The sequence below is a fragment of the Salvelinus alpinus genome, unplaced genomic scaffold (genome assembly GCF_045679555.1).
Source record: "Salvelinus alpinus unplaced genomic scaffold, SLU_Salpinus.1 scaffold_40, whole genome shotgun sequence".
Classification (NCBI taxonomy): Eukaryota; Metazoa; Chordata; class Actinopteri; order Salmoniformes; family Salmonidae; genus Salvelinus; species Salvelinus alpinus.
The window spans coordinates 2,104,300-2,248,478 of NW_027255981.1; the positions used below are offsets into that span (position 1 = coordinate 2,104,300).

The 144,179-nt window shown below is 44.3% G+C and overlaps 4 protein-coding genes across 6 annotated transcripts in view; 2 read left to right on the forward strand and 2 right to left on the reverse strand.

Annotated features, from left to right (window-relative positions):
- The first annotated feature begins 3,609 nt into the window (after positions 1-3,609).
- Positions 3,610-49,963, forward strand: LOC139566959 (egl nine homolog 1-like). Of its 2 annotated transcripts, none has more exons than XM_071388347.1 (5): positions 3,610-4,698; positions 25,282-25,401; positions 40,059-40,195; positions 40,620-40,725; positions 47,649-49,963. In XM_071388347.1, the coding sequence occupies exons 1-5, from the start codon at positions 3,913-3,915 to the stop codon at positions 47,667-47,669; spliced, it is 1,170 nt and encodes a 389-aa protein (XP_071244448.1). In that variant the 5' UTR covers positions 3,610-3,912; the 3' UTR covers positions 47,670-49,963. The 2 variants fall into 2 exon arrangements, with proteins under 2 accessions (XP_071244448.1, XP_071244449.1); XM_071388348.1 differs by having other exon boundaries at positions 40,620-40,687.
- A 756-nt stretch (positions 49,964-50,719) lies between these two features.
- On the reverse strand, positions 50,720-52,414 carry LOC139566968 (C-reactive protein-like). Its single transcript, XM_071388354.1, has 2 exons — positions 52,357-52,414; positions 50,720-52,137 (listed from the first exon to the last, which is right to left on the reverse strand). Exons 1-2 carry the CDS (start codon positions 52,412-52,414, stop codon positions 51,515-51,517), a joined length of 681 nt encoding a protein of 226 aa, XP_071244455.1. The 3' UTR covers positions 50,720-51,514.
- A 19,393-nt stretch (positions 52,415-71,807) lies between these two features.
- Positions 71,808-82,075, forward strand: LOC139566996 (zinc finger protein ZFP2-like). The gene is made up of 2 exons (XM_071388408.1): positions 71,808-72,412; positions 79,334-82,075. The coding sequence occupies exons 1-2, from the start codon at positions 72,103-72,105 to the stop codon at positions 80,629-80,631; spliced, it is 1,608 nt and encodes a 535-aa protein (XP_071244509.1). The 5' UTR covers positions 71,808-72,102; the 3' UTR covers positions 80,632-82,075.
- A 4,970-nt stretch (positions 82,076-87,045) lies between these two features.
- LOC139567000 (zinc finger protein 436-like) overlaps positions 87,046-144,179 on the reverse strand; it is a 190,284-nt gene continuing 133,150 nt past the window's right edge. The window contains exons 1-2 of one of the 2 annotated variants that reach the window (XM_071388412.1): positions 95,828-96,401; positions 87,046-89,970 (exon numbers count right to left, since the gene is read on the reverse strand). In XM_071388412.1, coding sequence (XP_071244513.1) covers positions 88,844-89,970; positions 95,828-96,161 — 1,461 coding nt within the window. In that variant the 5' untranslated portion in view covers positions 96,162-96,401 and the 3' untranslated portion in view covers positions 87,046-88,843. Of the gene's footprint in view, positions 89,971-95,827; positions 96,402-144,179 lie in introns of those variants that run through there. The other variant, XM_071388411.1, reaches the window with a different exon arrangement.

The following is a 144,179-nucleotide window of genomic DNA, read 5'->3' on the forward strand; positions in this document are numbered from 1 at the left end:
GCACCCTGATAGATATCATCCTAACCAACTTGCCCTCTAAATACACCTCTGCTGTTTTCAACCAAGATCTCAGCGATCACTGCCTCATTGCCTGCATCCGTAATGGGTCAGCGGTCACTCATCACTGTCAAACGCTCCCTGAAACACTTCAGCGAGCAGGTCTTTCTAATCGACCTGGCCGCGGTATCCTGGAAGGATATTGATCTCATCCCGTCAGTAGAGGATGCCTGGTTCTTTTTTTTAAATGCCTTCCTCACCATCTTAAATAAGCATGCCCCATTCAAGAAATGTTGAACCAGGAACAGATATAGCCCTTGGTTCTCTCCAGACCCGACTGCCCTTAACCAACACAAAAACAACCTATGGCGTTCTGCATTAGCATCGAACAGCCCCCGTGATATGCAACTTTTCAGGGAAGCTAGAAACCAATATACACAGGCAGTTAGAAAAGCCAAGGCTAGCTTTTTCAAGCAGATATTTGCTTCCTGCAACACAAACACAAAAAGGTTCTGGGACACTGTAAAGCCCATGGAGAATAAGAACACCTCCTCCCAGCTGCCTACTGCACTGAGGACAGGAAACACCGTCACCACCGATAAATCCACTATAATCGAGAATTTCAATAAGGAATTTTCTATGGCTGGCATGCTTTCCACCTGGCTACCCCTACCCCGGTCAACAGCACTGCACCCCCCACAGCAACTCGCCCAAGCCTTACCAATTTCTCCTTCTCCCAAATCCAGTCAGCTGATGTTCTGAAAGAGCTGCAAAATCTGGACCCTACAAATCAGCCGGGCTAGACAATCTGGACCCTTTCTTTTCTAAAATGATCTGCCGAAATTGTTGCAACCCCTATTACTAGCCTGTTCAACTTCTCTTTCGTGTCGTCTGAGATTCCCAAACATTGGAAAGCAGCTGCGGTCATCCCCCTCTTCAAAGGGGGGACACTCTTGATCCAAACTGCTACAGACCTATATCTATCCTACCCTGCTTTTCTAAGGTCTTCGAAAGCCAAGTCAACAAACAGATTCCCGACCATTTCAAATCCCACCATACCTTCTCCGCTATGCAATCTGGTTTCAGAGCTGGTCATGGGTGCACCTCAGCCACGCTCAAGGTCCTAAACGATGTCCTAACCGCCATCGATAAGAAACAATACTGTGCAGCCGTATTCGTTGACCTGGCCAAGGCTTTCGACTCTGTCAATCACCACATCCTCATCGGCAGACTCGATAGCCTTGGTTTCTCAAATGATTGCCTCGCCTGGTTCACCAACTACTTCTCAGACAGAGTTCAGTGTGTCAAATCGGAGGGCCTGTTGTCCGGGCCTCTGGCAGTCTCTATGGGGGTGCCACAGGGTTCAATTCTTGGACCGACTCTCTTCTCTGTATACATCAATGATGTCGCTCTTGCTGCTGGTGAGTCTCTGATCCACCTCTACGCAGACGACACCATTCGGTATACTTCTGGCCCTTCTTTGGACACTGTTAACAACCCTCCAGATGAGCTTCAATGCCATACAACTCTCCTTCCATGGCCTCCAATTGCTCTTAAATACAAGTAAAACTAAATGCATGCTCTTCAACCGATCACTGCCTGCACCTGCCCGCCCGTTCAGCATCACTACTCTGGACGGTTCTGACTTAGAATATGTGGACAACTACAAATACCTAGGTGTCTGGTTAGACTGTAAACTCTCCTTCCAGACTCACATTAAACATCTCCAATCCAAAGTTAAATCTAGAATTGGCTTCCTATTTCGCAACAAAGCATCCTTCACTCATGCTGCCAAACATACCCTTGTAAAACTGACCATCTTACCGATCCTCGACTTCAGCGATGTCATTTACAAAATAGCCTCCAATACCCTACTCAATAAATTGGATGCAGTCTATCACAGTGCCATCCGTTTTGTCACCAAAGCCCCATATACTACCCACCACTGTGACTTGTACGCTCTTGTTGGCTGGCCCTTGCTTCATACTCGTCACCAAACCCACTGGCTCCAGGTCATCTACAAGACCCTGCTAGGTAAAGTCCCCCCTTATCTCAGCTCGCTGGTCACCATAGTAGCACCCACCTGTAGCACTCGCTCCAGCAGGTATATCTCTCTGGTCACCCCCAAAACCAATTTTTCCTTTGGCCGCCTCTCCTTCCAGTTCTCTGCTGCCAATTACTGGAAAGAACTACAAAAATCTCTGAAACTGGTAACACTTATCTCCCTCACTAGCTTTAAGCACCAGCTGTCAGAGCAGCTCACAGATTACTGCACCTGTACATAGCCCATCTATAATTTAGGCCAAACAACTACCTCTCCCCCTACTGTATTTATTTATTTTGCTCCTTTGCACCCCATTATTTCTATCTCTACTTTGCACATTCTTCCACTGCAAATCTACCATTCCAGTGTTTTACTTGCTATATTGTTTTTACGTCGCCACCATGGCCTTTTTTTTGCCTTTACCTCCCTTATCTCACCTCATTTGCTCACATTGTATATAGACTTATTTTTCTACTGTATTATTGACTGTATGTTTGTTTTACTCCATGTGTAACTCTGTGTTGTTGTTGTATGTGTCGAACTGCTTTGCTTTATCTTGGCCAGGTCGCAATTGTAAATGAGAACTTGTTCTCAACTTGCCTACCTGGTTAAATAATGGTGAAATAAAAAAATAAAAAAATGAATGGTTTATTATAACCCTGCACAGAGACAGTAAGGTCGCAGGTTGGTCTTCCTTGTTTTTACAATGAAACACATTCATGCCTTCTTCTTCGGGAGAGGTAAAGGTCGAGTGTTATGAGATCCTCCTCTCTAAAAAGACTGAAGCCAACTGTGTACGTGCAGCTGGACTCAGTTCCAACAGTTCCTGTAAGAGTGCCAGTATTTACCAAGCAGGTGTTCAACTCGGTTTAATATTAAACCTCATTTATTATATGCTGCTGGTGCAGATGAATTTCTAGGTAAAGGAACATGACCTTTTGCCAGTATCTATTTTCAGTGAATGAGTCAAACATCAATGGGTAGTGAATTGTTGTCAACAGTTTTGATAAGGTGTTGCTGTTTCTTATTATTACAGTCCAGGTATTTCTGGTTTATGATGTAGGAGATATATTTCTTGTTTATGATTATTATGATATTATATTTATAATGGAGCATCATATTTTTTTTAATCAACTCTGAATATAGTTTTTTTTAATGTTAGGCTAAGTTCACTCTTTATCCTAGTATAAAAAGTACATTTGATGAAAGACATATTGCAAATGTTCATTTTTCGCTCAGCTTCATTGCTGAGCGAAACACGTTCTATTTAATGATGAGAAGAATATTGGGAACATCAAGTCATGAAATGTACCTAAGGACTTCATAACACATTCATAACTTAGAAACGCATTCATAAGCGGTAAACATAACATGCATATGTAAACAACCACTTTAACTTTCACAGAAAATATAAAATAATGAGTGGTTATAGTTAATAATGATTTGAATGACAAAAACAACAACGAATTCGAAAAGAAAACCTGCACGCTTTGTTTCAACCTTATGAATGGGCCTTGGTCCTTAACGGTTGGCCATGCCCTCGTTATGCTGACGTCGGAGGTTGGGTTACTTTGGGCTACGTGTGGAGTGAAGTTGGGGGGGGGGGGGTTGTACAGTGCGTCGTCGCCATGCGACTCGACCAGAATGACACACTGCAAACAAGAGTCAAACAAGTTGTTGTGTCGCGTTCAAACAGTATTTTATCTACTACGAAACCCAAAAGGAGCGCAAGTCACCACGTGATTCAATGATATACCTGGGATGCCCCCGCTCTCTAGTTTCGTTTGTATTGTTTCAGGAGTCTTCTAACTTGCACGGTAGAAGCGCGTGAAAAGACCTGGGTTTAAAGTGTCATTCGCTCTTGTATAAGCATGGAGAGAGAGAGCGTAAAGGAAAGGACCGCCGGGACCGATTTGGACAGGGACCAGCAGTTTTGTGAGCTTTGTGGAAAGATGGAAAACCTGCTTAAATGTGGACGGTGTCGGAACTCTTTCTACTGTAGTAAAGAACACCAGAAAGCGGACTGGAAGAAGCACAAGCAGTTTTGTAAAGAGGCCGAGAAACCTCAGTGTCAGCCACAGCCCGAATCAACACAACAGCCCGCACGGACTGCGAAAGGAGGGCAAGACTCGCAGCTAAAAAAGAAAAGCACAGAACAACAGAATAAAACAGCTTCTCAGAGCACCACACACACTGGGCTTTCAAATCCGCCTGCAGGTGGCGAAAGAATTAAAGATTTTATCACTTCAGTAACTCGCCCGGGTAGTGTGTCTGACAGCAAGCAGACTGGGGAAGGAATTAAACTCAGCTCCAACGGACAAACGATGTCCCCCCCGCTAAAACTGGCTATGGACTATATTGTTCCATGTATGAATAAGCATGGCATTTGTGTTGTTGACAATTTTCTTGGAGAAGAGACTGGACTGAGTATTTTGGAGGATGTGAGAGCCCTCCACAAGACTGGTAAATTTACTGATGGGCAGTTGGTGAGTCAAAGAAGTGACTCCACTAAAGATATACGAGGAGACAAAATAACCTGGACTGAAGGAAGAGAACCTGGTTGTGAGAAGATAGCCTTTCTCATGAGCCGCATGGATGACATGGTCCGACACTGTAATGGTAAACTGGGAAACTACAGAATAAATGGAAGGACGAAAGTAAGTAAACACTGAAAGTGAGTAGCACCTTGTTATTTATCTTCTCCAGGTAGGTATATTTAAAAGTTACGAAAGTCTTAAACATTTATTTTTGCAGCAACATAATCATAATATTGAAAACAATAATAAAATATTTTTAAATGCGTAATAATTATAATATGAATATGGTATCATATTAATTATACTATAAGAATATATAATACATATAATATTATAATAACAGATAGGCCTATTCTTAAAATAATAATGAATAAGCATTAGCATATACAGTGCATTCGGAAAGTATTCAGACCACTTGACTTTTTCCACATTTTGTTACTTTACAGACATTCTAAAATTGATTAAATTGTTTTTTCCCTCATCTATCTACAATATGCAAATGTATAAAAAAAAACGGAAGTATCACATTTACATGAGTATTAAGACCATTTACTCAGTACTTTGTTGAAACACCTTTGGCAGCGATTACAGCCTCGAGTCTTCTTGGGTATGATGCTACAAGTTTTTGGCACACCTGTATTTGGGGAGTTTCTCCCATTCTTCTCTGCAGATCCTCTCAGGCTCTGTCAGTTTGGATGGAGAGCGTTGCTGCACAGCTACTTTCAGGTCTCTCCAGAGATGTTCGATCGGGTTCAAGTCCGGGCTCTGGCTGGGTCACTCAAGGACATTCAGAGACTTGGCTGTGTACTTAGGGTTGTTGTCCTGTTGGAAGGTGAACCTTCACCCCAGCCTGATGTCCTGAGTGCTCTGGAACAGGTTTTCATCAAGGACCTCTCTGTACTTTGCTCTGTTCATCATTCCCTCGATCCTGCATTTTGGCAAACTCCAACAAGGCCTGATTGGTGGAGTGCTGCAGAGATGGTTGTCCTTCCGGAAGATTCTCCCATCTCCACAGAGGAAATCTTGAGTTCTGTCAGAGTGACCATCAGGTTCTTGGTCACCTCCCTGATCAAGGCCCTTCTCCCCCGATTGCTCAGTTTGGCTGGGCGGCCAGCTCTAGGAAGATTGTTGGTGGTTCCAAACTTCCATTTAAAAATGATGTTCTTGGGGACCTTCAATGCTGCAGACATTTTTGCTCTGACATGAACTGGTTAACTGTGGGACCTTATATAGACAGGTGTGTGCCTTTCCAAATCATGTCCAATCAATTGAATTTACCACAGGTGGACTCCAATCAAGTTGTTGAAACATCTCAAGGATGATCAATGTTAACAGGATGAGTTCAATTTCAAGTCTCATAGCAAAGGGTCTGAATACGTATGTAATTAAAGTATTTCTGTTTTTTATTTTTAATACATTTGCATAAATTTCTAAAAACCTGTTTTCGCTTTGTCAGTATGGGGTATTGTGGTGTAGATTGATGAAGAAAAACATTAATTTAATACATTTTAGAATAAGGCTGTAACGTAATAAAATGTGGAAAAAGGCAAGGGGTCTGAATACTTTCCGAATGCAATGTATGAACGAAAATTTGGAAAGTAGCCCTGATATGGACAGGAACCCGGGTCCCTGCGTCTGTCAGTCCAACACCTCACACCTTACACCGAGAGTTCTGAACGTACTAAGGAGCCTACACACACTACCCCCATCCTGCAGAGAGCTCACAAGCACCCCCCCCCCCCCTTCTCCAGCTGGTACCCAGTCAGGTCTCTGCGACTGTCAGTCAAGTAACAGTAATTTAATGGGGGGAAATAATAATTGAATAGTGCACATTGCATTCCAGTGGTGGAAAAAGTACTCAATTGTCATACTTGACAAAAAGTAAAGATACCTTAATAGAAAATGACACAAGTAAAAGTGAAAGTCACCCAGTAAATGACAAAGTTTTGAATATACTTAAGTATCAAAAGTAAATATAATTGCTAAAATATACTTAATTATCAAAAGTAAAAGTGTAAATCATTTCAAATTCCTTATATTGAGCAATCCAGACAGCACAATTGTCCATGTTTTATTTATTTTATTGACGGATAGCCAGGGGCACACTCCAACACTCAGACATTCTTTCCAAACGAAGCATCTGTGTTTAGTAAGTCCGCCAGATCAGAGGCAGTAGGGATGACCAGGGATGTTCTCTTGATAAGTGCGTACATTGGACCATTTTCCTGTCAAAATGTAACGAGTACTTTTGGGTGTCAGGGAAAATGTATGGAGTAAAAAGTACATTATTTTCTTTAGGAATGTACTGAAGTAAAAGTTGTCAAAAATATATACTGACCAAAAAATATAAAAGCAACATGCAACAATTTCAAAGATTTTGCTGAGTTACAGTTCATATAAGGAAATCAGTCAATTTAAATAAATTCATTAGGCCCTAATCTATGGATTTCACATGACTGGGCAGGGGTACAGCCATGGGTGGGCCTGGGAGCGCATAGGATTATCTTGGCAAAGGAGAAATGCTCGCTAACAGGGATGTGAACAAATTTGTGCACAACATTTGAGAGAAATACGCTTTTTGCACGTATGGAACATCTCTGGAATGTTTTATTTCAGCTCATGAAACATGGGATCAACACTTGACTATTTACACTAGAAAAAATATATGAAGTACTTTAAAGTATTTTTACTTAAGTACTTTACACTACTGCTTGAAACAAAACAAAATCAGTGTTACTCACAATAAAATAACTTGGTGATTATTAAATTGTTTAATTCATTTAATATTACATACATTTATTAAGACTTAAACTATTACTAAGATATGCTACTTTCCATATGCTAGGATATTTGAGTCATATGACAAAAAACAGAGAGAATGGGGTATTCCCTATTACTAAAGAGTCCAGATTCTCTTTCCCTCCATCACCACCTCCTTTTTCTTTGTAAGGACACAATGGAGCTCTGTCATCCTAACATATGTTTTTCAGTTTATTCATGAGGAAAGTGGTGGCGGGATTTGATCTCATGCAGTTATTGGCCATATGTGCTTGGGGGACTACAGCACTACCAAATAATTATTTGGTTGTGTTTATGAAGGCCTTGGGCAACATTAGAATGCGATTGTTATTTTATTTCAAATAACACTACAGCATTTTCATTAGTTTATGTTACTGCATGCTATACAGTGGGTCAAAAAAAGTATTTAGTCAGCCACCAATTGTGCAAGTTCTCCCACTTAAAAAGATGAGAGAGGCCTGTAATTTTCATCATATGTACACTTCAACTATGACAGACAAAATGAGGGGAAAAAATCCAGAAAATCATATTGTAGGATTTTTAATTTATTTATTAGCAAATTATGGTGGAAAATAAGTATTTGGTCACCTACAAACAAGCAAGATTTCTGGCTCTCACAGACCTGTAACTTCTTCTTTAAGAGGCTTCTCTGTCCTCCACTCGTTACCTGTATTAATGGCACCTGTTTGAACTTGTTATCAGTATAAAAGACACCTGTCCACAACCTCAAACAGACACTCCAAACTCCACTATGGCCAAGACCAAAGAGCTGTCAAAGGACACCAGAAACAAAATTGTAGACTTGCACCAGGCTGGGAAGCCTGAATCTGCAATAGGTAAGCAGCTTGGTTTGAAGAAATCAACTGTCGGAGCAATTATTAGGAAATGGAAGACATACAAGAACACTGATAATCTCCCTCGATCTGGGGCTCCACGCAAGATCTCACCTCAAAAATCCCAGTACCACACGGGGGGACCTAGTGAATGACCTGCAGAGAGCTGGGACCAAAGTAACAAAGCCTACCATCAGTAACACACTACGCCGCCAGGGACTCAAATCCTGCCATTCCAGACGTGTCCCCCTGCTTAAGCCAGTACATGTCCAGGCCCGTCTGAAGTTTGCTAGAGAGCATTTGGATGATCCAGAAGAAGATTGGGAGAATGTCATATGGTCAGATGAAACCAAAATAGAACTTTTTGGTAAAAACTCAACTCGTCGTGTTTGGAGGACAAATAATGCTGAGTTGCATCCAAAGAACACCATACCTACTGTGAAGCATGGGGGTGGAAACATCATGCTTTGGGGCTGTTTTTCTGCAAAGGGACCAGGACGACTGATCCGTGTAAAGGAAAGAATGAATGGGGCCATGTATCGTGGGATTTTGAGTGAAAAGCTCCCTCCATCAGCAAGGGCATTGAAGATGAAACGTGGCTGGGTCTTTCAGCATGACAATGATCCCAAACACACCGCCCGGGCAACGAAGGAGTGGCTTCGTAAGAAGCATTTCAAGGTCCTGGAGTGGCCTAGCCAGTCTCCAGATCTCAACCCCATAGAAAATCTTTGGAGGGAGTTGAAAGTCTGTGTTGCCCAGCAACAGCCCCAAAACATCACTGCTCTAGGGGAGATCTGCATGGAGGAATGGGCCAAAATACCAGCAACAGTGTGTGAAAACCTTGTGAAGACTTACAGAAAACGTTTGACCTCTGTCATTGCCAACAAAGGGTATATAACAAAGTATTGAGATAAACTTTTGTTATTGACCAAATACTTATTTTCCACCATAATTTGCAAATAAATTCATTAAAAATCCTACAATGTGATTTTCTGGAATTTTTTTTCTCATTTTGTCTGTCATAGTTGAAGTGTACCTATGATGAAAATTACAGGCCTCTCTCATCTTTTTAAGTGGGAGAACATGCACAATTGGTGGCTGACTAAACACTTTTTTGCCCCACTGTATGTAAAAACAGAAAACACCCAAATTCAAGTGGTGAATCAATTTTATTTGTGGAGTGCCATTGTTACAACAATGAAACAGAAAGCATATGTGTTCGAACTCGGTAACAGCTTCTGTTTATAATGACAAAATAAATGCCCCAACCACCAAGACACACACGGTCAGCAAGATGCGTGGTCAAATGATTCAAACATCAGTAGCCTAAACATCATTATAAGTGACAGGTAGCCTTGATAAATTGTGAAAATCATCAGAAAAGCAATAATGGCATTATAATGAATATAAGTGTCTATGACAGCAGTCAAAAATTGTTAATTATTGTCAACTCGTGCTTACATTGTGTGCGTCGTCACGCAATGGCATAATATGGATTTTATTTAGCTGTTATCCCTTGTCCAACAGTTGACAAAAATCTTCATACTTTTCACTTGCTTGACACACAGTGCATTCGAAAAGTATTCAGACCCCTTGACCTTTTCCACATTTGTTACGTTATAGCCTTATTGTAAAATTTATTAAATATACACTGCTCAAAAAAATAAAGGGAACACTTAAACAACACAATGTAACTCCAAGTCAATCACACTTCTGTGAAATCAAATTGTCCACTTAGGAAGCAACACTGATTGACAATAAATGTCACATGCTGTTGTGCAAATGGAATAGACAAAAGGTGGAAATTATAGGCAATTAGCAAGACACCCCCAATAAAGGAGTGGTTCTGCAGGTGGTGACCACAGACCACTTATCAGTTCCTATGCTTCCTGGCTGATGTTTTGGTCACTTTTGAATGCTGGCGGTGCTTTCACTCTAGTGGTAGCGGTGCTGGCGGTGCTTTCACTCTACCTCTGAGGAAGTACAGCTCCCGCTCAGCCCAGTCAAAACTGTTCGCTGCTCTGGCACCCCAATGGTGGAACAAACTCCCCCACGACGCCAGGTCAGCGGAGTCAATCACCACCTTCCGGAAACACCTGAAACACCACCTCTTTAAGGAATACCTAGGATAGGATAAAGTAATCCTTCTAACCCCCCCCCCCCCTTAAAAGAGTTAGATGCACTATTGTAAAGTGGTTGTTCCACTGGATATCATAAGGTGAATGCACCAACTTGTAAGTCGCTCTGGATAAGAGCGTCTGCTAAATGACTTAAATGTAAATGTAAATGTAAATGGTAGCATGAGACGGAGTCTACAACCCACACAAGTGGCTCAGGTAGTGCAGCTCATCCAGGATGGCACATCAATGCGAGCTGTGGCAAGAAGGTTTGCTGTGTCTGTCAGCGTAGTGTCCAGAGCATGGAGGCGCTACCAGGAGACAAGCCAGTACATCAGGAGACGTGGAGGAGGCCGTAGGAAGGCAACAACCCAGCAGCAGGACCGCTACCTCCGCCTTTGTGCAAGGAGGAGCACTGCCAGAGCCCTGCAAAATGACTTCCAGCAGGCCACAAATGTGCATGTGTCTGCTCAAACGGTCAGAAACAGACTCCATGAGGGTGGTATGAGGGCCCGACGTCCACAGGTGGGGGTTGTGCTTACAGCCCAACACCGTGCAGGACGTTTGGCATTTGCCAGAGAACACCAAGATTGGCAAATTCGCCACTGGCGCCCTGTGCTCTTCACAGATGAAAGTAGGTTCACACTGAGCACATGAGCACATGTGACAGAGTCTGGAGACGCCGTGGAGAACGTTCTGCTGCCTGCAACATCCTCCAGCATGACCGGTTTGGCGGTGGATCAGTCATGGTGTGGGGTGGCATTTCTTTGTGGGGCCGCACAGCCCTCCATGTGCTCGCCAGAGGTAGCCTGACTGCCATTAGGTACCGAGATGAGATCCTCAGACCCCTTGTGAGACCATATGCTGACACATGCACATTTGTGGCCTGCTGGAGGTCATTTTGCAGGGCTCTGGCAGTGCTCCTCCTTGCACAAAGGCGGAGGTAGCGGTCCTGCTGCTGGGTTGTTGCCCTCCTCCGGCCTCCTCCACGTCTCCTGATGTACTGGCCTGTCTCCTGGTTGCGCCTCCATGCTCTGGACACTACGCTGACAGACACAGCAAACCTTCTTGCCACAGCTCGCATTGATGTGCCATCCTGGATGAGCTGCACTACCTGAGCCACTTGTGTGGGTTGTAGAGTCTGTCTCATGCTACCACTAGAGTGAAAGCACCGCCAGCATTCAAAAGTGACCAAAACATCAGCCAGGAAGCATAGGAACTGCTAAGTGGTCTGTGGTCACCACCTGCAGAACCACTCCTTTATTGGGGGTGTCTTGCTAATTGCCTATAATTTCCGCCTTTTGTCTATTCCATTTGCACAACAGCATGTGACATTTATTGTCAATCAGTGTTGCTTCCTAAGTGGACAATTTGATTTCACAGAAGTGTGATTGACTTGGAGTTACATTGTGTTGTTTAAGTGTTCCCTTTATTTTTTTGAGCAGTGTATATTCTTTACCAATCTACACATAATACCCCATAATGAAAAGCAAAAACATGTTTTTAGAAATGTTTGCAAATGTATTAAAAATTAAAAAACTGATACCTTATTTACGTAAGTATTCAGACCCTTTGCTATGAGACTCGAAATTGAACTCAGGTGCATCCTGTTTCCATTGATCATCCTTGAGATGTTTCTACAACTTGATTGCAGTCCACCTGTGGTAAATTCAATTGATTGGACATGATTTGGAAAGGCACACACCTGTCTATATAAGGTGCCACAATTGACATGTCAGAACAAAAACCCTAAAATGAGGTCGAAGGAATCGTCCGTAGATTGTGTGCAGATCTGGGGATGGGTACCAAAAAATGTCTGCATCATTAAAGGTCCCCAAGAACACAGTGCCCTCCATCATTCTTAAAAATGGAAGAAGTTTTGGAACCACCAAGATTCTTCCTAGAGCTGGCCGCCCAGCCAAACTGAGAAATCGGAGGAGAACGTCCTTGGTTAGGGAGGTGGCCAAGAATCCGATGTTCACTCTGACAGAGCTCCAGAGTTCCTCTGTGGAGATGAGAGAACCTTCCAGAAGGACAACCATCTCTGCAGCACTCCACCAATCAGGCCTTTATGGCAGAGTGGCTAGACGGAAGCCACTTCTCAGTAAAAGGAATTTGCCAAAAGGCACCTAAAGGACTCTCAGATTATGAGAAACAAGATTTTCTGGTCAGATGAAACCAAGATTGAACTCTTTGGCCTGAATGCCAAGCGTCAACATCTGGAGGAAAACTGGCACCAATCCTACAGTGAAGCATGGTGGTGACAACATCATGCTGTGGGGATGTTTTTCAGCGGACTAGTCAGGATCGAGGTAAAGATGAACGGAGCAAAGTACAGAGAGATCCTTGATGAAAACCTGCTCCAGAGCGCTCAGAACCTCAGACTGAGGTTCACCTTCCAACAGGACAATGACCCTAGGCACACAGCCAAGACTCTGAATGTCTTTGAGTGCTCCAGCCAGAACCTAAAAATAGCTGTGCAGCGACGCTCCCCATCCAACCTGACAGAGCTGCAGAGAAGAATGTGAGAAACTCCCCAAATACAGGTGTGCCAAGCTTGTAGCGTCATACCCAAGAAGACTTGAGGCTGTAATCACTGCCAAAGGTTCTTCAACCAAGTACTGAGTAAAGGGTCTGAATACTTATGTAAATGTGATATTTCATTTTTATTTATTTTTTACATTTGCAAAAGTTTATAAAAACATGTTTTTGCTTTGTCATTATGGGGTATTGTGTGTAATCCATTTAATCTATTTTAGAATGTCTGTAACGTAACAAAATGTGGGAAAAGGAGTCAGAATACTTTCTGAATGCACTGTACCTTTGTTTAGTAATGCGTAATAGTCTCTAGCTCATTCTTTATTGTGTCCCCGTCGCCTTGTCATTCTTCAGCACCATTGTGGAGTACAACGGCTATGCAGGTGCCTTATTTTGCGCAGAGGGAGGGAGCGAGCTCCCACCTCAATTTGTTCACGGTGTCTGCCATTGACAGTGGAGTGAAGAAATTGTCCATGGTGACATTTCTCCCCTTGCCAACCCTGATATAGGGTACATACCATTTTGTAGATTATAATTAGAACAGATCAATACAATAGAATGGCCCGTCCTGTCCTTTATTCACAGTTGGTGATTACATAATTATGCATTGTTCGCTTTCCCTCGCTCATCAACCCATTTACCCCCTTTTTCCCCATTATACTTTACTTCATTTATTTAATCTGTTATTTGTGTGAAATCAGTTTCGGTATAGTTCAGGTTTAGTTTCGAGTCAATTATTGGGGTGATTAGATGATGGGCATGGCATGTAGCCTAGTGGTTAGAGCGTTGTGCCAGTAACTGAAAGGTGTGACAAGGTAAAAATCTGTCGTTCTGCCCCTGAGCGAGGCTGTTCCCCGGGCGCCGAAGATGTGGATGTTGATTAAGGTAATCCCCTGGACCACTCTGATTCAGAGGAGTTGGGTTAAATGCGGAAGACACATTTCAGTTGAAGGCATTCAGTTGTACAACTGACTAGGTATCCCCCCCCTTTCAATTGTCAGGAGAAGGAGGGGCAACGGGGATAACCATTCTAACACTTATTTAGGAAAAGTCAAGAACGGAGGGGGCAGTCAAAAGTGTTAAGCCTAAAACAGAAAAGATTCAGCGATGGCTGGCCACTGACTATTCTTTACCCTTTGTCCGCCCGGAACAAGATTATACATGAATCTGGGAATGACGGCCAATCGCTCACGTCCAACTAACGGCGAGGGTGCGGCACACACCTGTGAGCAATGGTCGACCACAGACGGTGTTGGACTGATCGTTGGTTCCGATGCGTACCCTACTTTATGATTGAGTTCCTGCCCGACTTTATTGCTTCATTGCATGCCAGACCTTACTACGCTTGGATATGTATTTAACATATAAGCTAACCACATCATATGCTATAGCCATCTGATGCCCGACTGCACAGTTAATGATGTGGCACGCAACCGTTGGTACACATCTAGTCGGGCAGGAACTCAACCTATACTTGTGTGTGAGATCAGTCTTCACCCCTCCACCAGACAGAACTGTACTAGGGTTATAATAATACAGTACTGTGTTATTCATCCAGTCTATCCACACACACCAGTTGAACCACGCTGCTAGTATGCACTCATTAAGCCTAATCTCTTGACAAACTTTGAAGTCTTAACCATTCTATGAACAGAGTTGGTGTGTACTGTTAACCGGTTGACAGGTGATGCAATCTTTACAAAACGATGGAAAATAATTCAATGCAAAGCAATTCGAATACCTTCGATTGAGTTGTATTGGGAGCTGCCCCTTGCCCCTCTCTCACCAGCTGTTGATGGTACTCTACTGCCAAACTCTCATGGTTTATCTTTACTTCATTCCACAATCTGTCCCCCTCGAGACGACTAATTCACCAAGGTATGCTGCGTCTGTTGTGGCCCCTATAGGTTCTCGCCAGGGGTTCATTGCAGTCCCCTCCACAGCCAAACTGCTGTGTATCTTCTCTCTCTATTGTCCTGAACTCTCTGATATAAAAACTAGAGTCCATTTCTTTAAACAGGGACTTCCTGGCAGGCTGCACCCAATGCTACTGATAGGCTGTATTTGAGTCATCCATCGCCAGGACGACCTTCACATTTCCTGCATGCGAGGAACGCCCCTTTACCGCCAGCTTTGGGCCCATACTCAAAAAGGTTGTGTTGTGTTTTAGAGGACAATTGCCTTAAAGATACACTATGGAAGTTTAGTTTTGTCATTGTTTTAAGTCAAATTTTGGCTTGGATGTTGTCTGCATGTTTCATATGCATATTATACGTTAATAAATTAATTTCCCTGTTTTATGAAATCACACATCCATTTAATAGTATTAGGGAAACAATGTATGCTTTTTCTCATGGTTGTGAGAAAATGTGCCTCTCTGTCCAATGAGATCATTTCTGGACAATGGGTTATTTCTGTCCATTTAGGGTACCTCCTTTGGCTCAAGAGCACCCCCGGGCAGATGCTACATATAGCCTCTTTAAGTTGTTAGACCAATAGAGAAAAAAATACACTGATGTGTCAGTTACTGATGTAACTGCCATTTTGTTTGGGTGTGTGTCTCTGAACCCTGTTGACTAGCAAGGTGACTGAGTTTGTTTCGTCACAGCTGTGAGGAAGGACGACCCCTGATAGATCAGTGACCGTTTGGACTGTAGATTGGAGGGCTTCCCTTATCAGTCCCTACACACAGACAGACGCACTCGTGAAGCTCAACTTTGTCTGCCAAGGAAAACAGTGCAGCTCTGCTTTCCTAGTCACGCAAGCCACAGATTCAAGGTCTACGAAGTTTACGTCTTGAGTGTCTAACCAAACCAAAAACGTGTAAACTACTCTGAGAATGTTGCTTTTGGAACCGTTAACATGCTCTGTGTCTTGATGTAATGTATCTTCGATCTATAATGATTGGTTCTGTTGTTGACGTGGTGAATGCAAACACAACATTTCATTACAAGCAAAGCCTGGCTTTTGTGGTTACTAGAATTGGTATCTGGTGTCAAGATCTCAAAGTAATATGAAATTACAGCAATACGACACTGGAAATAACACTATGGTATGATCTTAAAGGAAAACAATCCTCTACCTAGAGTACAGATAGGGCTTTCAAGAGAAATTTGATAGGAAGTAATCCGCCCTGCAAGCTTAAATAGTGGCTTGTTTATTTTCTATAATAATTTGACGTTTGCCTCAGTCATTAGTTTATGAGAAGCAGAGTAGTGTCCAGGCCTGAAGGTTTCATTTGAACATTTTCCGGGTGATAGGCCTAAACAGTAGGAAAGTAAACAGACTGATCATGATATTGTGCGGCGGGTTTTCAGACTCCCCTGCCGTATCCGCTAACAAATCAAAAAAAAAAATGGATTATTGTTTCCTAATTGATTGTTTTCCAGCGGTCCTGGGTCCTCCTGTATCAGCAAACAAATCCAAAATAATTATATTATTGTTTCCTAATTAATTGTTTTCCAGCGGTCCTGGGACCTGCCGTATCCGCTAACAAATCAAAAAATAATTATATTATTGTTTCCTAATTAATTGTTTTCCAGCGGTCCTGGGACCTGCCGTATCCGCTAACAAATCAAAAAATAATTATATTATTGTTTCCTAATTGATTGTTTTCCAACGGTCCTGGGACCTGTATCAGCTAACAAATCAAAAATAATAATATAATTGTTTCCTAATTTATTGTTTTCCAGCAGTCCTGGGATCTGCCGTATCCGCTAACAAATCAAAAATAATTATATTATTGTTTCCTAATTGATTGTTTTCCAGTGGTCCTGGGACCTGCCGTATCAGCTAACAAAGCAAAAAATCATTATATTATTGTTTCCTAATTTATTGTTTTTCAGCGGTCCTGGGACCTGCTGTATCAGCTAACAAATCCCCAAAATATATATTATTGTTTCCTAATTGATTGTTTTCCAGCGTTCCTGGGACCTGCCGTATCAGCTAACAAATCACATTTTTTAAAATTGTTTCCTAATTGATTGTTTTCCAGCGGTCCTGGGACCTGCTGTATCAGCTAACAAATCCCCAAAATATATATTATTGTTTCCTAATTGATTGTTTTCCAGCGTTCCTGGGACCTGCCGTATCAGCTAACAAATCACATTTTTAAAAATTGTTTCCTAATTGATTGTTTTCCAGCGGTCCTGGGACCTGCCGTATCAGCTAACAAATCAAAAAAATAATAATATTATTGTTTCCTAATTGATTGTTTTTCAGGGGTCCTGGGACCTGCCGTATCAGCTAACAAATCCCAAAAATATATATTATTGTTTCCTAATTGATTGTTTTCCAGTGGTCCTGGGACCTGCCGTATCAGCTAACAAATCAAAAAACTTTTTTTTTTTATTGTTTCCTAATTGATTGTTTTCCAGCGGTCCTGGGACCTGCCGTGTCAGCTAACAAATAAAAAATATATATATATATTGTTGTTTCCTAATTGATTGTTTTCCAGCAGTCCTGGGACTTTGCACAAATGCACTCTGTCAAGGTCTTAAAGGATAAGAAAATGTCCCCTTTCTGTGATTGCAAGGCTTTGACTTATTTGACGACCAAATATTGCACATCTATGTGTTGTCTCTTGTTACTATTTTGAAATATACATTATCACCCAAAGTGTCTGGAGCCTAACACGCTAAAGTTCTTGATTGATGGACTGTGACTTTTAAAATGTGTTCATTTATCAACACTTTTCAAAGTTTTAATTTAACGCTTTTCCGGATAATTATATGTACATGTTGAAAGTGTTTATTTGAACACTGTGGGTGTTAAAATTGCTCAGGAGATTTTCCCGTGTACTTTTCAAAGGACGTGTCAACTGTAATTGATAGACTTATTCCGTTGGCAACAAATGGAAGATACTAGGCGATATTTGGAAAATGCACAACACCAGATACACTTTTGTACACATTCAAGGATATTGGCAACAGTTCAATGCAGCTGGTCCCTGTGTCATCTAAGGCCGTGCACTACAACAGGATGTTTCCAGAAGCGCCGAAGCAGTACTTCCTGCAGACACTGATACAGGCAGCAGGGCCATACTGGTTTCTCTACTGGTTTCTCTAACATGCACAATAGCATGTTAGCACCTACTAGACAATACGGAAATACAATAGCAAATAATTGTACACTATCCCTTTCCCCTTAACATGGCCCATTGTATACATTTGGGATCCACCTGTGCTTCCTAAAGAATCTTACTTATGGGGACCTACAAAATGCAGTGGTCCACACATGGTAATGGGAAACTTATGGAATAATTCCTCCTGGTTGTGTATACTGGTTGACTCAGACCTCATAACAATTCCAAAAGCCTTTGGTGAGTTACAGGCTGCGTTAGGGTCGTTTGAACCAGTCCTGGCAGTTTTCTCGCCATTTTTCTCCTGTCTAGGAAGCGCTATTGATTAATTTAGGGGCTTGTTTGAACAGGCAGCGATGCAACGGGTTGACCCTCACAGGCTAAGGAGATAAAGGCTAATGGGCGCTAAAACAGCAATTTAGGTAATGTAAACAGAACAGGGTCAGCGTCCAATAAGAAACACACATTTAAATTTTTCGTGGCAAAAATTGTTTCCCGTTGCGTGCCCTAATGAGTACGACCCTGGTGTCTCTGGGTCTGGCAGCCTATACTTCCTCCCTGGTGGTGGGTCGGTGCTGGAGCTCTATGAACTGCCCAATGCCTCTATTTACATTCTACGGTGGAGATGCACAGGCTAAGGAGAGCCGGTTTTGCCCCGATGTTTTAATTCAGAAGACCGAGGCTGCTCCAGTCGCCCAGAACTCACAGTGGCACTGTGGACTCCCTGTGGAAAGTCCCCCTCAGTACAGTCTGTGAAACTGACAGGAAATAAGAGTTTTATGTTCCTCCGTTTGAGAGGTTATTTAAGAAATGTTCATATCATAGCAACGTCCTTTTTTTGGATCCATGAGTGCTTGAACTCCTTAACTGTGCTGCAGCTCGTATGTGAAAAAAAAAATGAATCCTGGTCCAAATGGGTTCTCATGTGCTTCTGAAATACTGTTGCTTTACCAATGGTTGGAGCGGGGCTACCGACTTTCGTCTCCAGCTCCACAGAAAGCTTTGATATGATGGCACAACTTGTTGTAACAAATTCTTACAGTAGTGCAATGCTCTTCGGTCGTGATCTTGGGGACGCACAGCTTTTGCACATTCACGCCCCCGATAAGTTTAATGTGGTGTGTTTTGCTCTGGGATAGAACTTAAATGTCCACACCCTTGGTGGTCCCCAGGACCTACATTGTAGAACACTGCCGTAAAGAAGAGCATATTTATCGACTATGATTGAATTGGATATTGCATGCAATTTCAAACGTGGATGAGTTGCTTCCTGTTATAAGTGAAGTTGCATTGAAAGAGTGAAAACAGTTGCTTTTTAAAACAACTGCTTTATGTAAATCCAGCTTAAGGCATAAAACAGTGCACAACCGACTTGAAAGTCAGTCTCACTTTAAAAGGTCACTTTGAAGGCAGTTCAGGTCCTCCATCTCAAACAACCCCAAGTGTCTGTGTCAGACAGTAACTCATTAAACGTAAACTGCGGGGGTTGTGCATGACCCGTCTCAATCCTAAATTGGCTCGCTAACCTCCCTCCCTTTGACCATAACAAATGTGTTTACTCCAACACCGGTTGAGCCTGGCCTGGATGCTCTTCTCCCCGCTAGAGGAGCAGCAGCCAGCTAGGAGACAGACAGGCAGCCTCACGCACCGCACGTAGCGCGATCATTAAAATAAATCCTGTCTGGATGGGCTCCAGCTGCCGACACAGCCACCGCTGAGTTTAGATCAGTTCAGCCACTCTTCACCCTGGAGTAGGCTTGGGCAGTATACCGTTTATACCGTATACTGCAGTGGAGGCTGCTGAAAGGAGGACGGCTCATAATAATGGCTGGAACGCAACAAATGGAATGGCATCAAGCACATGGAAAGAATGTGTTTGATGTATTTGATACCATTCCTGTCACGTCTGCTCCCGCGCCCCCTCTCCGGTGCTCGAGGTCACCAGTTCACTCATCATTACGTACACCTGCCACCATCGTTACGTGCACCTGTGCTTAATTATGGGACTCACCTGGACTCTTATCACCTCATTTACCAAGTCAGCATTGATGTTGTTATGTTTCTCCTGTCCAAATCCACACCCTGTACTTTCTTTTCGCGCCCAGCGTCTGTTGTTACAGAATCCTGACTCCCCAATTGGAAGCAGAGTTTTTTTGTTATTTATTTATTTTTTGTTGGTGACGTTGGGTCCGGGTGCCGCTGCCAACACAATCGGGGATGCCTCAGCTGGCTCGAGAGTTTCCAAGCCTCGGCCGGCTCGTCGGGCTCCCACGCCTGGCCCGCCAGGCTCGCCCAGGTAGGACGCCAGGTGGCACCCCTAGAGGACGGGGTACTGCCACGTCTGCTCCCGCTCCCCCTCTCCAGTGTTCGAGGTCACCAGTTCACTCATTACGCACACCTGCCACCATCGTTACGCTCACCTGCGCTTAATGATGGGACTCACCTGGACTCCATCACGTCATTTACCTTCCCTATATTTGTCACTTCCTCAGTTTCATTCCCGAGTCAGCATTGATGTTAATGTTTCTCCTGTCCAGATGCTGTTCTTGTTTTGTTTCATGCCAATTTATTATTAAATCCACACCCTGTACTTACATCTCGTCACCCAGCGTCTGGTCGTTACAGAACCGTTACATTTCCACTAATTCCGCTCCAGCCATTACCACAAGCCAGTCCTCCCCAATGAATGTGCCACCAACCTCCTGTGGTATACCGGGGTATTGGAAAAAGCCACAGGATGGTTTTTCAATACCGTCAACCATTTCTATTAAGTTTTTCAATACATGTGAATATTTGTACCTACCTTAAGTTAATACCTGCAGTCAACTTGTGTTATATGTTAGGAGATAAAACAGATTTGAGTTCTTCATTTCACCTGTCACATTATGAAGCTTACCGTATTTCCTCAGAACAGATGAGCCGGTCGTGTGTTTATTTTTAAATAGCACAGCAGGAGCCGGTGAGTCCATAGCATTCTATGTATATCAGCGAGTCTCAGTTGTGCGGCGCACATGAGGTGATGAAGTTACGCTTGTATGTAATTCACTACTAAATGTTTGCCATCAGATATCTTATAATGCCTTTCTGCCAGAAGTCAAACTCTGGATGAGTTATCCGCACAGCTACATTTTTCCCCCTGCGCTTCCTATTAGCATTTTTTTCCCTCCGTTTTTCTCCCATCTGCTCAGTGTTCACATGCTGCTCTTCCTTCAGAAAAGCATGCATCACAACTTTGTTCATTTGCACAATTTCTCAGTTTCCCTTGACTTCCGGTAACTTTATGAGCTCGATTTCCCTTTGCAATTAGTTTGTTTGTTTTTCACTCATTAGCAGTGTCTATGATTTTTTTTTTTTTTGTGCTAATTTGTTAGCATTCCGGTAATAGAAGGCCAATTAGCTTTTCTTGCATTTTTAGCTCCCCTTTGTGTGCTATGCCGGTAATATCCCGGAATGAGAGGAGGATGGTATCACGATATGAAAATCTGGATACTACCCAAACCTACTCTGGAGGTGGCGCGTGTGGGAGATCGAGCAGGATGAGAGCGCAGCAGACCATTCTCACACACACACTGACACACTCTCACTGAGGTGCATTCACACAGACACACACTCACGTTGAACCATGCAATTACACAGAAAGACTGAAATATGCACAGACACCCTCACCTTCAGACACACAAACACAGGAATACTCAGACATTTACACTCAGATACAGACACACTCACTCCAAGTGTGCAAGACTGGAGTGTTGAAGTGTATTGGGCGCAATGCCTACAAGTGCAATATAGCCTATTCCATTTGTGTGTCCTCATACAGTTCAGAGCTGTGACCCATTTATGCATTGTGCCTACAGTAAGCGAGTACCTCGCTCCAATACATTTCTATTCCATAACGCATACATTGGCTTTCTCACATCTGCTTGCAGGAGTTCGGAAGAAAATGTAACTGATCACCAACTTTATTAAACATCTGGAAAATAAAGTAACAAGAGCAGAAATTTCAGGTCACAGTTACCAAATGACCCTCAACTCCCATAAGTCTTGTTATGCATATTAAGTGCTTACTGTATAAGATGTTTCCTGTGTTTTGTAGACTACTGTTGTATCATAATAAGGTATGTGTAGGGTTGCAACGTTCTTGGAACTTTTAATCAATTCTCTGGTTTTCCGGATTCAGGAGCGAGTAAGCAGAAAATCCGTAATCCTCCAACCAGGATTTCTAGAAAACCAGGGAATTTATTGAAAGTTTCCGGAATTTTGCAACCCTAGGTTTAGTATGGGCACTGTCTGTATGAAGGCGGTATGGCTGCCAACCCCCTCACCCCCCCTTCTCTCCATTCACCTGTCCTCTCTCAATGGGGGCTCTTGCACAGCACTAATGGTTGGAATTATGGAATACGCATCTGTCATGCGTAGCCTGTCACTGACTGCCGGCTGCAGCGTGGAGATCTCTCTACGGAATCCGAGGGCGAACGCAGCGAGATCGAAGCATTTATCCCCCAAAAATGTAACGTCATTTAGCCGAAGCTCTTATCCAGAGTGACTTACAGGAGCATTTAGGGTTAAGTGCCTTGCTCAAGGGCACATCAACAGATTTTTCACCTAATCGGCTCGGGATTGGAACCAGCGACTTTTCAGTTACTGGCCCAATGCTCTTAACCGCTAGGCTACCTGCCGCCCTATCCTGATGAGCTAAGCAGAATTTTTTTTTCAAGTATCTGCTGCCCTCGTTCCCAACGTTCCGACCTCGACATTACAAAACTTTTGAGGATGGATTGTTCTGTTGTGCAAAACCTTGGATAACCTTGGTTATCACCAACTCTGGCCTTCACTTCACGGCATGGTTTCCACACAGACAACCACACACACACAAACTCACAATTATGATCACCACTGCCTATCCCAGTTAGACTCAAGGTCTGACCCAGAGCGCCGGTGACCTATTTCGTGATCTCCGACACCCTTTCCTCCCTTTGATTTCCTTTCTTTTGCGTGCCGGCCTCTCTTAAATAAAAAGGCGAGGGGGTTTCCACCATCTGGAAATGACCCTGGCGGAGTGGCGTGAACGGGAGACGTGCAGAACATCCTGGTGGTTAACAGCCTCCCGTCCCCCTCATCTCACCCCTCCGTCCTCCTCCCTCCTCCACAGATGGAAAAGAGATCAGAAGGCCTTCCAGGTCACAAATAAACACATACAGAGAGAGCCCAGCGATCTGGGGGGAAACGGCAGTGTAAGCAGTCTCATGTCATAGTATCATACAGTCCTGTCGGGTGGTGGGGAGGTGGATTACACTCTGGCCCTTGTTGACAGTCTAAGGACCTATCGGAATTCTGTTATTAGTTTAGCATAGTTATGATTATTGTAGAACATAATTGAAGAGGACTTGCTATAGGAACTTGACAGGGATATTGTTTGGAAAGCAGGTCGAATTCAGAGTGTTGTCAGTTTGCCTACTTTGGAATTGAATGGTAACAGATTTGTAGCATCAATGTCTTCTGTTTCTGTGATTAGATATGAAATATACGGTAACACTTTATTTGGATAGTCCAAAATAAATGGTTTGTGTATGATTTGTCGATGTTCAGTAGTTGTTCAGTAGTTGACAGTTCAATAACTGTCAACAACATTTCCACTAACCCTAGCCCTAATCTTAACCTTAGCAAGCAATTGCTTATCAACAGATAGTTGTCCCCCATGACTAAATGAGTCCCCGTCCGTCAGTACGTTTGTTCGTCACACACGATTTCTTAGGCACCACTGGACTGATTTTGATGAAAACTTGCGTGAATGATGTGTCTTGCCATAGAGATACGGCATTTACAAAATTACACTGATTGTCCAGATGGTGGCGCTTAAACAAGCTAGTTAAAATTTGCCTCGGGGATCCAGGGATTTTCCACCCTTTAGAATTTTGTGAAAAACACTTAAAATGCAACATCTATAGACAAAAGTCTCTCAACACAATATTTTCCAGACTAGTACCTAAAACAACATGAAATTTGGCACACACGCTCAGGGATATGAGTCGAGCTAACCCATGCGATCTCAGACACCACTGGCGCGATTTTGATTAAACTTGGGTGAATGATGCATCTTGCCACAGAGATCTGTCATTTATAAAATTACAGTAATTGAACCAATCGGGCCAGTGGTGTCTGAGATATCGCATGGGTGAGCGAGACTCATATCCCTGAGCGTGCGGCATCATTCATGTTTACTGTTGCCTTGTTTGACCATCTGTACTTTCAAGGTTCAAGTTGTATTGTCACATGCACAAGTACAGTGAAATGCCTTTTGTGCAAGCTCTTTCCTAACAATGAATTAATCAATATCAGAGCACAGTGCCATCTCTTTTGATATGTAGATCATCTAAATGGGACTATCCAAATAAAGTCTGACAAAATATACTACTTTGCAACTACTCAATTGTAGCCTATGTCCTTGGAAGTACTATACATCTCCAATGACTGAGCAAAATACGTGTGTTTGTCCCTCCACTTTGGCCCAGTTCCGTGGCAATACCCGAGAACCAAAAGGATGTATCCATTTATAATAAATTAAATCAAGAGGATGTATCTGTGTATAAAAATATTCCAGCTGGCTTCTTTTTTTCCCGCCCACGGTTTGTTACGTAACAACTTGTGCGTGTGACCCAGAGACCGACATAATAAATAATTGTTTTCTAACACTTGAAGTAAAAGGCCAGACCGATGACACAGCAAAAACAACTTGGCTCCTCCAATGAGCCTCTTTCCTTTCAAATCAGCCCAGCAAGCGTGTCAGTCTCCTCTCTGCCTCGTCTTTCACATATCAGCAATTATGAATAACAAGCTCCCCTTTTTTGTTTGTGATTCTCTTTTTTGTTAGCATGCATTGAACGGGAATAATTTAGTATATACTTTTTTTACACATATGAATTTCAATAGCAGTATTATCAATTATGAATCAACGAGACTTCTTGAATGACATGACAATTTCATAATAGGAAATATGCTTTACCAGAGTGTAGCCTAATCATGGAGGCAAGTATTCTGAAGTGACATAGAATAGCGTGTTATAAGGGGTCACTTTAAACAATTGGATATACGTTAATCATTTGTTGTGAAATGCATTGTAATGATTGTCACAAAATGTATTTAAAAACGAATTGCATCTGCAATGATATCCTCAACCGGTGTAATTTATTGCTGCCTTGCATGGACATCTCAGAAATAGGTGTTGAAAGTATGTCTACTGTTGGGAAGCATTTTTATCTTGTGACAACTTTTACAACACTGTCAAAATGGCTACCCAAAATATTTCCTCCTAACATGTCCTTCTAATGTTCTTTTTCAGGCCATGGTGGCCTGTTACCCAGGCAACGGGACTGGGTATGTACGTCACGTGGATAACCCGAACGGCGATGGGAGATGTGTAACGTGTATTTACTATCTCAATAAAGACTGGGAGGCTAAGGTATGTCAATACAATGAACTGAAAGCAAACTTTATGTCCAATATTTAGTTTATTTTTTACATGTTTTCTGCTACTAACCCCAAATTTGCCTTTTTCTGGTTGTAAACCAGAAGTTTGTGGAGACTTCACCGGGTAAAGAAGTATTTTTCATTACAAGATGAAGATGGCGTGGGAAAGACTACATATTTTGGTCAAATTCTAACCAGTAAAAAAAAGAGTTCCTTATTTTTCTGGTTCCTTAAAAAAAACAGTAGACCTATACAAGGCCTATTCATCAAAGATGCCATGATGTCATTGCAACCAGTTTTCTCTGCTGGGAACAACACTGTGGCTTTGTATATTGACTCTGTTAATTCCATGCCATCATTGTAAATAAGAATTTGTTCTTAACGGACTTGCCTAGTTAAATAAATTCCATGCCAGTCACTCTTCAGTCACCCTTTAGAGTTCAGTTTCTGGGTGTAATTCCAAAGTTCACCAACCAGCCCACTAAATGAGTTCATGCGGAGGGGAGAAGTGTTGATCGATAAAGTAAGGGGAAAGGGGGGTGTCTAAACAGGTACTGACACGCTATGGATTAATCCCTTGCTCCAGAACACACGTGGGTAAAGCGTCGTTTTGAAAATGTATCATTGGCTTTGATACTCTGATTGGTTAGAGATGATCCAATCACTGATGACTTTGTTTTGTAAAGCACCCCTCATTGTGACGTCGCCACAGACGACTTTAACGATGGCAGTCTGACTGAAGTATGTAGCAAACGATAGCGCAGTGGAAGAATTCAGTTTGAGTCGTCAGGTAACTGACTCCACACCATATGTATGGTGTCCATATGAGGACAGCCTCTGATGGACACCAACACCTTGTGAATCTGAAGCTGTTCTAATATGACAACCATACATGCTACGGTGTGACAAGTGATGACAAAAGCACTTTCTGATATGGCTGACTACGGAGTCCTGTTGGGACGGAAAACATGTAATGGACACAGTCTGCATAATTTACAGCTAATGTGGGCACTCACTGCTATTACATTTGCATGTAATTGCACAAATAATGCACACAATCCCACGCACACATAGGCATTCATGCACCAAAGGGAGTGGCAGTAACTGCTAGAACAAACCCCAGGGCTACCACTAGAACATTGGGATTGCAGGTGGAAACTATGCTGGAATGGGGATGACAGGCAGGCAGGTCCCCTCACACTCCCACTCTGATGTTGTGGGCCTTAATTCTAATCCGATAGCGCCCTCCCTTCTCTATCCCCCTGATATTTGCCTTTGCTGACCCCTCTCAGATCTGAAAGAATTAACGTGAATAAGGGGATAGGGAGTTATCAGTTTGGAATCCGCTAGTGGCGTCGTATAGTAAGGCTGCAGCCTAGGTCCTAGTAAGACTCAACAGAAGAGAAGCTGTCAGTCTCACTGCCCTGCAGGCCTGGTGTAAGATTAGCAGCTAATTATGAAATTAGGATCACTTAGAGAATTTACCTGAGTCATGTTCAGTAAGGAGAAAACAGAGTGAAACAAGGAACTACCTTAACTTTTCCAATAAGGACACAGATTTTAATTTGCTGTTGTTTAATTTTCCTATGGTGTGCCCTACTGAGCACGACCGTATACTTGCAAATGCCTCACCATCGGACACCCAGAACATTTTGTTGTAGCCCTAAACCAGCACACCTGATTCATCTAATCAAGGTCTTGATGATTAGTTGACGAGTTAAATCAGGTGTGCTAGCTCTGGAATATCACATACATGGAATGGCTGGAGGTCTCCATGGAATGGTTTGAGGAATGCTGGAGAAGTTGATAGCAGCGGTTCTATCAATAGATGCATCATTAGTGTTTCCAACATCCAGTACCCCCGGACAAGCACACCTGATTCAACTTGTCAACTAATCATCAAGCCCTCAATTAGTTGAATCAGGTGAGTTTGTCCAGGGCTACAACAAAAATGTGTGCTGTTGGGGGTACTCGGGGACCAGGGGTTGGGAATTATTTAAAAAATAATACCTGAGAACCCGGGAATTATTGTCAGACAGCTCCCGTCAAGGGCTGTTCTGAGACCCTAGGCGAAGCCAATGGCCGGGATACAGCCCTTGGAGGGAGTTGTCACACGATAATTCCCGGATATGAGGGCATTATTGCTTTTAGAAAATGTTTGCCAACATATTTATAAAAATATTCATTACAAGTAAATTTGGTTTTGCATTCTGAAATTGCTACCCAATTTTCTCATTCATGTTTTTACCCAGTCGTTAATTCAAATAATTATATTCATTCAACATTGCTATGCTAAACAAATCATTGGCATGTAGCTAGTTAGCAGAGATTCAATGATGAGAGACAAGAGACTCAATAAATAATGATTTAATAAATATCCAATAGGCCTACAGAGGCAACAAATATTATGGGTTGTCGAGTCCAAGCTAACCAAGCTAGTTGGTGATGTTAACTTCTAGTTCCTCCCAAACCCGGATCCGGGAGCACCCCCCACAGTAAAAAAGCTGACTAGCATAGCCTAGCATAGCGTCACAAGTAAATACTAGCATCTAAATATCATTAAATCACAAGTCCAAGACACCAGATGAAAGATACACCTCTTGTGAATCCAGCCATCATTTCTGATTTTTAAAATGTTTTACAGGGAAGACACAATATGTAAATCTATTAGCTAACCACGTTAGCAAAAGACACCACTTTTTTTACTCCACCAGTTTTTTACTCCATCAGTAGCTATCACCAATTTGACTAAATAAAGATATATATAGCCACTAACCAAGAAACAACTTCATAAGATGACAGTCTGATAACATATTTATTGTATAGCATATGTTTTTTTAGAAAAATTTGCATTTTTCAGGTATAAATCATAGTTTACCATTGCAGCCACTATCACAAAACTCACCAAAGCGACTAGGATAACTACAGAGAGCAACGTGTATTACCTAATTACTCATCATAAAACATTTCTTAAAAATACACAGCGTACAGCAATTGAAAGACACAAATCTTGTGAATCCAGACAATATTTCAGATTTTCTAAGTGTTTTACAGCGAAAACACAATATATCGTTATATTAGCATACCACATGAGCTAACATCACCCCAGCATTGATTCAAGGCAAAAAGAGCGATAACGTTATCACCACCAAAATATATTAATTTTTTCACTAACCTTCTCAGAATTCTTCAGATGACAGTCCTGTAACATCATATTACACAATGCATATAGAGTTTGTTCGAAAATGTGCATATTTAGCATCACAAATCGTGGTTATGCAATGTAATCTGTCAAAACATGGCATGCATTCTGGCCGGCGCCATCTTGGAAAGGCACCTAAGTTTACGATTATTTATCGATTAGATTGACTAAAAAAATACAGGTTGGACAGCTAATGAAAGATGCATTAGTTATTAATGCAACCGCTGAGTTAGATTTTTAAAATTAACGTTACTAGACATACAGTGTGCGTTACAGCCAGACTAGTGCCGCAACAATGGCCGACCAATGCGTTTACATTTTTCCACATAAATACGGAACAAAATCATAAATAGCTCTTACATTTGGACGAGCTTCCATCAGTATCTTGGGCAAGGTGTCCTTTGTCCAAAAGAATCGTTGCTTTGTTGTAAAACGTCCTCTTCAACTTCGGAACTAGCAGCTAACAATAGCTACGTGGCACACACATGTCCAAATCCTCAAAGCGCAATACTACGAAAATTCCGAAAATAGCAATATACTCGCATAAACTGATATAAATCGGTTTAAAATAACTTCGTTATGATGTTTCTAACACCTATATCGAATTAAATCACAGACGGATATATCTTAGCCCGATAACGAGAGCTTTTGAGCATGCCATTCTGATGTCCTCTCTTGCGCCTTGACGAGCGTCCAAAAGAACGTACATGTCACTCCATGGCGTTTTATAAACTCTGAGAAATACGTAGAGACTCCATTCCACTTCTCATTGGTTACTAACATCCAGGGGAAGGCGGGTGCAGTTCATTTCGACCCATAGGGCACATACAGAGTTTTAAACTGATCTCAGAACAGAGCCTAGTTTTCAGACCTTCGCATGTCCTGTCATGATTTTCGCTGTAGAAAGAGTTCTGGTTCACCCACAGACATAATTCAAACGGTTTTAGAAACTAGAGATTGTTTTCTATCCAATAGTAATAATAATATGCATATTGTACGAGCAAGAATTGAGTATGAGGCAGTTTAATTTGGAGACGATATTTTCCAAAGTGGAAACAGCACCCCCTGTATTGAGAAAAGGTTAATTAATAGTGACGTTTTCCGTTGATGGCACACAAATTGAAGAACTGGTCGTGAGTTATGTTTTGGCCCAGTCGTTAATTCTATTCATTCGATGTTGCTATGCTAAACATATCGTTGACGTGTAGATAGCATTCAATGATGATGAGAGACAAGAACGTCAATAAATAAGGATTTAATAAATATCCCACACTGCGCTGGATCAAAGTTTTTTGAAGGATTGATGGAATCGAATTCTGAGTGTTAACGGTTTTCCATGGTAAATTATTAGGTTCACGTTCGTTCTTGGGCTAGATAGCCTACACAGGAGAGATAGCATTTGTCAAATGATACATTGTTGCACATGACATAGAAGCAGACAACTGTTGCAAACCAAATAGTATCTTTTCCCAAGGGAGAATAAGTTTGTGAATTTCCTGCCTGGGCTGCGGGACAGTGGAATTAACACGTCATGGTATATTGCTGGAGTTGTTGTCCCACATATCAACCAATCAGCATCCAGGATCCAAACAACCTGTTTTATAATGATCTACATTAGGAACTCTACCAAGAGGTAGATACTTCCAGTGGGTCTTAATAGCTGCAAATACACTGAAGAAAAATATAAACGCAACATGCAACAATTTCAAAGATTTGACTGAGTTACAGTTCATATAAGGAAATCTGTCAATTTAAATAAATAAATGAGGCCCTAACTATGGATTTCACATGATAGGAAGGGAGTGGATCAGAATACCAGACAGGATCTGGTTTGACCAACATTTGCCTCATGCAGCATGTCACATCTCCTTCGCATAGAGTTAATCAGGCTGTTGATTGTGGCCTGTGGAATGTTGCCCCACTCCTCTTCAATGGCTGTGCGAAATTGCTGGATATTGGCGGGAACTGGAACACACTGTCGTACACGTCGATCTAGAGCATCCCAAACATGCTCAATGGGTGACATGGCTGGTGAGTATGCAGGCCATGTAAAACTGGGACATTTTCAGCTTCCAGGAATTGTGTGCAGGTCCTTGTGACATGGGGCCGTGCTCTATTGTGCTGAAACATGAGGTGATATGGCGGTGGATGAATGGCACGACATTGGGACTCAGGATCTTGTCACGGTATCTCTGTGCATTCAAATTGCAATCAATAAAATGCAATTGTGTTCGTTGTCCCTATCTTATGCCTGCAAACCGCTCGCCCACACGACACCATACACCGGGTATTCATCCATGAAGTCGGTTACGACGTCGAACTGCAGTCAGGTCAAGACCTTGGTGAGGACGACAAGCACAAAGATAAGCTTCATTGAGATGGTTTCTGACAGAAATTCTTCGGTTGTGTAAACCCACAGTTTCATCAGCTGTCCGGGTGGCTGGTCTCAGACGATCCTGGATGTGGGGTCCTGGGCTGGCGTGGTTACACGTGGTCTGCGGTTCTGAGGTCGGTTGGATGTGCTGCCAAATTCTCTAAAACGACAAAACAACACATTTTAGAGTGCACTTTTATTGTCCCCAGCACAAGGTGCACCTGATCATGCTGTTTAATCAGCTTCTTGATATGCCACACCTGTCAGGTTGGTGGATTATTTTGGCAAATTAGAAATGCTCACTAATAACAGGGACGTAAGCAAATGTGTGCCAAAATGTGAGAGAAATAAGCTTTTTTGTGCGTATGGAAAATGTCGGGGATATTTTGTGGGCTCATGAAACCAACACTTTACATGTTGCAATTATATTTTTGTTCAGTTTATTTCAGAGCACATAGTAGGACGTTAGATTACACCATGACTTGGTTTGTGCCATCTGCAGCAGTGTTAATCCTGGTCCTTGGGACCCAAAGGGGTGCATATTTTAGTTTTTGCCCTAGCACTACATAAATCCACTAATCAAAGGTTTGAGCTAACCAAAATATCTGTGGTTGTTTTAGTTAAGATTATTTGTTTGCAATATGTGATCTATAGGCTAAGAGAGCTTCATAAGCTGTTTATTCAACATCATATTTGGTGAGAATCACAACATAGGGTACAAAATCAATTATTGCTCTTAAGGGAGCAGTAGCCTACATTGGGTGTACAATTTTGAATGAAAGCATTATTTAATCTGCAGTTATTCTTTTGCTATTTATTTTGTTACTTATAATATTTACAGTGGCTTCAGAGAGTATTCACACCCCTTGACTTTTTCCACATTTTGTTGTTACAGCCTGAATTAAAAATGTTTAAAATGTAGATTTTTTGTCACTGGCCGACACATGTTTTGTCAACATTTTTGCAAATGTATAAAAAGTTGAAATGTGAGTCAATAAGTATTCAACCCCAGTGTTTAACATTTTGAATGAATACCTAATCTCTATACCCCACACATACAATTATCTGTAATGTCCCTTCAGTCGATTAGTGAATTTCAAACACAGATTCAACCACAAAGGCCAGGAAGGTTTTCCAATGCCTTGCAACGAAGGGCACCTATAGGTAGATGGGTAAAAATATCCCTTTGAGCATGGTGAAGTTTTATCAATACACTATAAAGATACAGGCTTCCTAACTCAGTTCCAGGAGAGGAAGGAAACCACTCAGGGATTTCACCAAATCTCTGTGATAGGAGAAAACTGAGGATGGATCAACAACATGGTAGTTACTCCACAATACTTACCTAATTGACAGAGTGAAAGAAGACAAGCTGTACAGAATACAATTTTTTTTTTTTTAAGCCTCCTGTTTGCAACAAACTTTTTGTCCTTCATCAAAAATCCAATACAACACGTTACTGAGTACCACTCTCCATATTTTTGAGCATAGCGGTGGCTGCATCATGTTATGGGTATACTTGTAATCGTTAAAGACTGAGGAGTTTTTCAGAATAAATAAACAAACGGAATGGAGCTAAGCACAGGTAAGATCCTGATTCAGTCTGCTTTCCACCAGACACTGGAAGATGTATTCACCTTTCAGCAGGGCAATAACCTAAAACAAAGGCCAAATCTACACTGGAGTTGCTTACGAAGACAGTGAATGTTCCTGAGTGGCCGAGTTACAGTTTTGACTTAAATCTGCTTGAAAATCTATGGTTTTCCAGCAAGGATCAACAACCAATTTGACAGAGCTTTGAGCATTTTGAAAAGAATAATGGGCAAATGTTGCACAATCCAGGTGTGGAAAGCTCTTAGAGACTTACCCAGAAAGACTCACAGCTGTAATATTGTGTAGGTCGTTGACACATAATGACAATTAAATCCGTTTTAATCCCACTTTGTAACACAACAAAATGTGGAAAATGTCAAGGGGTGTGAATACTTTCTGAAGGCACATGTTAATAGTATCTTCTGATAAAATTGATTGTCTAATCTTAACTAAATGCAATCTATTAGCTTCCAATATGTATGTAGGTTGTCCGATAACAGATGGAATGGCTTGTCTTGCACTTTGTAAAAACCCTGAGTGAATGTTAGAAAAAGTTATTGGTTCCTTTCGAAACATATCAATTTCAATGCAAAGGGGACTCGGATCACAGAATAGGTGAAGTGAACTGGCAAAATTTGAGTCCTCATTTTAAAGGCAGGGGCAGTGTGAATACAAAGATAACTGAGTTATTTAGCTTTTTTTAATCCAAGAGTTCAATGTGAAAACACCCTCAAAGAGGAGAAACCATGTTGTAGACCGATTGTTACCTCGTACATATAAAAAATAAGTTACGGTACTTCCACATTTTCAGTTAACTTTATAAGCTGGTAGTGGGTAACAAAATTGGAGGCATAGCTGGGATTACTATGAAGGAAAACAGCCAAGAGGACACAAATTGAGGTACCAAGAGAGTACAGACCACTGATTTACAAATACCTAAACAATGAATAGAGAGAGTATTTGTTTAGCCAATCTATTATCACATAAGTAAACAAAGTGATTAAGGTATTGATTTTCAATCATGTAAGCACGGGGTATCATTTGCCCTTTATTGTTTTTAACCTTTATTTAACCAGGTAGGCCAGTTGAGAACAAGTTCTCATTTACAACTGCGACCTGGCCAAGATAAAGCATAGTAGTGTGACAAAAACAACAACAGTCAATAACACAAAATAAAAATAGAAAATCTATGTACAGTCGTGGCCAAAAGTTTTGAGAAGGACACAAATATTAATTTCCACAAAGTTTGCTGCTTCAGTGTCTTTAGATATTTTTGTCAGATGTTACTATGGAATACTGAAGTATAATTACAAGCATTTCATACGTGTCAAAGGCTTTAATTGACAATTACATGAAGTTGATGCAAAGTCAATATTTGCAGTGTTGACCCTTCTTTTTCAAGACCTCTGCAATCCACCCTGATGGCAGCCCATTCTTGCATAATCAATGCTTGGAGTTTGTCAGAATTTGTGGGTTTTTGTATGTCATCTTGAGGACAAGTTCTCAATAGGATTAAGGTCTTGGGAGTTTCCTGGCCATGGACCCAAAATATCGATGTTTTGTTCCCCGAGCCACTTAGTTATCACTTTTGCCTTATGGCAAGGTGCTCCATCATGCTGGAAAAGGCATTGTTCGTCACCAAACTGTTCCTGGATGGTTGGGAGAAGTTGCTCTCGGAGGATGTGTTGGTACCATTCTTTATTCATGGCTGTGTTCTTAGGCAAAATTGTGAGTGAGCCCACTCCCTTGGCTGAGAAGCAACCCCACACATGAATGGTCTCAGGATGCTTTACTGTTGGCATGACACAGGACTGATGGTAGCACTCACCTTGTCTTCTCCGGGACAAGCTTTTTTACGGATGCCCCAAACAATCGTAAAGGGAATTCAACAGAGAAAATGACTTTACCCCAGTCCTCAGCCTGTACCTTTTGCAGAATATCAGTCTGTCCCTGATGTTTTTCCTGGAGAGTTGGCTTCTTTGCTGCCCTTCTTGACACCAGGCCATCCTCCAAAAGTCGTTGCCTCACTGTGCGTGCAGATGCACTCACACCTGCCTGCTGCCATTCCTGAGCAAGCTCTGTACTGGTGGTGCCCCGATCCCACAGCTGAATCAACTTTAGGATGGTCCGGGCACCCTGAAGCCTTCTTCACAACATTTGAACCGCTCTCCTTGAAGTTGTTGATGATCCGATAAATGGTTGATTTAGGTGCAATCTTACTGGCAGCAATATCCTTGCCTGTGAAGCCCTTTTTGTGCAAACCAATTAGGATGGCACGTGTTTCCTTGCAGGTAACCATGTTTGACAGAGGAAGAACAATGGTTCTAAGCACCACCCTCCTTTTGAAGTTTCCAGTCTGTTATTCGAACTCAATCAGCATGACAGAGTGATCTCCAGCCTTGTCCTCGTCAACACTCACACCTGTGTTAACGAGAGAATCACTGACATGATGTCAGCTGGTCCTTTTGTGGCAGGGATGAAATGCAGTGGAAATGTTTTTGGGGGATTCAGTTCATTTGCATGGAAAAGAGGGACTTTGCAATTAATTGCAATTCATCTGATCACTCTTCATAACATTCTGGAGTATATGCAAATTGCCATCATACAAACTGAGGCAGCAGACTTTGTGAAAATTAATATTTGTGTCATTCTCAAAACATTTGGCCATGACTGTACAGTGTGTGCAAATGTAGAAGAGTAGGGAGGTAGGCCATAGAGGCGAAAATAATTACAACTTAGCATTTAATACTGGAGTGTTATGTGCAGATGATGATGTGCAAGTAGAGATACTGGGGTGCAAAACAGCAAGAGGGTAAGTAATAATATGGGGATGAGGTAGTCAGGTGTGCTGTGTACAGGTACAGTGATCGGTAAGCTGCTCATGCTTAAAGTTAGAGAGGGAGATAAAAGACTCCAGCTTCAGAAATTTGTGCAATTCGTTCCAGTCATTGGCAACAGAGAACTGTAAGAAAAGGCGGCCAAAGGAGGTGTTGGCTTTGGGGATGACCAGTGCAAAATACCTGCTGGAGCGCGTGCTACGGGTGGGTGTTGCTATGGTGACCAGTGAGCTGAGATAAGGCGGGGCTTTACTTAGCAAAGACGGATGGATATAGGTTTATAACAGTTTGGGTCTAAGATGAAGAGGGGGATGACCGCGGCAGCTTTCCAATCTTTGGGGATCTCAGACGATAACGAAAGGGAGGTTGAAAAGGCTAGTAATAGGGGTTGCGGATAATTTTAGAAACAGAGGGTCCAGATTGTCTAGCCCAGCTGATTTGTAGGGATCCAGATTTTGCAGCTCTTTCAGAACATCAGCTGTTTGGATGTGGGTGAAGGAGAAGCGGGGGAGGGGGGTTGGGCAAGTTTGCTGCAGGGGGTGCTGAGGTGTTGGCCGGGGTAGGGTTAGCCAGGTGGAAAGCATGGCCAGCCGTGGTAAAATGCTTATTGAAATGATCAATTATCGTAGATTTATCGGTCGTGACAGTGTTTCCTATGCTCAGTGCAGTGGGCAGCTGGTGCTCTTATTCTCCATGGACTTTACAGTGTTCCAAAACTTTTTGAAATTAGTGCTACCGGAAGCAAATTTCTGTTTGAAAAAGCTAGCCTTAGCTTTCCTAACTGACTGAGTATATTGGTTCCTGACTTCCCTGAAGAGTTGCATATCGTGGGAGCTATTCGAGGCTAATGCAGAACGCCACAGGATGTTTTTGTGCTGGTCAAGCCCAGTCAAGTTTGGGGTGAACCAAGGGCTATATCTGTTCTTAGTTCTACATTTTTTGAATGGGGCATGCTTATTTAAGATAGAGGAAAGCACTTTTGAAGAGCAACCAGGCATCCTCTACTAACGGGATGAGGTCAATATCCTTCCAGGATACCCGGGCCAGGTCGGTTAGAAAGGCCTGCTTGCTGAAGTGTTTTAGGGAGCGTTTAATTATTTAATTATTTTCACCTTTATTTAACCAGGTAGGCAAGTTGAGAGAAGTTCTCATTTACAATTGCGACCTGGCCAAGATAAAGCAAAGCAGTTCAACACATACAACAACAGAGTTACACATGGAGTAAAACAAACATACAGTAATTAATACAGTAGAAAAATAAGGTTATATACAATGTGAGCAAAGGAGGTGAGATAAGGGAGGTAAAGGCAAAAAAAAGGCCATGGTGGCTTAGTAAAACACTGGAATGGTAGATTTGCAGTGGAAGAATGTGCAAAGTAGAAATAATGGGGTGCAAAGGAGCTAAATAAATAAATACAGTAGAGAAGAGGTAGTTGTTTGACAGTGATGAGGGGTGGTCGTTTGACCGCGGACCCATTATGCATGCAGGCAATGAGGCAGTGATCACTGAGATCCTGGTTGAAGACAGCAGCGGTGTATTTAGAGGGCAAGGTGGTCAGGATGATATCTAAGAGGGTGCCTATGGTTACGGATTTTAGGTTGTACCTGGTGTGTTCCTTGATAATTTGTGTGAGATTGAGGGAATCTAGCTTAGATTGTAGGACGGCCGGGGTGTTAAGCATATCCCAGTTTAGGTCGCCTAACAGTACAAACTCTGAAGATAGATGGGGGGCAATCAATTCACAGATGGTGTCCAGGGCACAGCTGGGGGCTGAAGAGGGTCTATAACAAGCGTCAACGGTGAGAGACATGTTTCTGGAAAGGTGGATTTTTAAAAGCAGAAGCTCAAATTGTTTGGGCACAGACCTGGATAGTATGACAGAACTCTGCAGTAGATTGCAACCCCGCCCTCTTTGGCAGTTCTATCTTGTCGGAAAATGTTATAGTTAGGGATGTAAATTTCAGGATTTTTGGTGGCCTTCCTAAACCAGGATTCAGACACGGCTAGGACATCCGGGTTGGCAGAGTGTGCTAAAGAAGTGAATGAAACAAACTTAGGGAGGAGGCTTCTAATGTTAACATGCATGTAACCAATGCTTTTACGGTTACAGAAGTCAACAAATGAGAGCGCCTGGGGAATGGGAGTGATGCTGGGGGCTGCAGGGCCTGGGTTAACCTCTACATCACCAGAGGAGGAGTAGGATAAGAGTACGGCTAAAGGCTAAAAGAACTGGTCGTCTAGTGCGTTCGGAACAGAGAGTAAAGGGGACAGGTTTCTGGGCACGGAATGATGGATTCAAGGCCTAATGTACAGACAAAGGTATGGTACGATGTGAGTACAGTGGAGGTAAGCCTAGGCATTGAGAGCGGTTATGTCTCTAGAAGCACTATTTAAGCCAGGTGCTGTCACCGCATGTGTGGGGGGGTGGAACAACAGGGCTAGCTAAGGCAGATTGAGCCGGGCTGGAGGCTCTACAGTGAAATAAGACAATTACTAACCAAAACAGCAATGGACAAGGCATATTGACATTAGGGAGAGGCATGTGTAGCCAAGTAATCATAGGGTCCAGTGAGTAGCTAGGCGAGCTGTAGGCACGGAGATTCAGACAGCTAGCAGACCGGGGCTAGCAGCAGGCTAGCAGATGGGCCTCAGGGAGACGTCGCAACGGGGAAGCCTGTTGAAACCCCCTCGGACGGTTACGTCGGTAGACCAGTCATGATGGATCGGCGGGGCTCCGTGTCGGCAGCAAAGGGTCCAGGCCAATTGGCAAAAGAGGTAATTGAAGCCCAGGAATTCTTGATAGATCTGTTCGGCTAGCCGGAAGACGGGCCTAGATTCGAGACTAGCTCCAGTCTAACTGGTGCTTGCTTCGTGGCAGAGACGTTAGCCAGGAGTAGCCACTCGGCTAACTGCGATGATCCAGAGTAAAGGTTCAGAGCTTGCGGTAGGAATCCGGAGATATGGTAGAGAAAAGCAGTCCGATATGCTCTGGGTTGATATCGCGTTGTGCAGGCTGGCAGGAGTTGAAAGGGCTGAAGCTGGCAGATGTCCCAGTTAACGGTGATGGCTAACTTACTACTAGCTGGCTAGCTTGAAGGGGGTTACGGTTCTAAAGTATAAAAAATAGCAGATCCATACCGCATTGGGTGAGGCGGGTTGCAGGAGAGTATGTTCAGTCCGTAGATGGAAAAATGAGATAAAAAATACATACTAAAACTGTTTGAATGATGTCTGAGTATAACAGAACTCATATGGCAGGCAAAAACCTGAGAAAAAATCCAACCAGGAAGTGGGAAATCTGAGGTTTGTAGTTTTTCAAGTCATTGCCTATCAAATATACAGTGTCTATGGGGTCATATTGCACTTCCTAAGGCTTCCACTAGATGTCAACAGTCTTTAGAACCTTGTTTCAGGCTTCTACTGTGAATAAGAGCTGTTTGAGTCAGATGTCTGGCAGAATGCCATGAGCTCAGTCAGGCGTGCACCCGTGAGAGTTAGCTGCGTTCCTTTCTAAAGACAAAGGAATTGTCCGGTTGAAACATTATTTAAGATTTATGATAAAAACATCCTAAAGATTGATTCTATACATCGTTTGACATGTTTCTACGAACTGTAATATAACTTTTTTGACTTTTCGTCTGAACTAAGCGATCGCGCATTGAGCATTTGGATTACTGGGCTAAACGCTTGAACAAAAAGGAGGTATTTGGACATAAATGATGGACTATATCGAACAAAACAAACATTTATTGTGGAACTGGGATTCCTGGGAGTGCATTCCGATGAAGATCATCAAAGGTAAGTGAATATTTATAACGCTATTTCTGATTTGTGACACTTCTCCTTCTTTGGAAAATGGCTGTATGTTTTTCTATGGCTAGGTGCTGACCTAACATAATCGCAAGGTGTGCTTTCGCCGTAAAGCCTTTTTGAAATCTGACACAGCGGTTGCATTAAGGAGAAGTTTATCTGTAATTCCATGCATAACACTTGTATCTTTTATCAATGTTTATTATGAGTATTTCTGTAATTTGATGTGGCTCTCTGCACTTTCACAGGATGTTTGTTTTGAGACAATTAATTTCTGAACATAACACACCAATTTCAAATGAGGTTTTTGGACATAAAGATTAACTTTATCGAACAAAATAATCCTGTGTAACATGAAGTCCTGTGAGTGCCATCTGATGAAGATCATCAAAGGTTAGTGATTCATTTAATCGCTATTTCTGACTTTTGTGAGCCCTCTCCTTGGCTGGAAAATGGCTGTATGGTTTTCTGTGACTAGGTGCTGACCTAACAATCGTTTGGTGTGTTTTCTCCGTAAAGCCTATTTGAAATCGGACACTGGCTGGATTTACAATAAGTTTATCTTTAAAATGGTGTATAATACTTGTATGTAGCGTCCCACATATCCCAGAGAGGTTAAAGGTGTTTTTAAAGCTTCTTATTCGATGTGATTTTTCTTTCTATTCACACCTTTTGCTGTTTTATGAGGGGATTGGTTCTATGTTCTTTGACAAATCGAAATGGGAGAATACATTTTTATTACATTTGGACTTAATTTCGGAATGAATGAATTCATTATTTTTCTCCAGAGCGGAAATTGGATACATTTGGATAATTTATTGTTGTCTCATAGAAACACGGAGGAATCCTGAGGATTTTCCCAGAGGCCAAGGCGCAATTCGTCGACATCGAACCCAAGTTCGACCGCCTGCTCTTCTTCTGGTCGGACCGGCGGAACCCCCATGAGGTGCAGCCGGCATACCACACCAGGTAGGGTGATCTGACCTTTTGACCCCAGAGAAAATGTCATACTCCTGACCTTGGACCCAGGGTTGTCTGCTTGTCTTCCATCACAATCCCAAACCTCCTGTTTTGTGTTGCTTATTGTAATGGCATTTAAGTAAAGCATCCGTCACAGGCCATTTTGAGAACTTGGCTGGAGCGTGAATTGTGACAGTTTACATTAGGTTAATGCATGCCATGGTCTATGAACAGACATTATTGTAAAGTGTTACCACATTAAGCAACACCACCAACAACAATATCCAGCTTTAATATATTGGAAAATGCTCAATAGTGTTAGAATAGTTGGACCATGACAAATGGTAGTGTTGGTGTTAGTATGTATACCTATTATGTGAATAATTGTATGTTAGTTGACCTCTCTGTTTCCGTTGTCTCACTCGCTGTCCAGGTATGCCATAACAGTGTGGTATTTTGATGCCGATGAACGAGCTCGGGCCAAGGAGAAATATCTAACAAGTAAGATGGAGTCCTGGGCACGTATTCATAATCTCAAAGTAAGAGTGTTGATCTAGGATTGGTTTTGCCTTTTGGATCATAATAAATAAGATGATTCTAGATCAGCACTTGATCCTAGATCAGCAATGTGATCCTAGATCAGCAATGTGAGACTAGATCAGCACTTGATCCTAGATCAGCAATGTGAGACTAAGACACTTTATGAATACAGGGTCAATGTGATCATCATAAGAACATATTTTTTGTTCGTTTTTTTGTGTTGTTTGTAACTTATTTGTTTACTTATTCTGTACATAATGTTGCTGCTACCGTCTCTTATGACCGACAATAACTTCTGGACATTAGATCAGCGATTACTGACCACTAACTGTCAGAAGCTTTTTCCTTTAACGAGTCCGACGAGCCCACGTGAAGGACATACTGCTTTCCCGGGAACAGGCCCAAATCCCTGTCATTTGCGTGAAGAGAAGATGGAGAAAAAGAGGAAGGAGGTCGGGCTGCCTTCTGAAAATTCATAGGCGATCGAATAAACCCCCACTGCTTTCCATTCTACTAGCTAACATGCAGTCATTCAAAAATAAAATTGACGACCTACGAGGAAGAATAAACTACCAACGGGACATTAAAAACTGTAATATCTTATGCTTCACGGAGTCGTGGCTGAACGACGACATTATCAACATACAGCTGGCTGGTAATACGCTGTATCGGGAGGATATAACAGCAGCGTCTGGTAAGACAAGGGATGGCGGCTTATGCATATTTGTAAACAACAGCTGGTGCACGATATCTAAGGAAGTCTCAAGGTTCTGCTCGCCTGAGGTAGAGTATGTCATGATAAGCTGTAGACCATACTAACTACCTAGAGAGTTTATCTGTATTTTTCGTAGCTGTCTACATACCAACACAGTCCGGTGCTGGCACTAAGACCGCACTCAATGAGCATAAGCAAACAGGAAACCGCTCATCCAGAGGCGGCGATCTTAGTGGCCGGGGACTTTAACCTCTAACGAGTCTCCCTCCCGGATCCGGGATCCTCATCAAAAAAGCTGACTAGCATAGCCTAGCCTAACGCGACAGGGATATCTTATAATTTCATGAAATCACAAGTCCAATACAGCAAATGAAAGATAAACATCTTGTGAATCCAGCCAACATTTCGGATTTTTAAAATGTTTTACAGCGAAAACACAATATATATTTATATTAGCTCACCACAATAGCCAAACACACAACGCCATGTTTCCACCGCATAGGTAGCTTTCACAAAACCCACAAATAGAGATAAAATTAATCACTAACCTTGAACAACTTCATCAGATGACAGTCTTATAACATCATGTTATACAATACATTTATGTTTTGTTCGAAAATTTGCATATTTGAGGTATAAATCGTAGTTTTACATTGCAGCCACCATCACAAATAGCACCAAAACAGCCAGAATAATTACAGAGAGCAACGTGAAATACATAAATACTCATCATAAAACATTTATGAAAAATACATGGTGTACAGCAAATGAAAGATAAACATCTTGTGAATCCAGCCAATATTTCCGATTTTTTAAGTGTTTTACAGCGAAAACACAATATATATTTATATTAGCTCACCACAATAGCCAAACACACAACGCCATTTATTCACCGTAAAGATAGCTTTCACAAAACCCACAAATAGAGATAAAATTAATCACTAACCTTTGGACAACTTCATCAGATGACAGTCTTATAACATGTTATACAATACATTTATGTTTTGTTCGAAAATGTGCATATTTAGAGCTACAAATCCTGGTTTTACATTGTGAATACGTAGCCATAATGCACCAAATTGTCCGGAGATATTTTGGACAGTCACGTTATCTAACCAAAAAACGCATCATAAACTTTACTAAAAAATACATGTTATGCAGCAAATGAAAGATACACTGGTTCTTAATGCAACCGCTGTGTTAGATTTTTAAAAATAACTTTAGTACAACATACAGCATGCAATATTGTGAGACAGCGCTCACATATTCTCCGCCTTGTTGGAGCCAACATATACCACAAAAATACGAAATAACATCATAAATATTCTCTTACTTTTGATGATCTTCCATCAGAATGTTGTGCAAGTAGTCCTAGTTCCAGAATAAATCGTTGTTTAGTTTTAGAATGTCCATTTCTTCTGTCGAATTAGCAACTTTGGCTAGCCATGTGGAGGGCACATGTCCAAGAAATCGTTGCGCCTGGAACGAAAAATTCCAAAATTCCCAATAAACGTTGAATAAACTGGTCAAACTCGGTTGAAAATCCTACTTAATGATGTTTTTCTCATATGTATCCAATAAAATCAGAGCTTGGGCATTTCGTCGTGTATACGTAACGCATTTCAGAAGACAATGTTAGGTTCCCTTGTGCGCAGCTGAATACTGACAAAAGACCTGTCGGACCTGTCACTCCAAAAGCTCTCATTCGGCCTCACATCAAGCTAGACACCCCATTCAACCTTCTACTGCCTGTTGACATCTAGTGGAAGGCGTATGAAGTGCATACAGATCCATAAATATAAGCCAGTTGAATAGGCAGGCCCTGACACAGAGCCCCATTTTCAGAATTTTCACTTCCTGTTTGGAAGTTTGCTGCCAAATTGAGTTCTGTTTTACTCACAGATATAATTCAAACAGTTTTAGAATCTTCAGAGTGTTTTCTATCCAATAGTAAGAATAATATGCATATTGTATGATCTAGAACAGAGTACGAGGCCGTTTAATTTGGGCACGATTTTTTCCCAAAGTGAAAACAGCGCCCCCTATTAATTAATGCAGGGAAACTTAAATCCGTTATACCAAATTTCTATCAGCATGTTAAATGTGCAAGCAGAGGGGAAAAAACTCTAGACCACCTTTACTCCACACACAGAGACGTGTACATAGCTCTCCCTCGCCCTCCATTTGGCAAATTTGACCATAATTCTATCCTCCTGATTCCTGCTTACAAGCAAAAATTAAAGCAGGAAGCACCAGTGACTCGGTCAATAAAAAAATGGTTAGAGGAAGCAGATGCTAAGCTACAGGACTGTTTTGCTAGCACAGACTGGAATATGTTCCGGGATTCTTCCGATGGACTACACCACATCAGTCATTGGCTTCATTAATAAGTGCATCGATGACATCGTCCCCACAGTGTCTGTACATTCCCCAACCACCCCAACATACCCCAACCCGAAGCCATGGAGTACAGGCAACATCCGCACTGAGCTAAAGGCTAGAGCTGCCGCTTTCAAGGAGCGGGACTCTAATCCGGAAGCTTATAAGAAATTCCGCTATGCCCTCCGACGAACCATCAAACAGGCAAAGCATCAATACAGAACTAAGATCGAATCGTACTACACCAGCTCTGATGCTCGTCGAATGTGGCAGGGCTTGCAAACCATTACAGGCTACAAAAGGAAGCACAGCCGAGAGCTGCCCAGTGACACGAGCCTACCAGACGAGCTAAACTATTTCTATGCTCGCATCGAGGCAAATAACACTGAAACATGCATGAGAGAATCAGCTGTTCCGGACGACTGTGTGATCTCGCTCTCCGCAGCCGATGTGAGTAAGACCTTTAAACAGGTCAACATTCACAAGGCCCGATGGATTACCAGGACGTGTACTGCGAGCATGCGCTCACCAACTAGCAAGTGTCTTCACTGACATTTTCAACCTCTCCCTGTCCGAGTCTGTAATACCAACCTGTTTTAAGCAGACCACCATAGTTACTGTTCCCAAGAACACTAAGGTAACCTGCCTAAATGACTACCGACCCGTAACACTCACATCTGTAGCCATGAAGTGCTTTGAAATGCTGGTCATGGCTCACATCAACACCATTATCCCAGAAACCCTAGACCCACTCCAATTTGCATACCACCCTAACAGATCCACAGATGATGCAATCTTTATTGTACTCCACATTGCCCTTTCCCACCCGAACAAAAGGAACACCTATGTGAGAATGCTATTCATCGACTACAGCTCAGCGTTCAACACCATAGTGCCCTCAAAGCTCATCAATAATCTAAGGACCCTGGACTAAACACCTCCATCTGCAACTGGATCCTGGACTTCCTGACGGGCTGCCCCCAACTTGAAGCTCTCAACCTGCTACACTACAGCTCCGTCGATGAGAACGGGGGCATGCTCAGTCCTCCATCATCTCCTTTGTCTTGATCACGTTGAGGGAGAGGTTGTTGTCCTGGCACCACACGGACAGGTCTCTGACTTCCTCCCTATAGGGTGTCTCGTCGTTGTCGGTGATCAGGCCTACCACTATTGTGTTATCAGCAAACTTAATGATGGTGTTGGAGTCGTGCTTGGCTGTGCAGTCATGTGTGAACAGGGAGTACAGGAGGAGACTGAGCACGCACCCCTGAGGGGCCCCTGTGTTGAGTATCAGCGTGGACAGGTCTCTGACTTCCTCCCTATAGGGTGATCACCACGCTGATCCTCAACACAGGGGCCCCTCAGGGGTGCATGCTCAGTCCCATGCATATTCTAGCTTTTAGGACTGAGTAGCAGGCAGTTTACTCTGGGCACCTTTTTATCCACTGCCCCCTGTCCCAAAGAAGTTTTAATGCCCTCCTTGCCTGGTCCGTGAGTTTTGGTGGGCAGCCCTCTCTTGGCAGGTTTGTTGTGGTGCCATATTCTTTCCATTTTTTTATAATGGATTTAATGGTGCTCCATGGGATGTTCAATTTTTTTTAACCCAACCCTGATCTGTACTTCTCCACAACTTTGTCCCTGACCTGTTTGGAGAGCTCCTTGGTCTTCATGGTGCCGTTTGCTTGGTGGTGCCCCTTGCTTAATGGTGTTGCAAACCTCTGGGGCCTTTCAGAACAGGTGTACAGTCGTGGCCAAAAGTTTTGAAAATGACACAAATATAAATTTTCACAAAGTCTGCTGCCTCAGTGTCTTTAGATATTTTTGTCAGATGTTACTATGGAATACTGAAGTATAATTACAAGCATTTCATAAGTGTCAAAGGCTTTTATTGACAATTACATGAAGTTGATGCAAAGAGTCAATATTTGCACTGTTGACCCTTCTTTTTCAAGACCTCTGCAATCTGTCCTGTCATGCTCTCAATTAACTTCTGGGCCGCATCCTGATGGCAGCCCATTCTTGCATAATCAATGCTTGGAGTTTGTCAGATTTGTGGGTTTTTGTTTGTCCACACACCTCTTGAGGCTTGACAACAAGTTCTCACTGGGATTTAAGTTCTGGGGAGTTTCCTGGCCATGGACCCAAAATATCGATGTTTTGTTCCCCGAGCCACTTAGTTATCACTTTTGCCTTATGGCAAGGTGCTCCATCATGCTGGAAAATGCATTGTTCGTCACCAAACTGTTTCTGGATGGTTGGGAGAAGTTGCTCTCGGAGGATGTGTTGGTACCATTCTTTATTCATGGCTGTGTTCTTAGGGAAAATTGTGAGTGAGCCCACTCCCTTGGCTGAGAAGCAACCCCACACATGAATGGTCTCAGGATGCTTTACTGTTGGCATGACACAGGACTGATGGTAGCGCTCACCTTGTCTTCTCTAGACAAGCTTTTTTCCGGATGCCCCAAACAATCGGAAAGGAAATTCATCAGAGAAAATGACTTTACCCCAGTCCTCAGCAGTCCAATCCCTGTACCTTTTGCAGAATATCAGTCTGTCCCTGATGTTTTTCCTGGAGAGAAGTGGCTTCTTTGCTGCCCTTCTTGACACCAGGCCATCCTCCAAAATTATTTGCCTCACTGTGCGTGCAGATGCACTCACACCTGCCTGCTGCCATTCCTGAGCAAGCTCTGTACTGGTGGTGCCCCGATCCCGCAGCTGGATCAACTTTAGGAGACGGTCTTGGCGCTTGCTGGACTTTCTTGAGCGCACTGAAGCCTTCTTCACAACATTTGAACCGCTCTCCTTGAAGTTCTTGATGATCCGATAAATGGTTGATTTAGATGCAATCTTACTGGCAGCAATATCTGTGAAGCCCTTTTTGTGCAAAGCAATGATGACGGCACGTGTTTCCTTGCAGGTAACCATGGTTGACAGAGGAAGAACAATGATTCCAAGCACCATCCTCCTTTTGAAGCTTCCAGTCTGTTATTCGAAAATTAATATTTGTGTCATTCAACATTTTTGGCCACGACTGTATATATACTGAGATCATGTTACACTTAGATTGTACACAGGTGGACTTTATTTAACTAATTATGTGACGTCTGAAGGCTGTCTATCGTTGTCTCTGATTGAGGACCATACTTAGGTAGCCTTTTACCACCTGTGTTTTGTGGGTAGTTGTTTTCTGTTTTGTGTCTGCACCAGACAGAACTGTTTCGCTTTCGTTCTCCTGTTTGTTGTTTTTGTTCGATTTGGTTTTTTGGATTAAATCATGAACACTTTAAACGCTGCACCTTGGTCCACTCTTCCTTCAGCCCACGAGAACCGTTACAACCAGATCTTATTTAGGGGCTTCATAGCAAAGGAGGTGAATCAATATGCATGCACCACTTTCCTGTTTTCTTTTCATTTCACTTCACCAATTTGGACTATTTTGTGTATGTCCAATACATGAAATGCAAATGTATTTAAATTACAGGTTGTAATGCAACAAAATAGGAAAAACACCAAGGGGGATGAATACTTTTGCAAGGCACTGAACCTGTACATATTACCCTGCACATTGACTCTGTACCCCCTGTATATAGTCTCGCTATTGTTATTTTACTGCTGCTCTTTATTTACTTGTTCTTTCTTATTCATATTTTTTAAACTGCATTGTTGGTTTGGGGCTTGTAAGTCAGCATTTCACTGTATGTGACTAATACAATTTGATTTGAAGAAAGAATCATTTATATGAAGTCATTAGAAATAAGAATTTGTTCTTAACTGGTTGAATAAAATATAACTCTCCCGCTGACCCTCCTTCTCTATTCCGTCCTAAAGGTGCAGGAGAAAAGGGAGTAAACGTAGAATTGAACAAGCCGTCGGATCTGAGCTAATATGAGAGAAGCGTCCTGCCATCACCTGCTGCTGCTGTGGACAGATGGGGAAAGAGGGATGGATGGCGGGATAGAGGGAAGGAAAAAGGATGGTGGGATGAAGAGGAGAGACGAAAGAAACCATCTTGGATTAGTCCGCTTTCTTTAAACTTTAATATTCAAAGTTGACACACACAGACCCTGAATGTGATGTCATTGCACTGCAAGGAATCATCATTATTTCCCAAGTTTCTGTTTTTGCTTGTTGCTTTGATTTTTGGGCTTTATTATGTGAAGAATGCCGGTGTAAAAATGAGCTATGGAGAAAAATAATATGTATTAAGTGAACCGAATGCCAAACAAATATTGTTGTGAATTTTGGGGTGATGAAAGAAGTGTACCCATATGTCAGACGGGTTGTCATGGTCTCCATCGGATGGATCTCTCACTGTTCTAAAAAAAAAAAAAGGTACAAAAGACTGTGCGTGATGTTCCTAGACAGGAGGTTGCGGCGCACTATAGGGCTGACTCAAACCATACTGCGCTAATTTGGATACGTTCTTTTCACATGATCCTTTGCATCACGATTCTAGTAAATGAGGATGATGAGTAACCACGCCAGACCAGTACAACTAGTATTGGGCCGGTTTGGCTTAGTTGAGTGAAAAGGCTATTAATAGCTTGAGCTGCACTGACTCGAATAAGATAGAAGTTTTCACATTTTTTGCAAACTGCGGTAGTGATTTTCACATTGCAGGTATATTATATTGACTGCGGTGCTGTTTTGTGTCCTGGCACTCATTGCTTGGTAACTGGGTCTTGTTCATTAGGCACCAAACAGAAGAAAATGGACTGAAACTGACATGCTCGTTTTCCGTTGCAAAACTGTTGTTGCTGACGTTCATATCACCTTTGTCTTAAAAACCAAAAACTGTTGAATTTTTTGTAAAAAGTTGGGGTTTGTTAGTGCAGTTTGAGTCTACTGCTGTATGGTCTCATCATTACAGCGTGTGTGTGTATCTGCACGTATGCAATGTGTGCGATTCCTTCTCTAACCACTGAGCCGAGGTTGAAAGTGAGTGAGAGAGACTGTAATAATACCGTCATGACTATTCTCTCTGACTATACACCATCGCCATCATGTGGTCACATCTGACCAATGAGTTTATCAATAGGAGAATTGACAGACCTAACTGAATGCGGCAGGTATCCTAGCGGTTAAGAGTGTTGGGCTAGTATCTGAACGCTCGCTGGTTTGAATCCCAGAGCTGGGGTGGAAAAATTTGTCTTTCTGCCCTTGAGCAAGGCAATAACACCCAACAACAACTGCGCCGTTGACGTCGATTAAGGCAGCCCCCCGCACATCTCTGATTCAGTGGGGTTGGGTAACTGATTAGGTTTTCCATTTCTCCATCCACCCTAAAACATACCAAAGAATCCTTGCATGTGATTTTGTTCAAACTGTATTTATTTGACATTGATCTATTCATTTATCAATAAATCAGTTGACAAGTAAATAAGACAACATTTAGAGAACAATGTATGTATGTGTTGTTTGCATCAACTTTAAAATATAAATTCCAGTATGTAATTACAGACGTTTCAATTGGTTCCATTGTAAAGGGCAAGCTCAATCAAGCACAGCTGAAATATACTTTTTTTCACCCATGTCTGAATATATCCCTTCATTGCAGAGTCTCGTCAGGAGCTTCTCTTCCCAGGCCATGTCTCACATTACATCCACAGGAAAGCCAAGGACCTTTTTCTAGTCCCTACTCTTTTGGTGTTTACAAATGTATGAAGGAATAAAATGGGTGCAAGGAATATGGAGGAAACTCCCCAAATAAATGTTGATGACGGCTCTGCCAACACTGTTTACGTAACGACAAATGACAGTCGCTGCACAGAGCTGTTAGAGAGAGGTTGAGTGAATAGCAGAGTCTGGCTTGTTCTGCTCTAACCAGGAGTATGGTCTCTACTATCAGGAGCAGGGCAGCTATTGCATTCAGAAAAAAACACCAAGATGATTCATGAAATGGTAGTTGTTGGCTTTCGAGTTCACATCAAGAGCAACCAAGAAGACAAAGATCAGATGAACGGTACCGGCCAGGATGAGAAATGTTCCGCCAATGACCGTCACCTTGTCTTTGAACAAATTCCACTTGAGGTATTCAGTGCACTTGGCCCAAGGATGCTGGTGATGATTGGTCACGAGCTCGTGTATATCCCAGTTTGTCATGCTCGCCTCAATAAAATACTTGAAGGAATAAGTTGCAACTAGTATTGTTTTTTGAAGTAGTAGCTCACAAGCGCAGCTCCTAATACCTGTCCACAATAACATTTTGAAGGAATAAGTTGCAACTAGTATTGTTTTTTGAAGTGGTAGCTCACAAGCGCAACTCCTAATACCTGTCCACAATAACATTTTTTTGAAGGAAGAAGTTGCAACTAGTATTGTTTTTTGAAGTGGTAGCTAACAAGCACAGCTCCTAATACCTGTCCACAATAACATTTTTTCAACAGTTTAATTTAACTTACATTCAAACAATGAATCCTGATCTAGGATAACTTTTCAAAACATGAAATTATTTGGCTTGCTCTGAAAGGATTTGGCTATAAGCAGAACTGTAATGGGGAAACATAATAATTGCCAGTATGGACATCATCCACCCTGCCACTCCCAGGGTGTTGACCACAAACTCCATCCAACTCTGCTTCAGTGGGGCTTTAGGAGGTATTGGAGGGGTAGACCGTTCTATACAGCATGGTCCCCCTGGTCAGGTGTGTGCAGACCACAGTGGTCATGATAAATCCTATGACTCTCTGTCCATGCCCATCAACATGCTCTCTTCTACACCTGCCCTTTCTGGAGGAAAGGTGATACAGTAAAAAGCCTTCTGTCTGCTTTACTGCGGTGTCAAACATTAGGCTGTCGTGGAAACACAAACAATTAATAAAGACGTGGTTGTACATTTTCATTGTATTTATTTTTGAGATTTTATTAAAATGAGAAAGTAAATTTGGCATTGTGATATCAACAATTATAAGTGGACAGGCACGGCTATATCCTTTTTGTTTCTTTATTCCGAACACTGCTTGACATGGCCTCCACGCAGCGAGCCATAACGTCCATCTGCTCTAGCACACATACAAACCAATGGTGCATCTTAACACTAGATGACTGACAGGTGGCGCTATTTTGAAGTCACTGTCACCATTTTTGTACCCCTCCAACACTTTGTCAAGCATATTATATAACAGACACCTTAATGCATACTTTTAAATTGTATTATATGAACAAACAAAACACAAATAGTTTTTCCTTAAAGTAGAATTTTTTGAGAATACGAATGTTACTGTTCACTCTACAACAAATAAATACTTAAAGATATGTAATTTTGCCCTTGAAACATTAAATTGAAATAATGTAGCATTCCATTCATTCCTATGGAGGACTGCTCCTTCTGAGAAGTACCAATATGGCGGACAGTGGCTTCAAAGTCTCTCAATGGCCAATACATATCAAATTTTATAATCAACAATCTAGTGTTTTAATACATAATTGATACAAACCCCTACAGCAGGGTTCCCCAGCTGGCGGCACGTAGGCCAAATTTGGCCCGTGGGTGGTTTTATTCCGCCCCAAAACTTTTTTTCTTGTTTTAATTTTGGGACATAAAAGACTGTAAAAACACCAGGAAATCAGCTCCAAGTGATTTTAATTTTGGAAATCTGTTCCAAACTATTCCCACGCATAATATAGACACATGATCGTATACAAATGTAAGCATAGTTTGAAATGATCTGTTTGTGATTTTTGCGGTCAAATTTTTAACAGATCAGGTTCTGCATCGTCTCAACAACCACATAGTCATGCCTTGTGTATTTTAGTGCGTTCCAGTTTACCACATTCCCTGGAGATAACACCTCCCCCTTCATGTAGCTTTGGATCTCACATGGAGAGAGCACTCTGTCCCACATGTGGACATCGGTCTCATGTCCGTAAAAGGAATCATACACATCAAACCCACCAACGTATGCATCTTGGTCCTGACCTAAAATAATACTCGGTGTACCAGAGATGGAGCCGCCGGCTTGGAGAGCTTTCCTCGCACTTGGCTTCCCATTCACCCACAGTTGAGTCAATCCTGTACTGGCATCCCACGTCCCACAAACAGAGTTCCACTCGTTCATTTTGTCTGGCAATCCCCAGAAATAGATACCTTGGTCCTGAATGTACACCCTGTAATTTCCCCCATCTCCCCTGAAGATGACAAAACCATCAGCATGAGAAGGCGTGGCCAATGAGAAAATGGTCAGCTCCTTCGTCTGGTAGTCAGTGAAAAATCGAACGCAGACAGTCACAGCAAAAAAGATTTTGTTCATGTCAGGGGTTATCTTGACATAGGCGGTGTTTGACTCTCCTGGGAAAATGATTTCCTTCCCTGACATGTCTGTTACAATTAGAATAATATTCATTATTAGAGTTGCAAAGGGAGGAAATATTCCCTGTAACTTTCAAAATGTAGTGTTTGAAAATTTCCAGAACTTAGGAAAATGACAGGGAATTTTGCAATCCTATTAGTATAGTAAGTAAGTACTACTGAAACACATGTAATTATTCAACAATTCATAAAAGTTATTTTGGGCCATCTCCAAGATTTCCGTCTTACCTTGTGGCACAGCATAGCAGCACGTAAAGACCATCAGAAGCCATGTCTGCAGCTCCATTTTGTAGTTTCACTTGGAGTAAGCACTAATGTTATGGACACATCCTCAAAGGATATTCCTATTTATAGTATAGAAAACGGACTGAAAATGGGAGGAACTACCTGTATGCACTTATGAATGCAAGCCAGACATAACACATTCCCCACTTCCTTGTTTTTGATATTGGTCTAGATTAGAAAATAGAGTCATCTGAGAATCTAAATTCATATGATTGATCAACATTGCCAGTTTATCATGATGTTTTATGTTCTGCCATCAGACTTTCTAGGTCAAACCAATTTCTAGATCAACAGGTGTATTAGTCGGCACAGTTATTAGGTAATGGTATTATTGAGAAAACATCATAGTAAGGTACTTAATTGTTACCCAGATAAAAACAGCTGTATTGGACCTTGCTCAAACTCTATTGAATTTCTGATGTTGACAACTGTGCCATACAGTTCGGAAAATATTTTTGTACCGATTCCATGGTACAGGGTGTATGAGTTCATATATAAAACGACACAAGATTCAAGACTTTGTGTTTGTCAGCTAAAATTATTATATAGAATTTATGCCACCAACAAAATTTTGAATATTTGGGGCATAAAATCAAAGCTCTGCAGATTTTGTTGTGAGGATACAGAATCAATAGACCATTTATTTTGATATTGCCCTCAGGTAGCCTGTTTCTGGTCTCAGGTTCAGGAATGGCTGAAATTGCATAACATTGATGTAAAATTGACCCTAGAAATAGTACTGTTAGGAGATCTGGAGAGACAGGGTCAGTCAATTACTAATATACTAATACTCTTAGTAAAAGTATTTATTTTCAACTTGCAATCTGTGGATTCTATCCGATTAGATAGATTGAAATTGTACGTTAAACATCACAGCATAGATGAAAGCATAGAAATCCGAAGAGGGTGGCCAGCAGAGATAGGTGGGATGGGCTGAGGGAAGCTGAGGGTTGGGATGTGGAATTGGAGACAAGTGGGAGTGGAGTTGCTGGGCGAGAGATAGAATGATGGTCAAAGATAAAAGTATAAAAAATAAAGTTGAATGACACTGAGGACGTAAATAGTGCCAGACGTGCACTCAAACATATACAATTGGCCTTGCTGTTATGATTGTAGTTGTCCTTGATGTCCTTTTAGTCAATTGTCTTGGTTGTTGGTGGGGGGTTCTTAGGGCTTTTTGTAAAATATATACACTGCTCAAAAAAATAAAGGGAACACTAAAATAACACATCCTAGATCTGAATGAATGAAATATTCTTATTAAATACTTTTTTCTTTACATAGTTGAATGTGCTGACAACAAAATCACACAAAAATTATCAATGGAAATCAAATTTATCAACCCATGGAGGTCTGGATTTGGAGTCACACTCAAAATTAAAGTGGAAAACCACACTACAGGCTGATCCAACTTTGATGTAATGTCCTTAAAACAAGTCAAAATGAGGCTCAGTAATGTGTGTGGCCTCCACGTGCCTGTATGACCTCCCTACAACGCCAGGGCATGCTCCTGATGAGGTGGTGGATGGTCTCCTGAGGGATCTCCTCCCAGACCTGGACTAAAGCATCCGCCAACTCCTGGACAGTCTGTGGTGCAACGTGGCGTTGGTGGATGGAGCGAGACATGATGTCCCAGATGTGCTCAATTGGATTCAGTTCTGGGGAACGGGCGGGCCAGTCCATAGCATCAATGCCTTCCTCTTGCAGGAACTGCTGACACACTCCAGCCACATGAGGTCTGGCATTGTCTTGCATTAGGAGGAACCCAGGGCCAACCGCACCAGCATATGGTCTCACAAGGGGTCTGAGGATCTCATCTCGGTACCTAATGGCAGTCAGGCTACCTCTGGCGAGCATATGGAGGGCTGTGCGGCCCCCCAAAGAAATGCCACCCCACACCATGACTGACCCACCGCCAAACCGTCATGCTGGAGGATGTTGCAGGCAGCAGAACGTTCTCCACGGCGTCTCCAGACTCTGTCACGTCTGTCACATGTGCGTGTGAACCTGCTTTCATCTGTGAAGAGCACAGGGCGCCAGTGGCGAATTTGCCAATCTTGGTGTTCTCTGGCAAATGCCAAACGTCCTGCACGGTGTTGGGCTGTAAGCACAACTCCCACCTGTGGACGTCGGGCCCTCATACCACCCTCATGGAGTCTGTTTCTGACTGTTTGAGCAGACACATGCACATTTGTGGCCTGCTGGAGGTCATTTTGCAGGGCTCTGGCAGTGCTCCTCCTTGCACAAAGGCGGAGGTAGCGGTCCTGCTGCTGGGTTGTTGCCCTCCTACGGCCTCCTCCACGTCTCCTGATGTACTGGCCTGTCTCCTGGTAGCGCCTCCATGCTCTGGACACTACGCTGACAGACACAGCAAACCTTCTTGCCACAGCTCGCATTGATGTGCCATCCTGGATGAGCTGCACTACCTGAGCTACTTGTGTGGGTTGTAGACTCCATCTCATGCTACCACTAGAGTGAAAGCACCGCCAGCATTCAAAAGTGACCAAAACATCAGCCAGGAAGCATAGGAACTGAGAATTGGTCTGTGGTCACCACCTGCAGAACCACTCCTTTATTGGGGGTGTCTTGCTAATTGCCTATAATTTCCACCTGTTGTCTATTCCATTTGCACAACAGCATGTGAAATTTATTGTCAATCAGTGTTGCTTCCTAAGTGGACAGTTTGACTGACTTGGAGTTACATTGTGTTGTTTAAGTGTTCCCTTTATTTTTTTGAGCAGTGTATATTCTTTTTTTCTTGGGGGCAGGGACTGTGGAAGGGGTCTCGGATGGTTGAGGGGCAGCTATTGGGGAACTGTGGGGGGATCTTGGAGGGTTCGGGTCCCCGTGTTTGGCCTCGTGGGAGATCTGTCGACATGCCCTTGAGCAGGGCATTGACCCTGGATACTTCTGTGTGTCGCTCTGGATGGGAGTCTGTTGGATGACTGGTGTGGTGTAGTTGCTGAGCACTGCAAGTATATTGTATGTTTTGGATTCAATAAAAAAGTACCTTACTGTGATTGCTTTCAATAAAAATGATCAAAAATAGCTTCTTAGCAAAGAGCAATTTCTCAAGCAAGAATTTTGCTAGGACTTTCTGGGAGTGGTCTGAGGGGGGAGGGGAAAACTGAAAACGAACTGTTATTGGCAGAGAAATGTGTTTCTCTTTCACTACCTGGTGATGTCACCAGGCAGGCCAAAACTCCACCCCGCCAAAACAGGCAGAAATATCAGGCTGTCTTTTTAAACAGCTCTTACACTAAAAGGGCATTATCATAATTTTCACAATTTCACAGTATTATTCCAACCTCAGTGTTTAAAACACAGGGAAATCAGGTTTTTGACTGCACTGGGCCTTTAAAAAATTGTTCCCAGGCCAGACGGTGGACAGCTTCTGACACAGATTTTAACTTTATGCCCACTCTATGGTGCCACTTTAACAGACTTAAAGCAAAGTTTAAGTTTAATTGGACACTGTAAAATGTCATATTTAGAAGCTCATATTCTGTTCACACATATCCAAATACTGTTGTTGACTTGTACCTGTGACCAAAGCATAAATTAAAGAGAGAAAAAAAAAGGTAAAAACCGTATCTGAAACAGACGGCTTCAAAAATGCTTGCTATTTCTTGATATTGTGTGAGCTTTACAATTGCATGAAGCACTGCAAAAACTTCCCTCCAACCAATTGCAAATTTTGTAGAATTGCAGGTAATAAGCTTTAAAACCGCTAAATTGTCTCTCTGTCCCATGGCAAAATGAGGAGAATTGTATGAAATGTGTTTTAAAACTGCAAAAATTATAGAATTTTTTAAATAAAATTTAAAATCTGGCTTAGGGCCCCCAAAAGGCTATGGCCGGCAATGGGGCCCTGGTTCGAGTTGTTGTACACCTTGGGTTGTATGCAGAGAGGGCGGAAGCTAAGCTGCTAAGCAAGCACACAGGTTCATCACACCAATGTAACATTTTTTTTTTTTTTTTTACACTGTGTGCTCTTATGAATGCCAGACGTAATACATTCCCCATTTCCTTGTTTTTGATATTGGTCTAGATAAGAAAATAAAGTCATCTGAGAATCTAAGTTCATATGATTTTTCAACATTGCCAGTTTATCAGGATGTTCTTTCTGTCAGACTTTTTAGTAATAATAGCCTACTTTTTACTAAAATGTCTAACCTTTGCATTTGAGTTAGCTTACTTGTACACTTTGAAATTATATGAAAGTGTTGATTCTTTGAAATTAAGTGTTTAAACTTGTTTAAATTGTTAACTTAACAATTTTTCAAGATTAACTAGTGTTGAGGTTGATTAATCACAGATCACAATCCTGCAATAAAGAGGGGAAGGGAACCTGTCTCTAATTTGTCTGTGTTTCTGTGTTATATTCTCAAATGAACATGACCTTTTTGTTCAGTCATAAGGTCTCCAATTAGTTTAATTTGATTGTCACTATTTTTTCAGGATATCAGTCATGTGAACCCTTTTTGCAGCTGATAATAGCATGCAACGCCAATGCAGCCATAGGCCTACAGCGGTGGTTCCCAACTCCAGTCCTCCAGTACCCCCAACAGCACACTTTTGTTGTAGCCCCAGACAAGCATACTTGATTCAACTAATTGAGGGCCTGAAGATTAGTTGAGAAGTTGAATCAGGTGTGTTTGTCTGTGGCTAAGATGAAACTGTATTTTTGGGGTACTCGACGACCGGAGTTGCGAACCACCGGCCTACAGTATGATGGCATTAGAGACAATTTATGCTTGAGGCGCGGTGTAGATGATGTGACGCAATTTCGGAGCCTCCGGAGGCACCCAGAGGCCAAATTGAGCTACGTACCGCTTCGCCTTGTGCCTCTCAAATTTTGTAACAATGCGGAGGGTTCCGCACTGACATGATTCATTGATGGTACGTGGGGGCGGGAGGTCCTGTATAAACAAAAACTCACTTCCTTCACAACAGTGCTGCGCTGCTCTGCGAAAAGCAAGAACTATGAATGTCCTGACTTCTGCAGAGGACGTATCAACCGTAAATGCTGCACGGCCAATGCAGACCATGGAGCGCCTTTAAGCATTATGGGCATTTGCAATGCACCCCTTTACATTGTGAATCTGAAGCAGAGAATAGCTTAACTCCCACACTGCTTACATATTGTTATTTAAAAACGATTCCAGTAGACAATGTATATGAGGCGAATCATTATACTAGATTTTGTACATGCCTTGTGCTGACATTACATGTTTTGGTAAAAATCCAACCCTTGTAATCTAGGTCTGAAAGCAGGAGATAGGATCCTTATCTTAAAACATGCACACAACTACTACCAAGTTCAATGCCAGATACTTTTCTCCAAGAAGGTCTGAGTGGCACACACTGAAGCTGGAGACTCATATCTCCCTCACAGATCACTGCACCTGTACATAGCCCATCCAACTACCTCATCCCCATACTGTTATTTATTGATTTATTTTGCTCCTTTGCACCCCAGTATCTCTAGTTGCACATTCATCTTCTGCACATCTATCACTCCAGTGTTTAATTGCTATATTGTAATTACTTCGCCACTATGACCTATTTATTGCCTACCTCCCTTATCTTACCTCATTTGCGCACACTGTATATAGACTTTCTCTGTTGTATTATTGACTGTATGTTTGTTTATTCCATGTGTAACTCTGTGTTGTTGTTTGTTTCGCACAGCTTTGCTTTATCTTGGCCAAGTCGCAGTTGTAAATGAGAACTTGTTCTCAACTAGCCTACCTGGTTAAATAAAGGTGACATTATTTATTTATTTTATTAAAAAGAGGTGCGACTAAGATAATAAAGATGGTTTGCCTAAGATTACATGTGTTTAAATTGTAAAGAAAGAACATAGTTAGGTTTTAAGATATACATTTTATTCAATGGGGATAGGCAAAGCAGAGACTACAAAATACTTTTCATTTCACCCTATTATCAAAGTACAGTATGTTTACAATATCATAAACAATAGTCTGTTACACGTTTTAAATGACATTGTATATGTTCATACTGTTTAAAGGGGCACTTTGTCATGATGGCAAGGTGCTTTACTCAAATGGCACAACAGAATCGTTCAGATTGACCAAAGAACAGCCTATAACTGTCACGATCGTCTTCTGGTGAATGAGTGGACCACGAAGAAGATGAACACGAAACAAAACACTTTACAAACTAACAAAACAACAAACGACCGTGAAGCTATCAAACGAAAGTGCACACACAAGCTACTAACCTTTAGACATAGACAATTACCCACAACAGCCTAATGCCTATGGCTGCCTTAAATATGGCTCCCAATCAGAGACAATGAAAGACAGCTGTCTCTGATTGAGAACCACTCAGGCAACCATAGACATACCTAGACACCTACACTGAACACAACCCCATAAACTCTACAAAACCCCCTATACAATACAACCACCCAAGACGAGACAAATACACACAAACATCCCCCCTGTCACACCCTGACCTAACTAAAATAATACAGAAAACAAAGATAACTAAGGCCAGGGCGTGACAATAACAACCATCTCGTATAATTGAGAGATGTTTCCTTTCATATCTGGAAAAGGACAACGTAGTAGAAGTGTTAACTGGTGTTGCGGCAGCATTGCTCATCTTCACAGTGGGAATCCAGTCGAGGTGCCTCGATAGGAGGCCAGCTGGTGAACCTACAGCAGTACATAAACAAATGAAAAGGACTCCTGATGTTAGAATAGCACTTCTTCTGGCAGTGTTGAAGCACTCGAGACCACATATTGAGTGTCTCGGTCTTGTCTCGGATACATTTGTACTCAGTCTTGGACAGTGAGGACTCGTAATTTCTTCCAGAGACCAGCAGAGTCAAGCGGATTAAAAAACTCATAATGATCAACTTCCATTCAGTCAGTGCATAAAACCGCTTCGCCAGGCCAAATATATACACTCCTTTCTTGAAACAATATCTTCACAGCCTTTATCTAGTATAGACATGTTTGCACAATGGCAAACCTGTTGACCGTCAGTGTGTGACAGGTTTGTGATTCTGAAAGGACAGCCACCGTAATACCAGCGCACTCATGTAGGAGAGTGGACTTTATGTTAAACACAAGGCCAGTGGTATAGTGGAGGGTATACCCCGGTATAAACCGTATACTCACTTCTTAATCCCTACTGATGTGTATCAAAGTAGTGTAGTGAAGGTATACAACATCAATTATGTAGTATAGAGAAATCATGCACAAAATACCTTACACAACCGCAAAGCACGTGAAATATATTAATATGCGCACCATACACACACCGAGTTTCAGCGGAATATCATCTGCAGGCAGCAAGATTGTGCAACTCTCAACTGGTTTTGGCATGGAGCAGCTCACAGAAGAACGACATCGGTAGCTGGTAGGGTAGGAAAGACTTTTCAACTTATGATATCTACCAGTAAATGCTAACTAAGGCAACAATGAGTGTGCAAACCAGGTATTGAAAAAGTTTAGTCTGAAGTGTAGATTTGTAGGCTATTTGTGATGCGCAATTGTCATCATTCACTGTTTGCATCAGAAGCGTAGATATGGATGGGCCTGGGTGGACACAGGGGAGCCAGCCTCATTTTCTATTAAGGTATCTTTACTTTTACTCAAGCATGACTTTTGAGTACTTTTTCCACCACTGATTGTTTGGTTGTGTTTCATTTATTCAGATGTTTTCGTGTCATATAATCTAAGATCAAATCTATTTTTGGGATTGAACAACAAATAGTCAACACAGCAGGTTGTCCTATGCCATTGAGGCCTTTGTCCTATGCTGTAATGTCCATACATTTCCCCCCAACTTATGAATACAGTTCTCAACAAATGATTGATAACCCAATATGAATATGAATAAATGAAAACCACTGGAGTATCCGGACGTCGTATTGTACAATTTGCGTCTCCCCTTTTCATGGTCATGGCTAAAAGGATCCAGCTTTTGTAAAATTAACGTCATATTTGATATTTCGTAGCAGATTAAGATAATTAAATACCTTTAACAATTTGATAAAAGCTGGATTCCTTTTAGCCAGGAACCCTTTTTCATAGGCCTAGATTACATGGCTGTATTCAAGATAAGGCCATTTTTATTTTATCTGTTGTCAGTGTCAGAAGAGTAGGCCTAGGCTACCATCTTATTAAAAAGATTGTGCTAATTTTCCAGTCATTTAAAGTGTAGCAGAATTGCATTAAATGTTTTTCAAAGGCCATATTTTTCCTGTGCAAAGGAAACGTCTTTGATATAGCCTATAAACCTGTCATTACGCTCTTATTAATAGCCTAAATTATCACTATCCAATCGACTCATAACATTAGGAATATTAGGCTTACATTTGTCTGCAAACGCGATGATGTTTTAAAGGTGATTTTTTTTTATGGTGAAAAATAGCTTCCCCAAAACTTTAAACACACGACTTACCAGTGTCACGCCCTGGCCTTAGTTATCTTTGTTTTCTTTATTATTTTAGTTGGGTCAGGGTGTGACATGGGGGATATTTGTGTGTTTTTTGTCTAGTCTAGGGTGTGTGTATTGTCTAGGGGGTTTTGTAGAGTTCATGGGGTTGTGTTCAGTGTAGGTGTTTATGTAAGTCTATGGTTGCCTAGATTGGTTCTCAATTAGAGACAAATGTCTATCGTTGTCTCTGATTGAGAGCCATATTTAGGCAGCCATAGGCATTAGGTAGGTTGTGGGTAATTGTCTATGTCTTGACGTTAGTTGCTTGTGTCTGCACTTTCGTTTGATAGCTTCACGGTCGTTTGTTGTTTTGTCTAGTTTGTATTAGTGTACGTTTCTTCTTCTATTAAAAAGAAGATGTATTTATATCACGCTGCGCCTTGGTCCTCTCTTTCACCTAACGACGATCGTGACAGAATTACCCACCATACCAGGACCAAGCAGCGTGATACAAGGCAGCAGCAGCGAACACAGGACTATAGGAATTGGGAGGAAATTCTGGACAGCGGAGGACCCTGGGCACAACCGGGAGAATATCGCCGCCCTCGTGAAGAGCTGGAGGCAGCTAAAGCCGAGAGGCGGCGGTATGAGGAGGCAGCACGGAAGCGAGGCTGGAAGCCTGAGAGTCAGCCCCTAAAATTTCTTGGGGGGGGCTACAAGGGAGTGTGGCGAAGTCAGGTAGGAGACCTGCGCCAACTCCCCGAGCTTACCGTGGAGAGCGAGAGTACGGGCAGACACCGTGTTATGCGGTAAAGCGCACGGTGTCTCCTGTATGTGTGCTTAGCCCGGTGCGGTACATTCCAGCTCCACGTATCGGCCGGGCTAGATTGAGCATTGAGCCAGGTGCCATGAAGCCGGCTCAACGCGTCTGGTCTCCAGTGCGTCTCATCGGGCCGGCATACATGGCACCAGCCTTACGCATGGTGTCCCCGGTTCGCCAACACAGCCCAGTGCGGGTTAGCCCGGTACCTCCAGTTCCGGCACCACGCACCAGGCCTACTGTGCGCCTCAGCCGGCCAGAGTCTGCCGTCTGCCCAGCGCCATCTGAGCTGCCTGCCTGCCCAGAGCCATCTGAGCTGCCTGCCTGCCCAGAGCCATCTGAGCTGCCTGCCTGCCCAGAGCCATCTAAGCTGCCTGCCTGCCCAGAGTCATCTGAGCTGCCTGCCTGCCCAGAGCCATCTGAGCTGCCTGCCTGCCCAGAGCCATCTGAGCTGCCTGCCTGCCCAGCGCCATCTGAGCCGCCCGTCTGTCCCGAGCCGTCAGAGCCGCCCGTCTGTCCCGAACCGTCAGAGCCGTCCGTCTGTCCCGAGCCGTCAGAGCCGTCCGTCTGTCCCGAGCCGTCAGAGCCGTCCGTCAGTCAGGAGCCGCTAGAGCCGTCCGTCAGTCAGGAGCCGCCAGAGCCGCCAGCCAGTCAGGAGCCGCCAGCCAGTCAGGAGCCACCAGCCAGTCAGGAGCCGCCAGAGCCGCCAGCCAGTCAGGAGCCGCCTGAGCCGCCAGCCAGTCAGGAGCTGCCGGAGCCGCCCGCCAGTCAAGAGCTGCCGGAGCCGCCCGCCAGTCAGGAGCTGCCGGAGCCGCCCGCCAGTCAGGAGCTGCCGGAGCCGCCCGCCAGTCAGGAGCTGCCCGCCAGTTATGAGCTGCCTTCCAGTCATGAGCTGCCCGCCAGTCATGAGCTGCCCGCCAGTCATGAGCTGCCCTCCAGTCATGAGCTGCCCTCCAGTCATGAGCTGCCCTCCAGTCATGAGCTGCCTTCCAGTCATGAGCTGCCTTCCAGTCATGAGCTACCTTCCAGTCATGAGCTGCCTTCCAGTCATGAGCTGCCCTCCAGTCATGAGCTGCCACTCAGTCCGGAGCTGCCACTCAGTCCGGAGCTGCCACTCAGTCCGGAGCTGCCACTCAGTCCGGAGCTGCCATTCAGTCCGGAGCTGCCATTCGTCCGGTGCTACCTCTCTGTCCTGAGCTACCTCTCTGTCCTGAGCTACCTCTATGTCCTAAGCTACCTCTCGGTTCGGAGCTGTCTCCTCAGTCTGATGGGGCCCTTTGTGAGGGTTCCTAGGCCAAGGTCGGTGGCGAGGGTCGCCACTCAAAGGACGCTAAGGAGGGGGACAAAGACAATGGTGGAGTGGTGTCCTCGTCCAGCGCCGGAGCCGCCACTGCGGACAGATGCCCACCCAGACCCTCCCCTAGAGTTTTAGGGGGTGCGTTCGGAGTCCGCACCTCAGGAGGGGGGTACTGTCACGTTCTGACCATAGTTCTTGTGTGTTTTGCTTGTTTTAGTGTTGGTCAGGACGTGAGCTGGGTCTGCATTCTATGTTGTGTGTCTAGTTTGTCTGTTTCTATGTTTGGCCTAATATGGTTCTCAATCAGAGGCAGATGTTTTGTGTTGTCTCTGATTGGGAATCATATATAGGTGGCTTGTTTTGTGTTGGGGTTTGTGGGTGGTTGTTTCCTGTCTTTGTGTTTTCTCTGCACCAGATAGGGCTGTATCGGTTTTGCCACATTTTGTTATTTTGTATCGTGTTAAGTGTTCACTGTTTATCGTTTTATTAAACATGTTGAGCACTGGCTACGCTGCGTGTTGGTCCGATCCCTGTTACACCCTCTCTTCTCGTGAAGAGAGGGAAGGCTGCCGTTACATGTATAAACACCATGGCACCATGCAGCCGTCATACCGCTCAGGAAGGAGAAGCCTTCTGTCTCCTAGACATGAACGTACTTTGGTGCGAAAAGTGCAAATCAATCCCAGAACAACAGCAAAGGACCCTGTGAAGATGCTGGAGGAAACAGGTACAAAAGTATCTATATCCACAGTAAAACGAGTCCTATATAGACATAACCTGAAAGGCTGCTCAGCAAGGAAGAAGCCACTGGTCCAAAACCGTCATAAAAAATCTAGAATACAGTTTGCAACTGCACATATGGACAAAGATTGTACTTTTTGGAGAATTGTACTCTGGTCTGATGAAACAAAAATAAAACTGTTTGGCCATAATGACCATCGTTATGTTTGGAGGAAAAAGGGGGAGGCTTGCAAGGTGAAGGACACCATCCAACCGTGAAGCACGTGTGTGGCAGCATCATGTTGTGGGGGTGCTTTGCTGCTGGAGGGACTGGTGCACTTCACAAAATAGATGGCACCATGAGGTAGTGGATATGAAAATTATGTGGATATGTTGAAGCAAAATCTGAAGACATCAGTCAGGAAGTTAAAGCTTGGTCACAAATGCGTCTCCCAAATGGACAATGACCCCAAGTAATACTTCCAAAGTTGTATCAAAATGGCTTAATGAACAACTGTCCACAACTAGGTAAGTTAGTCTTAAAATCGCACACAGTCCACAACTCAGGTAATGTGGAGACATTCTGTACAGGAGGCAGGGGTCCTTGGCGATAGGGGCCCAACACAATATATTAATGACAGTAGCAAAGGCACTCCAACGCAGAATAGAGTGAATAATGGCACATGTTACATCAGCGTGTTTCGATACACTCAGGTATTATGATACGAGAAAGGGGAATGACAGTAGCGATGACTCAGACGTTGAGTTTGGTAGTGGCAACACATGTAGAGAGCTGCAGCTCAACCCTGTTAAAGCTGCAGTTGCGCAACTTCTTTGCAAGAGGCTGAAGGTGCAGTGCAAGCAGCAGTCTGTAATTCTTACAGCTGCTGGTGAGTTAGGGGCTCTTTGTAAGAATGTAAAAATAAAATGAGACGGAAATTGTTTCTTCAGAGCGGTCAGTGAAGCGGTGTGTGCAGATGAAGCAGCTAGAAAGCAACGATGGTACATATAGGAGCATTTTGAGAATGGGTTACCGTTCAGTGTCAGAATATATTATCAAATCCAAAATGAGATCTCTAGGTAGTTGGGCGACCGAAGTGGAGTTTCAAGCAGCAACAGATTGTTTGGGTGTAAGCATATATACATACTACACCGACCGTTGGCTTGAATACAGTTGTAACGGTTTACAGGTGTCTAACAAGGGGATTTATTTGGAGAATCGTGGGAACCATTATGAGACAGTTGTTTGCGTCAAGAGGCCTCAGATGCAGTCTTGTTATGGATACTGCAAAGTAGATGCAAGTGGGAACAATGTTACACCACAAATATTCAAGTCTTCAGCATCCAACTCGCCCGATTCTGAGAGAGCTTGGCGAGCAACAAGGTCCAGTGAATACAATGATTGAATGTGTGAGGATGATCCCGGATACTGGCAAGAGGACGATGAGCATGAACACGAAACTCCGGGTGATGACTTGGAGGATACCAGGGACCACGAAGCCGAAACTCGTCACCAATACAATTCCAACAACAACCGTCTGGACGACGACAAGGTTTACGACAATGACGAGGTTTACGACAACGACGAGGTTGACGACACGGTTAGTGCTGAGGAAGATGCGAGACAAAGATAGCAGATGCAACGTAAGCTTAATTGGTCACTATTGAACAGATCATGGCTTTCATTTTTAGAATGGCTGGGTGAGCGCTGGTGGGGCTTGGTCTCTGAAGAGCAGATTAGCTCTTTCATGGATACACCTAAGATTCGCGCTGGAGATATTGTCATCGCAGCACACTTTGGTGACACGCCCGGAGGAGGGTGTTCGGTTACGGTGAAGACCAATGACGCAGTCAAATCAAATCAATTTTTATTTGTCACATACACATGGTTAGCAGATGTTAATGCGAGTGTAGCGAAATGCTTGTGCTTCTAGTTCCGACAATGCAGTAATAACCAACGAGTAATCTAACCTAACAATTCCACAACTACTACCTTATACACACAAAGGGATAAAGAATATGTACATAAAGATATATGAATGAGTGATGGTACAGAACGGCATAGGCGAGATGCAGTAGATGGTATCGAGTACAGTATATACATATGAGATGAGTAATGTAGGGTATGTAAACATAAAAGTGCATAGTTTAAAGTGGCTAGTGATGCATGTATTACATAAAGATGGCAAGATGCAGTAGATGATATAGAGTACAGTATATACATATACATTATATTAAGTGGCATTGTTTAAAGTGGCTAGTGATACATTTTTGATCAATTTCCATCAATTCCATTATTAAAGTGAGCTGGAGTTGAGTCAGTATGTTGGCAGCAGCCACTCGATATTAGTGGTGGCTGTTTAACAGTCTGATGGCCTTGTGATAGAAGCTGTTTTTCAGTCTCTCGGCCCCTGCTTTTATGCACCTGTACTGACCTCGCCTTCTGGATGATAGCGGGGTGAACAGGCAGTGGCTCGGGTGGTTGTTGTCCTTGATGATCTTTATGGCCTTCCTGTGACATCGGGTGGTGTAGGTGTCCTGGAGGGCAGGTAGTTTGCCCCCAGTGATGCGTTGTGCAGACCTCACTACCCTCTGGAGAGCCTTACGGCTGTGGGCGGAGCAGTTGCCGTACCAGGCGGTGATACAGCCCAACAAGATGCTCTCGATTGTGCATCTGTAGAAGTTTGTGAGTGCTTTTGGTGACAAGCCGAATTTCTTCAGCCTCCTGCTGCGCCTTCTTCACAACGCTGTCTGTGTGGGTGGACCAATTCAGTTTGTCCGTGATGTGTACGCCGAGGAACTTAAAACTTACTACCCTCTCCACTACTGTCCCGTCGATGCGGATAGGGGGATGCTCCCTCTGCTGTTTCCTGAAGTCCACAATCATCTCCTTTGTTTTGTTGATGTTGAGTGTGAGGTTATTTTCCTGACACCACACTCCGAGGGCCCTCACCTCTTCCCTGTAGGCCGTCTCGTCGTTGTTGGTAATCAAGCCTACCACTGTAGTGTCGTCCGCAAACTTGATGATTGAGTTGGTGGCCACGCAGTCGTGGGTGAACAGGGAGTACAGGAGAGGGCTCAGAACGCACCCTTGTGGGGCCCCAGTGTTGAGGATCAGCGGGGTGGAGATGTTGTTACCTACCCTCACCACCTGGGGGCGGCCCGTCAGGAAGTCCAGTACCCAGTTGCACAGGGCGGGGTCGAGACCCAGGGTCTCGAGCTTGATGACGAGTTTGGAGGGCACTATGGTGTTAAATGCTGAGCTGTAGTCGATGAACAGCATTCTCACATAGGTATTCCTCTTGTCCAGATGGGTTAGGGCAGTGTGGTTGCGATTGCGTCATCTGTGGACCTATTGGGTCGGTAAGCAAATTGGAGTGGGTCTAGGGTGTCAGGTAGGGTGGAGGTGATATGGTCCTTGACTAGTCTCTCAAAGCACTTCATGATGACGGAAGTGAGTGCTACGGGGCGGTAGTCGTTTAGCTCAGTTACCTTAGCTTTCTTGGGAACAGGAACAATGGTGGCCCTCTTGAAGCATGTGGGAACAGCAGACTGGGATAAGGATTGATTGAATATGTCCGTAAACACAACAGCCAGCTGGTCTGCACATGCTCTGAGGACGCGGCTGGGAATGCCGTCTGGGCCTGCAGCCTTGCGAGGGTTAACACGTTTAAATGTTTTACTCACCTCGGCTGCAGTGAAGGAGAGCCCGCAGGTTTTGGTAGCGGGCCGTGACAGTGGCACTGTATTGTCCTCAAAGCGAGCAAAACATTTATTGAGTCTGGGAGCAAGACATCCTGGTCCGCGACGGGGCTGGTTTTCTTTTTGTAATCTGTGATTGACTGTCACGGATCAATACCTTTAGGGGTAGAGGTGGCTGTCGAATGTATGATTCTGATATGTACAGGTAAGTTCATTGTGTGTGTGGGGCGGTTGGCGTCCATGTTTGTGTTCGTACTCTGAGGTGCATTTGAATATGAATGAGCAGCAGTGTTGTGATGTGTCCTATCCCGTCCTTGCAGAGTGATCTTCCTTGGCCTCATCACATGTCTCAGTGGCTCCTCCTTAGGAGGGAGGGGGACAGCACCATGGGACAGACCCCACACTCATCGCTAGAGATTGAACTTCAGACTCCCTCCAAAACCACTGAACCCCTCAACACACCGAAAGAGGTTACGGTGCACACCCTTAGAGGGAGCCGGAACAGGATAACTCCCTCCAAACTCACAAAGACACAGAGGAGGAGGGACTATCCAACACCCAGGGAGAGAGAATGAGTGACCTCAGCCGAACACAGTCAGAAAGAGGAGGTGGAAGAGGCGTTAGATAGAGGAGGAGGTTACCCCAGAGGCCATTCCTCCTGTTCATGTGAGCAAGAAAGAGCAGAAGGCTTCTGATCAGCCAAATGGCAGGCAGAGGAAGAGGTCATAGTGATTCACACCCACAGAGAGAAAGACAACCCACACAACCTCTTGGTTGAGATGAACCACACAGAGGTAGAGGCAGAGAGCCTTCAGGGCTAGCCAGTCAGCCTGCCTACTCTGATCCTCAAGTCAATTGTATTTAAATTCATGTTCATTAAAGATTTTTATTCAAGAATTGAAAAGTCCCATTTACTTAATGATCATTTCTCACTGTCTTCAACCCCCAAGAACCAGGGTGAGTCTGGGTCACCCTTTTACTGGGCAAACATAACTTGCATATCGTCATAGACTAGGCCGAAACGTTAATCTTTTAACCTTGCCTGAATAAAACAATGCTTTTTTAAATAGTGAGCAAGAGTTGCGCTTTCTCCTTTTCTATGATGATAAAAATTTGTTGCACCTCAACTTAACGATGGATGACCTCCGTTTTTTTCTTTTTAAATGTACTAAATAAATTATTAAAAGCATTAAAATTGGGTATTTACACAACCTACTCCACACTTGCAAAGTGAAAGTTTATAGAAAAGTTCTGAAATTAAGTAGTAAACAGAAGAAAAGCAGAATTTAATCCAATCATAATGCAAATAATTTAATGGTCTATGGTTCAATCCCATTTCTGAAGGTCTGATGAATAATTATTGTTCCTCCTCTTCCTTGTGGCAGGCGCAACAGCACACTGCCCTCCAAAGCCTGCAGAAAAATCGCCAGACTGCCCCTTTCCTAGCTCTGCATGGAACATCCAGTGTCACGTCCTTGGTGACGTGTGGGGTGACATCCGGGATGACCACAGCAACATCATCTGGAAAGGGAAAAAAGAGGAACAGAATGTAAACAAATGCAAACCGTAGGTTCTAAACACTGGCCAGTTGAAAGGTTCTGCTAAGATGTCATGACAAACGGCACCTGTCAGAGTGCTCTCTAAGTGTTACTCACCTGCTTGGATGTCAGCTGGCAGAGTGGCGAAGACGGCCATCGTGAGAGTCCTTTCTTCAGGTGTGACGTCCACAACCTCCAAGAGGGAAGCGATGGGCTCTGCCTCTGTGTAAATGGTGATGTCCACAACCTCCAGGTGGGAAGATGCCGGGTCTGCCACTGTGTTAGGGGTGATGTCTTTAACCTCCAGGTGGGAAGAAGCCTGGTCTGCCTCTGTAAGTGGTGATGTCCACAACCTCCAGGTGGGAAGAAGCCTGGTCTGCCTCTGTGTTATGGGTGACAACAACAATCCTGATGAGCTCTATTACTACAAGGCACCAAGATGTCATCACAACAGGCATCTGTCAGAGTGCTCTCTATCATTGCTACTCACCTGCTTGGATGTCAGCTGGTAGTGTGGTGGAAACGGCCACCGCGAGGACAGGGGGGACTGGTAGGGTGGCTGCAGGGGGCTGGAAGCAGCTCTGCACCTCGTCCGCCACAAAGGCACAAACAGAGCTCGTATAAAAAGGGCTCTGGAGGTCATCCGTGGAGAAGGACTGACTTATTCTCCCGAGGATCGACCGCACAGAGTCTAAAGCAGCAGCCCGGGAGAAAGGGATGTGAGGGGAAGGGTTCTTTAACATGCAGGAGAGCTTCTCCACCACGGCCGCCACCATGCCCACGGCCATCCCGCTTATAAGGATTGGGTGCTCTGAATGGCCTTCCTCTGGCTGAAGCCACAGGGCCAGGAGGAGCCTGGGCACCACCTCTACCACCACCTGAGATGGGCTGAGCAGGTTGCTAAGGGGCTCATTGGACTGCTCGCCCAGAATGCTCCTCACAGCTCTCTCCAAGATGCTGTGGACCTTAGGATCGCTGAAATCAACAAAAAGGAGAAGACAAAGCTAAACGGTGTGCAATGTTCTCCCATAGAACACTGTCTTAGTCTGTTTCTGCGTGGTTACAGATGTGTAGACCTCTGCTGCAGAAGATACGTTCATTGGAGTTAACTGCACCTCAGATTGCAGCCAAATAAATGCTTCACAGAGTTCAAGTAACAGACACATCTCAACATCAACTGTTCAGAGACTACGTGAATCAGGCCTTCATGGTTGAATTGCTGCATTCAAAAACACTGTTTACAAAAGCTTTATTAAAGAACAAGAAAACCAGCAGACTGTTTACAAAAAAATTTGCTTTTCTTTCAAAAACAAGGACATTTCTAAGTGACCCCAAACTTTTGAACAGTAGTATACATCTACATGATGTATTGTTACACCGTGTAGGAGCAGTATAGACCTAGTCTGTTCATTATATACAACTACATGATGTATTGTTACACCGTGTAGGAACAGTATAGACCTAGTCTGTTCATTATATACAACTACATGATGTATTGTTACACCGTGTAGGAGCAGTATAGACCTAGTCTGTTCATTATATACATCTACATGTAGGAGCAGTATAGACCTAGTCTGTTCATTATATACATCTACATGATGTATTGTTACACCATGTAGGAGCAGTATAGACCTAGTCTGTTCATTATATACATCTACGTGTAGGAGCAGTATAGACCTAGTCTGTTCATTATATACATCTACATGATGTATTGTTACACCATGTAGGAGCAGTATAGACCTAGTCTGTTCATTATATACATCTACATGATGTATTGTTACACCATGTAGGAGCAGTATAGACCTAGTCTGTTCATTATATACATCTACGTGTAGGAGCAGTATAGACCTAGTCTGTTCATTATATACATCTACATGATGTATTGTTACACCATGTAGGAGCAGTATAGACCTAGTCTGTTCATTATATACATCTACATGATGTATTGTTACACCATGTAGGAGCAGTATAGACCTAGTCTGTTCATTATATACATCTACATGATGTATTGTTACACAATGTAGCAGCAGTATGGAGGTAGTGGGGGACAAATTGTTGACACCCTTGATAAAGATGAGCAAAATCAACTCTATAAAATAAAGATTTCAAATACTTGTATGTAAAAAAATAAGGGGGAATTAGATTATTGTATACTGATACAATTGCTCAGAGAAAGAGATTTAGTTTAACATGTAATTCTCAAAAGGAAGGTGTCTGAATTATTGCTACCCATGTTTTCAATACTCCAGCACCCTCCCCTTGGGAGGTTAACGACACTGAAATGTTTTATGAGATTAGAGAACACATTGGGTGGGATCTTAGACCATTCCTCCATACAGAATCTCTCCAGGTCCTTGATTTATTTTGTCTGCGCTTGTGGACTGCCCTGTTCATTTCAAACCACAGGTTTTCAATGGAGTTCACACCGAAGACTGAGATGTCCATTGAAAATGTTGATTTTGTGGGCAAATAACAATTTATTCGTGGATGTTGATGTGTCTTGCTGGAAGATCCACTTATGGCCAAGTTTCAGCCTCCTATCAGAGGTAACCAGGTTTTGGGATAAAATATCCTGGTAGTGGGCAAAGTTTATTTATTTATTTTATACATACATTTTTGCTCATCTTTATCAAGGGTATCAATAACTAGGTTCTTATTTTGATATCTAGTTATTTGACTGAATCAGAAATACAGATGTGGAGTAGATGTAGACTTTGTTTTAAAATCTCATAAAAAATCTGAACTAATCAAACTACTTGCTGCTCTTTGTACGTGTTGATATAATAGTCTTATTTAATAGAGAGGAAAAAAACGTTTCCCTAAACTGCTTTATAATATTATAATTCAATGAAGAAGATAAAAAGTGTTCCCTCTTCAACTGCGTTTACTCCCTCCAGACAGCAGACGGCGATATGTGTCTTCCAGGCGATGTTTGTAGTGTGTCGTATGATCTAGTGGACGTAACGCTTCTTCAACAACTGCAGCCATCTTGGTAGCTCGCTAGCCAACAAAGTCGGAACATTCAAGTTATTTAGACAATTTCGTGGTTTAATTGCCACTATGATTTAAACATACTTATGTGGAAACAACTAGCTACCCCATTTGATGTAATATTTACGTTGTAAGTCAACTACCTGGCTGGTTAAGTTAGCACTAGTCTAGTCGCTAATGCTAACTAGCTATTATCCCCGACCATGAGCTCACTAAGCTACTCTCCTCTTGTTAAAGAAGAGGAAATCTGCTGGACGGAGAAAGATGGTCTGTGGCTGAACGTTGTCGTGAAAGAGGATGAGGAGGATGTCACAATACAAAAACAAGTAGAGGTTAAGGCTGTTACCGTGAAAGAAGAGAAAGACGCATTCAGAGTGAAAGAGGAGGAAGGTGTTACTGTGAAAGAAAAGGAGGAAGATGCCGTTTTTGGAGTGGATGATGAAGAGGGGGAGATTACTGTCACGTTAGAGGAAGAAGAGAAGACTGGAGAACTGATTAACACCAGTAAATACAGTGAGTACTATCTTAACAGGGACACAAACTCTGCAGTTGTTGAACTAATGTGTGATTTTTAAAAGGGCATTCTACACTTGAATATGTTTTTGTACTGTAGGAATTGTTCATGACGTCCTCCAGTGATTTTTTAAAACACTTTTCCTGTTGAAAAGTGATATATAAATACAGTAAAGTATAAACACACTAAAGGGAAACAAATAAATGTTTTGAGCAAAATAGTGTTTTTTTAGACAACTACAAACTTGAAGGAGTGAGTGATGTCATAGTAAGGCCTTCAAGGAGTTGGCTTGATGGGAGGTCGTGATGTCATCCAATAGGCGACAGATCTTCATGTGAATATTCATTATTCTTTTTTAAATCGTTCCTGTTCTGTCAAGTTGGTTGTTGATCATTGCTAGAAAGCCATTTTCAAGTCTTGCCATAGACTTTCAAGACGTTTTAAGTCCAAACTGTAACTAGGCCACTTGGGAACATTCAATGTCATCTTGGTAAGCTCATCCAGTGTAGATTTGGCCTTGTGGTTTAGGTTATTGTCCTGTTCGTACAGTTTTTTGTATTCAGATTTCTGAAATGCACTCTACCTACGTAACATTTAGTGTCTCCTTATATTACGCTGGGAAAACAGTTTATGGGCACAGAAATCCTAAATAATTTCAGAGTTTGCCAAATCCAATGGTTCTAACCTAGTCACCTTTATTGACAACACCCAAATGGATACTGTCATTAACACGGTTCTTCAATAATTACACATAATTCTTAATACTGTAGCTGTTTAGTTACAGTCACATGTTCAACTATCATCAGCTGATCCAGGAAATAATTTTCAAATGACAAACATCACAACATGCAGCAACAATCAAATTGCTTCTTCATTCATTACTCTGATAAAGACAGTTATGCCGTGCTCCACATTGAATCCAACATCCCTAACAAATTGATGTTTATAATGTTGTTGTCTGCTTGATTTATAGTAGGGTCTCGTTAGTCTGTTTGGAGACAGAGATACTTAGCTCATAATGTGTAGAGAACTGTTCCTTGATGGATAGGTGTAACAGTATAACTTTAGTCCGACCCCTCGCCCCTACCCGGCGCGCGAACCAGGGACCCTCTGCACACATCAACAACAGTCACCCACGAAGCATCGTTACCCATCGCTCCACAAAAGCCGTGGCCCTTGTAGAACAAGGGGAACCACTACTTCAAGGTCTCAGAGCAAGTGACGTCACCGATTGAAAGGCTATTAGCGCGCACCACCGCTAACTAGCTAGCCATTTCACATCCGTTACATAGGCTATTGTACAACACACAGAGCTATTTTCCTTTATTCAGGACATTTAGAATAAAAACCCATTACAGAGTAGCCTAGTGGGATTATTCACTAAATTATCTGGTTATGAAATGTTATGACAAATTAATTTTAGTTTCCATGTTTCACCTGAAATATTAAATTGTTTATAGTCCTAGGTCTATGTTGTTGTTAGGTGAATCAAATAAAATCTAAAAATTATTTATATAGCCCTTCGTACATCAGCTGATATCTCAAAGTGCTGTACAGACCAACCCTGTCTAAAACCCCAAACAGCAAGCAATGCAGGTGTAGAAGCACGGTGGCTAGGAAAAACTCCCTAGAAAGGCCAAAACCTAGGAAGAAACCTAGAGAGGAACCAGGCTATGAGGGGTGGCCAGTCCTCTTCTGGCTGTGCTGGGTGGAGATTATAACAGAACATGGCCAAGATGTTCAAATGTTCATAAATGACCAGCATGGTCAAATAATAATAATCACAGTAGTCGTCGAGGGTGCAGCAAGTCAGCACCTCAGGAGTAAATGTCAGTTGGCTTTTCATAGCTGATCATTAAGAGTATCTCTACCGCTCCTGCAGTCTTTGGAGAGTTGAAAACAGCAGGTCTGGGACAGGTAGCACATCCTGTGAACAGGTCAGGGTTCCATAGCCGCAGGCAAAACAGTTGAAACTGGAGCAGCAGCACGGCCAGGTGGACTGGGGACAGCAAGGAGTCATCGTGCCAGGTAGTCCTGACGCATGGTCCTAGGGCTCAGGTCCTCCGAGAGAGAGAAAGAAAGAGAGAATTAGAGAGAGCATACTTAAATTCACACAGGACACCGGATAAGACAGGAGAAGTACTCCAGATATAACAAACTGACCCTAGCCCCCCGACACATAAACTACTGCAGCATACTGGAGGCTGAGACAGGAGGGGTCAGGAGACACTGTGGCCCCATCCGATGATACCCCCGGACAGGGCCAAACAGGAAGGATATAACCCCACCCACTTTGCCAAAGCACAGCCCCCACACCACTAGAGGGATATCTTCAACCACCAACTTACCATCCTGAGACAAGGCCGAGTATAGCCCACAAAGATCTCCGCCACGGCACAAACCAAGGAGGGGCGCCAACCCAGACAGGAAGATCACGTCAGTGACTCAACCCACTCAAGTGACGCACCCCTCCTAGGGACAGCATGAAAGAGCACCAGTAAGCCAGTGACTCAGCCCCTGTCATAGGGTTAGAGGCAGAGAATCGCAGTGGAGAGAGGGGAACCGGCCAGGCAGAGACAGAAAGGGCGGTTTGTTGCTCCAGAGCCTTTCCGTTCACCTTCACACTCCTGGGCCAGACTACACTCAATCATATGACCCACTGAAGAGATGAGTCTTCAGTAAATGGGTAGGCATGGGTAGGCAGACCATTCCATAAAAATTGAGATCTATAGGAGAAAGCCCTGCCTCCGGTTGTTTGCTTAGAAATTCTAGGGACAATTAGGAGGCCTGCGTCTTGTGACCGTAGCGTACGTGTAGGTATGTACGACAGGACCAACTCGGAAAGATGGGTAGGAGCAAGCCCATGTAACGCTTTGTAGGTTACAGTAAAACCTTGAAATCAGCCCTTGCCTTAACAGGAAGCCAGTGTAGGGAGGCTAGCACTGGATTAATATGATACAATTTTGGGGTTCTAGTCATGATTCTAGCAGCCGTATTTAGCACTAACTGAAGTTTATTTAGTGCTTTATCCGGGTAGCCGGAAAGTAGAGCATTGCAGTAGTCTAACCTAGAAGTAACAAAAGCATGGATGAATTTTTCTGCATCATTTTTGGACAGAAAATTTCAGATTTTTGCAATGTTACGTAGATGGAAAAAAGCTGTCCTTGAAACAATCTTGATATGTTCGTCAAAAGAGAGATCAGGGTCCAGAGTAACGCCGAGGTCCTTCACAGTTTTATTTGAGACGACTTTACAACCATCAAGATTAATTGTCAGATTCAACAGAAGATCTCTTTGTTTCTTGGGACCTAGAACAAGCATCTCTGTTTTGTCCGAGTTTAAAAGTAGAAAGTTTTCAGCCATCCACTTCCTTATGTCTGAAACACAGGCTTCTAGCAAGGGCAATTTTGGGGCTTAACCATGTTTCATTGAAATGTACAACTGTGTGTCATCCGCATAGCAGTGAAAGTTAACATTATGTTTTCGAATGACATCCCCAAGAGGTAAAATACACTGCTCAAAAAAATAAAGGGAACACTTAAACAACACAATGTAACTCCAAGTCAATCACACTTCTGTGAAATCAAACTGTCCACTTAGGAAGCAACACTGATTGACAATAAATTTCACATGCTGTTGTGCAAATGGAATAGACAAAAGGTGGAAATTATAGGCAATTAGCAAGACACCCCCAATAAAGGAGTGGTTCTGCAGGTGGTGACCACAGACCACTTCTCAGTTCCTATGCTTCCTGGCTGATGTTTTGGTCACTTTTGAATGCTGGCGGTGCTTTCACTTTAGTGGTAGCATGAGACGGAGTCTACAACCCACACAAGTGGCTCAGGTAGTGCACCTCATCCAGGATGGCACATCAATGCGAGCTGTGGCAAGGTTTGCTGTGTCTGTCAGCGTAGTGTCCAGAGCATGGAGGCGCTACCAGGAGACAGGCCAGTACGTCAGGAGATGTGGAGGAGGCCGTAGGAGGGCAACAACCCAGCAGCAGGACCGCTACCTCCGCCTTTATTTTTTTGAGCAGTGTATATAGTGAAAACAATAGTGGTCCTAAAACGGAACCTTGAGGAACACCGAAGTTTACAGTTGATTTGTCAGAGGACAAACTATTCACAGAGACAAATTGATATCTTTCCGACAGATAAGATCTAAACCAGGCCAGAACTTGTCCGTGTAGACCAATTTGGGTTTCCAATCTCTCCAAAAGAATGTGGTGATCGATGGTATCAAAGGCAGCACTAAGGTCTAGTAGCACGAGGACAGATGCAGAGCCTCGGTCTGACGCCATTAAAAGGTAATTTACCACCTTCACAAGTGCAGTCTCAGTGCTATGTTGGGGTCTAAAACCAGACTGAAGCATTTCGTATACATTGTTTGTCTTCAGGAAGGCAGTGAGTTGCTGCGCAACAGCTTTTTCAAAAACAATTGAGAGGAATTGAAGATTCGATATAGGCCGATAGTTTTTTATATTTTCTGGGTCAAGGTTTGGCTCTTTCAAGAGAGGCTTTATTACTGCCACTTTTAGTGAGTTTGGTACACATCCGGTGGATAGAGAGCCGTTTATTATGTTCAACATAGGAGGGCCAAGCACATGAAGCAGCTCTTTAAGTAGTTTAGTTGGAATAGGGTCCAGTATGCAGCTTGAAGGTTTAGAGGCCATGATTATTTTCATCATTGTGTCAAGAGATATAGTACTAAAACACTTAAGTGTCTCTCTTGATCCTAGGTCCTGGCAGAGTTGTGCAGACTCAGGATAGCTGAGCTTTGGAGGAATACGCAAATTCAAAGAGGAGTCCGTAATTTGCTTTCTAATGATCATGATCTTTTCCTCAAAGAAGTTCATGAATTTATTACTGCTGAAGTGAAAGCCATCCTCACTTGGGGAATGCTGCTTTTTAGTTAGCTTTGCGACAGTATCAAAAATACATTTTGGGGCCTCCCGGGTGGTCTAGGGCACTGCATCGCAGCGCTAGCTGCGCCACCAGAGTCTCTGGGTTCGCGTCCAGGCTCTGTCGCAGCCGGCCGCGACCGGGAGGTCCGTGGGGCAATGCACAATTGGCCTAGCGTCGTCCGGGTTGGCCGGTAGGGATATCCTTGTCTCATCGCCCTGCAGCGACTCCTGTGGCGGGCCGGGCGCAGTGCGCGCTAGCCAAGGGGGCCAGGTGCACTGTGTTTCCTCCGACACATTGGTGCGGCTGGCTTCCGGGTTGGAGGCGCGCTGTGTTAAGAAGCAGTGCGGCTTGGTTGGGTTGTGCTTCGGAGGACGCATGGCTTTCGACCTTTGTCTCTCCCGAGCCCGTACGGGAGTTGTAGCGATGAGACAAGATAGTAATTACTAGCGATTAGATACCACGAAAATTGGGGAGGAAAGGGGGTAAAATTTAAGAAAGAAAGAAAAAAAACATTTTGGATTGTTCTTATTTTCCTCAATTAAGTTGGAAAAATAGAATGATCGAGCAGCAGTGAGGGCTTTTCGATACTGCACGGTACTGTCTTTCCAAGCTAGTCGGAAGACTTCCAGTTTGGTGTGGCGCCATTTCCGTTCCAATTTTCTGGAAGCTTGCTTCAGAGCTCGGGTATTTTCTGTATACCAGGGAGCTAGTTTCTTATGACAAATGTTTTTAGTTTTTTTAATATTATCTGCTATGACTACAAGGTCCGATAGGAATTCAGGGAACTCAGTGAGGAACGCTGTATATGGCACAGGAGGCCTGTAAACAGTAGCTATAAAAAGTGATTGAGTAGGCTACATGGATTTCATGACTAGAAGCTCAAAAGACGAAAACTGCATTTTTTTGGGGGGGGGGGTAAATTGAAATTTGCTATAGTAAATGTTAGCAACACCTCCGCCTTTGCGGGATGCACGGGGGATATGGTCACTAGTGTAACCAGGAGGTGAGGCCTCATTTAACACAGTAAATTCATCAGGCTTAAGCCATGTTTCAGTCAGGCCAATCACATCAAGATTATGATCAGTGATTAGTTCATTGACTATAACTGCCTTTGAAGTGAGGGATCTAACATTAAGTAGCCCTATTTTGAGATGTGAGGTATCACGATCTCTTTCAATAATGGCAGGAATGGAGGTCTTTATCCTAGTGAGATTGCTAAGGCGAAGTTATGGGTCCTACAGTAGGTCTATGTTGTTGTTTGGTGAAGTTATGTGCCAATTTGTTGAACACTTAGTGTACAAACCCACATTGTCAGGCTGATGGCAAAGCTAGCCAAAGAGCATTTTACTGGTTGAAGTGTTTAAGTATAAATCAGTTGAAGCAGGTGATTCAAGCCCTACAATTATAATCCATATTTAATGTGAAATGCACTTATAAGCAACCTGGAAATGGTGGATATTATTGCTGTCTATGAGAACTCCCCTGAGTTTTCCCCCACGGTGGTGAATTAGTGAATAGACACAGAGCTTAATGTGAGTTTCCTTGAGTAGCACTCCTGATCTTGCACTGTAATGTTCAGAATACATTGTGAAAATCTAAGCTCACTATTTTTGCTCCAGGCAGATATACTACATACATAACTAGCGGTTTCCTCATTAGCAGGGAGGAGTTTCTGCAACCAAATTGTGTGTGCTATGCCCTCGTGCCGCAATTTTAGCAAACACAGAAAGGGGCCTATATTGGAGACCAAAAGTCATCTGGCACACTGCTTAGGATTTCAACAACTTGAATAACTTATTTCTAGCCTACAATCATCGATGTTACTACTAATGTGAAAACAAGACTAAATCTGGCTATTGTTGCTATCTTGACTGTCTTAATTGTTAAATACAACAGACGTCAATTGTTGTACACCTTCATGGGTACGCTCTGGGCATCACCCTTTACCTCAAATATACAGTGGATTTCTGCTGTTGTGGGACTTCAACCATCTGTCTGACTTTGTTGTTCACACAGGAGAGAGACTGGACTATCGTGGATCCTCTGGGGAGCCTCAACAACATCATGATGCTGATGAGGCAGAGAAAAGTCTCTCCAGATCAGAACACCTCAAGAAACACCAGCAGAGACCCACAGGGAAGAAATCTCACTGCTGCTCTGACTGTGGGAAAAGATTCAACTCTTCAGTAAAACTTAAAATACATCAAAGAATTCACACAGGAGAGAAATCTTACGGCTGTGATCAATGTGGGAAGAGTTTTACTCTGCTACAAACCCTGAAATCACACCAGAGAACACACACAGGAGAGAAACCTTATAGCTGTGTTCAATGTGGGAAGAGTTTTACTACATCTAGCAATCTAACTATACACCAGAGAACACACACAGGAGAGAAACCATATAGCTGTGATCAATGTGGGAAGAGTTTTAATACATCTAGCTATCTAACTATACACCAGAGAACACACACAGGAGAGAAACCTTACGGCTGTGATCAATGTGGGAAGAGATTTATTCTGCTACAAACCCTGAAATCACACCAGAGAATACACTCTGGAGAGAAACCTTTTGGCTGTTATCAATGTGGGAAGAGTTTTACTCAGCTAAGCATCCTGATAGTACACCAGCGCGGACACACAGGAGAGAAACCTTTTAGCTGTGATCAATGTGAGAAGGGTTTTACTACATCTAGCTGTCTAACTATACACCAGAGAACACACACTGGAGAGAAACCTTATGGCTGTGATCAATGTGGTAAGAGTTTTACTCAGCTAAGCAACCTGGTAGTACACCAGAGAACACACACAGGAGAGAAACCTTATAGCTGTGATCAATGTGGGAAGAGTTTTACTACATCTAGCTGTCTAACTATACACCAGAGAATACACACAGGAGAGAAACCTTATGGCTGTGATCACTGTGGGAAGAGTTTTATTGGGCTACAAACCCTGAAATCACACCAGAGAATACACACGGGAGAGAAACCTTATAGCTGTAATCAATGTGGGAAGAGTTTTACTACATCTAGCTGTCTAACTAAACACCAGAGAACACACATGGTAGAGAAATCTTTTGGCTGTGATCAATGTGGGAAGAGTTTTTGTCACCCAAGCAGCCTGATAGTACACCAGCGGACACACACAGGAGAGAAACCTTATAGCTGTGATCAGTGTGGGAAGAGTTTTTCTACATCTTGCTATCTAACTATTCACCAGAGAACACACACAGGAGAGAAACCTCATAGTTGTGATCAATGTGGGAAGAGATACTCTGATAAAAGATCTCTGATTAAACATCAGAAAATACATACATGAAGGAGTTGTTTCATGATATCAATGAAATAATGTCACAATGTAGAATGTTTTAACATTGTAGTAGCAGTATTTGAATGAATGTCAGAATGTAGAACCCTAAACGTTTGTCCCCTGTTCAGTTGATATTAGCCTCAGCAGGAAAAATCTAGGCCCTGAATTGAAAGAGTACTATTTATTTAACAAAAAGTGACAAAAAAAATTGTGTTACACTTACCACGTTGGTGACCCACTTGAATTCAGTATATCCCAAACTGTTTCTGCATATTGGTTATTGATTTGGACACGTTAAAACTGTGTTTTGACATTGCGCTATTCCAGTTTAGCAAATGTCATTGAAAAGACGTTGAAAATAAGACTTTGCCCGACTTCCAATATATGTTCGGTTGTAGTATTCGGGTTGTTTTTTCAATTACTTAATTTCAACATACTTGCAGCCTAAACACATGGACGCAGTATAATAAATTGGTCTATAATCAATTGTATTAACAATCTTACATCTTACATTTAGCACGTATATACATCTTACATTTAGCACGTATAGCTCGTTAGCACATAGGACGCACTGATTGGTGTCACCTCGTTAGTGTTACACCTGTGCTGGCTTGTCCATCTCGTTAGTGGGAAGGTGGTTCACCTGAGCTGGTCCAGGTTCTATTTAAGAGTGTCTGGCCCAGTGCTCCAGTTGTCTTGATAGATGTGGTGAGTCAACACCTTTAGTTGCGCTACCGTTTTGGTTTGCTTCCTGTCTTTAAGTTTGTTGTGGGTTTTTCTTTTGTTTGCCTCTTCTTGGGCAGATTTAGTGGGTGCTTATGGTGGGTGACTTTTATGTCCCAGTTGTTGTTACTTGTCAACTTTCAGTGGACACTGAGAGCAAAACTGCAAGATTATGTTATAATACTTTTATTGCATCAAATGGTTGTTTTATGCAACATAATAGAGGGTTCTTAGAACTATTGTGTCTGTGTGTTCTACTGAGGATGGGCCTCTGGGAGATAACACTGACAGGAGATTTACAATGTCTTTTGGTGGATAAAACCTAAAGAGACCGCATTCCAGAGCATGAGTTAATGTTTCTGTTCTATATGGTACCAGGGAGAGATGACCCCAGGGCCAGACCCTGGTCTCTACACAGAGTACTGTTTTTACAGCAGATACTGTCTGCTGAGAATTATAGGTATCTTTCATACAAATCTTAATCTTGTGACCCGTTCTATACATCTGCTGTTCTATACATCTATTGTTCGTCATGTAGGTTGAAAGGAGAGTATCTTGGCTATAAAAGACCTTTGTACTTTTGTCTCGGGGCTCTCAACGAATCATCTGGGGGTGATTTGCCGACCAGCTGTCTTTATCGTAGAGCACTTAATTGATTGACTTTATGTGTGTGTGTTGTATTGACCTGCTCCCTTATTAATAAGTGAATAAAGATTTAGTTTAAGAATAACTCTGACTTGTGTGATAAGTTTCTCTCCTCATTTGATATTAAAGAAGTTAACCACCACATTTGGCGATGGGGATGTGAATCTTCACTTGTTGACCGCTCCTGACGACCTGGGTAAATGACCTGGCTCCTGACGACCTGGGTAAATGACCTGGCTCCTGACGACCTGGGTAAATGGTGCACAAGGGATCGCTCAAACTTGGGATCTCAGAGACCACACTTTGGGAACGGAGCAGAGTGGACACCACATCTCGAAAGTAGTTTTTTTTTTAATTAAGAGGAAACTCGCAAAGTGGAGTTAAGCCTCGTAGGCTCTGAGTGTGTATTCCTGTGTGGAGGTGTAAACAGGGCCCAGTCAGGAGGCTCTGAGTGTGTATTCCTGTGTGGAGGTGTAAACAGGGCCCAGTCAGGAGGCTCTGAGTGTGTATTCCTGTGTGGAGGTGTAAACAGGGCCCAGTCAGGAGGCTCTGAGTGTGTATTCCTGTGTGGAGGTGTAAACAGGGCCCAGTCAGGAGGCTCTGAGGCTGAGTCAGCTATCTGTGTGAACTGGATGAAAACTAGAATCTGTGTTTACTAGTTAAGACCATTTATGATATAGTATAAGATAGTAAGGTGCGCCTGTAATTGTTTTAAACCTGGACCCAATTTTAGAAGTATTGAAAGATGTAAATGTAAGAGTTGCATTATCCTATGAACTAACCATGACATAGAAATGTGAAAATATTCCTGCAGATTAAAATATTGTTGAAAACAACTAATTGACTAGGTATGTTTGAGAATAGCATTGTGTGACTGTGATATGAGAGTTATGTGAATATGGAAATTAGTCTTAATCTGACGTTTGGATAGTAACATATAGAAATATGCTTAATCAGATGATTGAAATTTGGAAAATAAGCGAGATTATATTTTAGAAAGCAGCGGAAGTTCCTGGGAGGCTATAGTTCCTGGGAGGCTTGATTTTGCCGTGGTCTCTGGGAGGTTAGAGAACAGTTGGGGATCCCATGGTCATTGTCCGGGAAACAAAAGTTTATTTTTTGTTCTGCTGGGAGTATGTTTGGAGAGCTGCTTCGTAGCTATGGAAAGTCCAGATGATTGGTGCATAGGCATACCTTGTCACGGACATAGAGGCCACTCGGGTCCTCATTGAAGAGGTAAGGCAAGAGCAGAATCGCTGCTGTGGTCTCCAGTCCCAGTAAAGTAAAGCAATGATCTTACTACACTTGATCATTTTAATACAAAATACATTAGAGAAAGGGAAGGAATAAGAGCAAATACCTCTTCTGTATTGTCCTTCAGGGACTGTCAAAATAGCAGGATGATGTCCTCACCCCTGCCTCGCCTCTCTACCTCTGCTAGTCCTTGAATTCTCTTTTTGTCTATATCCATTCCATGGACTTGATTCATTTCTGACAAGACCTGAAAAGATCATTTGTACACATTTGTATGCTAATAGATTTCAGTTTGTATTGACTGCTATGTAGGTTAAATGTACACTTCAAATGCAGCTGTCCTACAACAGATCTGTACCTTCTTCTTGATCCCAATTGCATTGTGTCCATGTTCTGTCCTATAAGAATTTCAAAGGAAGAGAAAATGTGTCAAAGAATAGTCTTACAAGCATTAAGACATATATATATATTAAATAAATATTGAAAGATAAATGGCATCGACATACAATTGCATGCAACATAGAAGAACATATTGGAGAAAGCACTAGCCAATACAGTACTGCCATACAGTAGCAGTACTGCCATACAGGCCTAATATCACATTTCAAGATATCTTTGTACACAAATTGTTCAATATTTCATCAGACTGACTTGAAAGATTATACGCAACATTTTGCTGCATGGCAATACTGTGTTTGGATTCTGAAGTGCATTTATACAAAAGAGGTAGTCTAGACACTGTATTAATACCATTATGCATTTGAATCCCATCTACAGCTACCATCTAAGCTATTAATTTCCCTCCACAAGGGGGCGTACATGTAACGTTTCCAAAATGGGATAGTATTGTCCATGTAACGTTTCCAAAATGGGATAGTATTGTCCATGTAACGTTTCCAAAATGGGATAATATTGTCCATGTAACGTTATGCCCCCTTGTGAGTTAATAGTATTGCATGCTGTAGCAGGCTATATAAAGAGGAAGCCCTCCATTGACAATTCAGTTCGTTGTAACATCTCGTCTGGACAGGTCACCGTCCTTAGTTAGTTAACGAAACTAAAGTTAGCTAGTTCATTCTCACAAAAGTGAGAACTGCTCTATATTGGAAACTTACGTTAATGAGTGTAAAGCCACGTTGGCTTTATGGAAACGATATACAATATATGGGAAATAATATAGTTGAGGGAAATAATCCAAACCTAGTTGTGCCTAGTTAGGACATAACGTTAGCTAGCTAGCTAACGGTACTGTAGCTCATACAACGCCGACGGTCAAACCCGGCTTTCTAATATTTACGGTAATTAACTATCGTAACGTTATGGAAGCTATTCACAGAAAACCATCATTGTCTTCGTTATTCATTATTAGTATGTTATATTATTATATAAATCATTTCGAGACGTATTCAGAGCCAAACATCAACCCAAACTTAACCTTTTTAACTTGTTGTCGCATCCAAACTTGCCACCATCGTTTTCAGTTGTAATTGCGAAGTTCCCGGAGGAAGTCCAGCAACAACGGAGGTTCCTCGATGAACCCACCTTCTAACATGTTCTTTGAAGAACCTTTTGGGGCTGTTTTTCATTGACCAAGAACCGTACGGTTCTTAGGGGATCTGAGAACAATTCCAGTTGAACCCTTCATTTTTAGAGTGTAGTCGGCTCTATTTACTCTCAGATTCAAAACATGATGATTAGCATCAACGGTCAAGTCAGCTGCTGCTGCTCCAATACAATATGAGGTGAGACGATGAACTGACGTTGAATCATAATGATTAGGTTAATTAAAATGAATTAGTGAAACTGTTAAACATTAGTATATGGCATATTAAATATATTACTCTGTTATCATATAGAAACATCATGGAATATTGTACATCAAATTAGCATCAACATACATTATTGTTTCATTCAATTTCACATAATAAGGATATTTAATATTTAAAAGTACAGAAGTCAGAACCCATCACCTGCTATGTAAAAGAGACAGAAGAATGCACAATGGTCAATGCTATCCGGGATCTTTGGGACATCCCTACCCTAAACCCTACCGTAACCATTTTAAATGTCAACTTCAATGGGCTAGGGACGTCCCAAGGATGTATCTCTACCTGAAAATACATGATCTAAGTGATTGATAGTTGGTATTCACCAGTCATAAAACCTTATTTACTTTAATGAACTACTAAAATAGTGATTTTGTCAGACAGCAGCTCTACACTTTATTGACTGACTGATCCTCCCATCCCTCCTCAGCCTTCCTCTCCTCTGAAGACCCAGTGAGGGTGGAGCTCAGTCAGGGAGCTGTTGAGGGACTGGTTAGGAAGAACAATTCTACAGCCAGAGAGGTGAGAGGTCACACATGGTTTAGATGGTAAATATTTATGTCCCCTTAGCGGTTCATCACATCAGCAAACGGGAATATGTTCCATCTATGTTTATTAACATTAGTGCAAATTGTCCACTGATATTGGTGTAATTTCTCACCCCTTTTGGCTGTATGAAAGTTAATTTCCCCTCAGGCACACACATTTGTTCTTTGTTATTACCCGAGCCACTGCCTGTTCAGCCCGCTATCATCCAGAAGGCGAGGTCAGTACAGGTGCATCAAAGCTGGGACCGAGAGACAGAAGCTGTTTTTCCATCACTAACACAGAGAGGCTGCTGCCTACATACACAGACTTGAAATCATTGGCCACTTTAAGGAATGGAACACTAGTCACTTTAATAATGTTTACATATCTGGCATTACTCATCTCATATGTATATACTGTATTCTATCCTATTCTACTGTATCTTAGTCTATGTATTACTCATCTCATATGTATATGTTTACAATTGGCTCATTCATCCCCCTCCTCTCCCCTGTAACTATTCCCCAGGTCGTTGCTGCAAATGAGAACGTGTTCTCAGTCAACTTACCTGGTAAAATAACGGTAAAATAAAAAAAATATATACTGTATTCTATCTTAGTCTATGTATTACTCATCTCATATGTATATACTGTATTCTATCCTATTCTACTGTATCTTAGTCTATGCCGCTCTGACATCGCTCGGCCAAAGATTTATATATTCTTAATTCCATTCCTTTAGATTGTGTGTATTGTTAGATATTACTGGACTGGAACTAGAAACACAAGCATTTCGCTACACCTGCAATAACATCTGCTAAACAAGTGTATGTGACAAATAAGGTCATGTGTAAAATATTATTTTCTCCACTCATTCACCCCATCTCTTTACATTGCTTATTTATATTCAGTGGCCTGACTGCATCCAGACTATGTCAAAGGCCCATCCTGGTAGATCTGAACCTAATGCAGCTTGGAGTGATCAGATGACAGAAGTCACATTTAGGTGCCAAGTTGTAGATGAGGCTGTAGATGCTCCATATACATTACTTTGAGTTTTATATAATATGACTAAATGTGTTTATTTCTGTTTTGCAGGGGCAGTCAAGAAATGGAACAGCAAGGCCACAGAACATGACATAAGCAGAGCTGTGGGAGACCACCCCACTCCACCATGCCTTCAGCAGGCTGGAAAAGTGCGATCGATCTGTTTGTTTCAGTTTTCAGTAGTTGAATCCTTTGACGTATTGTTGATTTCAACATTTTTCATTTTCAACAAATGCACTGGGTTGGTTGAAAAGTGACACTAAACGTACATAGCATGCACTATGTTGACATTTCATACTAAGATGAACCAAGATATGTATTGCTTTTGCACATATTTGTTCATTGGTTTTGCAAGAGTCTGTTGATTGGTCAGTCATTGGGTTAATTTGTTTTACAATATGTTCAAATCAAATGAAGCTTTATTTATACAGCACATTTCAGACATGGATGCAACACAATGGCTTCACAGGAAAAAACGAATGAAAATGAACTGAAATATTTACTACAAGGAACAAAAAAAACAGAAGAATAACAACTGAAAGTCTAATGGGCATTCTAAGGAAAATCCATTGATAATCTTAACAATTACAGCCTGACTGATGCTATTAGATTGCTGGGTGGGGGGAATTTTATATATACAGTGCCTTCAGAAAGTGTTCCCACATTTTGTGTTACATTCTGAATTTATAATGGTTCCCCCTTGACTTGTCCCACATGTGTTACAGCCTGAATGTATAATGGTTCCCACATGTTGTGTTACAGCCTGAATGTATAATGGTTCCCCCTTGACTTGTCCCACATGTGTTACAGCCTGAATGTATAATGGTTCCCACATGTTGTGTTACAGCCTGAATGTATAATGGTTACCCCTTGACTTGTCCCACATGTTGTGTTACAACCTGAATGTATAATGGTTCCCCCTTGAATTGTCCCACATGTTGTTGTGTTACAGCCTGAATGTATAATGGTACCCACATATTGTTGTTACATCCTGAATGTATAATGGTTCCCACATGTTGTGTTGCATCCTGAATGTATAATGGTTCCCACATGTTGTTGTGTTACATCCTGAATGTATAATGGTTCCAACAGGAAGATGTAACACTGGGTGGTCTTGATCTTTAGTCCTACATGGAACACAGAACAGACTGCCTCCTATCACAGGAGAAACTGTGTACAAAAGTACAAAGGTATTTTATAGCCAAGATACACCCCTTTCAACCTACATGACGAACAACAGATGTATAGAACGGGTCACAAGGTTAAGATTTGTATGAAAGACACTTATAATTCTCAGCAGACAGTATCTGCTGTAAAAACACTACTCTTTGTGTAAGGACCAGGGTCTGGCCCTAGGGTCATCTCTCCCTGCTCCTATATAGAACAGCAACATTAACTCATGCTCTGGAATGCGGTCTCTTTATGTTTCATCACCCAAAAGACATTGTAAATCTCCCAGAGGCCCATCCTCAGTAGAACACACAAACACAATAGTTCTAAGAACCCTCTATTCTGTTGCATAAAACAACCATTTGATGCAATAAAAGTATTATAACATACTCTTGCAATTTTGGCTCTGTGTCCACTGAAAGTTGACTAGTAACAACAACTGGGACATAAGACACCCACCATGAGACCCACTAAATCTGCCCAAGAAGAGGCAAACAAAAGAACTGGTGTAACACTGACTAACGAGGTGACACCAATCAGTGCGTCCTACGTGCTAACGAGCTATGTGCTAGTTACACCTTCCCCTTTTAAGACAATAAATATATCCTATATTTTTGTTGGAAAAGTTTGCACACCACCAACAGAAAACAACTTCCATTTCATATTATAATCAACTACAATGCTTCACCTTCTACAATATTAACATGGTGTCTACTGGCTGTCAACAATTAAAAACAAGAAAAAACATTTATTTCTAAATAATAATATACAATAGTATTATTTCTCACCTTTTTCTTTCTATAGAATCCTAAAACTAATTTTGAAAAAAACTCCACCAGCTTCTAGAACTCTCGTCCCCTTGGAACGATTGCAAACAAAACTAATCTCCAATACGGAAAAACTTCAGTCAAAATAAATTGTGATGCACTGGCTAAAAGCAAAACACAAAACCTTTTGACTGCCCACCCCTTTTGACAATCAGCAACCAAATACTCCTTCTACAATGTTTGATATAATAAAAAAACTCCTTCATGCATGTATTTTCTGATGTTTAATCAGATATCTTTTATCAGAGTATCTCTTGTCACATTGATCACAGCTATAAGGTTTCTCTCCTGTATGTGTTCTCTGGTGTGATATCAGGTGGCTTGACTGAGTAAAACTTTTCCCACATTGTGTACAGCTATAAGGATTATTTCCTGTGTGTGTTCTCTGGTGAGTAGTTAGCTGGCTAGATGTAGTAAAACTCTTCCCACATTGAGCACAGCTATGAGGTTTCTCTCCTGTGTGTGTTCTCTGGTGTGATATCAAGTGGCTTGACTGAGTAAAATTCTTCCCACATTGATCACAGCTATAAGGTTTCTCTCCTGTGTGTGTTCTCTGGTGTGATATCAGGGTGTGAGGCCAAGTAAAACTCTTCTCACATTGACTACAGCTATAAGATTTCTCTCCTGTGTGTGTTCTCTGGTGTGATATCAGGGTCTGTGGCTGAGTAAAACTCTTCCCACATTGACCACAGCAATAAGGTTTCTCTCCTGTGTGTGTTCTCTGGTGTACCATCAGATTGTTAAATGTAGTGTAACTCTTCCCACATTCATCACAGCTACAGGGTTTCTCTCCTGTGTGTGTTCTCTGGTGTGATTTTAATTGTCCTGAGAGAAGAAAACTCCTTCCACAGTCAGAGCAGCTAAAAGGTTTCTCTCCTGTATGGATTTTCTGATGTACTTTAACAACTTTTGAGGAGGTGAATCTCTTCCCACATTGAGCACAGCTATAAGGTTTCTCTCCTGTGTGTATTCTCTGGTGTGATATCAGGATGGTTGACTGAGTAAAACTCTTCCCACATTGATCACAGCTATAAGATTTCTCTCCTGTGTGTATTCTCTGGTGTGATTTCAGGCTGGTTGACTGAGTAAAACTCTTCCCACATTGAGTACAGCTAAAAGGTTTCTCTCCTGTGTGGATTCTCTGATGAATTGTAATGCCTGATGAGGTGAATCTCTTTCCACAATCAGAGCAGCAGTGAGTTCTCTTCCCTTTGGATCTCTGCTGGTGTTTCTTGAGGTGTTCTAATGTGGAGAGACTCTTCTCTGCCTCGTCAGCATCATGAGGTTGTTGAGGCTCCCCAGAGGATCCACAATAGTCACGTCTCTCTCCTGTGTGAACAACAAAGTCAGACAGATGGTTAAAAGATCCACAACAGCAGAACTCCACTGTAAAAGGTGATGCCGACAGCGTAGCCATGACGTTGTACAACAATTGACATCTGTAATGAATGTTACAATTATTTAACAAATGTCTTAAAATGAGAAAGAATAGTCATATTTTCATCTTGTTTTCACGTTAGTAGTAACATTGATGATTGTAGGCTTGAAAAAAGTTATTTAAGTTGTTGAAATCCTAAGCAGTGTGCCAGACAACGTTTGGTTTCCAATATAGGCCCCTTTCTGTGTTTGCTAAAATTGCGCCACGAGGGCGATGCACACACAATTTGGTTGCAGAAACTCCTCCATGCTAATGAGGAAACCGCTAGTTTGGATGTAGCATCTCTGCCTGGAGCAAAAATGGTGAGCGAAGATGTGTTTTTCACAATGTATTCTGAATATTACAGCACACTATCAGTGCAAGATCAGGAGTGCTACTCAAGGAAACTTACATGAACTTCTTCAGTCTATTTAAACTCCCATTCTTAAGCCTAGGTGTCCCGCTAGCTTGAAACTTCCAGTGAAACTGGAGGGCGCGCAATTCAAATGTATAATCATAAAAATTATGGATATTATACATTTAGGTACATATGCAGTTGAAGTTAGAAGTTTACATACACCTTAGCCCAAAACATTTAAACTCAGTTTTTTCACAATTCTTGATATTTAATCCTAGTAAAAATTCCCTGTCTTAGGTCAGTTAGGGTCACCACTTCATTTTAAGAATATGAAATGTCAGATTAATAGTAGAGAGAATGATTTATTTCAGCTTTTATTTCGTTCATCACATTCCCAGTGGGTCAGAAGTTTACATAAACTCAATTAGTATTTGGTAGCATTGCCTTTAAACTGTTTAACTTCGGTTAAACAATTCGGGTAGCCTTCCACAAGCTTCCCACAATAAGTTGGGTGAATTTTGGCCCATTCCTCCTGACAGAGTTGGTGTAACTGAGTCAGGTTTGTAGGCCTCCTTGCCCGCACACGCTTTTTCAGTTCTGCCTACACATTTTCTATAGGATTGAGGTCAGGGCTTTGTGATGGCCACTCCAATACCTTCACTTTGTTGTCCTTAAGCCATTTTGCCTCATCTTATGGAAGTATGCTTGCGGTCATTGTCCATTTGGAAGACCCATTTGCGACCAAGCTTCAACTTCCTGACTGATGTCTTGAGATGTTGCTTCAATATATCCACATAATTGTCCTCCCTCATGATGCCATCTATTTTTTGAAGTGCACCAGTCCCTCCTGCAGCAAAGCACCACCACAACATGATGCTGCCACCCCCATGCTTCACGGTTGGGATGGTGTTCTTCGGCTTGCAAGCTTCCCCCTTTGTCCTCCAAACATAACGATGGTCATTATGGCCAAGCAGTTCTATTTTTGTTTCATCAGACCAGAGGACATTTCTCCACAAAGTACCATCTTTGTCTCCATGTGCAGTTGCAAACCGTAGTCTGGCTTTTTTATGGTGGTTTTGGAGCAGTGGCTTCTTCCTTGCTGAGCGGCCTTTCAGGTTGTCGATACTCGTTTTACTGTGGATATAAATACTTTTGTATCGGTTTTCTCCAGCATCTTCACAAGGTCCTTTGCTGTTGTTCTGGGATTGATTTGCACTTTTCATACCAAAGTACGTTCATCTCTAGGAGACAGAACGCGTCTCCTTCCTGAGTGGTATGATGGCTGCGTGGTCCCATGGTGTTTATAATTGCGTACTATTGTTTGTATAGATGAACATGGTACCCTCAGGCATTTGGATATTGCTCCCAAGGATGAACCAGACTTGTGGAGGTCTACAATTGTTTCTGAGGTCTTGGCTGATTTCTTTAGATTTTCCCATGATGTCAAGCAAAGAGGCACTGAGTCTGAAGGTAGGCCTTGAAATACATCCACAGGTACACCTCCAATTGACTCAAATTATGTCAATTAGCCTATCAGAAGATTCTAAAGCCATGACATCATTTTCTGGAATTTTCCAAGCTGTTTAAAGGCACAGTCAACTTAGTGTATGTAAACTTCTGACCCACTGGTTGAGTAATCCACTCGTTCAACATGCAGACAAAGAAATCCAAAAAGCTATCCTCAGATACCCTAAATGTAATCAAACTATAATATTTCTTACGGAAAGAAGTATGTCCAATAGGAAACCGATTTTAGCAGGTGCGTCCTGTCTTCATGTCGTGCGTGCAAACACGAATTTCCAAGACTGTGTCCCTGTACTAAAACTGATATTTCTTATTCTTATACAAGCCTGAAACCTTGAACAAAGACTGCTGACACCCTGTGAAGCCATAGGGATTGCATCCTGGGAGCAAATTTCCAGTATGCCCTTTCTCTTGCAATTCTAAGAGGATGGTCTCTCAACAAATTTTTTTTTATATATATTTTTTTATATTTTCTTTAACATTTCTACAAACTTTAAAGTGTTTTCTTTCCAATGGTACCAATTATATGCATATCCTGGCATCAGGGCCTGAGCAACAGGCAGTTTACTTTGGGCATGTCATTCAGGCGGAAATTGAGAAAAAAGGGGCCTAGCCCTAAGTTAAGCTCTGTCTATTCACTAGTTCACCAACGTGGGGGAAAACTCAGGGGAGTAACCTCCATTTACAGGTTGATTATGAGTGCATTTCACATTACTTTTGGATTATAATTGTAAGGCTTGAATCACCTGCTTAATATGTTTGTGTTATTGTCGCAAATCAACTGATTTATAGTTAAACACTTCAACTAGAAAAATGCTCTTTGGCTAGCTTTGCCATCAGCCTGACAATAAGGGTTTGTAAGTGTTTGCCAAATTGGCCCATAACTTCACCTAACAATAACATAGACCTACTGTAGGACCCATAAGGCCACCAAACAACAAATATACCTATGTCGTGATGTTTGTCATTTGATAGTCATTCAGAAAATTATTTCTTGAATCAGCTGTGAATAGTTGAACATGTGACTGTAACTAAACAGCTACAGTATTAAGAATGATGTGTAATTATTGAAGAACCACGTTAATGACAGTATCCATTTGGGTGTTGTCAGAGAGAATAAAGTAGACGGCACACGTTTGATTTATGACCCTATGTCCGGATGACGTGTGCATGCCCATATTTGGGCATCCGGTCAGGACATCCTGGCGGGAAGTTATCACATGCTCTAGGGAGTGCCAATATAGGGGCATCCTGTCAGGACATCCTGTTCTCACGCCTTAGAGTGAGTGTTAATTTATGTATATAATGCATCTATTCCTTTGAAGTTGTCATGATGGTTGATCCCCCCCGGTGTACATGCACCGAACATCCATAGGCTGGAGCCACCTGGAAGCTCGGTGCATGTACAAATAAAGAGAACTAAATAGGAAACTCAACAGTGTGTTAGGCCGAGAAACATTATTTAGATGGTTGTTTTATTGTTGTTGAAAGCTTGAAATGTACACAATGAGAAGGGACCTTGTTTCTAACAACCCTGTAGAGACACACACACACACACACGCAATCCCCCTTGCAGACATTCCTGCTTCATAGACAACAACCCTAAGGGCAATAAAATAGGGTGGGTGTGGGGCCATACTCTTTGAAATGTTCAAACACATCCCCCCTGTTCAACGAGGTCCCTAGACATCAATCATCATGACTACTTCAAAGGAATAAATGCATTATATACATAAATTAACACTCCTGACAGGATGCCCCTATATGGGCATAACCACGTGATGACTTCCCGCCAGGATGTCCTGACCGGATGCCCAAATATGGGCCTGCACGCATCATCCGGACATAGGGTCATAAATCAAACGTTTGACGTGTGCCGTCTACTTTATTCTCTCTCTGTTGTCAATCAACTTCAGATAACTCTCGGTTAAAACCATTGCTAAATCCAAACTCTGAAATGATTTATAATTTCTGATGAAAACTGTTTTCCCAGCGTAACATAAGGAGACACTAAATGTTAGGTAGTTCGAGTGCATTTCAGAGATCCGAATATAAAAAACTGTTTGACAACAAGATCCCATATTTAAGATGACTTCTTATCCTTTGCAAAAATAGCCTAAAGCTGTGTCTGTCCCGAACTCACTGGAAAACTGAGGGCCCAGAATATTTTATACAATGTCGCAAGCTTGCTATCGCGGGTTTCAGCTGACCCAGTTGATAGAATGTTTCAAGTTCGTGCAGCCAATGTGATTTATAGAATATTTATTTTTTATCCTGATATTTTCTACCTGCAATGTTTTTATTTGTTGGCTTTATGTAGGTTATTTTTACATAGTTGGCAATGGCAATACAATTTTATTTTAGATTTGTATAATTTTCTTCTTCTGGTTAGGTTATATGGATGACTGGCTCCCTCTAGTAATTTGTCTATCTGTAATTATTTAATCAAACAGTGAGCTTAAAGCATCAGACAAGTTATGTACATATAGTTGATTTTATAAAAACACATGGGGCGATTGGTAGAAAGAACGGTTGACCAAGATTTATTTTAGTTGGGGACAGCACAAGAACATGATTTTGGGGCTCCTGAGTGGCGCAGCGGTCTAAGACACTGCATCTCAGTGCTCGAGGCATCACTACAGAAACAGCCTGGATTCGAACCAAGCTATCACAACCGGCCGTGATTGGGAGTCCCATAGGGCGGCGCACAATTGGCCCAGTGTCGTCCGGGTTAGGCAGTCATTGTCTATAAGAATTTGTTGTTAACTGACTTGCCTAGTTAAATAAAGGTTACATTTAAATAATTAAGTGTTTTTTGACAAACCATTTTTTACAAATCCGTCAAGGAACCAACTTTGAGAAGGTTCAAAAACAAAAGTTTCAAACCAATTCATGAATGGAATTGAATCTACGTATGTTTTGCCTTTAATATAACGGCATGAAAAAAAACATTGGCTGAATATTATATATCTAAGACACTTTATCTCGGTGCTCAAGGCTACAGACTTAGTTACAAGCCCTTAACCAACAAAGAAGTCAAGAAAAATGAGTGTTAAGTAAAAAATACAAAATAAAAGTAACATAATTAAACAGCAGCAGTAAAATAACAATAGCAAGGCTATATACAGGGAGTACCGGTACAGAGTCAATGTGCGGGGGCACTGGTTAATCGAGGTAATTGAGGTAACATGTACATGTAGGTAGAGTTATAAATGCCTATAAATGTTAAACTGTCGTACCCCATCAGAACCCAAAATATACACTTTTTCTTACTCGATATAAACACAGAATAAAAGGAGCATGCGGGTATGACTTTCTCTTTCATTTTGAGCCCACGGGAAGAAGGCACCAGAACCTACCGTGCTAACGCGTTCCCACTAAACACACACAACCACACAGTGCATGAAAAGCATGAGGTGTGGCTAACGTTTGCACGCTTTCGCTAGCTACCAAGCTAACATACAAACTCGGTTGAACAGAGTAGATCCTCCATTATGACGTTGAGAAATAGTGCATTGTGGGTAGTGTAGAAGACCCCTCTTTTACGCTGCTGCTACTCTGTTTATTATCTATGAGTCACTTTAAGTGATTTCTTAAAGAAACAATGGGTACATATCATTAATGTATAAGTCCCAAAATGGATGTAACAACTGCTGATTGCCCCTTTAAGACTACATATTGGGCTAATCTAATAGGAGATATTGAGGACTACAGTATTTCAGGCATTGTCATTGGATGCATTTGATCAATTGTTAACGTTTTGTTGATGGTCCACTCTTGATGTTCTACACGTTACAGTGTAGCTTCAGCCATTCCTACAGAACAACGTGAAAGTGTAGAACTCCTTTACTGCACATTGGTTCAACGACTGCAGAGACGGTACTTACTGGTGTTAAACAGATCTCCAACCTCCCCTTCCTCATCCATTGTGACAGTAATCTCCCCCTTCTCCTCTTTCACTCCAAAAACTGCATCCTCCTCTTTCTCTGCCACCTCTTCTTTTACTGTAACATCTTCCTCCTTCTCTTTCACTCTGAACGCGTCTTCCTCTTCTTTCACTGAAACGTCTTTCTCTTCTTCTTTCACTGTAACAGCCTCACCCTCTACTTGTTTTTGTATTGTAACATCTTTCTCTTCCTCCTCCTCTTTGGGGAGTGCTTCTTTCTCCGTCCAGCAGACCGCCTCTTCTTGAGCAGGAGGAGAGTAACTAAGTGAACTCATGGTCGGGGATGTTAGCTAGCTAGCATTAGCGACTAGCCTAGTTCTAAGATAATTTTGCAAACCAGCTAGCTGACAAACAACGTAAATATATAATTAAATGGGCCAACAAGTACATACGACAGAAGTGTGTTTAATACACAGCGACTAATATACACCAAAACATTGTAAAGAGCCTGAATGTTGTAGCTATGTTTGCTCGAAAGCTACCGAGGTGTCTGACTAGCTGTTGTTGTTGAAGGAGCGTCCCGTCCACTAGATTAGATGTCAAACTAGCAGCATCGCCTTAACCTATAAGACGCACATCGCCATCTGCTGACTGGAGTGGGCAACGCAGTTGAGGAACCAAAAGTTTATTTTTCATTTATTTCATAAAAGGTTAATATTATATTAAGTCGTTCAAAGAGAAGCATGTGTTGATTGATTCGTTTTTAATGAGTGAGAATTTAAAACAAACTTTACACACCACTACATATTTGCATTGATCCACACTCCTGACATGGATAATTTTGACCCCAGAGGCATATCTTTTATCATAGCCAAAATGTGGTTTATTCAATTCTTCAATTTTTTCATGACTTTGTCAATCAACTGGTTCTTATTAAATCTAAATCATCGTTTAGTGTTTCTGTATCAAAATGGACTTTTAACAAATGCAAATCCTTTGGAGTCATTTTGACCCCAGGCAAAAGCACCTTTGATAAATAGGACATTTATTTCAAATCAAAATCGAATCACATTTTATTGGTCACTTACACGTGTTTAGCAGATATTTTTGATGGTGTAACAAAATTCTTGTGTTTCTAGCTCCGACAGTGCAGTAATATCTAACAAGTCATATCTAACAATTTCACAACATATACCCAAAACACACAAAACAAAAACAGGTTTTTGAAAAAAAGGGGCGTATCCTTAAGAGGTTTTAATCATTGCTACATAAAGGCCTGATTGGTGGAGTGCTGCAGAGATGATTGTCCTTCTGGAAGGTTCTCCCATCTCCACAGAGGAACTCTGGAGCCCTGTCAGAGTGACGATTGGGTTCTTGGTCACCTCCATGACGAAGGCCATTCTCCCCCAATTGCTCAGTTTGGCCAGGTGGCCAGCTCTAGGAAGAGTCTTTGTGGTTTCAAACTTCATCCATTAAAGAATTATGGTGGCCACTGTGTTCTTGGGGACCTCCGATGCTACAGACATTTTTGGTACCCTTCCCCAGATCTGTGCCTCGACACAATTTGTTTTACCATTATCTACATTGTAGAATAATAGTGAAGACATCAAAACTATGAAAAGTTATGGAATCATGTAGTAACCACAAAAGGTAACCAAAAAAGTGGTAAACATTTCAAAATATATTTGAGATTTTTCAAAGTAGCCACATTTTGCCTTGATGACAGCTTTGCACACTCTTGGCATTCTCTCAACCAGCTTCACCTGGAATGCTTTTCCAACAGTCTTGAAGGAGTTCCCACATATGCTGAGCACTTGTTGGCTGCTTTTCCTTCACTCCGTCCAACTCATCCCAAACCATCTCAATTAGGTTGAGGTCGAGTGATTGTGGAGGCCAGGTCATCTGATGCAGCACTCCATCACTCTCCTTCTTGGTCAAATAGCCTTTACACAGCCTGGAGGTTTGTTGGGTCATTGACCTGTTGAAAAACAAATGATTGTCCCACTAAGCGCAAACCAGATGGGATGGGGGAACCGCTTCAGAATGCTGTGGTAGCCAGACTGGTGTGTTCCTTTCCAAATCATGTCCAAGCAAGCTGTAGAAACATCTCAATGATGATCAATGGAAACAGTATGCACACCTGAGCTCAATTTCAAGTCTCATAGCAAATGGTCTGAATACTTATTTAAATAAGGTATTTCTGTTTTTAATTTTTAATAAATGTGACATTTTGTCTCCAAACCTATTTTCTCTTTGTCATTATGGGGTATTGTGTGTAGACTGATGAGGATTTTTATTTATTTAATCTATTGTAGAATAAGGCTGTAACGTAACAAAATGTGGAAAGACTTAAGTGGCAAAAAAAAGGGGTTAAAGACACGTATCTCTCAGATATAGGACAGACACTTCAGAACAAACTTCCTTAAGATGTTTTGGGGGAAACAATGTTATTATGGTTACTGTTGTTCCATGCTGTGAATGTTATCTAATGTGTTACTATGGGTTATAGCAGTGTGGCCAAATAATGTTTTACCTAAAATAACTTTTGAATATTTTTTTATTGATACTTCCATGGGTCTTACAGTTCAAAATCAAATAGCAAAATGTTCCTTGGTATAACCTTCTTAAAACAGTACTGTACTGAGGAAACCCTTCATGTTGTTTAAACCTTCTTAAAATTGTTCCATATAGCTTAGAAGAACCTCCCCCCTCAGACAGGGCTTAGACTGTAAAACTATCATTTAGATCTGATGATTGGTGGGACAAGGACATCCAAGCCGGCCAAACCCTCCCCTATCCCGGACGACGCTGGGCCAATTGTGTGCCGCCTCATGGGTCTCCCGGTTGCGGCTGGATGCGACACAGTCTGGGATCGAACCCAGATCTGTAGTGCGATGCATTGCTGCGCCACTCGGGAGGCTATTGATACCTAGCACTACCTATTATACTTGCTAGCACCACTCGGGAGGCTGTTGATACCTAGCACTACCTATTATACTTGCTAGCACCACTCGGGAGGCTGTTGATACCTAGCACTACCTATTATACTTGCTAGCACCACTCGGGAGGCTGTTGATACCTAACACTACCTATTGTACATGCTAGCACCACTCGGGAGGCTGTTGATACCTAGCACTACCTATTATGCTTGCTAGCACCACTCGGGAGGCTGTTGATACCTAGCACTACCTATTATACTTGCTAGCACCACTCGGGAGGCTGTTGATACCTAGCACTACCTATTATACTTGCTAGCACCACTCAGGAGGCTGTTGATACCTAGCACTACCTATTATACTTGCTAGCACCACTCGGGAGGCTGTTGATACCTAGCACTACCTATTATGCTTGCATGCACCACTCGGGAGGCTGTTGATACCTAGCACTACCTATTATGCTTAATAGCACCACTGGGGAGGCTGTTGATACCTAGCACTACCTATTATGCTTGCTAGCACCACTCAGGAGGCTGTTGATACCTAGCACTACCTATTATGCTTGCTAGCACCACTCGGGAGGCTATTGATACCAGGCACTACCTATTATACTTGCTAGCACCACACGAGAGGCTGTTGATACCTAGCACTACCTATTATACTTGCTAGCACCACTCGGGAGGCTGTTGATACCTAGCACTACCTATTATACTTGCTAGCACCACTCGGGAGGCTGTTGATACCTAGCACTACCTATTATGCTTGCTAGCACCACTCGGGAGGCTGTTGATACCTAGCACTACCTATTATACTTGCTAGCACCACTCAGGAGGCTGTTGATACCAGGCACTACCTATTATACCTGCTAGCACCACTCGGGAGGCTGTTGATACCTAGCACTACCTATTATGCTTGCTTGCATCACTCGGGACGCTGTTGATACCTAGCACTACCTATTATACTTGCTAGCACCACTGGGGAGGCTGTTGATACCTAGCACTACCTATTATACTCGGGAGGCTGTTGATACCTAGCACTACCTATTATACTTGCTAGCACCACTCGGGAGGCTTTTGATACCTAGCACTACCTATTATACATGCTAGCACCACTCGGGAGGCTGTTGATACCTAGCACTACCTATTATGCTTAATAGCACCACTGGGGAGGCTGTTGATACCTAGCACTACCTATTATGCTTGCTAGCACCACTCAGGAGGCTGTTGATACCTAGCACTACCTATTATGCTTGCTAGCACCACTCGGGAGGCTATTGATACCTAGCACTACCTATTATACTTGCTAGCACCACACGAGAGGCTGTTGATACCTAGCACTACCTATTATACTTGCTAGCACCACTCGGGAGGCTGTTGATACCTAGCACTACCTATTATACTTGCTAGCACCACTCGGGAGGCTGTTGATACCTAGCACAACCTATTATGCTTGCTAGCACCACTCGGGAGGCTGTTGATACCTAGCACTACCTATTATACTTGCTAGCACCACTCGGGAGGCTGTTGATACCAGGCACTACCTATTATACCTGCTAGCACCACTCGGGAGGCTGTTGATACCTAGCACTACCTATTATGCTTGCTTGCATCACTCGGGACGCTGTTGATACCTAGCACTACCTATTATACTTGCTAGCAACACTCGGGAGGCTGTTGATACCTAGCACTACCTATTATACTTGCTAGCACCACTCGGGAGGCTGTTGATACCTAGCACTACCTATTATGTTTGCTAGCACCACTCGGGAGGCTGTTGATACCTAGCACTACCTATTATACTTGCTAGCACCACTCGGGAGGCTGTTGATACCTAGCACTACCTATTATACTTACTAGCACCACTGGGGAGGCTGTTGATACCTAGCACTGCCTATTATACTAGCTAGCACCACTCGGGAGGCTGTTGATACCTAGCACTACCTATTATACTTGCTAGCACCACTGGGGAGGCTGTTGATACCTAGCACTACCTATTATGCTTGCTAGCACCACTCGGGAGGCTGTTGATACCTAGCACTACCTATTATGCTTGCTAGCACCACTCGGGAGGCTGTTGATACCTAGCACTGCCTATTATACTAGCTAGTACCACTTTGGAGGCTGTTGATACCTAGCACTACCTATTATACTTGCTAGCACCACTGGGGAGGCTGTTGATACCTAGCACTACCTATTATACTTGCTAGCACCACTCGGGAGGCTGTTGATACCTAGCACTACCTATTATACTTGCTAGCACCACTGGGGAGGCTGTTGATACCTAGCACTACCTATTATGCTTGCTAGCACCACTTGGGAGGCTGTTGATACCTAGCACTACCTATTATGCCTGCTAGCCCCACTCGGGAGGCTGTTGATACCTAGCACTACCTATTATGCTTGCTAGCACCACTCGGAAGGCTGTTGATACCTAGCACTACATATTATACTAGCTAGCACCACTCGGGAGGCTGTTGATACCTAGCACTACCTATTATACTTGCTAGCACCACTCGGGAGGCTGTTGATACCTAGCACTACCTATTATACTTGCTAGCACCACACGAGAGGCTGTTGATACCTAGCACTACCTATTATACTTGCTAGCACCACTCGGGAGGCTGTTGATACCTAGCACTACATATTATACTAGCTAGCACCACTCGGGAGGCTGTTGATACCTAGCACTACCTATTATACTTGCTAGCACCACTCGGGAGGCTGTTGATACCTAGCACTACCTATTATACTTGCTAGCACCACTCGGGAGGCTGTTGATACCTAGCACTACATATTATACTAGCTAGCACCACTCGGGAGGCTGTTGATACCTAGCACTACCTATTATACTTGCTAGCACCACTCGGGAGGCTGTTGATACCTAGCACTACCTATTATACTTGCTAGCACCACACGAGAGGCTGTTGATACCTAGCACTACCTATTATACTTGCTAGCACCACTCGGGAGGCTGTTGATACCTAGCACTACCTATTATACTTGCTAGCACCACTCGGGAGGCTTTTGATACCTAGCACTACCTATTATACATGCTAGCACCACTCGGGAGGCTGTTCATACCTAGCACTACCTATTATGCTTAATAGCACCACTGGGGAGGCTGTTGATACCTAGCACTACCTATTATGCTTGCTAGCACCACTCAGGAGGCTGTTGATACCTAGCACTACCTATTATGCTTGCTAGCACCACTCGGGAGGCTATTGATACCTAGCACTACCTATTATACTTGCTAGCACCACACGAGAGGCTGTTGATACCTAGCATTACCTATTATACTTGCTAGCACCACTCGGGAGGCTGTTGATACCTAGCACTACCTATTATACTTGCTAGCACCACTCGGGAGGCTGTTGATACCTAGCACTACCTATTATACTTGCTAGCACCACTCGGGAGGCTGTTGATACCTAGCACTACCTATTATGCTTGCTAGCACCACTCGGGAGGCTGTTGATACCTAGCACTACCTATTATACTTGCTAGCACCACTCGGGAGGCTGTTGATACCAGGCACTACCTATTATACCTGCTAGCACCACTCGGGAGGCTGTTGATACCTAGCACTACCTATTACGCTTGCTTGCATCACTCGGGACGCTGTTGATACCTAGCACTACCTATTATACTTGCTAGCACCACTGGGGAGGCTGTTGATACCTAGCACTACCTATTATGCTTGCTAGCACCACTCGGGAGGCTGTTGATACCTAGCACTACCTATTATGCCTGCTAGCCCCACTCGGGAGGCTGTTGATACCTAGCACTACCTATTATGCTTGCTAGCACCACTCGGGAGGCTGTTGATACCTAGCACTACCTATTATGCTTGCTAGCACCACACGAGAGGCTGTTGATACCTAGCACTACCTATTATACTTGCTAGCACCACTCGGGACGCTGTTGATACCTAGCACTACCTATTATACTTGCTAGCAACACTCGGGAGGCTGTTGATACCTAGCACTACCTATTATACTTGCTAGCACCACTCGGGAGGCTGTTGATACCTAGCACTACCTATTATGTTTGCTAGCACCACTCGGGAGGCTGTTGATACCTAGCACTACCTATTATACTTGCTAGCACCACTCGGGAGGCTGTTGATACCTAGCACTACCTATTATACTTACTAGCACCACTGGGGAGGCTGTTGATACCTAGCACTACCTATTATGCTTGCTAGCACCACTCGGGAGGCTGTTGATACCTAGCACTACCTATTATGCTTGCTAGCACCACTCGGGAGGCTGTTGATACCTAGCACTGCCTATTATACTAGCTAGCACCACTCGGGAGGCTGTTGATACCTAGCACTACCTATTATACTTGCTAGCACCACTGGGGAGGCTGTTGATACCTAGCACTACCTATTATGCTTGCTAGCACCACTCGGGAGGCTGTTGATACCTAGCACTGCCTATTATACTAGCTAGTACCACTCGGGAGGCTGTTGATACCTAGCACTACCTATTATACTTGCTAGCACCACTGGGGAGGCTGTTGATACCTAGCACTACCTATTATACTTGCTAGCACCACTGGGGAGGCTGTTGATACCTAGCACTACCTATTATACTTGCTAGCACCACTCGGGAGGCTGTTGATACCTAGCACTACCTATTATACTTGCTAGCACCACTGGGGAGGCTGTTGATACCTAGCACTACCTATTATGCTTGCTAGCACCACTTGGGAGGCTGTTGATACCTAGCACTACCTATTATGCCTGCTAGCCCCACTCGGGAGGCTGTTGATACCTAGCACTACCTATTATGCTTGCTAGCACCACTCGGAAGGCTATTGATACCTAGCACTACATATTATACTAGCTAGCACCACTCGGGAGGCTGTTGATACCTAGCACTACCTATTATACTTGCTAGCACCACTCGGGAGGCTGTTGATACCTAGCACTACCTATTATACTTGCTAGCACCACACGAGAGGCTGTTGATACCTAGCACTACCTATTATACTTGCTAGCACCACTCGGGAGGCTGTTGATACCAGGCACTACCTATTATACTTGCTAGCACCACTCGGGAGGCTGTTGATACCTAGCACTACCTATTATGCTTGCTAGCACCACTCGGGAGGCTGTTGATACCTAGCACTACCTATTATGCTTGCTAGCACCACTCGGGAGGCTGTTGATACCTAGCACTACCTATTATGCTTGCATGCACCACTGGGGAGGCTGTTGATACCTAGCACTACCTATTATGCTTGCTAGCACCACTCGGGAGGCTGTTGATACCTAGCACTACCTATTATGCTTGCTAGCACCACTCGGGAGGCTGTTGATACCTAGCACTACCTATTATGCTTGCTAGCACCACTCTGGAGGCTGTTGATACCTAGCACTACCTATTATACTTGCTAGCACCACTCGGGAGACTGTTGATATCTAGCACTACCTATTATGCTTGCTAGCACCACTCGGGAGGCTGTTGATACCTAGCACTACCTATTATACTTGCTAGCACCACTCGGGAGGCTGTTGATACCTAGCACTACCTATTATGCTTGCTAGCACCACTCAGGAGGCTGTTGATACCTAGCACTACCTATTATGCTTGCTAGCACCACTCAGGAGGCTGTTGATACCTAGCACTACCTATTATGCTTGCTAGCACCACTCGGGAGGCTGTTGATACCTAGCACTACCTATTATGCCTGCTAGCCCCACTCGGGAGGCTGTTGATACCTAGCACTACCTATTATGCTTGCTAGCACCACTCAGGAGGCTGTTGATACCTAGCACTACCTATTATGCTTGCTAGCACCACTCGGGAGGCTATTGATACCTAGCACTACCTATTATACTTGCTAGCACCACACGAGAGGCTGTTGATACCTAGCATTACCTATTATACTTGCTAGCACCACTCGGGATGCTGTTGATACCTAGCACTACCTATTATACTTGCTAGCACCACTCGGGAGGCTGTTGATACCTAGCACTACCTATTATACTTACTAGCACCACTCGGGAGGCTGTTGATACCTAGCACTACCTATTATGCTTGCTAGCACCACTCGGGAGGCTGTTGATACCTAGCACTACCTATTATACTTGCTAGCACCACTCGGGAGGCTGTTGATACCAGGCACTACCTATTATACCTGCTAGCACCACTCGGGAGGCTGTTGATACCTAGCACTACCTATTACGCTTGCTTGCATCACTCGGGACGCTGTTGATACCTAGCACTACCTATTATACTTGCTAGCACCACTGGGGAGGCTGTTGATACCTAGCACTACCTATTATGCTTGCTAGCACCACTCGGGAGGCTGTTGATACCTAGCACTACCTATTATGCCTGCTAGCCCCACTCGGGAGGCTGTTGATACCTAGCACTACCTATTATGCTTGCTAGCACCACTCGGGAGGCTGTTGATACCTAGCACTACCTATTATGCTTGCTAGCACCACACGAGAGGCTGTTGATACCTAGCACTACCTATTATACTTGCTAGCACCACTCGGGACGCTGTTGATACCTAGCACTACCTATTATACTTGCTAGCAACACTCGGGAGGCTGTTGATACCTAGCACTACCTATTATACTTGCTAGCACCACTCGGGAGGCTGTTGATACCTAGCACTACCTATTATGTTTGCTAGCACCACTCGGGAGGCTGTTGATACCTAGCACTACCTATTATACTTGCTAGCACCACTCGGGAGGCTGTTGATACCTAGCACTACCTATTATACTTACTAGCACCACTGGGGAGGCTGTTGATACCTAGCACTACCTATTATGCTTGCTAGCACCACTCGGGAGGCTGTTGATACCTAGCACTACCTATTATGCTTGCTAGCACCACTCGGGAGGCTGTTGATACCTAGCACTGCCTATTATACTAGCTAGCACCACTCGGGAGGCTGTTGATACCTAGCACTACCTATTATACTTGCTAGCACCACTGGGGAGGCTGTTGATACCTAGCACTACCTATTATGCTTGCTAGCACCACTCGGGAGGCTGTTGATACCTAGCACTGCCTATTATACTAGCTAGTACCACTCGGGAGGCTGTTGATACCTAGCACTACCTATTATACTTGCTAGCACCACTGGGGAGGCTGTTGATACCTAGCACTACCTATTATACTTGCTAGCACCACTCGGGAGGCTGTTGATACCTAGCACTACCTATTATACTTGCTAGCACCACTGGGGAGGCTGTTGATACCTAGCACTACCTATTATGCTTGCTAGCACCACTTGGGAGGCTGTTGATACCTAGCACTACCTATTATGCCTGCTAGCCCCACTCGGGAGGCTGTTGATACCTAGCACTACCTATTATGCTTGCTAGCACCACTCGGAAGGCTATTGATACCTAGCACTACATATTATACTAGCTAGCACCACTCGGGAGGCTGTTGATACCTAGCACTACCTATTATACTTGCTAGCACCACTCGGGAGGCTGTTGATACCTAGCACTACCTATTATACTTGCTAGCACCACACGAGAGGCTGTTGATACCTAGCACTACCTATTATACTTGCTAGCACCACTCGGGAGGCTGTTGATACCAGGCACTACCTATTATACTTGCTAGCACCACTCGGGAGGCTGTTGATACCTAGCACTACCTATTATGCTTGCTAGCACCACTCGGGAGGCTGTTGATACCTAGCACTACCTATTATGCTTGCTAGCACCACTCGGGAGGCTGTTGATACCTAGCACTACCTATTATGCTTGCATGCACCACTGGGGAGGCTGTTGATACCTAGCACTACCTATTATGCTTGCTAGCACCACTCGGGAGGCTGTTGATACCTAGCACTACCTATTATGCTTGCTAGCACCACTCGGGAGGCTGTTGATACCTAGCACTACCTATTATGCTTGCTAGCACCACTCTGGAGGCTGTTGATACCTAGCACTACCTATTATACTTGCTAGCACCACTCGGGAGACTGTTGATACCTAGCACTACCTATTATGCTTGCTAGCACCACTCGGGAGGCTGTTGATACCTAGCACTACCTATTATACTTGCTAGCACCACTCGGGAGGCTGTTGATACCTAGCACTACCTATTATGCCTGCTAGCCCCACTCTGGAGGCTGTTGATACCTAGCACTACCTATTATACTCGGGAGGCTGTTGATACCTAGCACTACCTATTATGCTTGCTAGCACCACTCGGGAGGCTGTTGATACCTAGCAATACCTATTATACTTGCTAGCACCACTCAGGAGGCTGTTGATACCTAGCACTACCTATTATACTTGCTAGCACCACTCGGGAGGCTGTTGATACCTAGCACTACCTATTATACTTGCTAGCACCACTCGGGAGGCTGTTGATACCTAGCACTACCTATTATACTTTCTAGCACCACTGGGGAGGCTGTTGATACCTAGCACTACCTATTATGCTTGCTAGCACCACTCGGGAGGCTGTTGATACCTAGCACTACCTATTATGCTTGCTAGCACCACTCGGGAGGCTGATGATACCTAGCACTACCTATTATGCTTGCTAGCACCACTCGGGAGGCTGTTGATACCTAGCACTGCCTATTATACTAGCTAGCACCACTCGGGAGGCTGTTGATACCTAGCACTACCTATTATACTTGCTAGCACCACTGGGGAGGCTGTTGATACCTAGCACTACCTATTATGCTTGCTAGCACCACTCGGGAGGCTGTTGATACCTAGCACTACATATAATACTAGCTAGCACCACTCGGGAGGCTGTTGATACCTAGCACTACCTATTATACTTGCTAGCACCACACGAGAGGCTGTTGATACCTAGCACTACCTATTATACTTGCTAGCACCACTCGGGACGCTGTTGATACCTAGCACTACCTATTATACTTGCTAGCAACACTCGGGAGGCTGTTGATACCTAGCACTACCTATTATACTTGCTAGCACCACTCGGGAGGCTGTTGATACCTAGCACTACCTATTATACTTGCTAGCACCACTCGGGAGGCTGTTGATACCTAGCACTACCTATTATACTTGCTAGCACCACTCGGGAGGCTGTTGATACCTAGCACTACATATGATACTAGCTAGCACCACTCGGGAGGCTGTTGATACCTAGCACTGCCTATTATACTTGCTAGCACCACACGAGAGGCTATTGATACCTAGCACTACCTATTATACTTGCTAGCACCACTCGGGACGCTGTTGATACCTAGCACTACCTATTATACTTGCTAGCACCACTTGGGAGGCTGTTGATACCTAGCACTACATTTTATACTTGCTAGCACCACTGGGGAGGATGTTGATACCTAGCACTATGTATTATACTTGCTAGCACCACTCGGGAGGCTGTTGATACCTAGCACTACCTATTATGCTTGCTAGCACCACTCGGAAGGCTGTTGATACCTAGCACTACATATGATACTAGCTAGCACCACTCGGGAGGCTGTTGATACCTAGCACTGCCTATTATACTTGCTAGCACCACACGAGAGGCTGTTGATACCTAGCACTACCTATTATACTTGCTAGCACCACTCGGGACGCTGTTGATACCTAGCACTATGTATTATACTTGCTAGCACCACTGGGGAGGATGTTGATACCTAGCACTACCTATTATGCTAGCTAGCACCACTCCGGAGGCTGTTGATACCTAGCACTACCTATTATGCTTGCTAGCACCACAGGGGAGGTTGTTGATACCTAGCACTACCTATTATGCTTGCTAGCACCACTGGGGAGGATGTTGATACCTAGCACTACCTATTATGCTAGCTAGCACCACTCCGGAGGCTGTTGATACCTAGCACTACCTATTATGCTTGCTAGCACCACAGGGGAGGTTGTTGATACCTAGCACTACCTATTATGCTTGCTAGCACCACTCGGGAAGCTGTTGATACCTAGCACTACCTATTATACTAGCTAGCACCACTCGGGAGGCTGTTGATACCTAGCACTACCTATTATACTTGCTAGCACCACACGAGAGGCTGTTGATACCTAGCACTACCTATTATGCTTGCTAGCACCACTCGGGAGGCTGTTGATACCTAGCACTACCTATTATACTTGCTAGCACCACTCGGGAGGCTGTTGATACCTAGCACTACCTATTATGCTTGCTAGCACCACTCGTGAGGCTGTTGATACCTAGCACTACCTATTATGCTTGCTAGCACCACTCGGGAGGCTGTTGATACCTAGCACTACCTATTATACTTGCTAGCACCACTCGGGAGGCTGTTGATACCTAGCACTACCTATTATACTTGCTAGCACCACTCGGGAGGCTGTTGATACCTAGCACTACCTTTTATGCTTGCTAGCACCACTCGGGAGGCTGTTGATACCTAGCACTACCTATTATACTTGCTAGCACCACTCGGGAGGCTGTTGATACCTAGCACTACCTATTATGCTTGCTAGCACCACAGGGGAGGTTGTTGATACCTAGCACTACCTATTATACTTGCTAGCACCACTCGGGAGGCTGTTGATACCTAGCACTACCTATTATGCTTGCTAGCACCACTCGGGAGGCTGTTGATACCTAGCACTACCTATTATACTTGCTAGCACCACTCGGGAGGCTGTTGATACCTAGCACTACCTATTATGCTTGCTAGCACCACTCGGGAGGCTGTTGATACCTAGCACTACCTATTATACTTGCTAGCACCACTCGGGAGTCTGTTGATACCTAGCACTACCTATTATACTAGCTAGCACCACTCGGGAGGCTGTTGATACCTAGCACTAGCACCACACGAGAGGCTGTTGATACCTAGCACTACCTATTATGCTTGCTAGCACCACTCGGGAGGCTGTTGATACCTAGCACTACCTATTATACTTGCTAGCACCACTCGGGAGGCTGTTGATACCTAGCACTATCTATTATACTTGCTAGCACCACTGGGGAGGCTGTTGATACCTAGCACTACCTATTATACTTGCTAGCACCACTCGGGAGGCTGTTAATACCTAGCACTGCCCTTTATACTTGCTAGCAGCACTCGGGAGGCTGTTACTACCTATTATACTGTAATCCAAGATGGCGTAGCAGTCGGATGTGTCTTTGTCCTGTCTTGTCCCGTGTAAATAGTATTCGTATTTTTCGTATACATTTCGTATATATTTTAATTTCACTTTCCATCTAGGAACTGAATATACATTCCTACATTCCGCCTCACCCAATGTGGTACGGACCTGCTATTTTTTTTTATACTTTAGAACCGTAACCCCAATCAGAAGCTAGCCAGATAACTAGCTACTAGCTAGTAGTCAGTTAGCCACTGCTGCGGTCTTCGCCCTTAACTCGGACACAGCCAGCTTCAATACCGGGCCAATACCTGCCAGTCTGCAAGCGCGATATCAACCCAGAGCATATAGGACTGCTTTTTCTCTACCACATCACCGGATTCCTGACGCAAGCTCTGGACAATTACACCGTATTATCACAGCTAGCTAGCTGCAACCGAGTGGCTACTACTGGCTAACACCTCTGTCCCGAAGCAAGCACCAGTTAGCCTTGAGCTAGCCTCGAGCTAGGCCCATCTGCCGGCTAGCCGAAGAGGTCTACCAGCGAATTCTTGGGCTACAATACCTCTTTTGCCAATTGGACTGGACCTTTTTTTTGCCGACACAGAGCCCTGCCAATCCATCACAACTGGTCTAAATCAGCTACAAGCTAATTTAGCCATTTTTTTGCCGCTGCTAGTAGCTTTTACCTTCTGCACAGACACCAGCCCTGTTATTAGCCTGGATATTACTCACCAATTTACCAGCATCGGACTGTCTCTCGACAACAACGCCGGATTCCTGCCGTAATCCCTGAGCCACTACTTCTGATCCTCACAGCTAGCTTGCAGCTAGCGCAGTTAGCGCCACTGCCACGAAGCTAGCACCAGTTAGCAAACACAATTCTACAATTCACAACCTCTCTTTCGCCATACGGCTTGGATTCTCTGGATTCTCTGTCGACACGACCACGTCTGAGCAGACCCCCTCCGTCTGAGCAGACCACCCCCCGGGCTACTAACTTTAAACGCCGCGTGCTAGCTTAGTGGAGGCCTCCCTGCTCCATCTACGGCTGCCCCCTGGACACTATGATCACTTGGCTACATAGCTGATGCATGCTTGACTGTCCATTAATTCACGGTACTCCATTCTGTTTATTTGTGTTTTATCTGTCGGCTCTGTGCTTTAACTCAGGATCTGTGTGTAGTTAATCCGACCCTCTCTGCCTAGTCGTCGCCATTTTTACCTGTTGTTGCTGTGTTAGACTAGCACCCTGTTATTGCTGCTGTTATCTTACCTGTTGTTTTAGCTAGCTCTCCCAATCAAGACCTGCAATCACTTTATGCCTTATTGTATGTCTCTCTCAAATATCAATATGCCTTGCATACTGTTGTTCAGGCTAGTTATCATTATCATTGTTTTGGTTTGCAATGGACCCTGTAGTTCCACTCTCCGTACCTCTGATACCCCCTTTGTCCCACCCCCCACACATGCGGTGACCTCACCCATTGAGACCAGCATGTCCAGAGATACAACCTCTCTTATCATCACCCAGTGCCTGGGCTTGCCTCCGCTGTACCCGCGCCCCTCCATACCCCTGTCTGCACATTATGCCCAGAATCTATTCTACCACGCCCATAAATCTGCTCCTTTTATTCTTTGTCCCCAACGCTCTAGGCGACCAGTTTTGATAGCCTTTAGCCGCACCCTCATCCTACTACTCCTCTGTTCCTCGGGTGATGTGGAGGTAAACCCAGGCCCTGCATGTCCCCAGTCACCCTCATTTGTTGACTTCTGTGATCGAAAAAGCCTTGGCCTCATGCATGTCAACATCAGAAGCCTCCTCCCTAAGTTTGCCTTACTCACCGCTTTAGCACACTCTGCCAATCCTGATGTCCTTGCCGTGTCCGAATCCTGGCTTAGGAAGGCCACCAAAAATTCTGAGATTTCCATACCCAACTATAACACTTTCCGTCAAGATAGAACTGCCAAAGGGGGAGGAGTTGCAATCTACTGCAGAGATAGCCTGCAAAGTTCTGTCATACTTTCCAGGTCTATGCCCAAACAGTTCGAACTTCTAATTAAAAAAATTAATCTCTCCAGAAATAAGTCTCTCACTGTTGCCGCCTGCTACCGACCCCCCTCAGCTCCCAGCTGTGCCCTGGACACCATCTGTGAATTGATCGCTCCCCATCTAGCTTCAGAGTTTGTTCTGTTAGGTGACCTAAACTGGGATATGCTTAACACCCCGGCAGTCCTACAATCCAAGCTTGATGCCCTCAATCTCACACAAATCATCAAGGAACCCACCAGGTACAACCCTAAATCCGTAAACATGGGCACCCTAATAGACATTATCCTGACCAACCTGCCCTCCAAATACACCTCTGCTGTCTTCAATCAAGATCTCAGCGATCACTGCCTCATTGCCTGTATCCGCCACGGGTCCGCGGTCAAACGACCACCCCTCATCACTGTCAAACGCTCCCTAAAACACTTCTGCGAGCAGGCCTTTCTAATCGACCTGGCCCGGGTACCCTGGAAGGATATTGACCTCATCCCGTCAGTTGAGGATGCCTGGTCATTCTTTAAATGTTACTTCCTCACCATATTAGACAAGCATGCTCCGTTCAAAAAATGCAGAACCAAGAACAGATATAGCCCTTGGTTCACTCCAGACCTGACTGCCCTCGACCAGCACAAAAACATCCTGTGGCGAACTGCAATAGCATCGAAGAGCCCCCGCGATATGCAACTGTTCAGGGAAGTCAGGAACCAATACACGCAGTCAGTCAGGAAAGCAAAGGCCAGCTTTTTCAAGCAGAAATTCGCATCCTGTAGCTCTAACTCCAAAAAGTTCTGGGATACTGTAAAGTCCATGGAGAACAAGAGCACCTCCTCCCAGCTGCACTGAGGCTAGGTAACACGGTCACCACCGATAAATCCGTGATAATCGAAGACTTCAACAAGCATTTCTCAATGGCTGGCCATGCCTTCCTCCTGGCGACTCCAACCTTGGCCAACAGCCCCGCCCCCCCCGCTGCTACTCGCCCAAGCCTCCCCAGCTTCTCCTTTACCCAAATCCAGATAGCAGATGTTCTGAAAGAGCTGGAAAACCTGGACCCATACAAATCAGCTGGGCTTGACAATCTGGACCCCCTATTTCTGAAACTGTCCGCCGCCATTGTCGCACCCCCTATTACCAGCCTGTTCAACCTCTCCTTCGTATCATCTGAGATCCCCAAGGATTGGAAAGCTGCCGCGGTCATCCCCCTCTTCAAAGGGGGAGACACCCTGGACCCAAACTGTTACAGACCTATATCCATCCTGCCCTGCCTATCTAAGGTCTTCGAAAGCCAAGTCAACAAACAGATCACTGACCATCTCGAATCCCACCGTACCTACCTATTATACTTGCTAGCACCACTCGGGAGGCTGTTGATACCTAGCACTACCTATTATGCTTGCTAGCACCACTCGTGAGGCTGTTGATACCTAGCACTACCTATTATGCTTGCTAGCACCACTCGGGAGGCTGTTGATACCTAGCACTACCTATTATGCTTGCTAGCACCACTCGGGAGGCTGTTGATACCTAGCACTACCTATTATACTTGCTAGCACCACTCGGGAGTCTGTTGATACCTAGCACTACCTATTATACTAGCTAGCACCACTCGGGAGGCTGTTGATACCTAGCACTAGCACCACACGAGAGGCTGTTGATACCTAGCACTACCTATTATGCTTGCTAGCACCACTCGGGAGGCTGTTGATACCTAGCACTACCTATTATACTTGCTAGCACCACTCGGAAGGCTGTTGATACCTAGCACTTTCTATTATACTTGCTAGCACCACTCGGGAGGCTGTTACTACCTATTATACTAGCTAGCACCACTCGGGAGGCTGTTGATACCTAGCACTACCTATTATACTTGCTAGCACCACACGAGAGGCTGTTGATACCTAGCACTACCTATTATGCTTGCTAGCACCACTCGGGAGGCTGTTGATACCTAGCACACCCTATTATACTTGCTAACACCACACGAGAGGCTGTTGATACCTAGCACTACCTATTATGCTTACTAGCACCACTCGGGAGGCTGTTGATACCTAGCACTACCTATTATACTTGCTAGCACCACTCGGGAGGCTGTTGATACCTAGCACTACCTATTATGCTTGCTAGCACCACTCGTGAGGCTGTTGATACCTAGCACTACCTATTATGCTTGCTAGCACCACTCGGGAGGCTGTTGATACCTAGCACTACCTATTATACTTGCTAGCACCACTCGGGAGGCTGTTGATACCTAGCACTACCTTTTATGCTTGCTAGCACCACTCGGGAGGCTGTTGATACCTAGCACTACCTATTATACTTGCTAGCACCACTCGGGAGGCTGTTGATACCTAGCACTACCTATTATGCTTGCTAGCACCACAGGGGAGGTTGTTGATACCTAGCACTACCTATTATACTTGCTAGCACCACTCGGGAGGCTGTTGATACCTAGCACTACCTATTATGCTTGCTAGCACCACTCGGGAGGCTGTTGATACCTAGCACTACCTATTATACTTGCTAGCACCACTCGGGAGGCTGTTGATACCTAGCACTACCTATTATGCTTGCTAGCACCACTCGGGAGGCTGTTGATACCTAGCACTACCTATTATACTTGCTAGCACCACTCGGGAGTCTGTTGATACCTAGCACTACCTATTATACTAGCTAGCACCACTCGGGAGGCTGTTGATACCTAGCACTAGCACCACACGAGAGGCTGTTGATACCTAGCACTACCTATTATGCTTGCTAGCACCACTCGGGAGGCTGTTGATACCTAGCACTACCTATTATACTTGCTAGCACCACTCGGGAGGCTGTTGATACCTAGCACTATCTATTATACTTGCTAGCACCACTGGGGAGGCTGTTGATACCTAGCACTACCTATTATACTTGCTAGCACCACTCGGGAGGCTGTTAATACCTAGCACTGCCCTTTATACTTGCTAGCAGCACTCGGGAGGCTGTTACTACCTATTATACTGTAATCCAAGATGGCGTAGCAGTCGGATGTGTCTTTGTCCTGTCTTGTCCCGTGTAAATAGTATTCGTATTTTTCGTATACATTTCGTATATATTTTAATTTCACTTTCCATCTAGGAACTGAATATACATTCCTACATTCCGCCTCACCCAATGTGGTACGGACCTGCTATTTTTTTTTATACTTTAGAACCGTAACCCCAATCAGAAGCTAGCCAGATAACTAGCTACTAGCTAGTAGTCAGTTAGCCACTGCTGCGGTCTTCGCCCTTAACTCGGACACAGCCAGCTTCAATACCGGGCCAATACCTGCCAGTCTGCAAGCGCGATATCAACCCAGAGCATATAGGACTGCTTTTTCTCTACCACATCACCGGATTCCTGACGCAAGCTCTGGACAATTACACCGTATTATCACAGCTAGCTAGCTGCAACCGAGTGGCTACTACTGGCTAACACCTCTGTCCCGAAGCAAGCACCAGTTAGCCTTGAGCTAGCCTCGAGCTAGGCCCATCTGCCGGCTAGCCGAAGAGGTCTACCAGCGAATTCTTGGGCTACAATACCTCTTTTGCCAATTGGACTGGACCTTTTTTTTGCCGACACAGAGCCCTGCCAATCCATCACAACTGGTCTAAATCAGCTACAAGCTAATTTAGCCATTTTTTTGCCGCTGCTAGTAGCTTTTACCTTCTGCACAGACACCAGCCCTGTTATTAGCCTGGATATTACTCACCAATTTACCAGCATCGGACTGTCTCTCGACAACAACGCCGGATTCCTGCCGTAATCCCTGAGCCACTACTTCTGATCCTCACAGCTAGCTTGCAGCTAGCGCAGTTAGCGCCACTGCCACGAAGCTAGCACCAGTTAGCAAACACAATTCTACAATTCACAACCTCTCTTTCGCCATACGGCTTGGATTCTCTGGATTCTCTGTCGACACGACCACGTCTGAGCAGACCCCCTCCGTCTGAGCAGACCACCCCCCGGGCTACTAACTTTAAACGCCGCGTGCTAGCTTAGTGGAGGCCTCCCTGCTCCATCTACGGCTGCCCCCTGGACACTATGATCACTTGGCTACATAGCTGATGCATGCTTGACTGTCCATTAATTCACGGTACTCCATTCTGTTTATTTGTGTTTTATCTGTCGGCTCTGTGCTTTAACTCAGGATCTGTGTGTAGTTAATCCGACCCTCTCTGCCTAGTCGTCGCCATTTTTACCTGTTGTTGCTGTGTTAGACTAGCACCCTGTTATTGCTGCTGTTATCTTACCTGTTGTTTTAGCTAGCTCTCCCAATCAAGACCTGCAATCACTTTATGCCTTATTGTATGTCTCTCTCAAATATCAATATGCCTTGCATACTGTTGTTCAGGCTAGTTATCATTATCATTGTTTTGGTTTGCAATGGACCCTGTAGTTCCACTCTCCGTACCTCTGATACCCCCTTTGTCCCACCCCCCACACATGCGGTGACCTCACCCATTGAGACCAGCATGTCCAGAGATACAACCTCTCTTATCATCACCCAGTGCCTGGGCTTGCCTCCGCTGTACCCGCGCCCCTCCATACCCCTGTCTGCACATTATGCCCAGAATCTATTCTACCACGCCCATAAATCTGCTCCTTTTATTCTTTGTCCCCAACGCTCTAGGCGACCAGTTTTGATAGCCTTTAGCCGCACCCTCATCCTACTACTCCTCTGTTCCTCGGGTGATGTGGAGGTAAACCCAGGCCCTGCATGTCCCCAGTCACCCTCATTTGTTGACTTCTGTGATCGAAAAAGCCTTGGCCTCATGCATGTCAACATCAGAAGCCTCCTCCCTAAGTTTGCCTTACTCACCGCTTTAGCACACTCTGCCAATCCTGATGTCCTTGCCGTGTCCGAATCCTGGCTTAGGAAGGCCACCAAAAATTCTGAGATTTCCATACCCAACTATAACACTTTCCGTCAAGATAGAACTGCCAAAGGGGGAGGAGTTGCAATCTACTGCAGAGATAGCCTGCAAAGTTCTGTCATACTTTCCAGGTCTATGCCCAAACAGTTCGAACTTCTAATTAAAAAAATTTATCTCTCCAGAAATAAGTCTCTCACTGTTGCCGCCTGCTACCGACCCCCCTCAGCTCCCAGCTGTGCCCTGGACACCATCTGTGAATTGATCGCTCCCCATCTAGCTTCAGAGTTTGTTCTGTTAGGTGACCTAAACTGGGATATGCTTAACACCCCGGCAGTCCTACAATCCAAGCTTGATGCCCTCAATCTCACACAAATCATCAAGGAACCCACCAGGTACAACCCTAAATCCGTAAACATGGGCACCCTAATAGACATTATCCTGACCAACCTGCCCTCCAAATACACCTCTGCTGTCTTCAATCAAGATCTCAGCGATCACTGCCTCATTGCCTGTATCCGCCACGGGTCCGCGGTCAAACGACCACCCCTCATCACTGTCAAACGCTCCCTAAAACACTTCTGCGAGCAGGCCTTTCTAATCGACCTGGCCCGGGTACCCTGGAAGGATATTGACCTCATCCCGTCAGTTGAGGATGCCTGGTCATTCTTTAAATGTTACTTCCTCACCATATTAGACAAGCATGCTCCGTTCAAAAAATGCAGAACCAAGAACAGATATAGCCCTTGGTTCACTCCAGACCTGACTGCCCTCGACCAGCACAAAAACATCCTGTGGCGAACTGCAATAGCATCGAAGAGCCCCCGCGATATGCAACTGTTCAGGGAAGTCAGGAACCAATACACGCAGTCAGTCAGGAAAGCAAAGGCCAGCTTTTTCAAGCAGAAATTCGCATCCTGTAGCTCTAACTCCAAAAAGTTCTGGGATACTGTAAAGTCCATGGAGAACAAGAGCACCTCCTCCCAGCTGCCCACTGCACTGAGGCTAGGTAACACGGTCACCACCGATAAATCCGTGATAATCGAAGACTTCAACAAGCATTTCTCAATGGCTGGCCATGCCTTCCTCCTGGCGACTCCAACCTTGGCCAACAGCCCCGCCCCCCCCGCTGCTACTCGCCCAAGCCTCCCCAGCTTCTCCTTTACCCAAATCCAGATAGCAGATGTTCTGAAAGAGCTGGAAAACCTGGACCCATACAAATCAGCTGGGCTTGACAATCTGGACCCCCTATTTCTGAAACTGTCCGCCGCCATTGTCGCACCCCCTATTACCAGCCTGTTCAACCTCTCCTTCGTATCATCTGAGATCCCCAAGGATTGGAAAGCTGCCGCGGTCATCCCCCTCTTCAAAGGGGGAGACACCCTGGACCCAAACTGTTACAGACCTATATCCATCCTGCCCTGCCTATCTAAGGTCTTCGAAAGCCAAGTCAACAAACAGATCACTGACCATCTCGAATCCCACCGTACCTACCTATTATACTTGCTAGCACCACTCGGGAGGCTGTTGATACCTAGCACTACCTATTATGCTTGCTAGCACCACTCGTGAGGCTGTTGATACCTAGCACTACCTATTATGCTTGCTAGCACCACTCGGGAGGCTGTTGATACCTAGCACTACCTATTATACTTGCTAGCACCACTCGGGAGGCTGTTGATACCTAGCACTACCTATTATACTTGCTAGCACCACTCGGGAGGCTGTTGATACATAGCACTACCTATTATGCTTGCTAGCACCACTCGGAAGGCTGTTGATACCTAGCACTACATATGATACTAGCTAGCACCACTCGGGAGGCTGTTGATACCTAGCACTGCCTATTATACTTGCTAGCACCACACGAGAGGCTGTTGATACCTAGCACTACCTATTATACTTGCTAGCACCACTCGGGACGCTGTTGATACCTAGCACTATGTATTATACTTGCTAGCACCACTGGGGAGGATGTTGATACCTAGCACTACCTATTATGCTAGCTAGCACCACTCCGGAGGCTGTTGATACCTAGCACTACCTATTATGCTTGCTAGCACCACAGGGGAGGTTGTTGATACCTAGCACTACCTATTATGCTTGCTAGCACCACTGGGGAGGCTGTTGATACCTAGCACTACCTATTATGCTAGCTAGCACCACTCCGGAGGCTGTTGATACCTAGCACTACCTATTATGCTTGCTAGCACCACAGGGGAGGTTGTTGATACCTAGCACTACCTATTATGCTTGCTAGCACCACTCGGGAAGCTGTTGATACCTAGCACTACCTATTATACTAGCTAGCACCACTCGGGAGGCTGTTGATACCTAGCACTACCTATTATACTTGCTAGCACCACACGAGAGGCTGTTGATACCTAGCACTACCTATTATGCTTGCTAGCACCACTCGGGAGGCTGTTGATACCTAGCACTACCTATTATACTTGCTAGCACCACTCGGGAGGCTGTTGATACCTAGCACTACCTATTATGCTTGCTAGCACCACTCGTGAGGCTGTTGATACCTAGCACTACCTATTATGCTTGCTAGCACCACTCGGGAGGCTGTTGATACCTAGCACTACCTATTATACTTGCTAGCACCACTCGGGAGGCTGTTGATACCTAGCACTACCTATTATACTTGCTAGCACCACTCGGGAGGCTGTTGATACCTAGCACTACCTTTTATGCTTGCTAGCACCACTCGGGAGGCTGTTGATACCTAGCACTACCTATTATACTTGCTAGCACCACTCGGGAGGCTGTTGATACCTAGCACTACCTATTATGCTTGCTAGCACCACAGGGGAGGTTGTTGATACCTAGCACTACCTATTATACTTGCTAGCACCACTCGGGAGGCTGTTGATACCTAGCACTACCTATTATGCTTGCTAGCACCACTCGGGAGGCTGTTGATACCTAGCACTACCTATTATACTTGCTAGCACCACTCGGGAGGCTGTTGATACCTAGCACTACCTATTATGCTTGCTAGCACCACTCGGGAGGCTGTTGATACCTAGCACTACCTATTATACTTGCTAGCACCACTCGGGAGTCTGTTGATACCTAGCACTACCTATTATACTAGCTAGCACCACTCGGGAGGCTGTTGATACCTAGCACTAGCACCACACGAGAGGCTGTTGATACCTAGCACTACCTATTATGCTTGCTAGCACCACTCGGGAGGCTGTTGATACCTAGCACTACCTATTATACTTGCTAGCACCACTCGGGAGGCTGTTGATACCTAGCACTATCTATTATACTTGCTAGCACCACTGGGGAGGCTGTTGATACCTAGCACTACCTATTATACTTGCTAGCACCACTCGGGAGGCTGTTAATACCTAGCACTACCTTTTATACTTGCTAGCAGCACTCGGGAGGCTGTTACTACCTATTATACTGTAATCCAAGATGGCGTAGCAGTCGGATGTGTCTTTGTCCTGTCTTGTCCCGTGTAAATAGTATTCGTATTTTTCGTATACATTTCGTATATATTTTAATTTCACTTTCCATCTAGGAACTGAATATACATTCCTACATTCCGCCTCACCCAATGTGGTACGGACCTGCTATTTTTTTTTATACTTTAGAACCGTAACCCCAATCAGAAGCTAGCCAGATAACTAGCTACTAGCTAGTAGTCAGTTAGCCACTGCTGCGGTCTTCGCCCTTAACTCGGACACAGCCAGCTTCAATACCGGGCCAATACCTGCCAGTCTGCAAGCGCGATATCAACCCAGAGCATATAGGACTGCTTTTTCTCTACCACATCACCGGATTCCTGACGCAAGCTCTGGACAATTACACCGTATTATCACAGCTAGCTAGCTGCAACCGAGTGGCTACTACTGGCTAACACCTCTGTCCCGAAGCAAGCACCAGTTAGCCTTGAGCTAGCCTCGAGCTAGGCCCATCTGCCGGCTAGCCGAAGAGGTCTACCAGCGAATTCTTGGGCTACAATACCTCTTTTGCCAATTGGACTGGACCTTTTTTTTGCCGACACAGAGCCCTGCCAATCCATCACAACTGGTCTAAATCAGCTACAAGCTAATTTAGCCATTTTTTTGCCGCTGCTAGTAGCTTTTACCTTCTGCACAGACACCAGCCCTGTTATTAGCCTGGATATTACTCACCAATTTACCAGCATCGGACTGTCTCTCGACAACAACGCCGGATTCCTGCCGTAATCCCTGAGCCACTACTTCTGATCCTCACAGCTAGCTTGCAGCTAGCGCAGTTAGCGCCACTGCCACGAAGCTAGCACCAGTTAGCAAACACAATTCTACAATTCACAACCTCTCTTTCGCCATACGGCTTGGATTCTCTGGATTCTCTGTCGACACGACCACGTCTGAGCAGACCCCCTCCGTCTGAGCAGACCACCCCCCGGGCTACTAACTTTAAACGCCGCGTGCTAGCTTAGTGGAGGCCTCCCTGCTCCATCTACGGCTGCCCCCTGGACACTATGATCACTTGGCTACATAGCTGATGCATGCTTGACTGTCCATTAATTCACGGTACTCCATTCTGTTTATTTGTGTTTTATCTGTCGGCTCTGTGCTTTAACTCAGGATCTGTGTGTAGTTAATCCGACCCTCTCTGCCTAGTCGTCGCCATTTTTACCTGTTGTTGCTGTGTTAGACTAGCACCCTGTTATTGCTGCTGTTATCTTACCTGTTGTTTTAGCTAGCTCTCCCAATCAAGACCTGCAATCACTTTATGCCTTATTGTATGTCTCTCTCAAATATCAATATGCCTTGCATACTGTTGTTCAGGCTAGTTATCATTATCATTGTTTTGGTTTGCAATGGACCCTGTAGTTCCACTCTCCGTACCTCTGATACCCCCTTTGTCCCACCCCCCACACATGCGGTGACCTCACCCATTGAGACCAGCATGTCCAGAGATACAACCTCTCTTATCATCACCCAGTGCCTGGGCTTGCCTCCGCTGTACCCGCGCCCCTCCATACCCCTGTCTGCACATTATGCCCAGAATCTATTCTACCACGCCCATAAATCTGCTCCTTTTATTCTTTGTCCCCAACGCTCTAGGCGACCAGTTTTGATAGCCTTTAGCCGCACCCTCATCCTACTACTCCTCTGTTCCTCGGGTGATGTGGAGGTAAACCCAGGCCCTGCATGTCCCCAGTCACCCTCATTTGTTGACTTCTGTGATCGAAAAAGCCTTGGCCTCATGCATGTCAACATCAGAAGCCTCCTCCCTAAGTTTGCCTTACTCACCGCTTTAGCACACTCTGCCAATCCTGATGTCCTTGCCGTGTCCGAATCCTGGCTTAGGAAGGCCACCAAAAATTCTGAGATTTCCATACCCAACTATAACACTTTCCGTCAAGATAGAACTGCCAAAGGGGGAGGAGTTGCAATCTACTGCAGAGATAGCCTGCAAAGTTCTGTCATACTTTCCAGGTCTATGCCCAAACAGTTCGAACTTCTAATTAAAAAAATTAATCTCTCCAGAAATAAGTCTCTCACTGTTGCCGCCTGCTACCGACCCCCCTCAGCTCCCAGCTGTGCCCTGGACACCATCTGTGAATTGATCGCTCCCCATCTAGCTTCAGAGTTTGTTCTGTTAGGTGACCTAAACTGGGATATGCTTAACACCCCGGCAGTCCTACAATCCAAGCTTGATGCCCTCAATCTCACACAAATCATCAAGGAACCCACCAGGTACAACCCTAAATCCGTAAACATGGGCACCCTAATAGACATTATCCTGACCAACCTGCCCTCCAAATACACCTCTGCTGTCTTCAATCAAGATCTCAGCGATCACTGCCTCATTTCCTGTATCCGCCACGGGTCCGCGGTCAAACGACCACCCCTCATCACTGTCAAACGCTCCCTAAAACACTTCTGCGAGCAGGCCTTTCTAATCGACCTGGCCCGGGTACCCTGGAAGGATATTGACCTCATCCCGTCAGTTGAGGATGCCTGGTCATTCTTTAAATGTTACTTCCTCACCATATTAGACAAGCATGCTCCGTTCAAAAAATGCAGAACCAAGAACAGATATAGCCCTTGGTTCACTCCAGACCTGACTGCCCTCGACCAGCACAAAAACATCCTGTGGCGAACTGCAATAGCATCGAAGAGCCCCCGCGATATGCAACTGTTCAGGGAAGTCAGGAACCAATACACGCAGTCAGTCAGGAAAGCAAAGGCCAGCTTTTTCAAGCAGAAATTCGCATCCTGTAGCTCTAACTCCAAAAAGTTCTGGGATACTGTAAAGTCCATGGAGAACAAGAGCACCTCCTCCCAGCTGCACTGAGGCTAGGTAACACGGTCACCACCGATAAATCCGTGATAATCGAAGACTTCAACAAGCATTTCTCAATGGCTGGCCATGCCTTCCTCCTGGCGACTCCAACCTTGGCCAACAGCCCCGCCCCCCCCGCTGCTACTCGCCCAAGCCTCCCCAGCTTCTCCTTTACCCAAATCCAGATAGCAGATGTTCTGAAAGAGCTGGAAAACCTGGACCCATACAAATCAGCTGGGCTTGACAATCTGGACCCCCTATTTCTGAAACTGTCCGCCGCCATTGTCGCACCCCCTATTACCAGCCTGTTCAACCTCTCCTTCGTATCATCTGAGATCCCCAAGGATTGGAAAGCTGCCGCGGTCATCCCCCTCTTCAAAGGGGGAGACACCCTGGACCCAAACTGTTACAGACCTATATCCATCCTGCCCTGCCTATCTAAGGTCTTCGAAAGCCAAGTCAACAAACAGATCACTGACCATCTCGAATCCCACCGTACCTACCTATTATACTTGCTAGCACCACTCGGGAGGCTGTTGATACCTAGCACTACCTATTATGCTTGCTAGCACCACTCGTGAGGCTGTTGATACCTAGCACTACCTATTATGCTTGCTAGCACCACTCGGGAGGCTGTTGATACCTAGCACTACCTATTATGCTTGCTAGCACCACTCGGGAGGCTGTTGATACCTAGCACTACCTATTATACTTGCTAGCACCACTCGGGAGTCTGTTGATACCTAGCACTACCTATTATACTAGCTAGCACCACTCGGGAGGCTGTTGATACCTAGCACTAGCACCACACGAGAGGCTGTTGATACCTAGCACTACCTATTATGCTTGCTAGCACCACTCGGGAGGCTGTTGATACCTAGCACTACCTATTATACTTGCTAGCACCACTCGGAAGGCTGTTGATACCTAGCACTTTCTATTATACTTGCTAGCACCACTCGGGAGGCTGTTACTACCTATTATACTAGCTAGCACCACTCGGGAGGCTGTTGATACCTAGCACTACCTATTATACTTGCTAGCACCACACGAGAGGCTGTTGATACCTAGCACTACCTATTATGCTTGCTAGCACCACTCGGGAGGCTGTTGATACCTAGCACACCCTATTATACTTGCTAACACCACACGAGAGGCTGTTGATACCTAGCACTACCTATTATGCTTACTAGCACCACTCGGGAGGCTGTTGATACCTAGCACTACCTATTATACTTGCTAGCACCACTCGGGAGGCTGTTGATACCTAGCACTACCTATTATGCTTGCTAGCACCACTCGTGAGGCTGTTGATACCTAGCACTACCTATTATGCTTGCTAGCACCACTCGGGAGGCTGTTGATACCTAGCACTACCTATTATGCTTGCTAGCACCACTCGGGAGGCTGTTGATACCTAGCACTACCTATTATACTAGCTAGCACCACTCGGGAGGCTGTTGATACCTAGCACTAGCACCACACGAGAGGCTGTTGATACCTAGCAATACCTATTATGCTTGCTAGCACCACTCGGGAGGCTGTTGATACCTAGCACTACCTATTATACTTGCTAGCACCACTCGGGAGGCTGTTGATACCTAGCACTACCTATTATAATTGCTAGCACCACTGGGGAGGCTGTTGATACCTAGCACTACCTATTATACTAGCTAGCACCACTCGGGAGGCTGTTGATACCTAGCACTAGCACCACACGAGAGGCTGTTGATACCTAGCACTACCTATTATGCTTGCTAGCACCACTCGGGAGGCTGTTGATACCTAGCACTACCTATTATACTTGCTAGCACCACTCGGGAGGCTGTTGATACCTAGCACTACCTATTATACTTGCTAGCAGCACTCGGGAGGCTGTTACTACCTATTATACTAGCTAGCACCACTCGGGAGGCTGTTGATACCTAGCACTACCTATTATACTTGCTAGCACCACACGAGAGGCTGTTGATACCTAGCACTACCTATTATGCTTGCTAGCTCCACTCGGGAGGCTGTTGATACCTAGCACTACCTATTTTACTTGCTAGCACCACACGAGAGGCTGTTGATACCTAGCACTACCTATTATGCTTGCTAGCACCACTCGGGAGGCTGTTGATACCTAGCACTACCTATTATACTTGCTAGCACCACTCGGGAGGCTGTTGATACCTAGCACTACCTATTATGCTTGCTAGCACCACTTGTGAGGCTGTTGATACCTAGCACTACCTATTATGCTTGCTAGCACCACTCGGGAGGCTGTTGATACCTAGCACTACCTATTATACTTGCTAGCACCACTCGGGAGGCTGTTGATACCTAGCACTACCTATTATACTTGCTAGCACCACTCGGGAGGCTGTTGATACCTAGCACTACCTATTATGCTTGCTAGCACCACTCGGGAAGCTGTTGATACCTAGCACTACCTATTATACTTGCTAGCACCACTCGGGAGTCTGTTGATACCTAGCACTACCTATTATACTAGCTAGCACCACTCGGGAGGCTGTTGATACCTAGCACTAGCACCACACGAGAGGCTGTTGATACCTAGCACTGCCTATTATGCTTGCTAGCACCACTCGGGAGGCTGTTACTACCTATTATACTAGCTAGCACCACTCGGGAGGCTGTTGATACCTAGCACTACCTATTATACTTGCTAGCACCACACGAGAGGCTGTTGATACCTAGCACTACCTATTATGCTTGCTAGCACCACTCGGGAGGCTGTTGATACCTAGCACACCCTATTATACTTGCTAACACCACACGAGAGGCTGTTGATACCTAGCACTACCTATTATGCTTACTAGCACCACTCGGGAGGCTGTTGATACCTAGCACTACCTATTATACTTGCTAGCACCACTCGGGAGGCTGTTGATACCTAGCACTACCTATTATGCTTGCTAGCACCACTCGTGAGGCTGTTGATACCTAGCACTACCTATTATGCTTGCTAGCACCACTCGGGAGGCTGTTGATACCTAGCACTACCTATTATACTTGCTAGCACCACTTGGGAGGCTGTTGATACCTACCACTACCTATTATACTTGCTAGCACCACTCGGGAGGCTGTTGATACCTATCCCTAGCACCACACGAGAGGCTGTTGATACCTAGCACTACCTATTATGCTTGCTAGCACCACTGGGGAGGCTGTTGATACCTAGCACTACCTATTATGCTTGCTAGCACCACTCGGGAGGCTGTTGATACCTAGCACTACCTATTATACTTGCTAGCACCACTCGGGAGTCTGTTGATACCTAGCACTACCTATTATACTTGCTAGCACCACTCGGGAGGCTGTTGATACCTAGCACTACCTATTATACTTGCTAGCACCACTCGGGAGGCTGTTACTACCTATTATACTTGCTAGCACCACTCGAGAGGCTGTTGATACCTAGCACTACCTATTATACTTGCTAGCACCACTCGGGAGGCTGTTGATATCTAGCACTACCTATTATACTTGCTAGCACCACTGGGGAGGCTGTTGATACCTAGCACTACCTATTATGCTTGCTAGCACCACTCGGGAGGCTGTTGATACCTAGCACTACCTATTATACTTGCTAGCACCACTCGGGAGGCTGTTGATACCTAGCACTACCTATTATGCTTGCTAGCACCACTCGTGAGGCTGTTGATACCTAGCACTACCTATTATACTTGCTAGCACCACTCGGGAGGCTGTTGATACCTATCCCTAGCACCACACGAGAGGCTGTTGATACCTAGCACTACCTATTATACTTGCTAGCACCACTCAGGAGTCTGTTGATACCTAGCACTACCTATTATACTTGCTAGCTCCACTCGGGAGGCTGTTGATACCTAGCACTACCTATTATGCTTGCTAGCACCACTCGGGAGGCTGTTGATACCTAGCACTACCTATTATACTTGCTAGCACCACTCGGGAGTCTGTTGATACCTAGCACTACCTATTATACAAGCTAGCACCACTCGGGAGGCTGTTGATACCTAGCCCTAGCACCACACGAGAGGCTGTTGATACCTAGCACTACCTATTATGCTTGCTAGCACCACTCGGGAGGCTGTTGATACCTAGCACTACCTATTATACTTGCTAGCACCACTCGGGAGGCTGTTGATATCTAGCACTACCTATTATACTTGCTAGCACCACTGGGGAGGCTGTTGATACCTAGCACTACCTATTATACTTGCTAGCACCACTCGGGAGGCTGTTGATACCTAGCACTACCTATTATACTTGCTAGCACCACTCGGGAGGCTGTTACTACCTATTATACTTGCTAGCACCACTCGAGAGGCTGTTGATACCTAGCACTACCTATTATACTTGCTAGCACCACTCGGGAGGCTGTTGATATCTAGCACTACCTATTATACTTGCTAGCACCACTGGGGAGGCTGTTGATACCTAGCACTACCTATTATGCTTGCTAGCACCACTCGGGAGGCTGTTGATACCTAGCACTACCTATTATACTTGCTAGCACCACTCAGGAGGCTGTTGATACCAGGCACTACCTATTATACTTGCTAGCACCACTCGGGAGGCTGTTGATACCTAGCACTACCTATTATACTTGCTAGCACCACTCGGGAGGCTGTGTATACCTAGCACTACCCTTTATGCTTGCTAGCACCACTCGGGAGGCTGTTGATACCTAGCACTACCTATTATACTTGCTAGCACCACAGGGGAGGTTGTTGATACCTAGCACTACCTATTATGCTTGCTAGCACCACTCGGGAGGATGTTGATACCTAGCACTACCTATTATGCTTGCTAGCACCATAGGGGAGGTTGTTGATACCTAGCACTACCTATTATGCTTGCTAGCACCACTCGGGAGGCTGTTGATACCTAGCACTACCTATTATGCATGCTAGCACCACTCGGGAGGCTGTTGATACCTAGCACTACCTATTATACTTGCTAGCACCACTCGGGAGTCTGTTGATACCTAGCACTACCTATTATACTAGCTAGCACCACTCGGGAGGCTGTTGATACCTAGCACTAGCACCACACGAGAGGCTGTTGATACCTAGCACTACCTATTATGCTTGCTAGCACCACACGGGAGGCTGTTGATACCTAGCACTACCTATTATACTTGCTAGCACCACTCGGGAGGCTGTTGATACCTAGCACTACCTATTATACTTGCTAGCAGCACTCGGGAGGCTGTTACTACCTATTATACTAGCTAGCACCACTCGGGAGGCTGTTGATACCTAGCACTACCTATTATACTTGCTAGCACCACACGAGAGGCTGTTGATACCTAGCACTACCTATTATGCTTGCTAGCTCCACTCGGGAGGCTGTTGATACCTAGCACTACCTATTTTACTTGCTAGCACCACACGAGAGGCTGTTGATACCTAGCACTACCTATTATACTTGCTAGCACCACTCGGGAGGCTGTTGATACCTAGCACTACCTATTATGCTTGCTAGCACCACTCGGGAGGCTGTTGATACCTAGCACTACCTATTATGCTTGCTAGCACCACTCGGGAGGCTGTTGATACCTAGCACTACCTATTATACTTGCTAGCACCACTCGGGAGGCTGTTGATACCTAGCACTACCTATTATACTTGCTAGCACCACTCGGGAGGCTGTTGATACCTAGCACTACCTATTATGCTTGCTAGCACCACTCGGGAAGCTGTTGATACCTAGCACTACCTATTATACTTGCTAGCACCACTCGGGAGTCTGTTGATACCTAGCACTACCTATTATACTAGCTAGCACCACTCGGGAGGCTGTTGATACCTAGCACTAGCACCACACGAGAGGCTGTTGATACCTAGCACTACCTATTATGCTTGCTAGCACCACTCGGGAGGCTGTTGATACCTAGCACTGCCTATTATACTTGCTAGCACCACTCGGGAGGCTGTTACTACCTATTATACTAGCTAGCACCACTCGGGAGGCTGTTGATACCTAGCACTACCTATTATACCTGCTAGCACCACACGAGAGGCTGTTGATACCTAGCACTACCTATTATGCTTGCTAGCACCACTCGGGAGGCTGTTGATACCTAGCACACCCTATTATACTTGCTAACACCACACGAGAGGCTGTTGATACCTAGCACTACCTATTATGCTTACTAGCACCACTCGGGAGGCTGTTGATACCTAGCACTACCTATTATACTTGCTAGCACCACTCGGGAGGCTGTTGATACCTAGCACTACCTATTATGCTTGCTAGCACCACTCGTGAGGCTGTTGATACCTAGCACTACCTATTATGCTTGCTAGCACCACTCGGGAGGCTGTTGATACCTAGCACTACCTATTATACTTGCTAGCACCACTTGGGAGGCTGTTGATACCTACCACTACCTATTATACTTGCTAGCACCACTCGGGAGGCTGTTGATACCTATCCCTAGCACCACACGAGAGGCTGTTGATACCTAGCACTACCTATTATGCTTGCTAGCACCACTGGGGAGGCTGTTGATACCTAGCACTACCTATTATGCTTGCTAGCACCACTCGGGAGGCTGTTGATACCTAGCACTACCTATTATACTTGCTAGCACCACTCGGGAGTCTGTTGATACCTAGCACTACCTATTATACTTGCTAGCACCACTCGGGAGGCTGTTGATACCTAGCACTACCTATTATACTTGCTAGCACCACTCGGGAGGCTGTTACTACCTATTATACTTGCTAGCACCACTCGAGAGGCTGTTGATACCTAGCACTACCTATTATACTTGCTAGCACCACTCGGGAGGCTGTTGATATCTAGCACTACCTATTATACTTGCTAGCACCACTGGGGAGGCTGTTGATACCTAGCACTACCTATTATGCTTGCTAGCACCACTCGGGAGGCTGTTGATACCTAGCACTACCTATTATACTTGCTAGCACCACTCGGGAGGCTGTTGATACCTAGCACTACCTATTATGCTTGCTAGCACCACTCGTGAGGCTGTTGATACCTAGCACTACCTATTATGCTTGCTAGCACCACTCGGGAGGCTGTTGATACCTAGCACTACCTATTATACTTGCTAGCACCACTTGGGAGGCTGTTGATACCTACCACTACCTATTATACTTGCTAGCACCACTCGGGAGGCTGTTGATACCTATCCCTAGCACCACACGAGAGGCTGTTGATACCTAGCACTACCTATTATACTTGCTAGCACCACTCGGGAGTCTGTTGATACCTAGCACTACCTATTATACTTGCTAGCTCCACTCGGGAGGCTGTTGATACCTAGCACTACCTATTATACTTGCTAGCACCACTCGGGAGGCTGTTACTACCTATTATACTTGCTAGCACCACTCGAGAGGCTGTTGATACCTAGCACTACCTATTATACTTGCTAGCACCACTCGGGAGGCTGTTGATATCTAGCACTACCTATTATACTTGCTAGCACCACTTGGGAGGCTGTTGATACCTACCACTACCTATTATACTTGCTAGCACCACTCGGGAGGCTGTTGATACCTATCCCTAGCACCACACGAGAGGCTGTTGATACCTAGCACTACCTATTATGCTTGCTAGCACCACTGGGGAGGCTGTTGATACCTAGCACTACCTATTATGCTTGCTAGCACCACTCGGGAGGCTGTTGATACCTAGCACTACCTATTATACTTGCTAGCACCACTCGGGAGTCTGTTGATACCTAGCACTACCTATTATACTTGCTAGCACCACTCGGGAGGCTGTTGATACCTAGCACTACCTATTATACTTGCTAGCACCACTCGGGAGGCTGTTACTACCTATTATACTTGCTAGCACCACTCGAGAGGCTGTTGATACCTAGCACTACCTATTATGCTTGCTAGCACCACTCGTGAGGCTGTTGATACCTAGCACTACCTATTATGCTTGCTAGCACCACTCGGGAGGCTGTTGATACCTAGCACTACCTATTATACTTGCTAGCACCACTGGGGAGGCTGTTGATACCTAGCACTACCTATTATGCTTGCTAGCACCACACGAGAGGCTGTTGATACCTAGCACTACCTATTATGCTTGCTAGCACCACTGGGGAGGCTGTTGATACCTAGCACTACCTATTATGCTTGCTAGCACCACTCGGGAGGCTGTTGATACCTAGCACTACCTATTATACTTGCTAGCACCACTCGGGAGTCTGTTGATACCTAGCACTACCTATTATACTTGCTAGCACCACTCGGGAGGCTGTTGATACCTAGCACTACCTATTATACTTGCTAGCACCACTCGGGAGGCTGTTACTACCTATTATACTTGCTAGCACCACTCGAGAGGCTGTTGATACCTAGCACTACCTATTATACTTGCTAGCACCACTCGGGAGGCTGTTGATATCTAGCACTACCTATTATACTTGCTAGCACCACTGGGGAGGCTGTTGATACCTAGCACTACCTATTATGCTTGCTAGCACCACTCGGGAGGCTGTTGATACCTAGCACTACCTATTATACTTGCTAGCACCACTCGGGAGGCTGTTGATACCTAGCACTACCTATTATGCTTGCTAGCACCACTCGTGAGGCTGTTGATACCTAGCACTACCTATTATGCTTGCTAGCACCACTCGGGAGGCTGTTGATACCTAGCACTACCTATTATACTTGCTAGCACCACTTGGGAGGCTGTTGATACCTACCACTACCTATTATACTTGCTAGCACCACTCGGGAGGCTGTTGATACCTATCCCTAGCACCACACGAGAGGCTGTTGATACCTAGCACTACCTATTATACTTGCTAGCACCACTCGGGAGTCTGTTGATACCTAGCACTACCTATTATACTTGCTAGCTCCACTCGGGAGGCTGTTGATACCTAGCACTACCTATTATACTTGCTAGCACCACTCGGGAGGCTGTTGATACCTAGCACTACCTATTATACTTGCTAGCACCACTCGGGAGGCTGTTACTACCTATTATACTTGCTAGCACCACTCGAGAGGCTGTTGATACCTAGCACTACCTATTATACTTGCTAGCACCACTCGGGAGGCTGTTGATATCTAGCACTACCTATTATACTTGCTAGCACCACTGGGGAGGCTGTTGATACCTAGCACTACCTATTATGCTTGCTAGCACCACTCGGGAGGCTGTTGATACCTAGCACTACCTATTATACTTGCTAGCACCACTCGGGAGGCTGTTGATACCTAGCACTACCTATTATGCTTGCTAGCACCACTCGTGAGGCTGTTGATACCTAGCACTACCTATTATGCTTGCTAGCACCACTCGGGAGGCTGTTGATACCTAGCACTACCTATTATACTTGCTAGCACCACTTGGGAGGCTGTTGATACCTACCACTACCTATTATACTTGCTAGCACCACTCGGGAGGCTGTTGATACCTATCCCTAGCACCACACGAGAGGCTGTTGATACCTAGCACTACCTATTATACTTGCTAGCACCACTCGGGAGTCTGTTGATACCTAGCACTACCTATTATACTTGCTAGCTCCACTCGGGAGGCTGTTGATACCTAGCACTACCTATTATACTTGCTAGCACCACTCGGGAGGCTGTTACTACCTATTATACTTGCTAGCACCACTCGAGAGGCTGTTGATACCTAGCACTACCTATTATACTTGCTAGCACCACTCGGGAGGCTGTTGATATCTAGCACTACCTATTATACTTGCTAGCACCACTTGGGAGGCTGTTGATACCTACCACTACCTATTATACTTGCTAGCACCACTCGGGAGGCTGTTGATACCTATCCCTAGCACCACACGAGAGGCTGTTGATACCTAGCACTACCTATTATGCTTGCTAGCACCACTGGGGAGGCTGTTGATACCTAGCACTACCTATTATGCTTGCTAGCACCACTCGGGAGGCTGTTGATACCTAGCACTACCTATTATACTTGCTAGCACCACTCGGGAGTCTGTTGATACCTAGCACTACCTATTATACTTGCTAGCACCACTCGGGAGGCTGTTGATACCTAGCACTACCTATTATACTTGCTAGCACCACTCGGGAGGCTGTTACTACCTATTATACTTGCTAGCACCACTCGAGAGGCTGTTGATACCTAGCACTACCTATTATACTTGCTAGCACCACTCGGGAGGCTGTTGATATCTAGCACTACCTATTATACTTGCTAGCACCACTGGGGAGGCTGTTGATACCTAGCACTACCTATTATGCTTGCTAGCACCACTCGGGAGGCTGTTGATACCTAGCACTACCTATTATACTTGCTAGCACCACTCGGGAGGCTGTTGATACCTAGCACTACCTATTATGCTTGCTAGCACCACTCGTGAGGCTGTTGATACCTAGCACTACCTATTATGCTTGCTAGCACCACTCGGGAGGCTGTTGATACCTAGCACTACCTATTATACTTGCTAGCACCACTTGGGAGGCTGTTGATACCTACCACTACCTATTATACTTGCTAGCACCACTCGGGAGGCTGTTGATACCTATCCCTAGCACCACACGAGAGGCTGTTGATACCTAGCACTACCTATTATACTTGCTAGCACCACTCGGGAGTCTGTTGATACCTAGCACTACCTATTATACTTGCTAGCTCCACTCGGGAGGCTGTTGATACCTAGCACTACCTATTATACTTGCTAGCACCACTCGGGAGGCTGTTACTACCTATTATACTTGCTAGCACCACTCGAGAGGCTGTTGATACCTAGCACTACCTATTATACTTGCTAGCACCACTCGGGAGGCTGTTGATATCTAGCACTACCTATTATACTTGCTAGCACCACTGGGGAGGCTGTTGATACCTAGCACTACCTATTATGCTTGCTAGCACCACTCGGGAGGCTGTTGATACCTAGCACTACCTATTATACTTGCTAGCACCACTCAGGAGGCTGTTGATACCAGGCACTACCTATTATACTTGCTAGCACCACTCGGGAGGCTGTTGATACCTAGCACTACCTATTATACTTGCTAGCACCACTCGGGAGGCTGTGTATACCTAGCACTACCCTTTATGCTTGCTAGCACCACTCGGGAGGCTGTTGATACCTAGCACTACCTATTATACTAGCTAGCACCACTCGGGAGGCTGTTGATACCTAGCACTACCTATTATACTTGCTAGCACCACAGGGGAGGTTGTTGATACCTAGCACTACCTATTATGCTTGCTAGCACCACTCGGGAGGATGTTGATACCTAGCACTACCTATTATGCTTGCTAGCACCACTTGGGAGGCTGTTGATACCTACCACTACCTATTATACTTGCTAGCACCACTCGGGAGGCTGTTGATACCTATCCCTAGCACTACACGAGAGGCTGTTGATACCTAGCACTACCTATTATGCTTGCTAGCACCACTGGGGAGGCTGTTGATACCTAGCACTACCTATTATGCTTGCTAGCACCACTCGGGAGGCTGTTGATACCTAGCACTACCTATTATACTTGCTAGCACCACTCGGGAGTCTGTTGATACCTAGCACTACCTATTATACAAGCTAGCACCACTCGGGAGGCTGTTGATACCTAGCCCTAGCACCACACGAGAGGCTGTTGATACCTAGCACTACCTATTATGCTTGCTAGCACCACTCGGGAGGCTGTTGATACCTAGCACTACCTATTATACTTGCTAGCACCACTCGGGAGGCTGTTGATATCTAGCACTACCTATTATACTTGCTAGCACCACTGGGGAGGCTGTTGATACCTAGCACTACCTATTATACTTGCTAGCACCACTCGGGAGGCTGTTGATACCTAGCACTACCTATTATACTTGCTAGCACCACTCGGGAGGCTGTTACTACCTATTATACTTGCTAGCACCACTCGAGAGGCTGTTGATACCTAGCACTACCTATTATACTTGCTAGCACCACTCGGGAGGCTGTTGATATCTAGCACTACCTATTATACTTGCTAGCACCACTGGGGAGGCTGTTGATACCTAGCACTACCTATTATGCTTGCTAGCACCACTCGGGAGGCTGTTGATACCTAGCACTACCTATTATACTTGCTAGCACCACTCAGGAGGCTGTTGATACCAGGCACTACCTATTATACTTGCTAGCACCACTCGGGAGGCTGTTGATACCTAGCACTACCTATTATACTTGCTAGCACCACTCGGGAGGCTGTGTATGTTGCTAGGGACATTCCTGAAAGAAGCTAGCTAGCTAACAAGGAGTGTCTAGTTGGCAGAAGAGAAGAAGGGACAAAGAAGGGACAAAGTGGGACAAAATAAGGACAGAAGAAAAGGGAAAGGGGACATTAAGGTGAAGCAGTCCTCTAAAGACACAAAAGACAATAATACAAGAAACAACACTTCTATTGCCTCTCCCTCTACGATACGCACTTCCGGTTTGGTTTGGAGCGAGTAGTTGCATTCCGCTTTGCTCCACAGGTAGTATTACAGGTAGTATTACATTTCATTTCATTACAGTACAACAGTTTGATTTGTTTGATCTTAGCTGGCTACATAGCCGTCTTTGTATCCAAGATAATTGTGTAGTCTAGAGTAATTGTCGAGGTTACCTAGCCAGTTAGAGGTTACCTAGCCAGCTACACTTTCAAACAAAGTCAACAACGCAGCCACTGCTAGCTAGCCTATTTTACCAGCCAGCAGTACTATATCATTTTAGTCAATAAGATTTTTTGCAACGTAAGCTTAACTTTCTGAACATTCGAGACGTGTAGTTCACTTGTCATTCCAATCTCCTTTGCATTAGCGTAGCCTCTTCTGTAGCCTGTCAACTATGTGTCTGTCTATCCCTGTTCTCTCCTCTCTGCACAGACCATACAAACGCTTCACACCGCGTGGCCGCTGCTACTCTAACCTGGTGGTCCCAGCGCGCACGACCCACGTGGAGTTCCAGGTCTCAGGCAGCCTCTGGAACTGCCGATCTGCGGCCAACAAGCCAGAGTTCATCTCAGCCTATGCTTCCCTCCAGTCCCTCGACTTCTTGGCACTGACGGAAACATGGATTACCACTGATAACACTGCTACTCCTACTGCTCTCTCCTCGTCTGCCCACGTGTTCTCGCACACCCCGAGAGCTTCTGGTCAGCGGGGTGGTGGCACAGGGATCCTCATCTCTCCCAAGTGGACATTCTCTCTTTCTCCCCTGACCCATCTGTCTATCGCCTCCTTTGAATTCCATGCTGTCACAGTTACCAGCCCTTTCAAGCTTAACATCCTTATCATTTATCGCCCTCCAGGTTCCCTTGGAGAGTTCATCAATGAGCTTGACGCCCTGATAAGTTCCTTTCCTGAGGATGGCTCACCTCTCACAGTTCTGGGTGACTTCAACCTCCCCACGTCTACCTTTGACTCATTCCTCTCTGCCTCCTTCTTTCCACTCCTCTCCTCTTTTGACCTCACCCTCTCACCTTCCCCCCCTACTCACAAGGCAGGCAATACGCTTGACCTCATCTTTACTAGATGCTGTTCTTCCACTAATCTCATTGCAACTCCCCTCCAAGTCTCCGACCACTACCTTGTATCCTTTTCCCTCTCGCTCTCATCCAACACTTCCCACACTGCCCCTACTCGGATGGTATCGCGCCGTCCCAACCTTCGCTCTCTCTCCCCCGCTACTCTCTCCTCTTCCATCCTATCATCTCTTCCCTCTGCTCAAACCTTCTCCAACCTATCTCCTGATTCTGCCTCCTCAACCCTCCTCTCCTCCCTTTCTGCATCCTTTGACTCTCTATGTCCCCTATCCTCCAGGCCGGCTCGGTCCTCCCCTCCTGCTCCGTGGCTCGACGACTCATTGCGAGCTCACAGAACAGGGCTCCGGGCAGCCGAGCGGAAATGGAGGAAAACTCACCTCCCTGCGGACCTGGCATCCTTTCACTCCCTCCTCTCTACATTCTCCTCTTCTGTCTCTGCTGCTAAAGCCAATTTCTACCACTCTAAATTCCAAGCATCTGCCTCTAACCCTAGGAAGCTCTTTGCCACCTTCTCCTCCCTCCTGAATCCTCCTCCCCCTCCTCCCTCTCTGCTGATGACTTCGTCAACCATTTTGAAAAGAAGGTCGACGACATCCGATCCTCGTTTGCTAAGTCAAACGACACCGCTGGTTCTGCTCACACTGCCCTACCCTGTGCTTTGACCTCTTTCTCCCCTCTCTCTCCAGATGAAATCTCGCGTCTTGTGACGGCCGGCCGCCCAACAACCTGCCCGCTTGACCCTATCCCCTCCTCTCTTCTCCAGACCATTTCCGGAGACCTTCTCCCTTACCTCACCTCGCTCATCAACTCATCCTTGACCGCTGGCTACGTCCCTTCCGTCTTCAAGAGAGCGAGAGTTGCACCCCTTCTGAAAAAACCTACACTCGATCCCTCCGATGTCAACAACTACAGACCAGTATCCCTTCTTTCTTTTCTCTCCAAAACTCTTGAACGTGCCGTCCTTGGCCAGCTCTCCTGCTATCTCTCTCAGAATGACCTTCTTGATCCAAATCAGTCAGGTTTCAAGACTAGTCATTCAACTGAGACTGCTCTTCTCTGTGTCACGGAGGCGCTCCGCACTGCTAAAGCTAACTCTCTCTCCTCTGCTCTCATCCTTCTAGACCTATCGGCTGCCTTTGATACTGTGAACCATCAGATCCTCCTCTCCACCCTCTCCAAGCTGGGCATCTCCGTCGCGGCCCACGCTTGGATTGCGTCCTACCTGACAGGTCGCTCCTACCAGGTGGCGTGGCGAGAATCTGTCTCCGCACCACGTGCTCTCACCACTGGTGTCCCCCAGGGCTCTGTTCTAGGCCCTCTCCTATTCTCGCTATACACCAAGTCACTTGGCTCTGTCATATCCTCACATGGTCTCTCCTATCATTGCTATGCAGACGACACACAATTAATCTTCTCCTTTCCCCCCTCTGATAACCAGGTGGTGAATCGCATCTCTGCATGTCTGGAAGACATATCAGTGTGGATGACGGATCACCACCTCAAGCTGAACCTCGGCAAGACGGAGCTGCTCTTCCTCCCGGGGAAGGACTGCCCGTTCCATGATCTCGCCATCACGGTTGACAACTCCATTGTGTCCTCCTCCCAGAGTGCTAAGAACCTTGGCGTGATCCTGGACAACACCCTGTCGTTCTCAACTAACATCAAGGCGGTGACCCGTTCCTGTAGGTTCATGCTCTACAACATTCGCAGAGTACGACCCTGCCTCACGCAGGAAGCGGCGCAGGTCCTAATCCAGGCACTTGTCATCTCCCGTCTGGATTACTGCAACTCGCTGTTGGCTGGGCTCCCTGCCTGTGCCATTAAACCCCTACAACTCATCCAGAACGCCGCAGCCCGTCTGGTGTTCAACTTTCCCAAGTTCTCTCACGTCACCCCGCTCCTCCGCTCTCTCCACTGGCTTCCAGTTGAAGCTCGCATCCGCTACAAGACCATGGTGCTTGCCTACGGAGCTGTGAGGGGAACGGCACCTCCGTACCTTCAGGCTCTGATCAGGCCCTACACCCAAACAAGGGCACTGCGTTCATCCACCCCTGGCCTGCTCGCCTCCCTACCTCTGAGGAAGTACAGTTCCCGCTCAGCCCAGTCAAAACTGTTCGCTGCTCTGGCACCCCAATGGTGGAACAAACTCCCTCACGACGCCAGGTCAGCGGAGTCAATCACCACCTTCCGGAGACACCTGAAACCCCACCTCTTTAAGGAATACCTAGGATAGGATAAAGTAATCCTTCTAACCCCCCCCCCCCTTAAAAGAGTTAGATGCACTATTGTAAAGTGGTTGTTCCACTGGATATCATAAGGTGAATGCACCAATTTGTAAGTCGCTCTGGATAAGAGCGTCTGCTAAATGACTTAAATGTAAATGTAAATGTATACCTAGCACTACCCTTTATGCTTGCTAGCACCACTCGGGAGGCTGTTGATACCTAGCACTACCTATTATACTAGCTAGCACCACTCGGGAGGCTGTTGATACCTAGCACTACCTATTATACTTGCTAGCACCACAGGGGAGGTTGTTGATACCTAGCACTACCTATTATGCTTGCTAGCACCACTCGGGAGGATGTTGATACCTAGCACTACCTATTATGCTTGCTAGCACCATAGGGGAGGTTGTTGATACCTAGCACTACCTATTATGCTTGCTAGCACCACTCGGGAGGCTGTTGATACCTAGCACTACCTATTATGCTTGCTAGCACCACTCGGGAGGCTGTTGATACCTAGCACTACCTATTATACTTGCTAGCACCACTCGGGAGTCTGTTGATACCTAGCACTACCTATTATACTAGCTAGCACCACTCGGGAGGCTGTTGATACCTAGCACTAGCACCACACGAGAGGCTGTTGATACCTAGCACTACCTATTATGCTTGCTAGCACCACTCGGGAGGCTGTTGATACCTAGCACTACCTATTATACTTGCTAGCAGCACTCGGGAGGCTGTTGATACCTATTATACTAGCTAGCACCACTCGGGAGGCTGTTGATACCTAGCACTACCTATTATACTTGCTAGCACCACACGAGAGGCTGTTGATACCTAGCACTACCTATTATGCTTGCTAGCTCCACTCGGGAGGCTGTTGATACCTAGCACTACCTATTTTACTTGCTAGCACCACACGAGAGGCTGTTGATACCTAGCACTACCTATTATGCTTGCTAGCACCACTCGGGAGGCTGTTGATACCTAGCACTACCTATTATACTTGCTAGCACCACTCGGGAGGCTGTTGATACCTAGCACTACCTATTATGCTTGCTAGCACCCCTTGTGAGGCTGTTGATACCTAGCACTACCTATTATACTTGCTAGCACCACTCGGGAGGCTGTTGATACCTAGCACTACCTATTATAATTGCTAGCACCACTGGGGAGGCTGTTGATACCTAGCACTACCTATTATACTTGCTAGCACCACTCGGGAGGCTGTTGATACCTAGCACTGCCTATTATACTTGCTAGCACCACTCGGGAGGCTGTTAATACACTTAATACAATGTTTACATACCCTACATTACCCATCTCATATGTATATATACTGTACTCTATATCATCTACTGCATCTTGCCATCTTTATGCAATACATGTACCACTAGCCACTTTAAACTATGCCACTTTATGTTTACATACCCTACAGTACTCATCTCATATGTATATACCGTACTCTATACCATCTACTGCATCTGCCATGCCGTTCTGTACCACCACTCATCCATATATCTTTATGTACATATTCTTTATCCCTTACACTTGTGTGTGTGTGTAAGGTAGTAGTGTGGAATTGTTAGGTTAGATTACTGTTGGTTATTACTGCATTGTCGGAACTAGAAGCACAAGCATTTCGCTACACTCGCATTAACATCTGCTAACCATGTGTATGTGACTAATAAAATTTGATTTGATTTGATTTGTTACTACCTATTATACTAGCTAGCACCACTCGGGAGGCTGTTGATACCTAGCACTACCTATTATACTTGCTAGCACCACACGAGAGGCTGTTGATACCTAGCACTAACTATTATGCTTGCTAGCACCACTCGGGAGGCTGTTGATACCTAGCACACGCTATTATACTTGCTAACACCACACGAGAGGCTGTTGATACCTAGCACTACCTATTATGCTTGCTAGCACCACTCGGGAGGCTGTTGATACCTAGCACTACCTATTATACTTGCTAGCACCACTTGGGAGGCTGTTGATACCTACCACTACCTATTATACTAGCTAGCGCCACTCGGGAGGCTGTTGATACCTAGCACTAGCACCACACGAGAGGCTGTTGATACCTAGCACTACCTATTATGCTTGCTAGCACCACTCGGGAGGCTGTTGATACCTAGCACTACCTATTATACTTGCTAGCACCACTCGGGAGGCTGTGTATACCTAGCACTACCCTTTATGCTTGCTAGCACCACTCGGGAGGCTGTTGATACCTAGCACTACCTATTATACTAGCTAGCACCACTCGGGAGGCTGTTGATACCTAGCACTACCTATTATACTTGCTAGCACCACAGGGGAGGCTGTTGATACCTAGCACTACCTATTATACTTGCTAGCACCACTCGGGAGGCTGTTGATACCTAGCACTACCTATTATAATTGCTAGCACCACTGGGGAGGCTGTTGATACCTAGCACTACCTATTATACTTGCTAGCACCACTCGGGAGGCTGTTGATACCTAGCACTGCCTATTATACTTGCTAGCACCACTCGGGAGGCTGTTACTACCTATTATACTAGCTAGCACCACTCGGGAGGCTGTTGATACCTAGCACTACCTATTATACTTGCTAGCACCACACGAGAGGCTGTTGATACCTAGCACTAACTATTATGCTTGCTAGCACCACTCGGGAGGCTGTTGATACCTAGCACACGCTATTATACTTGCTAACACCACACGAGAGGCTGTTGATACCTAGCACTACCTATTATGCTTGCTAGCACCACTCGGGAGGCTGTTGATACCTAGCACTACCTATTATACTTGCTAGCACCACTTGGGAGGCTGTTGATACCTACCACTACCTATTATACTTGCTAGCACCACTCGGGAGGCTGTTGATACCTATCCCTAGCACCACACGAGAGGCTGTTGATACCTAGCACTACCTATTATGCTTGCTAGCACCACTCGGGAGGCTGTTGATACCTAGCACTACCTATTATACTTGCTAGCACCACTCGGGAGGCTGTTGATATCTAGCACTACCTATTATACTTGCTAGCACCACTGGGGAGGCTGTTGATACCTAGCACTACCTATTATACTTGCTAGCACCACTCGGGAGGCTGTTGATACCTAGCACTACCTATTATACTTGCTAGCACCACTCGGGAGGCTGTTACTACCTATTATACTTGCTAGCACCACTCGAGAGGCTGTTGATACCTAGCACTACCTATTATACTTGCTAGCACTACTCGGGAGGCTGTTGATATCTAGCACTACCTATTATACTTGCTAGCACCACTGGGGAGGCTGTTGATACCTAGCACTACCTATTTTACTTGCTAGCACCACTCGGGAGTCTGTTGATACCTAGCACTACCTATTATACTTGCTAGCACCACTCGGGAGGCTGTTACTACCTATTATACTAGCTAGCACCACTCGGGAGGCTGTTGATACCTAGCATTACCTATTATACTTGCTAGCACCACTCGGGAGGCTGTGTATACCTAGCACTACCCTTTATGCTTGCTAGCACCACTCGGGAGGCTGTTGATACCTAGCACTACCTATTATACTAGCTAGCACCACTCGGGAGGCTGTTGATACCTAGCACTACCTATTATACTTGCTAGCACCACAGGGGAGGTTGTTGATACCTAGCACTACCTATTATGCTTGCTAGCACCACTCGGGAGGATGTTGATACCTAGCACTACCTATTATGCTTGCTAGCACCATAGGGGAGGTTGTTGATACCTAGCACTACCTATTATGCTTGCTAGCACCACTCGGGAGGTTGTTGATACCTAGCACTACCTATTATGCTTGCTAGCACCACTCGGGAGGCTGTTGATACCTAGCACTACCTATTATACTTGCTAGCACCACTCAGGAGTCTGTTGATACCTAGCACTACCTATTATACTAGCTAGCACCACTCGGGAGGCTGTTGATACCTAGCACTAGCACAACACGAGAGGCTGTTGATACCTAGCACTACCTATTATGCTTGCTAGCACCACTCGGGAGGCTGTTGATACCTAGCACTACCTATTATACTTGCTAGCACCACTCGGGAGGCTGTTGATACCTAGCACTACCTATTATACTTGCTAGCAGCACTCGGGAGGCTGTTACTACCTATTATACTAGCTAGCACCACTCGGGAGGCTGTTGATACCTAGCACTACCTATTATACTTGCTAGCACCACACGAGAGGCTGTTGATACCTAGCACTACCTATTATGCTTGCTAGCTCCACTCGGGAGGCTGTTGATACCTAGCACTACCTATTATGCTTGCTAGCTCCACTCGGGAGGCTGTTGATACCTAGCACTACCTATTTTACTTGCTAGCACCACACGAGAGGCTGTTGATACCTAGCACTACCTATTATGCTTGCTAGCACCACTCGGGAGGCTGTTGATACCTAGCACTACCTATTATACTTGCTAGCACCACTCGGGAGGCTGTTGATACCTAGCACTACCTATTATGCTTGCTAGCACCACTTGTGAGGCTGTTGATACCTAGCACTACCTATTATGCTTGCTAGCACCACTCGGGAGGCTGTTGATACCTAGCACTACCTATTATACTTGCTAGCACCACTCGGGAGGCTGTTGATACCTAGCACTACCTATTATACTTGCTAGCAGCACTCGGGAGGCTGTTACTACCTATTATACTAGCTAGCACCACTCGGGAGGCTGTTGATACCTAGCACTACCTATTATACTTGCTAGCACCACACGAGAGGCTGTTGATACCTAGCACTACCTATTATGCTTGCTAGCTCCACTCGGGAGGCTGTTGATACCTAGCACTACCTATTATGCTTGCTAGCTCCACTCGGGAGGCTGTTGATACCTAGCACTACCTATTTTACTTGCTAGCACCACACGAGAGGCTGTTGATACCTAGCACTACCTATTATGCTTGCTAGCACCACTCGGGAGGCTGTTGATACCTAGCACTACCTATTATACTTGCTAGCACCACTCGGGAGGCTGTTGATACCTAGCACTACCTATTATGCTTGCTAGCACCACTTGTGAGGCTGTTGATACCTAGCACTACCTATTATGCTTGCTAGCACCACTCGGGAGGCTGTTGATACCTAGCACTACCTATTATACTTGCTAGCACCACTCGGGAGGCTGTTGATACCTAGCACTACCTATTATACTTGCTAGCACCACTCGGGAGGCTGTTGATACCTAGCACTACCTATTATACTTGCTAGCACCACTCGGGAGGCTGTTACTACCTATTATACTTGCTAGCACCACTCGAGAGGCTGTTGATACCTAGCACTACATATTATACTTGCTAGCACCACTGGGGAGGCTGTTGATACCTAGCACTACCTATTATACTTGCTAGCACCAC

What these genes read in the sequence shown, in the direction of transcription:
- LOC139566959 (XM_071388347.1), top strand. Translation starts at nt 3,913, where the DNA reads ATGGAGAGAGAGAGCGTAAAGGAAAGGACCGCCGGGACCGATTTGGAC. An exon ending in CAGCCGGCATACCACACCAG is followed by an intron (nt 40,196 to 40,619) that starts GTAGGGTGATCT and finishes CTCGCTGTCCAG; the next exon opens with GTATGCCATAACAGTGTGGT. An exon ending in CACGTATTCATAATCTCAAA is followed by an intron (nt 40,726 to 47,648) that starts GTAAGAGTGTTG and finishes TCCGTCCTAAAG; the next exon opens with GTGCAGGAGAAAAGGGAGTA.
- LOC139566968 (XM_071388354.1), bottom strand. Translation starts at nt 52,414, where the DNA reads ATGGAGCTGCAGACATGGCTTCTGATGGTCTTTACGTGCTGCTATGCT. An exon ending in CTGCTATGCTGTGCCACAAG is followed by an intron (nt 52,138 to 52,356) that starts GTAAGACGGAAA and finishes TAATTGTAACAG; the next exon opens with ACATGTCAGGGAAGGAAATC.
- LOC139566996 (XM_071388408.1), top strand. Translation starts at nt 72,103, where the DNA reads ATGAGCTCACTAAGCTACTCTCCTCTTGTTAAAGAAGAGGAAATCTGC. An exon ending in GATTAACACCAGTAAATACA is followed by an intron (nt 72,413 to 79,333) that starts GTGAGTACTATC and finishes TTGTTCACACAG; the next exon opens with GAGAGAGACTGGACTATCGT.